The sequence below is a fragment of the Somniosus microcephalus genome, unplaced genomic scaffold (assembly GCF_052327205.1).
Source record: "Somniosus microcephalus isolate GS21.2 unplaced genomic scaffold, FLI_Smic_1.0 unresolved_chr5, whole genome shotgun sequence".
NCBI classification, from domain to species: Eukaryota; Metazoa; Chordata; class Chondrichthyes; order Squaliformes; family Somniosidae; genus Somniosus; species Somniosus microcephalus.
The window spans coordinates 38,200,375-38,344,553 of NW_028225183.1; positions in this window are offsets into that span (position 1 = coordinate 38,200,375).

Sequence of the window (144,179 nt, forward strand, 5' to 3'; positions counted from 1 at the left end):
ACCCCAAAACCATCTTCCTGCACTAAACCCAAATCCACCTTCCAGCATTAACACCAAATCCACCTTAACGCAATAACCCCAAATCCACCTTCCAGCGCGAACCCCAAATCCACCTTCCCGCATTAACCCAAATCCACCTTCCCGCACTAAACCTGAATCCATCTTCTGGCACTAACTCCAAATCCACCTTCCTGCCCTAACCACAAATCCACCTTCACGCACTAAATCCAATTCCACCTTCACGCACTAACCCCAAATCCACCTTCCTGCACTAACCCCAAATCCACCTTCACGCACTAAATCCAATTCCACCTACCCGCACTAACCCCAAATCCACCTTCACGCACTAACCATAAATCCACCTTCCCGCACTAACCATAAATCCACCTTCACGCACTAAATCCAATTCCACCTTCACGCACTAACCCCAAATCCACCTTCCTGCACTAACCACAAATCCATCTTCATGCACTAACGCCAATCCACCATCTGCACTATCTCCAGCTCCATCTTCCCGCATTCTCCCCAAATCCACCTGCCTGCACTATCCCCAAATCCACTATCACACACTAACCCCAAATCCACCATCATGCCATAACCCAAATCCATCTACCCGCACTAAACCCAAATCAACTTTCCCGCACTAAAACCAAATCCACATTCCCGCACTAACCCCAAATCCACCTTTCTGCACTAACCCCAAATCCACCTTCCTGCACTAACCCCAAATCCACCTTCATGCACTAACCCCAAATCCATCTTCCTGCACGAAACCCAAATCCACTTTCCCGTACTAAACACAAATCCACCTTCTCCCACTATCCCAAAATCAACCATACCACACTATCCCCAAATCTACCTCCTGGCACTAATACCAAATCCACCTTCCTGCACTAACCGCAAATCTGCCTTCCCGCACTAACCCCAAATCAATCTTCCTGCCCCAACCCAAAATCCACTTTCCTGCAATAACCCCAAATCCACATTCCCACACTGACCCCAAACCCCCCTTCCAGCACTAACACCAAATCCACCTTCCAGCACTAACCCCAAATCCACCTCCAGGCAGTAAACCCAAATCCACCTTCCTGCACTAACCCCAAATCCACCTTCCAGCAATAACCCAAAATCCACATTCTCGCACTAACTCCAAATCCACATTCCTGCATTATCGCCAAATACACCTTCCCGCAGTAACCCCAAATCCACCTTCCCACACTAACACCAGATCAACCTTGCTGCTTTAACCCCAAATGCAACTTCCCGCACTATCCCCAAATCCACCTTCCCCCATTAACCACAAATCCACCATGCTGCTCTAACCCCAGATCCTCCTTCCCGCATTAACCCCAAGTCCACCTTACCGCACCAACCACATATCCAACTTCCTGCTCTAAGCACAAATCCACCTTCCCACATTAACACCAAATCCACCTTCCTGCAGTAACCCCAAATCAACCTTCCCGCACTATCCACCAATCCACCTTCCCGCACTAACCCCAGGTCCACCTTCCCGCATTAACCACAAATCCACCTTCACACAATAACCCCAAATCCACTTTCCCGCACTAACTCCAAGTCCACCATCCCGCACTAAACCCAAATCCACCATCACGCATTAACCCCAAATCCACCTTCCCACACAAACTCCAAATCCACCTTCCCGCACCAACCCCAAATCCACCTTCCTGCACTAACCCCAAATCCACCTTCATGCACTAACGCCAATCCAGCATCTGCACTATCCCCAAATCCATCATCCCGCATTCTCCCCAAATCCACCATCCCGCCCTATCCCCAAATCCACTTTCACACTCTAACCGCAAATCCACCATCCTGCCATAACCACAAATCCGTCTTCCCGCACTAGATCCAAATGCACTTTCCCGCACTAAACCCAAATCCACATTCCCGCACTAACCCCAAATCCATCTTTGCGCACTAACCCTAAATCCATCTTCCCGCACTAACCCCAAATCCACCTTTCCGCATTAACCGCAAATCCACCTTCCCGCACTGTTCCCAAATCCACATTCCCGCATTAAACCCAAATCCAACTTCCTGCATTGAAACCAAATCCACTTTCCAGCACTAAATCCAAATCCACATTACAGCAATAACCCCAAATCCACCTTCCAGCACGAACCGCAAATCAATCTTCCCGCACTTACCCCAAATCCACCTTCCAGCACTAACCTCAAATCAAACTTCCCGCACTAAACCCAAATCAAACTTCTCGCACTAACCCCACATCCACATTCCCGCAATAACCCCAAATCCACCTTCCCGCACTAACCCAAAATGCATCTTCCCGCAGTGTCCCCAAATGCACCTTCCCGCAGTAACCCCAAAACCACCTTCCCAAACAAACCCCAAATCCACATTCCTGCACTATCCCCAAATCCACCTTCCCGCACTAAACCCCAAATCCACCTTCCCGCACTTACTCCGAATCCACCTTCCTGCATTAACCCCAAATCCACCTTCCCGCACTATTCACAAATCCACATTCCCGCATTAACACCAAATCCATCTTCCCGCACTAACCGCAAATCCACCTTCCCGCACACATCCCAAATCCACCTTCCCGCATTAACCCCAAATCCAACTTCCCGCAATAACCCCAAATCCACGTTCCTGCCCTAACCCCGAATCCACTTTCCCGTGCTAACCTCAAATTCAGCTTAATGCACTAACCCCAAATCCACCTTAATGGACTAACCCCAATCGAACTTCCCGCACAATCTTCATGTCCAACTTTTGGCACTAACCCCAAATTCACCTTCCCGCACGAACCAAAAATCCATTTTCCCGCACTAACTCCAAATCAACCTTCCCGCCCTAACTAAATATCCACTTTCCTGCTATAACCCCATATCCATCTTCCAGCAGTAACCACGAATCCACCTTCCAGCACTAAGCCCAAATCCACCATCCAGCATTAAACCCAAATCCACATCCCAGCACTAAACACAAATTCACCTTCCTGCGCTAACCCCAAATCCACCTTACAGCAATAACTCCAAATCCACCTTCCTGCTCTAACCCCAAATCCACCTTCCCGCAATAACACCAAATCCACATTCCTGCAGTAACACCAAATCAACCTTCCCGCACTATCCACCAATCCACCTTCCCACACTAACCACAAATCCACCTTCCCGCATTAACCACAAATCCACCTTACCACAGTATCCCCAAATCAACTTTCCCGCACAAACTCCAAATCCACCTTCCCGCAGCAAATCCAATTCCACCTTCCTGCACTAACCCCAAATCCACCTTGATGCACTAACCCCAAATCCATCTTCATGCACTAACCCCAAATCCACCTTCATGCACTAACGCCAATCCACCATCTGCACTATCCCCAAATCCATCTTCCCGCATTCTCCCCAAATCCACCTTCCTGCCCTATCCCGAAATCAACTATCACACACTAAGCCCAAATCCACCATCCTGCCATAACCCCAAATCCACCTTCCCGCACTAAATCCAAATCTACTTTCCCGCACTAAACCCAAATCCACATTCCTGCAGTAACCCCAAATCAACATTCCCGCACTATCCACAAATCCACTTTCCCGCACTAACACCAAATCCACCTTCCTGCACTAACCCCAAATCCACCTTCCTGCTCTAACACCAAATCCACCTTCCGCACAATCCACAAATCCACCTTCCCGCACTAACCCCAAATCCACCTTCCTGCTCTGAACACAAATCCACCTTCCCGCACTAATACCAAATCCACATTCCTGCAGTAACCCCAAATCAACCTTCCCGCACTATCCACAAATCCACTTTCCCGCACTAACACCAAATCCACCTTCCTGCACTAACCCCAAATCCACCTTCCTGCTCTAACACCAAATCCACCTTCCGCACAATCCACAAATCCACCTTCCCGCACTAACCCCAAATCCACCTTCCTGCTCTGAACACAAATCCACCTTCCCGCACTAATACCAAATCCACATTCCTGCAGTAACCCCAAATCAACCTTCCCGCACTATCCACAAATCCACATTCCTGCACTAACCACAAGTCCACCTTCCCACGTTAACCACAAATTCTCCTTCCCACAGTAACACCAAATCCACTTTCCCGCACTAACTCCAAGTCCACCATCCCGCACTAACCCCAAATCCACCTTCCTGCTCTAACCCCAAATCCACCTTCCCGCACAATCCACAAATCCACCTTCCCGCACTAACCCCAAATCCACCATCCCACACGAACCCCAAATCCACCATCCCACATGAACCCCAAATCCACCTTCCTGCTCTAACCCCAAATCTACCTTCCCGCACTAACCCAAAATCCGCCTTCACGCACTAAATCCAATTCCACCTTCCCGCACTAACCCCAAATCCACCTTCCTGCAATAACCACAAATCCATCTTCATGCACTAACGCCAATCCACCATCTGCACTATCTCCAGGTCCATCTTCCCGCATTCTCCCCAAATCCACCTTCCTGCTCTAAACCCAAATACACCTTCCTGCACTAACCACAAATCCATCTTCATGCACTAACCCCAAATCCACCTTCCTGCAATAACCACAAATCCACCTTCATGCACTAACGCCAATCCACCATCTGCACTATCTCCAGGTCCATCTTCCCGCATTCTCCCCAAATCCACCTGCCTGCACTATCCCCAAATCCACTATCACACACTAACCCAAAATCCACCATCATGCCATAACCCCAAATCCATCGACCCGCACAAAACCCAAATCAACTTTCCCGCACTAAACCTAAATCCACATTCCCGCACTAATCCCAAATCCACCTTCTCGCACTTTCCCAAAATGCACCATACCTCACTATCCACAAATCCACCTTCCCGCACTAACCCCAAATCCATGTTCCCACACTAACCCTAAATCCATCTTCCCGCACTAACTCCAAATCCACCTTCCCGCATGAACCCCAAATCCAACTTTCCACACTATTCCCAATTCCACCTTCCAGCACTTACACCAAATCCACCTTCCTGCAATAACCCCAAATCCACCTTCCAGCACGAACCCCAAATCAATCTTCCCGCATGTGGTGTATGTACCTTTAAGAGCCCCTGTTTACTGTAATGCCGGTAGTGGCCACTCGGGCTATATAAGCCTGTATAGTGTCTTGTATCTTTTACTTCACCTCCAGACTTTGTTCAATAAACACCTGTAAACCAACTCCTGCATTCCGTGTCACCATTAACACATGGATACAACAGTGTTGACGAATTGGAAACGGAGTTTCCTGCAATTCGGCAGCACCTCAAGAAGATCGCCTCCTCAGACGAAGGTCGAAGAAAAAAAACAAAAAAACTTGGTTTCACCAGCTGGCCGGGATGGTGGCAGGTACTGCAATAATCCTTCCTGGGCGGCATGCTGGGGCTCGATCGGATGGCTCTGCAGCGGGGCCCAGCATTAAGTTGGAAGGCGGAGGCAGACAGAGATGGATGGTGGAGCACTCGGGAGACGGCCGGCGCTGCAAAGCAGATGGGCTTTTGGACCAAGCAGAGGGAGGGAAAAGTCCCAGAGAGTCCGGCGGGAACGAGTCTCCAACTATTAAAAATATCTGTGTAAATAAACACCGCGGAGAACAGCGTTGTCAACAGCGGCAGCGGCGGCAAAGCGCGGCAGGCGCCATTTTTTCTTGGCAGAGAAGAAAGGAAAGCGCGGGAGGTGCCATTTTTGATTTTCAGGATGCCTAAGACAGGCAATATTACTGCTTTCGATAGTGATATATAGGATTGGACCACATATGTGGAAAGAGTGGAGGTATATTGCACAGCGAATGAAGTAGAGGATGATAAAAAGGCATCGGTTCTTCTAAATCTGATGGGTGCAAGGACATACGGGCTGTTACGAAACTTAATCACTTCAGCCAAACCGATGGACAAGAATTTTAAGGAGATTGTTGATACCCTACAGGAGCACTTAAACCCAACACCGCTGCTGATAGCGGAATGATTAAAATTCTTCAGGGGGAATCAGCACAAGGATGAAAGTAACACTGATTACCTCACCGAATTAAGGAAGCTGTCAAAGCACTGCCAATTCGGGGCAGGACTGGCAGATTCTCTGCGAGACAGATTCGTCTTCTGTCTCCTAAGTGAAGGAACACAAAAAGGATACTTTCTCAGAAAGGTTTAACTCTGGACAAGGCTTTCAGTGTGGCTGTATCATACGAAGCAGCAGCGAGAGGAGCTGCAGAGATACAGCAAAAGCCACAAGACTTTGGCACCCATGAAATGGCACGGTGCTTCGAGAGATGTTATCACTGCGGCAGATCCACCCATGACCAGAGGGACTGCTGCTTCAAGGACAAAGAATGCAGGCAATGCGTAAAGATGGGACACATTGAACGTGGATGCCGATGTGGAAACAAAAAATCCACTGACAGAAAAAAAAATCAATAGGGAAAAGTACAGAAAGGTACAAATGATGATGGACAGTAGCTCCGAAGACCAGAAGAGCGATAGCGACTCTGGAAACAAGAGACTAAGCTGTCTCAAATTACATAATGTACCTGCCAATGAAGATTACCAGACCATTTGAGTTACCCTCACGATAGCGGGGTCCCCAGTTAAAATGGAGCAAGATACAGGATCAGCTCTGACCGTCATACGTCGATGGGATTACGAGCGGCTTTTTCCACATATACATTTGCAAGACACATCCATTACCTTGAAGAAATATATGTGGTAGAAAGTATACCCCAGAGGGAAAATAAGGGTGCCTGTTGTATACAGTGGCAAGGAAATACAGAAGTTTTATTTATACGTTCTGCAAGATGGTTGTCCAACGCTGTTGGGACGTGAATGGATCAGGAAGATACGTTTAGACTGGCACTCCGTTCAGGCACTGACGGTGACCAGTAAGAAAAAAAATGATGATGACGTCAAACCTAAACGATTGAAAGACATCTTGGCCAACGCCAAAGAAGTGTTTCAACAGGAACTAGGAACCTTAAAAGGCGTCACCGCCTCAATAAAAGTGGAAGATGCGGCAATTTCCAAGTTTTCTAAGGCAAGGCCGGTGCCATACGCAATTCGTCCAGCAGTCGAAGCAGAGCTGGAGAATTTGGAAAAAGCAGGCATGTTATCCAAGATAGATTGGAGCGAGTGGGCAACACCCATCATCCCGGTCATGAAGAAAACGTTGAATAATGATAAATCTGAAGAACAGAGAAAAATTCGCATCTGTGGGGACTTCAAGGTGGCTGTAAACCCGGTCCTCCACACGGTACTATATCCTCTTCCAAGGATAGAAGATATTTTCGTCTCACTATCCGGAGGGAAACGTTTCACCAAAATTGACTTGGCACAGGCATATCTACAGATGGAGGTGGAGGAGGCCTCTAAAAAGTATCTCACGATAAACTCACACAAAGGCCTGTACCAGTACAATCGACTGGTTTTCGGAGTAGCATCAGCTCCAGCTATCTGGCAAAGAGCTATGGAGCAAGTCCTGCAGGGGATTCCGGGGACGCAATGCTACCTAGACGACATCCTTGTAACAGGAGAAAACGACAACGAGCACCTTGCCAATTTGGAGCAGGTGCTCACTAGGCTGAGAGAACGGGGCCGACGAGCAAATCGCCCCAAGTGCGAATTTTTCCAAAAACAAATATCATATTGTGGCCATATAATTAACGAAGAAGGGTTGCATAAGTCACCTGTAAAAATTGAAATTGTCATAAAAGCCCCAGCACCTGAAAAAATCTCACAATTAAGGTCGTTCCTGGGATTGTTAAATTACTATCATAAATTTTTACCGAACTTGTCAACTGTTCTGCACCCTCTTAATGCACTGCTACAAATGGGAGTAATTTGGAAATGGAGCGAAGACTGTAAACGTGCCTTCCAAAAATGCAAAGGCTTGATCACGTCCAAGGAAGTGTTGGCTCAATACAACCCATTACTGCCAATCAGACTGGCATGCGATGCATCCCCTTATGCCGTAGGAGTGGTATTATCGCATAGATTCCCTGATGGCTCGGAGTGGCCGACAGCTTTTGCGTCACGCTCATTAAACTCAGCTGAGCGTAACTATGCCCAGATCGACAGGGAAGCACTCAGCCTGGTATGGGGAGTGAAGAAATTCAACCATTACCTACACGGACAAAAATTTACCTTGTTGACTGACCATCAACCCCTCGTCTCCATATTCAACCCTAAAAAGGGCGTTCGCATTATGACAGCGCAAAGGCTACAGAGGTGCTCCCTTTTCCTAGTGGCACACCAATATGATATAGAATACAAAAGATCAAAACAGCTTGAGAATGCTGAAGGTTTATCGCGCCTACCGTTGCCAACGGTAGAAGAGGCACCGACAGTGGACCAAGTGGAGATGTTCCACTCAACCATAGTGGAATTTCTACCAGTAACAAATTCTACCATTGAAAAGGAAACGAGAAATGACCCGACTCTCTCACGAGTCTACGATATAACGGTGAAGGGATGGTCAGCACATGGTGAACCACTGTTGCCAGCATTCTCGCAAAGAAGAGAACAGCTCTCAGTGTGCCGAGGAACCTTGATGTGTGGATCCAGAGTGGTGATTCCACCCAAACTCCAGCATAAAGTGCTAAAGGAGCTTCACGAGGGGCATCTGGGTGGAGTGAAAATGAAGAACCTAGCTAAAGCGTTTGTGTGTGGCCAGGTATCAATGGAGACATCAAAGAAATGAACAAGAGCTGTCTAGGATGCCAGAAGGTAAAAACGCCCCATCACAAGCCCCTCAACATCCATGGGGGCGGCCCTCATCTCCATGGCAAAGGGTACACATCGACTTTGCTGGTCCATTTATGGACTCAATGTTCTTAATCGCGGTTGATGCACACTCCAAGTGGCCGGAGGTAATAAAGATGTCCTCCACCACCACGGAAAAAACCATCACAGTATTAAGGACCATATTTGCCAGGAATGGGCTGCCTGAACAGATCTGTTCTGATAATGGACCGAATTTGTGTCCGAAGAATTCAGGAAGTTCTTAAGAAACAACGGGGTTAAGCACTACACGTCCGCCCCATACCATCCTGCCACCAATGGATTAGCTGAAAGGTTTGTCCAGACCTTCAAGAAGGCCATAAAGGCCATGGGTAATGAAGACATAAATCGACAACATAAGGTACATAACTTCTTGTTTGTATACAGGAATGCAACACATGTGGCTACAAACCAAACTTCTGCCATAATGTTTTTCAATAGAAGACTAAGATGCCGGCTGGATTTAATTAAGCCAAACATCAGAAGGGACATAGAGAACTGGCAATTTCAAGGCATGAACGAAAGGCCAACTAGAACCTTCCAGATAGGTCAACAAGTTCTGGCCCGGGACTACCGTACCGAGAAATGTCAGCCTGGAACTATTTGCACATGACTAGGACCGCTGATGTATACAGTGGACATTGGAGAAAGCATAATAAGGCGCCATGCTGACCAGATCATAGTCATCCGAAAAGGGACAACCTACAGCACAACTCTATATGCCTAATGATGAAGCAGAGATACCCATAGTATCTACATCCGATCCGGTGATACTGGAACCAGAAGAACCCGACACTGGCATTCAAGACGAATCGACCTTGCCAAAAGAACCTACTACACCACCGAAAACTACTATACCACCGAGGCGTTATCCAGACCGAGTTAGGAAGCCTTCAGAGAGACTTAATTAAAATTGATTAACTGCAGCAAAGGTGTAGATTATTGTTCTTGTAAACATGTTAATTAATGATTACTTAAAATGCTATGTACTGGTTGTCTAAAAGGGGAGGATTTGTGGTGTATGTAACTTTAAGAGCCCCTGTGTACTGTAATGCCGGTAGTGGCCACTCGGGTTATATAAGCCTGTATAGTGTCTTGTATCTTTTAGCTCACCTCCAGACTTTGTTCAATAAACACCTGTAAACCAACTCCTGCATTCCGTGTCTCCATTAACACACGGATACAACACCGCACTAACCCCAAATCCACCTTCCAGCACTAACCCCAAATCAACCTTCCCGCACTAACCCCAAATCCACCTTCCCGCAATAACCCCAAATCCACCTTCATGCACTAACGCCAATCCAACATCTGCACTCTCCCCAAATCCATCTTCCTGCAGTCTCCCCAAATCCACCTTCCTGCACTATCCCCAAATCCACTATCACAAACTAACCCCAAATCTACCTTCCAGCACTAACCCCAAATCAACCTTCCCGCACTAAACCCAAATCAAACTTCTCGCACTAACCCCAAATCCACCTTCCCACAATGACCCCAAATCCACCTTCGTGCACTAACCCCAAATGCACCTTTCCGCATTATCCCCAAATCCCCCTTCCCGCAGCAACCCCAAATCCATCTTCCCACACTAACTCCAAATCAACCTTCCAGCTCTAACCCTTAATCCACATTCCCACACTATCCACAAATCCATCTTCCCGCACTAACGCCAAATCCACCTTCCAGCACTAACCACAAATCAACCTTCCCGCACTAAACCCAAATCAAACTTCTTGCAATAACCCCAAACCACCTTCCCGAACTAACACCAAATCCAGCTTCCTGCACTAACACCAAATATACCTTCCCGCACTAAACCCAAATCCAACTTCCTGCACTATCCCCAAATCCACCTTCCACACTATCCACAAATCCACCTTCCCGCACTAACTCCAAATCCACCTTCCTGCAGTAACACCAAATCCACCTTCATGCACAAACGCCAATCCAACATCTGCACTATCCCCAAATCCATCTTCCTGCATTCTACCCAAATCCACCTTCCTGCACTATCCCCAAATCCACTATCACAAACTAACCCCAAATCCACCATCCTGCCATAACACCAAATCCATCTTCCCCAACTAAATCAAATCCACTTTCCCACACTAAACAATAATCCACATTCCTGCACTAACCCTCAAATCCATCTTCTCGCACTATCCCATAATCCACCATACCGCACTATCCACAAATCAACATTCCAGCACGAACCCCAAATCCACCTTCCCGCTCTAACCCCAAATTTACCTACCCCCACAATCCCCAAATTTACCTTCCTGCACTATCCCCAAATCAACCTTCACGCACTATCCCCAAATCCACCTTCCAGCACTAACGCCAAATCCACCTTCTCGCACTAACTCCAAATTTACCTTCCCGTGCTAACCCTAAATCCATCTTCCCGCACTAAACCCAAATCCACCTTCCCGCATTAACCCAAAATCTACCTTCCCGCACTATTCCCAAATCCACATTCCCGCACTAAACCCAAATCCAACTTCATGCACTAAAACCAAATCCACCTTCCAGCACGAACTCCAAATCCACCTTCCCGCAATAACCACAAATCCACCTTCCAGCACGAACCCCAAATCCATCTTCCCGCACTAACCACAAATCCACCTTCCAGCACGAACCCCAAATCCAACTTCCCACACTAACCCCAAATCAACGTTCCAGCACTAACTCCAAATCAACCTTCCCGCACTAAAACCAAATCAAACTTCTCTCACTAACCCCAAATCCAACTTCCCGCAATAACCCCGAATCCAACTTCCCGCACTAACCCAAAATCCACATTCCAGCACTAACCCACAATCCAACTTCCCACACTAACCCCAAATCAACCTTCCAGCACTAACTCCAAATCAACCTTCCCGCACTAAAACCAAATCAAACTTCTCTCACTAACCCCAAATCCAACTTCCTGCAATAACCCCAAATCCAACTTCCCGCACTAACCCAAAATTCACCTTCCCGCACTATCCCCAAATCCACCTTCCTGCAGCAACCACAAAGCAACCTTCCCACACTAACCCCAAATCCAACTTCCCGCACTAACCCAAAATTCACCTTCCCGCACTATCCCCAAATCCACCTTCCTGCAGTAACCACAAATCAACCTTCCCACACTAACCCCAAATCCAACTTCCCTAACTATCACCAAATCCACCTTCCCGCACTAACCTCAAATCCAACTTCCTGCTCTGAGCCCAGATCCTCCTTCCCGCACTAACCCCAAGTCCACTTTCCCGCACTAACACCAAATCCACCTTCCTGCTCTAACTACAAATCCACATTCCCACACTAACCCCAAATCCACCTTCCTGCACTATCCCCAAATCCTCCTTCCCGCAATAAACCACAAATCCACCTTTCCGCAGTAACTCCTAATCCACCTTCCTGCATTAACCCCAAATCCACCTTCCCGCACTATTCACAAATACACATTCCCACACTAATCCCAATCCACCTTCTCACACTAACCGCAAATCCACTTTCCCGCATTAACCACAAATCCACATTTCCACAGTAACACCAAATCCACCCTCCCACAGTAACTCCAAATCCACCTTCCCGCACTAACCCCAAATCCACCTTCCCGCATTTACCCCAAATCGAACTTCCCGCACTATCTCCAAATCCACCTTCACTCACTAAACCCAAATCCACCTTCCCGCACTATCCCCAAATCCCCTTCCTGCACTAACCCAAAATCCACCTTCCTGCACTAAACCCAAATCCACATTCATGCACTTACACCAATCCACCATCTGCACTATCCCCAAATCCAAGTCCCGCACTCTCCCCAAATCAAACTTCATGCAATATCCCCAAATCCACTATCACACACTAACCCCAAATCCACCTTCCTGCCATAACCCAAATCCATCTTCCCGCACTAAACCCAAATCCACATTCCTGCCCTAAACCCCAATCCACATTCCTGCACCAATACCAAATCCACCTTCTCGCACCATCCCAAAATCCACCATACTGCACTATCCACAAATTCACCTTCCCGCGCTAACCACAAATTCATCTTCCTGCACTAAACCTAAATCTATCTTCCCGCACTATCCCCAAATCCAACTTCCCGCACTAACCCCAGAACCATCTTCCCGCACTAACCCCGAATCCACCTTCCCGCATTAACCCCAAATCCACCTTCCCATACTATTCCCAAATCAACAATCCTGCAGTAGCCCCAAATACACCTTCTCGCACGATCCCAAAATCCACCATACCGCACTATCCACAAATCCACCTTCCCGCACTAACCCCAAATCCATCTTCCCGCACTAACCTTAAATCCATCTTCCCACACTAACCCCGAATCAACCTTCCCGCATTAACCCCAAATCTACCTTCCCGCACTGTTCCCAAATCCACAATCCCGCACTAACCCCAAATCCATCTTCTCGCACTATCCTAAAATCCACCATACCGCACTATCCACAAATCAACATTCCCACACTCACCTCAAATCCACCTTCCCGCACTAACCCCAAATTTACTTTCCCGCACTCTCCCCAAGTCAACCTTCCCGCACGATCTGCAAATCAACCTTCCCGCACTATCCCCAAATCCACCTGCTCACACTAACGCCAATTCCACCTTTCCGCACTAACCCCAAATCCACCTTCCAGCACAAACCCCAAATCCACCTTCCCGCACTAACCCCAAATCTACCTTCCCGTGCTAACCCTAAATCCATCTTCCTGCACTAACCCCGAATCCACCTTCCCGCATTTACCCCAAATCTACCTAACCGCACAATTCCCAAATCCACATTCCCGCACTAAACCCAAATCCAACTTCCTGCACTAAAACCTAATCCACCTTCCAGTACTAACTCCAAATCCACCTTCCTGCAATAACCCCAAATCCATTTTCCAGCATGAACCCCAAATCCATCTTCCCACACTAACTCCAAATTCACCTTCCAGAACTAAGCCACAATCCACCTTCCCACACTAACCCCAAATCCACCTTCCAGCACTAACCCCAAATCAACCTTCCCGCACTAAAACCAAATCAAACTTCTCGCACTAGCCCCAAAACCACCTTCCGGCAATAACCGCAAATCCACCTTCCCGCACTAAACCAAAATGCACCTTCCCGCACTATACCCAAATCCACCTTCCTGCAGTAACCCCAAATCCACCTTCCCACACTAAACCCAAATCCAACTTCCCGAACTATCTCCAAATCGATCATCCCGCACTAACCCCAAATTCAACTTCCTGCTCTAACACCAGATCCTCCTTCCCACACTAACCCCAAGGCAACTTTCCCGCACTAACACCAAATCAACCTTCCTGCTCTTATCCCAAATCTACCTTCCCGCACTAACCCCAAATCCACCTTACTGCACTAACTCCAAATCCACCTTCCGCATTAACCCCAAATCCACCTTCCCGCATAAACCCCAAATCCACCTTCCCGCACTAACTCCAAATCCACCTTCCCGCATTAACCCCAAAACCACCTTCCCGCAGTAACCCAAATCCACCTTCCCGCACTATCCCCAAATCCACCTTCCCGCACTAACCCCAAATCCACCTTCCTGCACTAACCCCAAACCCACCTTCATGCACTTACGCCAATCCACTTTCTGCACTATCCCCAAATCCACCTTCGCGCACTCTCCCCAAATCAACCTTGCCGCACTATCCCCAAATCTACTATCCCACACTAACAACAAATCCACCTTACTGCCATAACCCAAATCCATCTTCCCGCACTAAACTCAAATCCACATTCCTGCCCTAAACCCCAATCCACATTCCCGCACTACACCCAAATCCACCTTCTCGCACTTTCCCAAAATCCACCATACCGCACTATCCACAAATCCACCTTCCCACACGAGCCCCAAATCCATCTTCCTGCACTTACCCTAAATCCATATTACAGCACTAATCCCAAATCAACCTTCCGGCATTAACCCCAAATCCACCTTCCCGCACTGTTCCCAAATCCACATGCCCGCACTAATCCCAAATCCAACTTCCTGCACTAAAATCAAATCCACATTCCAGCACTAACACCAAATCCACTTTCCCGCAATAACCCCAAATCCACCTTCCAGCACGAACCACAAATCCATCTTCCCACACTTACCCCAATCCACGTTCCAGCACTAATCCCAAATCCACTTTCCCGCATTAACCCCAAATCCACCTTCGCGCAGTATCCACATATCAACCTTCCCGCAGTAACCCCAAATCCACCTTTCCAAACTAAACCCAAATCAACCTTCCTGCTTTAACCCCAAATCCAACTTCCCACACTATCCCCAAATCCAACTTCCGGCACTAACCCCAAATCCACCTTCCTGCACTAACCCCAAATCCACCTTCCCGCACTAACACCAAATCCACCTTCCCGCACTTACCCCAAATCCACCTTCCCGCACTAATCCCACATCTACCTTCCTGCACTAACCCCAAATCCACCTTTATGCTCTTATCTCATTCCACTATCTGCACTATCCCCAAATCAACCTTCCTGCACTATCCCCAAATCCACTATCCCACACTAACACCAAATCCACTTTCCTGCCATAACCCAAATCCATCTTCCCACACTAAAACCAAATCCACTTTCCCGCAGTAAACCCAAATCCACATACCCGCACTAACCCCAAATCCAACTTCCTGCACTAAACCCAAATCCACCTTCCAGCACTAACTCCAAATCCACCTTCCAGCACGAACCCCAAACCCATCTTCCCGCGCTAACCACAAATCCATCTACCCGCACTAAACCTGAATCCATCTTCTGGCAATAAACCCAAATCCACCGTCCTGCATTAACCCCATATCCAACTTACCGCACTATCCCCGAATCCACATACCCGCACTAACCCCAAATCGAACTTCCTGCAGTAATCGCAAATCCCCCTTCCAGCACTAACTCCAAATCCACCTTCCAGCGCGAACCCCAAATCCACCTTCCCGCGATAACCCCAAATCCATCTACCCGCACTAAAGCTGAATCCATATTCTGGCACTAAGTCCAAATCCACCTTCCTGCATTAACCCCATATCTACCTTACCGCACTATCCCCGAATCCACATACACGCACTAACCCCAAATCAAACTTCCTGCACTAAACACAAATCCACCTTCAAGCACTAACACCAAATCCACCTTCCTGCAATAACCACAAATCTACCTTCCAGCACGAACCCCGAATCCACCTTCCCGCACTAACCCCAAATTTACCTTCCCGCACTAAACACAAATTCACCTTCCAGCACTAACCCCAAATCCACCATCCCGCACTAACCCCAAATCAACCTTCCCGCGCTAACCCCAAATCAAACTTCCTGCACGAACCACAAATCCACCTTGCCGCAATAATCCCAAATCCACCTTCCCACACTAACCCCAAATCCACCTTCCAGCACTAACCCCAAATCAACTTTCCCGCACTAAAACCAAATCAAACTTCTCTCACTAACCCCAAATCCACCTTCCCGCAATATCCCCAAATCCAACTTCCAGCACTAACCCAAAATGCACCTTCCTGCATTATCCCCAAATCCACCTTCCCGCAGTAACCCCAAATCCACCTTCCCACTCAAAACCCAAATCCAACTTCCCTAACTATCCCCAAATCCAACTTCCCGCACTAGCCTCAAATCCAACTTCCTCCTTTAACCCCAGATCCTCATTCCAGCATTACCCCAAGTCCACTTTCCCGCACTATCAACAAATCCACATTCCTGCTCTATCCCCAAATCCACTTTCCCGCACTAACCACAAATCCACCTTCCCACACTATCCCGAAATCCTCCTTCCCGCACTAAACCCCAAATCCACCTTTCCGCACTAACTCCTAATCCACCTTCCTGCATTAACCCCAAATCCACCTTCCTGCACGATTCACAAATCCACATTCCCGCACTAACCCCAAATCCACCTTCCCGCACTAACTGCAAATCCACCTTCCCGCATTAACCACAAACCCACATTCCCACAGTAATCCCAAATCCACCTTCCCGCAGTAACTCCAAATCCACCTTCCCGCACTAACCCCAAATCCACCTTCCCGCATTAACCCCAAATCCACCTTCCCGCACTAAATCCAAATCCACCTTCACTCACTAAACCCAAATCCACCTTCCTGCATTATCCCCAAATCCACCCTCTCGCACTAACCCCAAATCCACCTTCCTGCACTAACCCCAAATCCACCTTCATGCACTTACGCCAATCCACCATCTGCACTATCCCCAAATCCACTATCCCACACTAACCTCAAATCCACCTTCCTGCCATAACCCTAATCCATCTTCCGCACTAAACCCAAATCCACATTCCTGCCCCAAACCCCAATCCACATTCCCGCACTAACCCAAAATCCACCTTCTCGCACTATCCCAAAATCCACCATACTGCACTATCCACAAATCCACCTTCCCGCACTAACCCCAAATCTACCTTCCCGTGCTAACCCTAAATGCATCTTCCCGCACTAAGCCCAAATCCACCTTTGCGCATTAACACCAAATCCACCTTCCCGCACTATTCCCAAATCCACATTCCCGCACAAAACCCAAATCCAACTTCCTGCACTAAAACCAGATCCACCTTCCAGCTCTAACCCCAAATTCACCTTCCAGCACTAACCCGCAATCCACCTTCCCACACTAACCCCAAATCCACCTTCCAGCACTAACCCCCAATCACCCTTCCCGCTCTAAAACCAAATCAAACTTCTCGCGCTAACCCCAAATCCACCTTCCCGCAATAAGCCCAAATCCACCTTCCCGCACTAACCAAAAATGCACCTTCCCGCAGTATACCCAAATCAACCTTCCCGCAGTAACACCAAATCCACCTTCCCACACTAACCCCAAATCCAACATCCCGAAATATCCCCAAATCGACCATCCCGCACTAACCCCAATTCCAACTTCCTGCTCTAACCCCAGATCCTCCTTCACGCACTAAACCCAAGTCCACGTTCCCGCACTAACCCCAAATCCAACTTCCAGATCTAACCCCAAATCCACCTTCCCGCACTAACTCCAAATCCACATTCCCGCAGTAACCCCAAAACCACCTTCCCTCATAAACCCCAAATCCACCATCCTGCACTAACTCCAAATCCACATTCCCGCATGAACCCCAAATCCACCTTCCCGCATTAACCCCAAATCGACCTTCCTGCACTGTCCCCAAATCCACCTTCCCGCACTAACCCCAAATTCACCTTCCTGAACTAACCACAAATCCACCTTCATGCACTTACGCCAATCCACTATCTGCACTATCCCCAAATCCACCTTCCCGCACTCTCCCCAAATCAACCTTTCCGCACTATCCCCAAATCCACTATCACACACTAACACCAAACCCAACTTCCTGCCATAACCCAAATCCAGCTTCCCACACTAAACTCAAATCCACATTCCTGCCCTAAACCCCAATCCACATTCCCGCACTAACCCCAAATCCACCTTCTCGCACTATACCAAAATCCACCATACCGCACTATCCACAAATCCACATTCCCACACTAACCCCAAATGCACCTTCCCGCACTACCCTAAATCCATCTTACCGCACTAACCACAAATCAACCTTCCCGCATTAACCTCAATTCCACCTTCCCACACTGTTCCCAAATCCACATGCCCGCACTAACCCCAAAACCAACTTCCTGCACCAAAACCAAATCCAACTTCCAGCACTAACACCAAATCCACCTTCCCGCAAAACCCCAAATCCACCTTCCCGCATGAACCCCAAATGCACCTTCCCGCACTATCCCCAAATCCACCTTCCCGCAGTAACCCCAAATCCACCTTCCCAAACTAACCCCAAATCAACCTTCCTGCTCAAACCCCAAATCCACCTTCCCGCACTATCCCAATTCCAACTTCCGGCACTAACCCCAAATCCACCTTCCCGCACTAACCCCAAATTCACCTTACGCACTAACTCCAAATCCACCTTCCCGCACTAACCCCAAATCCAGCTTCCAACACTATCCCCAAATCCACCTTCCCGCAATAACCCCACATCTATCTTTCTGCACTAACACCAAATCCACCTTCATGCTCTTATACCAATCCACCATCCGCACTATCCTCAAATCAACCTTCCTGCACTATGCCCAAATCCACTATCCCAAACTAACCCCAAATCCACATTTCTGCCATAACCCAAATCCATCTTCCAGCACTAGCACTTTGGTGATAGTGACCATAATATGGTAAGATTTAAGGTGGTCATGGAAAAGGACAGGGATGGGCCGGAAATAAAGGTTCTAAATTGGGGGAAGGCCGATTTTAATAGGATAAGGCAGGATCTGGCCAAAATGGACTGGGATCAGCTACTTGTAGGAAAATCCGCATCGGAGCAATGGGAGGCTTTCAGAAGGGAGATTGAGATCATACAAGGGCAACATGTTCCCATAAAGGTCAAGAGTGGTTCCAAAAACCACAGGGAACCGTGGATGTCAGGGGATATACGGGAATGGATTAGGAAAAAAAGGAGGGCTTTTGGTAGATACAAAAGGCTAAAGACGGAGGAAGCCCTAGAGGAGTACAAAAAGTGCAGGGGGATACTTAAAAAAGAAATTAGGAGATCAAGGAGGGGCCATGAAATAACACTGGTGAGCAAAATAAAGGAAAATCCGAAGATGTTTTATAAGTATATTAAGGGTAATAGGATAACTAGGGAAAAAATAGGGCCCATTAGGGACAAAAGTGGCAATCTGTGTGTGGAGCCGGAAGATGCAGGAGGGGTTCTAAATGAATTTTTTGCATCTGTTTTCACTATGGAGAAGGACGATGTAGACATAGAAATAGGGCGGGGGGACTGTGATATGCTCGAACATATTAACATCGAGAGGGAGGAGGTATTGGCGGTTTTAGCAGGCCTAAAAATGGATAAATCCCCAGGCCCGGATGAAATGTACCCCAGGCTGCTGTGTGAGGCAAAGGAGGAGATTGCGGGGGCTCTAACACATATATTCAGGACCTCTCTGGCCACAGGGGATGTGCCAGAGGACTGGAGAACCGCTAATGTAGTACCATTATTCAAGAAGGGTAGTAGGGAAAAACCGGGGAACTACAGGCCAGTGAGCCTAACATCAGTGGTAGGAAAATTACTGGAAAAAATCCTGAGGAACAAAATTTGTCTCCACTTGGAGAGGCAAGGATTAATCAGGGATAGTCAACATGGCTTTGTCAAGGGAAGATCATGTCTGACTAATTTGATTGAATTTTTTGAGGGGGTGACTAGGTGTGTGGATGAGGGTAACGCAGTGGATGTGGTATACATGGATTTCAGTAAGGCCTTCGATAAAGTCCCGCACAGGAGACTGGTCAAGAAGGTAAGAGCCCATGGAATCCAGGGTGCCTTGGCACATTGGATACAAAACTGGCTTAGTGGCAGAAGGCAGAGGGTGATGGTCGAAGGTTGTTTTTGTGACTGGAAACCTGTGGCCAGTGGGGTACCACAGGGATCGGTGCTGGGTCCCTTGCTGTTTGTGGTCTACATTAATGACTTGGATATGAATGTAAAGGGTATGATCAGTAAATTCGCGGATGATACTAAAATTGGTAGGGTGGTAAATAGCGAGGAGGGTAGCCTCAGTCTGCAGAACGATATAGATGGGTTGGTCAGATGGGCGGAACAGTGGCAAATGGAATTTAACCCGGAAAAGTGCGAGGTGATGCACTTTGGGGGGTCTAACAAGGCAAGGGAATACACAATGAAGGGAAAAACCCTAGGCAAGACGGAGGGTCAGAGGGATCTGGGTGTGCAGGTACACAGATCCCTGAAGGCGGCGGAACAGGTGGATAAGGTGGTAAAAAAGGCATATGGGATACTTGCCTTCATTAGCCGAGGCATAGAATATAAGAGCAAGGAGGTTATGATGGAGCTGTATAAAACACTGGTTAGGCCACAGCTGGAATACTGTGTGCAGTTCTGGTCGCCACACTACAGGAAAGATGTGATCGCGTTAGAGAGGGTGCAGAGGAGGTTCACCAGGATGTTACCAGGGCTGGAGCGCTTCAGCTATGAAGAGAGACTGGGCAGATTGGGTTTGTTTTCCTTGGAGCAGAGGAGGCTGAGGGGGGACATGATTGAGGTGTACAAAATTGTGAGGGGCATAGATAGGATGGATGCTGAGGAGCTTTTCCCCTTAGTAGAGGGGTCAATAACTAGGGGGCATAGATTCAAGGTAAAGGGCGGGAGGTTTAGAGGGGATTTGAGAAAGAACTTTTTCACCCAGAGGGTGGTTGGAGTCTGGAACTCACTGCCTGAAAGGGTTGTGGAGGCTGAAACCCTCACAACATTTAAGAAGCATTTGGATGAGCATTTGAAATGCCATAGCATACAAGGCTACGGGCCAAATGCTGGAATATGGGATTAGATTAGACAGGGCTTGATGGCCGGCATGGACACGATGGGCCGAAGGGCCTCTATCCGTGCTGTATTACTCTATGACTCTATGACACTAAAACCAAATCCACTTTCCCGCAGTAAACCCAAATCCACATTCCCACACGAACCCCAAATCCACCTTCCCAAAATAACCCCAAATCCACTTTCCAGCGTGAACCCCAAATCCACCTTCCCGCGCTAACCCCAAATCCATCTACCCGGACTAAACCTGAATCCAACTTCTGTCACTCAACCCAAATCCACCTTCCTGCATTAACCCCATATCCACCTTCCCGCACTATCCCCGAATCCACATACACGCTCTAAACCCAAATCCAACTTCCTGCACTAAACCCAAATCCACCTTCCAGCACTGACACCAAATCCACCTTACCGCAATAACCCCAAATCTACCTTCCAGCACGAACCCCAAATACACCTTCCCACATTAACCACAAATCCAACTTCCCACACTAAACACAAATCCACCTTCCAGCACTAACCCCAAATCCACCTTCCCGCACTAACCCCAAATCAACTTTCCCGCATTAACCCCAAATCAAACTTCCCGCACTAACCACAAATCCACCTTTCCGCAATAATCCCAATTCCACCTTCCCTCAGTAACCCCAAATCCAGCTTAACGCCATAAACCCAAATCCACCTTCCTGCACTAACCCCAAATCCATCTTCCCACACTAACCCTAAATCCATCTTCCCGCACTAACCCCAAAACAACCTTACCGCATTAACCCCAAATCCATCTTCCTGCACTTTTCCCAAATCCACATTCCTGCACTAACCCCAAATCCACCTTCCTGCACTGTTCCCAAATCCACATTCCTGCACTAACCCCAAATCCAACTTCCTGCACTAAAACCAAATCCACCTTCCAGCTCGAACCCCAAATCCATCTTCTCGCACTAAGCCCCAATCCACATTCCAGCTCGAACCCCAAATCCAACTTCCCGCACTAAGCCCCAATCCACCTTCCAGCACTAACCCCAAATCCAGCTTCCCGCACTAACCCCAATTCCAGCTTCCAGCACTAACCCCAAATCAACATTCCCGCACTAAACCCAAATCAAACTTCTCGCACAAACAACAATTCCACGTTCCCGCAATAACACCAAATCCACCTTCCCGCACTAACCCCAAATGCACTTTCCCGCACTGTCCCCAAATCCACCTTCCCGCAGTAACCTCAAATCCACCTTCCCAAACTAACCCCAAATCAACCATCCTGCTCTAACCCCAAATCCCCCTTCCCGCACTATACCCAAATCCAACTTATGGCACTAACCCCAAAACCACCTTCCCGCACTAACCCCAATCCACCTTCTCACATTAACTCCAAATCCACCTTCCCACACTAACCCGAAATCCACCTTCCCGCACTATCCCCAATCCACCTTCCCGCACTAACCCCACATCAAGGTAAGAAGGTAAGAGCCCATGGAATCCAGGGTGCCTTAGCACATTGGATACAAAACTGGCTTAGCGGCAGAAGGCAGAAGGTGATGGTCGAAGGTTGTTTTTGTGACTGGAAGCCTGTGGCCAGTGGGGTACCACAGGGATCGGTGCTGGGACACTTGCTGTTTGTGGTCTACATTAATGACTTGGATATGAATGCAAAGGATATGATCAGTAAGTTCGCGGATGATACAAAAATTGGTAGGGTGGTAAATAGCGAGCAGGGTAGCCTCAGTCTGCAGGACGATATAGATGGGTTGGTCAGATGGGCGGAACAGTGGCAAATGGAATGCAACCCGGAAAAGTGCGAGGTGATGCACTTTGAGGGGACTTAACAAGGCAAGGGAATACACAATGAATGGAAAGACCCTAGGCAAGACGGAGGGTCAGAGGGATCTGGGTGTGCAAGTACACAGATCCCTGAAGGCGGCGGAACAGGTGGATAAGGTGGTAAAAAAGGCATATGGGATACTTGCCTTCATTAGCCGAGGCATTGAATATAAGAGCAAGGAGGTTATGATGGAGCTGTATAAAACACTGGTTAGGCCACAGCTGGAATACTGTGTGCAGTTCTGGTCGCCACACTACAGGAAGGATGTGATCGCGTTAGAGAGGGTGCAGAGGAGGTTCACCAGGATGTTACCAGGGCTGGAGCGCTTCAGCTATGAAGAGAGACTGGGCAGATTGGGTTTGTTTTCCTTGGAGCAGAGGAGGCTGAGGGGGGACATGATTGAGGTGTACAAAATTATGAGGGTCATAGATAGGATGGATGCTGAGGAGCTTTCTCCCTTAGTAGAGGGGTCAATAACTAGGGGGCATAGATTCAAGGTAAAGGGCGGGAGGTTTAGAGGGGATTTGAGAAAGAACTTTATCACCCAGAGGGTGGTTGGAGTCGGGAACTCACTGCCTGAAAGGGTTGTGGAGGCAGAAACCCTCACAACATTTAAGAAGCATTTGGATGAGCCCTTGAAATGCCATAGCATACAAGGCTACGGGCCAAATGCTGGAATATGGGATTAGATTAGACAGGGCTTGATGGCCGGCGTGGACACGATGGGCCGAAGGGCCTCTATCAGTGCTGTATTACTCGATGACTCTATGACTCTATCCGCCTTGCTGCAATAACCCCAAATTCACCTTCATGCTCTTACGCTAATCCACATTCCGCACTATTCCCAAATCCACCTTCCCACACTAACCCCAAATCCAACTTCCCGAAATATCCCCAAATCGACCATCCCGCACTAACCCCAATTCCAACTTCCTGCTCTAACCCCAGATCCTCCTTCCCGCACTAAACCCAAGTCCACGTTCCCGCACTAACCCCAAATCCAACTTCCAGATCTAACCCCAAATCCACCTTCCTGCACTAACTCCAAATCCACATTCCCGCAGTAACCCCAAAACCACCTTCCCTCATAAACCCCAAATCCACCATCCTGCACTTACTCCAAATCCACATTCCCGCATGAACCCCAAATCCACCTTCCCACATTAACCCCAAATCGACCTTCCTGCACTATCCCCAAATCCACCTTCCCGCACTAACCCCAAATTCACCTTCCTGAACTAACCACAAATCCACCTTCATGCACTTACGCCAATCCACTATCTGCACTATCCCCAAATCCACCTTCCTGCACTCTCCCCAAATCAACCTTTCCGCACTATCCCCAAATCCACTATCACACACTAACACCAAACCCAACTTCCTGCCATAACCCAAATCCATCTTCCCGCACTAAACTCAAATCCACATTCCTGCCCTAAACCCCAATCCACATTCCCACACTAACCCCAAATCCACCTTCTCGCACTATCCCAAAATCCACCATACCGCACTATCCACAAATCCACATTCCCACACTAACCCCAAATCCACCTTCCCGCACTAACCCTAAATCCATCTTACTGCACTAACCACAAATCAACCTTCCCGCATTAACCTCAATTCCACCTGCCCACACTGTTCCCAAATCCACATGCCCGCACTAACCCCAAAACCAACTTCCTGCACCAAAACCAAATCCAACTTCCAGCACTAACACCAAATCCACCTTCCCGCACAACCCCAAATCCACCTTCCCGCAGTAACCTCAAATCCACCTTCCCAAACTAACCCCAAATCAACCTTCCTGCTCAAACCCCAAATACACCTTCCCGCACTATCCCAATTCCAACTTCCGGCACTAACCCCAAATCCACCTTCCCGCACTAACCCCAAATTCACCTTATGCACTAACTCCAAATCCACCTTCCCGCACTAACCCCAAATCCAGCTTCCAACACTATCCCCAAATCCACCTTCCCGCAATAACCCCACATCTATCTTTCTGCACTAACACCAAATCCACCTTCATGCTCTTATACCAATCCACCATCCGCACTATCCTCAAATCAACCTTCCTACACTATGCCCAAATCCACTATCCCAAACTAACCCCAAATCCACATTTCTGCCATAACCCAAATCCATCTTCCAGCACTAAAATCAAATCCACTTTCCCGCAGTAAACCCAAATCCACATTCCCACACTAACCCCAAATCCACCTTCCCAAAATAACCCCAAATCCACCTTCCAGCGTGAACCCCAAATCCACCTTCCCGCGCTAACCTCAAATCCATCTACCCGCACTAAACCTGAATCCAACTTCTGTCACTCACCCCAAATCCACCTTCCTGCATTAACCCCATATCCACCTTCCCGCACTATCCCCGAATCCACATACATGCTCTAACCCCAAATCCAACTTCCTGCAGTAAACCCAAATCCACCTTCCAGCACTGACACCAAATCCACCTTACCGCAATAACCCCAAATCTACCTTCCAGCACGAACCCCAAATACACCTTCCCGCATTAACCACAAATCCAACTTCCCACACTAAACACAAATCCACCTTCCAGCACTAACCCCAAATCCACCTTCCCGCACTATCCCCAAATCAACTTTCCCGCATTAACCCCAAATCAAACTTCCCGCACTAACAACAAATCCACCTTTCCGCAATAATCCCAATTCCACCTTCCCTCAGTAACCCCAAATCCAGCTTCACGCCATAAACCCAAATCCACCTTCCAGCACGAACCCCAAATCAACCTTCCTGCACTAACCCCAAATCCATCTTCCCACACTAACCCTAAATCCATCTTCCCGCACCTACCCCAAAACAACCTTACCGCATTAACCCCAAATCCATCTTCCTGCACTGTTCCCAAATCCACATTCCTGCACTAACCCCAAATCCAACTTCCTGCACTAAAACCAAATCCACCTTCCAGCTCGAACCCCAAATCCATCTTCTCGCACTAAGCCCCAATCCACATTCCAGCTCGAACCCCAAATCCAACTTCCCGCACTAAGCCCCAATCCACCTTCCAGCACTAACCCCCAATCCAGCTTCCCGCACTAACCCAAATTCCAGCTTCCAGCACTAACCCCAAATCAACCTTCCCGCACTAAACCCAAATCAATCTTCTCGCACAAACAACAAATCCACGTTCCCGCAATAACACCAAATCCACCTTCCCGCACTAACCCCAAATGCACCTTCCCGCACTATCCCCAAATCCACCTTCCCGCAGTAACCTCAAATCCACCTTCCCAAACTAACCCCAAATCAACCATCCTGCTCTAACCCCAAATCCCCCTTCCCGCACTATACCCAAATCCAACTTATGGCACTAACCCCAAAACCACCTTCCTGCACTAACCCCAATCCACCTTCTCACATTAACTCCAAATCCACCTTCGCACACTAACCCGAAATCCACCTTCCTGCACTGTCCCCAATCCACCTTCCCGCACTAACCCCACATCAAGGTAAGAAGGTAAGAGCCCATGGAATCCAGGGTGCCTTGGCACATTGGATACAAAACTGGCTTAGCGGCAGAAGGCAGAGGGTGATTTTCGAAGGTTGTTTTTGTGACTGGAAGCCTGTGGCCAGTGGGGTACCACAGGGATCGGTGCTGGGACCCTTGCTGTTTGTGGTCTACATTAATGACTTGGATATGAATGCAAAGGATATGATCAGTAAGTTCACGGATGATACAAAAATTGGTAGGGTGGTAAATAGCGAGCAGGGTAGCCTCAGTCTGCAGGACGATATAGATGGGTTGGTCAGATGGGCGGAACAGTGGCAAATGGAATGCAACCCGGAAAAGTGCGAGGTGATGCACTTTGAGGGGACTTAACAAGGCAAGGGAATACACAATGAATGGAAAGACCCTAGGCAAGACGGAGGGTCAGAGGGATCTGGGTGTGCAAGTACACAGATCCCTGAAGGTGGCGGAACAGGTGGATAAGGTGGTAAAAAAGGCATATGGGATACTTGCCTTCATTAGCCGAGGCATTGAATATAAGAGCAAGGAGGTTATGATGGAGGTGTATAAAACACTCGTTAGGCCACAGCTGGAATACTGTGTGCAGTTCTGGTCGCCACACTACAGGAAGGATGTGATCGCGTTAGAGAGGGTGCAGAGGAGGTTCACCAGGATGTTACCAGGGCTGGAGCGCTTCAGCTATGAAGAGAGACTGGGCAGATTGGGTTTGTTTTCCTTGGAGCAGAGGAGGCTGAGGGGGGACATGATTGAGGTGTACAAAATTATGAGGGTCATAGATAGGATGGATGCTGAGGAGCTTTCTCCCTTAGTAGAGGGGTCAATAACTAGGGGGCATAGATTCAAGGTAAAGGGCGGGAGGTTTAGAGGGGATTTGAGAAAGAACTTTATCACCCAGAGGGTGGTTGGAGTCGGGAACTCACTGCCTGAAAGGGTTGTGGAGGCAGAAACACTCACAACATTTAAGAAGCATTTGGATGAGCCCTTGAAATGCCATAGCATACAAGGCTACGGGCCAAATGCTGGAATATGGGATTAGATTAGACAGGGCTTGATGGCCGGCGTGGACACGATGGACCGAAGGGCCTCTATCAGTGCTGTATTACTCGATGACTCTATGACTCTATCCACCTTGCTGCAATAACCCCAAATTCACCTTCATGCTCTTACGCTAATCCACCTTCCGCACTATTCCCAAATCCATCTTCCTGCACTAAACCCAAATCCACCTTCCAGCATTAACACCAATACCCACCTTCCCGCAATAACCCCAAATCCACCTTCCAGCGTGAACCCCAAATCAACCTTCCCGCACTAACCACAAATCCATCTTCCCACACTAAACCTGAATCCATCCTCTGGCACTATCCCCGAATCCACCTTCCCACAGTAACCCCAAATCCACTTTAACGCCATAACCCCAAATCCACATTCTCGCACTAATCCCAAATCCACCTTCCAGCACTAAACACAAATCCACCTTCCTGCGCTAACCCCAAATCCAAATTCCAGCAATAACTCCAAATAGACCTTCTCGCACTAACCCCAAATCCAGCTTCCAGCACTATCCCCAAATCCACAATCCCGCACTAACCCCAAATCCACCTTCCCGCACTCACCCCAAATCCACTTTCCCGCACTAACCTCATTCCCAACTTCCCGCACGAACCTCAAATCCACCTTACCGCACTATCCACAAATCAACCTTCCCACACTATCCCCAAATGCACATTCCCGTACTATCCCCAAATCCGCCTTCCCGCAATAACCCCAAATCCACCTTCCCGCACTATCCCAAAATCCACCTTCCCACACTATCCCCAAATCCACTATCCCACACTAACCCCAAATCCACCTACCTGCCATAACCCAAATCCACCTTCCCGCACTATCCCAAAATCGACCTTCCCGCACTATCCCCAAACCCACTATCCCACACTAACCCCAAATCCAACTGCCTGCCATAACCCAAATCCATCTTCCCGCACACACCCAAATCCACTTTCCCGCACAAAACCCAAATCCACATTCCCGCACTAACCTCAAATCCACCGTCTCGCACTATCCCAAAATCCACCATACAGCACTCACCCCAAATCCATCTTCCCACACTAACCCTGAATCCATCTTCTGGCACTAACCCCAAATCCATCTTCCCGCATTAACCCCAAATCCACCTTCCCGCACAATCCGCGAATCCACATACCTGCACTAACCCCAAATCCAACGTCCTGCACTAAACCCAAATCCACCTTCCAGCACCAGCACCAAATCCACCTTCCAGCACGAAACCCAAATCCACCTTCCTGCACTAACCCCAAATCAACATTCCCGCACTAACCCCGAATCAAACTTCCCGCACTAACCACAAATCCACTTTCCAGCACTAAACCCAAATCCACATCCCAGCAGTAAACAGAAATCCACTTTCCTGCACGAACACCAAATCCAACTTCCAGCAATAACTCCAAATCCACCTTCTCGCACTAACCCCAAATCCACCTTCCAGCACTATCCACAAATCCAACTTCCCGCACTAACCCCAAATCCACCTTCCCGCACTAACCCCAAATCCAACATCCCGCACTAACCCCAAGTCCACTTTCCCGCACTAACCCCAAATCCACATTCCCGCACTAACCCCAATTCCACTTCCCGCACTAACCCCAAATCCACCTTACCGCACCATCCACAAATCAACATTCCTGCAGTAACCCAAATTCAACTTCCTGCACTAACCCCGAATCCACATTCCCGCACTATCCCCATATCCACATACCCGCAGAAACCCCAAATCCATCTTCCCGCACTAACTCCAAACGCACATTACCGCACTAACACCAAATTCACCTTCCCACACTATCTCCAAATCCACCTTCCCGCACTATTCCCAGAATAACCTTCCCGCGCTAACCCCAAATCCCCCTTCCCGCAATAATGCCAAATCCACCTTCCCGCACTATCCCCAATTCCACCTGCCTGCCATAACCCAAATCCATCTTCCCGCACACACACAAATCCACCTTCCTGCACTAACCCCAAATCAACCTTCCCGCATTAACCCCGAATCAAACTTCCCACAGTAACCACAAATCCACCTTCCCGCACTATCCCCAAATCCAACTTCCGGCACTAACTCCAAATCCACCTTCCCACACTTTCCCCAAATCCACCTTCCCGCACTAACCCGACATCTACATTTCTGCACTAACACCAAATCCACCTTCATGCTCTTACGCCAATCAACCTCCGCACTATCCCCAAATGAACCTTCCCGCACTATCCCCAAATCCACTATCCCAAACTAACCCCAAATCCGCATTTCTGCCATCACCCAAATCCATCTTCCCGCACTAAAACCAAATCCACTTTCCCCCAGTAAACCCAAATCCACATTCCCACACTAACCCCAAATCCACCTTCCCGAAATAACACCAAATCCACCTTCCAGCGCGAACCCCAAATCCACCTTCCCGCGCTACCCCCAAATCCATCTACCCGCACTAAACCTGAATCCATCTTCTGGCACTAACCCCAAATCCACCTTCCTGCATTCACCCCATATCCACCTTCCCGCATTAACCCCAAATCAAACTTCCCGCACTAACCACAAATCCACCTTGCCGCAATAATCCCACATCCACCTTCCCACAGTAACCACAAATCCACCTTCACGCCATAACCTCAAATCCACCTTCCCGCACTAAACCCAAATCAACCTTCCTGCACTAACCCCAAATCCATCTTCCCGCACTAACCCTAAATCCATCTTCCTGCACTAACCCCAAAACAACATTACCGCATTAACTCCAAATCCACCTTCCCGCACTGTTCCCAAATCCTCATTCCCGCACTAACCCCAAATCCAACTTCCTGCACTAAAACCAAATCCACCTTCCATCACTAACATCAAATCCACCTTCCAGCAATAACCCCAAATCCACCTTCCAGCTCGAACCCCAAATCCATTATCCCGCACTAAGCCCCAATCCACCTTCCAGCACTAACCCCCAATCCAGCTTCCCACACTAACCCAATTCCAGCCTCCAGCACTAACCCCAAATCAACCTTCCCGCACTAAACCCAATTCAACCTTCTCGCACTCACATCAAATCCACGTTCCCACAATAACCCCAAATCCACCTTCCCGCAGTAACCCCAAATCCACCTTCCCAAACTTACCCCAAATCAACCATCCTATTATAACCCCAAATCCCCCTTCCCGCACTATACCCAAATCCAACTTATGGCACTAACCCCAAAACCACCTTCCTGCACTAACCCCAATCCACCTTCTCACATTAACTCCAAATCCACCTTCGCACACTAACCCGAAATCCACCTTCCTGCACTGTCCCCAATCCACCTTCCCGCACTAACCCCACATCAAGGTAAGAAGGTAAGAGCCCATGGAATCCAGGGTGCCTTGGCACATTGGATACAAAACTGGCTTAGCGGCAGAAGGCAGAGGGTGATTTTCGAAGGTTGTTTTTGTGACTGGAAGCCTGTGGCCAGTGGGGTACCACAGGGATCGGTGCTGGGACCCTTGCTGTTTGTGGTCTACATTAATGACTTGGATATGAATGCAAAGGATATGATCAGTAAGTTCGCGGATGATACAAAAATTGGTAGGGTGGTAAATAGCGAGCAGGGTAGCCTCAGTCTGCAGGACGATATAGATGGGTTGGTCAGATGGGCGGAACAGTGGCAAATGGAATGCAACCCGGAAAAGTGCGAGGTGATGCACTTTGAGGGGACTTAACAAGGCAAGGGAATACACAATGAATGGAAAGACCCTAGGCAAGACGGAGGGTCAGAGGGATCTGGGTGTGCAAGTACACAGATCCCTGAAGGTGGCGGAACAGGTGGATAAGGTGGTAAAAAAGGCATATGGGATACTTGCCTTCATTAGCCGAGGCATTGAATATAAGAGCAAGGAGGTTATGATGGAGGTGTATAAAACACTGGTTAGGCCACAGCTGGAATACTGTGTGCAGTTCTGGTCGCCACACTACAGGAAGGATGTGATCGCGTTAGAGAGGGTGCAGAGGAGGTTCACCAGGATGTTACCAGGGCTGGAGCGCTTCAGCTATGAAGAGAGACTGGGCAGATTGGGTTTGTTTTCCTTGGAGCAGAGGAGGCTGAGGGGGGACATGATTGAGGTGTACAAAATTATGAGGGTCATAGATAGGATGGATGCTGAGGAGCTTTCTCCCTTAGTAGAGGGGTCAATAACTAGGGGGCATAGATTCAAGGTAAAGGGCGGGAGGTTTAGAGGGGATTTGAGAAAGAACTTTATCACCCAGAGGGTGGTTGGAGTCGGGAACTCACTGCCTGAAAGGGTTGTGGAGGCAGAAACACTCACAACATTTAAGAAGCATTTGGATGAGCCCTTGAAATGCCATAGCATACAAGGCTACGGGCCAAATGCTGGAATATGGGATTAGATTAGACAGGGCTTGATGGCCGGCGTGGACACGATGGACCGAAGGGCCTCTATCAGTGCTGTATTACTCGATGACTCTATGACTCTATCCACCTTGCTGCAATAACCCCAAATTCACCTTCATGCTCTTACGCTAATCCACCTTCCGCACTATTCCCAAATCCATCTTCCTGCACTAAACCCAAATCCACCTTCCAGCATTAACACCAATACCCACCTTCCCGCAATAACCCCAAATCCACCTTCCAGCGTGAACCCCAAATCAACCTTCCCGCACTAACCACAAATCCATCTTCCCACACTAAACCTGAATCCATCCTCTGGCACTATCCCCGAATCCACCTTCCCACAGTAACCCCAAATCCACTTTAACGCCATAACCCCAAATCCACATTCTCGCACTAATCCCAAATCCACCTTCCAGCACTAAACACAAATCCACCTTCCTGCGCTAACCCCAAATCCAAATTCCAGCAATAACTCCAAATAGACCTTCTCGCACTAACCCCAAATCCAGCTTCCAGCACTATCCCCAAATCCACAATCCCGCACTAACCCCAAATCCACCTTCCCGCACTCACCCCAAATCCACTTTCCCGCACTAACCTCATTCCCAACTTCCCGCACGAACCTCAAATCCACCTTACCGCACTATCCACAAATCAACCTTCCCACACTATCCCCAAATGCACATTCCCGTACTATCCCCAAATCCGCCTTCCCGCAATAACCCCAAATCCACCTTCCCGCACTATCCCAAAATCCACCTTCCCACACTATCCCCAAATCCACTATCCCACACTAACCCCAAATCCACCTACCTGCCATAACCCAAATCCACCTTCCCGCACTATCCCAAAATCGACCTTCCCGCACTATCCCCAAACCCACTATCCCACACTAACCCCAAATCCAACTGCCTGCCATAACCCAAATCCATCTTCCCGCACACACCCAAATCCACTTTCCCGCACAAAACCCAAATCCACATTCCCGCACTAACCTCAAATCCACCGTCTCGCACTATCCCAAAATCCACCATACAGCACTCACCCCAAATCCATCTTCCCACACTAACCCTGAATCCATCTTCTGGCACTAACCCCAAATCCATCTTCCCGCATTAACCCCAAATCCACCTTCCCGCACAATCCGCGAATCCACATACCTGCACTAACCCCAAATCCAACGTCCTGCACTAAACCCAAATCCACCTTCCAGCACCAGCACCAAATCCACCTTCCAGCACGAAACCCAAATCCACCTTCCTGCACTAACCCCAAATCAACATTCCCGCACTAACCCCGAATCAAACTTCCCGCACTAACCACAAATCCACTTTCCAGCACTAAACCCAAATCCACATCCCAGCAGTAAACAGAAATCCACTTTCCTGCACGAACACCAAATCCAACTTCCAGCAATAACTCCAAATCCACCTTCTCGCACTAACCCCAAATCCACCTTCCAGCACTATCCACAAATCCAACTTCCCGCACTAACCCCAAATCCACCTTCCCGCACTAACCCCAAATCCAACATCCCGCACTAACCCCAAGTCCACTTTCCCGCACTAACCCCAAATCCACATTCCCGCACTAACCCCAATTCCACTTCCCGCACTAACCCCAAATCCACCTTACCGCACCATCCACAAATCAACATTCCTGCAGTAACCCAAATTCAACTTCCTGCACTAACCCCGAATCCACATTCCCGCACTATCCCCATATCCACATACCCGCAGAAACCCCAAATCCATCTTCCCGCACTAACTCCAAACGCACATTACCGCACTAACACCAAATTCACCTTCCCACACTATCTCCAAATCCACCTTCCCGCACTATTCCCAGAATAACCTTCCCGCGCTAACCCCAAATCCCCCTTCCCGCAATAATGCCAAATCCACCTTCCCGCACTATCCCCAATTCCACCTGCCTGCCATAACCCAAATCCATCTTCCCGCACACACACAAATCCACCTTCCTGCACTAACCCCAAATCAACCTTCCCGCACTAACCCCGAATCAAACTTCCCACAGTAACCACAAATCCACCTTCCCGCACTATCCCCAAATCCAACTTCCGGCACTAACTCCAAATCCACCTTCCCACACTTTCCCCAAATCCACCTTCCCGCACTAACCCGACATCTACATTTCTGCACTAACACCAAATCCACCTTCATGCTCTTACGCCAATCAACCTCCGCACTATCCCCAAATGAACCTTCCCGCACTATCCCCAAATCCACTATCCCAAACTAACCCCAAATCCGCATTTCTGCCATCACCCAAATCCATCTTCCCGCACTAAAACCAAATCCACTTTCCCCCAGTAAACCCAAATCCACATTCCCACACTAACCCCAAATCCACCTTCCCGAAATAACACCAAATCCACCTTCCAGCGCGAACCCCAAATCCACCTTCCCGCGCTACCCCCAAATCCATCTACCCGCACTAAACCTGAATCCATCTTCTGGCACTAACCCCAAATCCACCTTCCTGCATTCACCCCATATCCACCTTCCCGCATTAACCCCAAATCAAACTTCCCGCACTAACCACAAATCCACCTTGCCGCAATAATCCCACATCCACCTTCCCACAGTAACCACAAATCCACCTTCACGCCATAACCCCAAATCCACCTTCCCGCACTAAACCCAAATCAACCTTCCTGCACTAACCCCAAATCCATCTTCCCGCACTAACCCTAAATCCATCTTCCTGCACTAACCCCAAAACAACATTACCGCATTAACTCCAAATCCACCTTCCCGCACTGTTCCCAAATCCTCATTCCCGCACTAACCCCAAATCCAACTTCCTGCACTAAAACCAAATCCACCTTCCATCACTAACATCAAATCCACCTTCCAGCAATAACCCCAAATCCACCTTCCAGCTCGAACCCCAAATCCATTATCCCGCACTAAGCCCCAATCCACCTTCCAGCACTAACCCCCAATCCAGCTTCCCACACTAACCCAATTCCAGCCTCCAGCACTAACCCCAAATCAACCTTCCCGCACTAAACCCAATTCAACCTTCTCGCACTCACATCAAATCCACGTTCCCACAATAACTCCAAATCCACCTTCCCGCAGTAACCCCAAATCCACCTTCCCAAACTTACCCCAAATCAACCATCCTATTATAACCCCAAATCCACCTTCCCGCAGTAACCCCAAATCCACCTTCCCAAACTTACCCCAAATCAACCATCCTGCTGTAACCCCAAATCCACCTTCCCGCACTATACCCAAATCCAACTTATGGCACTAACCCCAAAAACACCTTCCCGCACTAACCCCAATCCAACTTCCCACATTAACTCCAAATCCACCATCCCACACTAACCCCAAATCCACCTTCCCACACTATCCGCAAATCCACCTTCCCGCACTAACCCCACAACAACCTTGCTGCAATAACCCCAAATGCACCTTCATGCTCTTATGCCAATCCACCTTCCGCACGAACCCCAAATCAACCTTCCCGCACTATCCCTAAATCCACTATCCCACACTAACCACAAATCCACCTTCCTGCCATAACCCAAATCCATCTTCCCGCACTAAACCCAAATCCACTTTCCCGCAGCAAACACAAATCCACATTCCCACACTAACCCCAAATCCACCTTCCCGCATTAACCCTGAATACACACACCTGCACTAACCCCAAATCCATCTTCCTGCACTAAACCCAAATCCACCTTCCAGCATTAACACCAAATCAACCTTCCCGCAATAACCCCAAATCCACCTTCCCGCACTATCCCAAAATCCACCTTCCCGCACTCTCCCCAAATCAACCTTCCCGCACTATCCCCAAATCCACCATCCCACACTAACCCCAAATCCACCTACCTGCCATAACCCAAATCCACCTTCCCGCATTATCCCAAAATCGACCTTCCCGCACTCTCCCCAATTCAACCTTCCCGCACTATCCCCAAATCCACTATCCCACACTAACCCCAAATCCAACTGCCTGCCATAACCCAAATCCATCTTCCCGCACACACACAAATCCACTTTCCCGCACAAAACCCAAATCCACATTCCCGCACTAACCTCAAATCCACCGTCTCGCACGATCCCAAAATCCACCATACAGCACTCAACCCAAATCCATCTTCCCACACTAACCCTGAATCCATCTTCTGGCACTAACCCCAAATCCATCTTCCCGCATTAACCCCAAATCCACCTTCCCGCACAATCCCCGAATCCACATACCTGCACTAACCCCAAATCCAACGTCCTGCACTAAACCCAAATCCACGTTCCAGCACTAACACCAAATCCAATTTTCAGCGCGAACCCCAAATCCACCTTCCCGCACTAACCAGAAATCCACGTTCCCACACTTGTTTCAAATCCAACTTCCAGCACTAAACCCTAATCCACCTTCCTGCACTAACCCCAAATCAACATTCCCGCACTAACCCCGAATCAAACTTCCCGCAATAACCACAAATCCACCTTGCCGCAATAAAACCAAACCCACCTTGCCACAGTAACCCCAAAACCCCTTCACGCCGTAACCCCAAATCCAACTTCCCGCACTAACCACAAATCCACCTTCCAGCACTAAACCCAAATCCACATCCCAGCAGTAAACACAAATCCACTTTCCTGCACGAACACCAAATCCAACTTCCAGCAATAACTCCAAATCCACCTTCTCGCACTAGCCCCAAATCCGCCTTCCAGCACTATCCCCAAATAAAACTTCCCGCACTAACCCCAAATCAACCTTCCCGCACTAACCCCAAATCCAACTTCCCGCACGAACCCCAAATTCAACATCCCGCACTAACCCCAAATCCACTTTCCCTCACTAACCCCAAATCCACATTACCGCACTAACCCCAATTCCACCTTCCCGCACTAACCCCAAATCCACCTTACTGCACCATCCACAAATCAACATTCCTGCACTAACCAATTTCAACTTCCCGCATGAACCCCGAATCCACATTCCCGCACTATCCCCATATCCACATACCCGCAGAAACCCCAAATCCATCTTCCCGCAGTAACTCCAAACCCACATTCCCACACTAACTCCAAATCCACCTTCCCACAATTTCCCCAAATCCACATTCACGCACTATCCCCAAATTGACTTTCCCACACTATCTCCAAATCCACCTTCCCGCACTATCCCCAAAGCCACCTTCCTGCCATTACCACAAATCAACCTTCCAGTGCTAAATCCAAATCCACCTTCCCGCAGTCTCCCCAAATCAACTTTCCCGCACTATCCCCAAATCCACTATCCCACACGAACCCCAAATCCACCTTCCTGCCATAACCCAAATCCATCTTCCCGCACTAAACTCAAATCCACATTCCTGCCCTAAACCCAAATCCACATTCCCGCACTTAACCCAAATCCACCTTCTCGCATTATCCCAAAATCCACTATACCGCACGATCCACAAATCCACCTTCCCACACGAACCCCAAATCCATCTTCCCGCACTAACCCTAAATCCATCTTACCGCACTAACCACAAATCAACCTTCCCGCATTAACCTCAACTCCACCTTCACACACTGTTCCCAATTCCACATGCCCGCAATAACCTCAAAACCAACTTCCTGCACCAAAACCAAATCCAACTTCCAGCACTAACACCAAATCCACCTTCCCGCAATAACACCAAATCCACCTTCCAGCACGAACACCAAATCCACCTTGCCTAACTAACCTCAAATCAACCTTCCTGTTCTAACCCCAAATCCACCTTCCTGCACTATCCCCAAATCCAACTTCCGGTACTAACCACAAATCCACCTTCCCTCACTAACCCCAAAATCACCTTCCCGCACTGACTCCAAATCCACCTTCCCATACTTTCCCCAAATTCACCTTCCCGCACTAAACCCACATCTATATTTCTGCACGAACACCAAATCCACCTTCATGCTCTTACTCCAATCCACCATCCGCACTATCCCCAAATCAACCTTCCCGCACTATCCCCAAATCCACTATCCCAAACTAACCCCAAATCCACATTTCTGCCATCACACAAATCCATCTTCCTGCACGGAAACCAAATCCAGATTCCCGCAGTAAACCCAAATCCACATTCCCACACTGACCCCAAATCCACCTTCCAGAAATAACCCCAAATCCACCTTCCAGCGTGAACCCTAAATCCACCTTCCCGCGCTAACCCCAAATCCATCTACCCGCACTAAACCTGAATCCATCTCCTGGCACTAACCCCAAATCCACCTTCCTGCATTAACCCCATATCCACCTTCCCGCATTAACCCCAAATCAAAATTCCCGCACTAACCACCAATCCACCTTGCCGCAATAATCCCAAATCCACCTTCCCACAGTAACCCCAAATCAACCTTCCTGCACTAACCTCAAATCCATCTTCCCGCACTAACCCTAAATCAATCTTCCTGCACTAACCCCAAAACAACCTTACCGCATTAACTCCAAATCCACCTTCCCGCACTGTTCCCAAATCCACATTCCCGCACTAACCCCAAATCCAACTTCCTGCACTAAAACCAAATCCACCTTCCAGCACGAACACCAAATCCACCTTCCAGCAATAACCCCAAATCCACCTTCCAGCTCGAACCCCAAATCCATCTTCCCGCACTAAGCCCCAATCCACCTTCCCGCACTAAGCCCCAATCCACCTTCCAGCACTAACCCCCAATCCAGCTTCCCACACTTACCCCAATTCCAGCTTCCAGCACTAACCCCAAATCAACCTTCCCGCACTAAACACAAATCAATCTTCTCGCACTAACAACAAATCCATGTTCCTGCAATAACCCCAAATCCACCTTCCCGCAGTAACCCCAAATCCACCTTCCCAAACTAACCCCAAATCAACCATCCTGCTCTAACCCCAAATCCACCTTCCCGCACTATACCCAAATCCAACTTATGGCACTAACGCCAAAACCACCTTCCCGCACTAACCCCAATCCACCTTCCCAAATTAACTCCAAATCCACCTTCCCACACTAACCCCAAATACACCTTCCCACACTATCCCCAAATCCACCTTCACGCACTAACCCCACATCAACCTTGCTGCAATAACCCCAAATGCACCTTCATGCTCTTACGCCAATCCACCTTCCGCACGATCCCCAAATCAACCTTCCCGCACTATCCCTAAATCCACTATCCCACACTAACCGCAAATCCACCTTCCTGCCATAACCCAAATCCATCTTCCTGCACTAAACCCAAATCCACTATACCGCAGTAAACCCAAATTCACATTCCCACACTAACCCCAAATCCACCTTCCCGCATTAACCCCGAATCCACATACCTGCACTAACCGCAAATCCATCTTCCTGCACTAAACCCAAATCCACCTTCCAGCGCGAAACCCAAATTCACCTTCACGCACTCACCACAAATCCTTCTTCCCGCACTAAACCTGAATCCATCTTCTGGCACTAACACCAAATCCACCTTCCCGCATTAACCCCAAATCCACCATCCCGCACTATCACGAATCCACCTTCACACAGTAACCCCAAATCCACCTTCACGCCATAACCTCAAACCCACATTCTCGCACTAACCCCAAACCCACCTTCCAGCACTAAACCCAAATCCACATCCCAGCAATAAACAAAAATCCACCTTCCTGCGCTAACCCCAAATCCAATTTCCAGCAATAACTCCAAATCCACCTTCTCGCAGTAACCCCAAATCCAGCTTCCAGCACTATCCCCAAATCCACCTTCCCGCACGAACCCCAAATCCACATTCCCGCACTAATCCCAAATCCACCTTACTGCACTAACCACAAATGCACCTTCCCGCACAATCCCCTCATCCACTTTCCCGCACTAACCCCAAATCCACCTTCCCGCACTAACCCCAATTCCACTTTCCCGCACTAACCTCAAATCCACCTTACCGCACTATCCACAAATCAACCTTCCCGCACTATCCCCAAATCCACCTTCCCAAACTAACCCCAAATCCACATTCCCGCACTAATCCCAAATCCACCTTACTGCACTATCCACAAATGCACCTTCCCGCACTATCCCCTCATCCACTTTCCCGCACTAACCCCAAATCCACCTTCCCGCACTAACCCCAATTCCACTTTCCCGCACTAACCTCAAATCCACCTTCCCGAACTATCCACAAATCAACCTTCCCGCACTATCCCCAAATCCACCTTCCCACACTAACCCCAAATCCACCTTCCCGTACTATCCCCAAATTCGCCTTCCCGCACTAACCCCAAATCCACCTTCCCGCAGTATCCCAAAATCCACCTTCCCGCACTATCCCCAAATCAACCTTCCCGCACTATCCCCAAATCCACTATCCCACACTAACCCCAAATCCACCTGCCTGCCACAACCCAAATCCATCACCCCGCACACACACAAATCCAATTTCCCGCACAAAACCCAAATCCACATTCCCGCACTAACCTCAAATCCACCGTCTCACACTATCCCAAAATCCACCATACCGCACTCACCCCAAATCCATCTTCCCACACTAACCCTGAATCCATTTTCTGGCACTAACCCCAAATCCATTTTCCCGCACTAACCCCAAATCCACCTTCCGGCACTATCCCTGAATCCACATACCTGCACTAACCCCAAATCCACCTTCCCACAAAAACACCAAACCCACCTTCCAGCACGAACCCCAAATCCACCTTCCCGCACTAACCAGAAATCCAGCTTCGCACACTAAATCCAAATCCAACTTCCAGCACTAAACCCAAATCCACCTTCCTGCACTAACCCCAAATCAACCTTCCCGCACTAACCACAAATCAACCTTCCCGCACTAACCCCGAATCAAACTTCCCACAGTAACCACAAATCCACCTTGCCGCAATAATTCAAACCCACCTTCCCACAGTAACCCCAAATCAACCTTCACGCCGTAACCCCAAATCGAACTTCCCGCACTAACCACAAATCCACATTCCAGCACCAAACCCAAATCCACATCCCAGCAGAAAACACAAATCCACTTTCCTGCACTAACCCCAAATCCACCTTCCCGCACTAACCCCAATTCCACCTTCCAGCACTAACCCCAAATCCACCTTCCAGCACTATCCCCAAATCCAACTTCCCGCAATAACCCCAAATCCACTTTCCCGCACTAACCCCAAATCCACCTTCCCACACTAACCCCAAATCCAAAATCCCGCACTAACCCCAAATACACTTTCCCGCACTAACCCCAAATCCACCTTCCCACACTAACCCCAATTCCACCTTCCCGCACTAACCCCAAATCCACCTTACTGCACTATCCACAAATCAACCTTCCTGCACTAACCCAAATTCAACTTCCCGCACTAACCCCGAATCCACCTTCCCGCACTAACCCCATATCCATATACCTGCACAACCCCCAAATCCATCTTCCCGCATTAACTCCAAACCCACATTCCCGCACTAACTCCAAATCCACCTTCCCGCACTTTCACCAAATCCACATTCCCGCACTATCCCCAAATTCACCTTCCCACACTATCTCCAAATCCACCTTCCCGCACTAACCCCAAATCCACCTTCCCGCAATAACGCCAAATCCACCTTCCCGCACTATCCCCAAATCCACCTTCCTGCATGATATACCTATCAATTCGTCCAATGAAAAGCGACGAGTTAAGATAGTAACTATAGGTTTTTATTGGCTAAATAACAGAGCCCACCCTCCTGGGTGATCGGGTCCAACAAGGAGGAATACCAGCCAGTCGACCACCTTTATACCTGGGCAAGCAGGCGGAGTCATGGGCGGAGTCAGCTGTGATCAGCCCAGGTATAACAGCGTGACAAGAGGTGACTTTGTGTAGTGATACATCAGTGTAAACAATGATAACCATAGTGTAACGGTAGTGAACGATAAAAGTGGTTTAACACATTCACCCCTTGTTTAGATTTGTGTCCGGCGGGGTGAAGTGTACTACCAGTTTGGGTATGTCAGTCTGTCCGGAGGCCTCGTAAGTCTCTCTGATCGGCTCAGCAGCGGCGGCGGTGATGCCATATCCGATGTTAATGCTGGTGTCTGCGTGGTCGGCGAAGGCTCGTGGGGTTCCGGCATGCCGTCTACCTGGGGTGGATTTCGGGGGGAGTTGGGGGGGAGTAACGGTGGTGTCTCAGGGGTGCCCGAGGGTGCAAGGTCTCGTAAGGAGACTGTGTCCTCCCGCCCGTCTGGGTATGCCACATAGGCCAACTGGGAGTTGGCGTGCAGGAGGTCCACCCTCTTGACCAGGGGGTCTGTTTTATGGGCCCTCACGTGCTTTTGCAGCAAGACGGGCCCCGCAGAAGTCAGCCATGTTGGTAGCGAGGTTCCCGTAGTCGACTTCCTGCGGAAAACAAACATTCGTTCATGGGGGGTGGCGTTAATGGCCGTGCAAAGCAGTGACCGGATGGAATGCAGCGCTGCCGGGAGGACGTCCTGCCAGCGAGAGGTTGGCAGGCCCTTAGACTTTAATGCTAAGAGAACGGCCTTCCAGACAGTCGCGTTCTCTCTTTCCACCTGGCCGTTCCCTCGGGGGTTGTAGCTGGTGGTCCTGCTTGCAGCAGTGCCTCTCGCTAGTAGGAACTGGTGAAGTTCCTCGCTCATGAAGGATGAGCCCCGGTCGCTATGTATATAGTTCGGGAACCCGAACAAGGCGAAGAGGTCGTTCAGGTATTTGATGACCGTGGTACTGGTCATGTCTGGGCAGGGGAAGGCAAAGGGGAAACGGGAGTACTCAGCAATGATGTTGAGGAAGTACACATTACGGTCAGAGGACCGGAGGGGCCCCTTAAAATCGATGCTCAAGCGCTCGAAGGGGCGGGTGTCCTTGATCAGGCTTGCTCTGCCCGGCCTAAAGAAATGCGGTTTGCATTCGGCGCAGGTTTGGCAGTTCCTGGTTATGGTCCTGACCTCCTCGATGGAGTAGGGCAGGTTGCGGGCCTTAATGAAGTCGTAAAGTCTGGTGAACCCGCGGTGGCAGAGGTCGTTGTGGAGGGTCTGCAGTCTATCAATTTGCACGTTGGTGCATGTACTTCGTGATAGAGCATCTGGGGGTTCATTCAGTTTACCAGGCCGGTACAAGATATCATAATCATAGGTGGAGAGCTCGATTCTCCACCTCAAGATCTTGTCGTTCTTGATTTTGCCCTTCAGCTTGTTATTAAACATAAAAGCGACCGAACGCTGGTCGGTGAGGAGGGTAAATCGTTTGCCTGCCAGGTAATGCCTCCAGCGTCGTACTGCCTCCACGATCGCCTGGGCCTCCTTCTCGACCAAAGAGTGTCGGATCTCAGGGCCCTGGAGGGTCCTTGAGAATAAGGCCACAGGTCTCCCCGCCTGGTTAAGGGTTGCTGCTAGGGCGAAGTCGGATGCATCGCTCTCCACTTGGAAAGGGATAGACTCATCCACCGCGTGCATCGTGGCCTTACCAATGGCTCACTTTATGAGGGAGAAGGCTGCGCACGCTTCTGCCGTCAGGGGGAAGGAGGTGGACTTCATGAGGGGTCTGGCTTTGTCTGCATAATTCGGCACCCATTGGGAATAGTAGGCGAAGAGCCCCAGGGTTCTCTTCAGCGCCTTTGGACAGTGGGGGAGGGGTAGCTCCATGAGGGGGCGCATTCTTTCGGGGTCGGGGCTGATGACCCCGTTCTCTACTACGCAGCCGAGGATGGCGAGACGCGAGGTGTTAAACACACATTTCTCCTTATTGTAAGTGAGGTTCAGTCGTTCGGCCGTACGGAGGAATTTCTCCAGATTAACATCGTGGTCCTGCCAGTTGCGGCCGCAGATGGTGACGTTATCTAGATAAGGGAACGTGGCCTGAAGCCCGTTCTGGTCAACCATCCGGTCCATCTCCCTTTGGAAGACCGAAACCCCGTTGGTGACGCCGAAGGGAACCCTAAGGAAGTGGTAAAGGCCGCCATTCGCCTCGAAGGCGGTATACTGGTCGTCCTCAGGGCGGATAGGGAGTTGGTGATAGGCCGACTTAAGGTCGATGGTGGAGAATACCCGGTACTGTGCAATCTGATTGACCATATCAGATATGCAGGGAAGTGGGTATGCGTCCAGCTGGGTGTACCGGTTTATGGTTCGGCTGTAGTCGATGACCAGGCGGTTTTTATTGCCGGTCTTAACGACTACGACCTGGGCACGCCCGGGGCTGTTGCTCCTCTCGATGATGCCCTCCTTCAGGAGATGCTGCACCTCAGAGCTAAAAAAAGCTCTGTCCCCGGCGTTGTACCACCTGCTCTTGGTGGCGATGGGTTTACAGTCGCGGGTGAGGTTAGCGAACAGGAAGGGGGCGGGACCTTGCGGGTGGATAGGCCGCAGGTGGTATGCGGTGGGTGGTTTAAAGGCTGCTGGTTGTCGACTGTGAGTGGGGGGAGCGGTCCACCGTATGCCAAAGTGAAACTTTGAAGGTGGGATTGGAAGTCCAGCCCGAGTAGGATGGCAGCGCAGAGCTGGGGCAGGACGAGGAGTTTAAAATTTTTATACTCCGTGCCCCTAACCGACAGGGTCACAACACAGTATCCGCTGATGTCTGTAGAATGGGACCTCGATGCCATCGAGATCCGGTTGCGCGTTGGCCGGACAGTGAGGGAGTAGTGGCTCACCGTGTCTGGATGGATGAAACTCTCCGTGCTTCCGCTGTCGAACAGGCAGGTCGTGGCGTGGCCGTTTACTTTGATGTCCATCAGGACTTGGACAGGTGATGCGGGCGAGCTTGTTCCAGTGTGACGGAGGCTAGTGTATGGCTGAGCGAGCTGCTGTAGTGTGTGCGTGAGGCGGTGGTCGGGTCTGGAGACAAGGTGGCGGTCGAGTGTGGTGGACAAAATGGCGGCGCCCACGAGGTTGAATAAAATGGCGGAGGAGATGGCCGCCCCCACAACTCACATGAGGCACTGCTGGCGTCGGTGGCCTTGTTCAAAGATGGCCGCCCCCACGACTCACACGAGGGGATACTGGCATCTGTGGCCTTGATGAAAGAGGGTCGCCCCCACAACTCGCATGAGGCACTGCTGGCGTCTGTGGCTCTCACCCTGCAGGCCTTAGCGAAGTGGCCTTTCTTGTGGCAATCAGAGCAAGTCGCGTTTCTTGCAGGGCAGCGCGTCCTCGGGTGTTTCGCCTGGCCACAGAAGAAGCAGCCGGCGGCCCGATCGTGGGGCTCCGATGTTGCAGCCGGTACCGGGGGTGGCTGTCCCGATCGGTTCTGAGACGCCGACACTGAGGTAGGTCCCAGAGGCCGCGGTGCGAGGGGTATTGCGGCCGGGGTCGGGCCGGAGTCCCAGGGTCGCGCAGCACAGTACCTGGAATACGCCTCGAAGTCCCGATGGGCCACTTCCAGAGAGTGAGCGAGGGCTGCAGTTGTATTCAGGTCGAGGTCCTTTGATTAGAGCATTCTTTGCCGTGAGTAGTCGGACCGAAGGCCTTTCACGAAGGCATCGCGGATATTCCCTTCAGTATTTTATGTAGCCGTTACAGCTTTAAAGTCACAGTCCCTGCCGAGTGTTTGTAGCACCCGTAAAAATTCATCTGCAGACTCTCCTGGCTGTTGCGAGCGGGATCTTAGGAGATGCCTGGCATACATAGAGTTTACCGGGCTCCGGTACTGCTTTTCCAGCAGGTTGAGGGCGTCCTCGTATGTAGTAAGGTCCTGGATGAGTGCAAATACTTTAGGGCTCACTTGGGCAGTCAGAACTCTTAGTTTGGATCCCGGAGGCACGCCGGATTCTCCCAGGTAGGATTCGAAACAGCTCAGCCAGAGTTTGAAGTCGAGGGCTGAGTTCGCTGCCTGTGGGTTTAGATCCAGGTACGGCGGTCGGAGGGCTCGCAGCCAGGCCGGCTGCTGTGGCTGTTGTAGCTGGCCGTTTGGCTGGTCGTTTGGCTGCTCTGATCCACTCATTTCAAAATTTAGCCAATAAAATTGATATACCTATCAATTCATCCAATGAAAAGCGACGAGTTAAGATAGTAACTATAGGTTTTTATTGGCTAAATAACAGCGCCCACCCTCGTGGGAGATCGGGTCCAACAAGGAGGCATTCCAGCCAGTCGACCACCTTTATACCTGGGCAAGCAGGTGGATTCATTGGCGGAGTCAGCTGTGGTCAGCCCAGGTATAACAGCGCGACAAGAGGTGAACTTGTGTAGTGATACAACAGTGTAAACAGTGACAACCATAGTGTAACGATAGTGAACGATAAAAGTGGTTTACCACACTGCCATTACCACAAATCAACCTTCCAGTGCTAAACCCAAATCCACCTTCCCGCACTCTCCCCAAATCAACCTTCCCGCACTATCCCCAAGTCCACTATCCCACACTAACCCCAAATCCACCTTCCTGCCATAACCCAAATCCATCTTCCCACACGAAACTCAAATCCACATTCCTGCCCTAAACCCCAATCCACATTCCTGAACTAACCACAAATCCACCTTCTCGCACTATCCACAAATCCACCTTCCCACACTAACCCCAAATCCATCTTCCCGCACTAACCCTAAATCCATCTTACCGCACTAACCACAAATCAACCTTCCCGCATTAACCTCAATTCCACCTTCCCACACTGTTCCCAAATCCACATGCCCGCACTAACCCCAAAACCAACTTCCTGCACCAAAACCAAATCCAACTTCCAGCACTAACACCATATCCACCTTCCCGCAGTAACCCCAAATCCATCTTCCCAAACTAACCCCAAATGAACCTTCCTGCTCTAACCCCAAATCCACCTTCCCGCACTATCCCCAAATCCAACTTCCAGCACTAACCCCAAATCCACCTTCCCGCACTATCCCAAAACCCACCTTCCCGCACTCTCCCCAAATCAACCTTCCCGCACTATCCCCAAATCCACTATCCCACACTAACCCCAAATTCACCTACCTGCCATAACCCAAATCCACCTTCCCGCACTATCCCAAAATCCACCTTCCCACACTCTCCCCAAATCAACCTTCCTGCACTATCCCCAAATCCACTATCCCACACTAACCCCAAATCCAACTGCCTGGCATAACCCAAATCCATCTTCCCGCACACACCCAAATCCACATTCCCGCACTAACCCCAAATCCACCTTACCGCACCATCCACAAATCAACCTTCCTGCACTAACACAATTCAACTTCCCGCACTAACCCCGAATCCACATTCCCGCACTATCCTCATATCCACATACCCGCACAAACCCCAAATCCATCTTTCCGCACTAACTCCAAACCCACATTCCCGCACTAACTCCAAATCCTCCTTCCCGCATTTTCCCCAAATCCACTTTCCCGCACTATCCCCAAATTCACCTTCCCACACTATCTCCAAATCCACCTTCCCGCACTATTCCCAGATCAACCTTCCCGCACTAACCCAAATCCACCTTCCCGTAATAACGCCAAATCCACCTTCCCGCACTATCCCCAAATCCACCTTCCCGCACTAACCCCAAATCCAACTTCCCGCACTAACCCCAAATCCACCTTCCCGCAATAACGTCAAATCCACCTTCCCGCACTATCCCAAATCCACCTTCCTGCCATTACCACAAATCAACCTTCCAGTGCTAAACCCAAATCCACCCTCCCGCACTCTCCCCAAATCAACTTTCCCGCACTAACCCCAAATCCACTGTCCCACACTAACCCCAAATCCACCTTACTGCCATAACCCAAATCCATCCTCCAGCACTAAACTCAAATCCACATTCCTGCCCTAAACCCCAATCCACATTCCCGCACTAACCCCAAATCCACCTTCTCGCACTATCCCAAAATCCACCAGACCGCAATATCCACAAATCCACCTTCCCACACTATCCCCAAATCCATCTACCCGCACTACTCTAAATCCATCTTACCGCACTAACCCCAAATCAATCTTCCCGCATTAACCTCAACTCCACCTTCCCAAACTGTTCCCAAATCCAGATTGCCCGCGCTAACCTCAAAACCAACTTCCTGCACCAAAACAAATCCAACTTCCAGCACTAACACCAAATCCACCTTCCCGCAATAACCCCAAATTCATCTTCCAGCATGAACCCCAAATCCACCTTCCCAAACTAACCCCAAATCAACCTTCCTGCTCTAACTCCAGATCCACCTTCCCGCACTATCCCCAAATCCAACTTCTGGCACTAACCCCAAATCCAAGTTCCCGCAGTAACCCCAAATTCACCTTCCGCACTAACTCCAAATCCACTTTCCCTCACTAACCCCAAATCCATCTTCCCACACTTTCCCCAAATTCACCTTCCCGCACAACCCCACATCTACCTTTCTGCACTAACACCAAATCCAACTTCATGCTCTTACGCCAATCCACCATCAGCACTATCCCCCAATCAACCTTCCCGCACTATCCCCAAATCCACTAACCCAAACTAACCACAAATCCACATTTCTGCCATCACCCAAATCTATCTTCCCGCACTAAAACCAAAACCACATTCCCGCAGTAAACCCAAATCCAACTTCCCACACTAACCCCAAATCCACCTTCCCGCATTAACCCCAAATCCACCTTCCAGCGCGAACCCCAAATCTACCTTCCCGCATTAACGCCAAATCCATCTACCCGCACTGAACCTGAATCCATCTTCTGGCACTAACCCCAAATCCACCTTCCTGCATTAACCCCATATCCACCTTCCCGCACTACCCCGAATCCACATACACGCTCTAACCCCAAATCCAACTTCCTGCACTAAACCCAAATCCACATTCCAGCACTGACACCAAATCCACCTTCCCGCAATAACCCCAAATCTACCTTCCAGCACGAACCCCAAATCCACCTTCCCGCAATAACCCCAAATCTACATTCCAGCACTAACACCAAATCCACCTTCCAGCACTGACACCAAATCCAACTTCCCGCAATAACCCCAAATCTACCTTCCAGCACTAACAGCAAATCCACCTTCCCGCAATAACCCCAAATCTACCTTCCAGCACGAACCCCAAATCCACCTTCCCGCACTAACCACAAATCCACCTTCCAGCACTAACCCCAAATCAACTTCCCGCACTAACTACAAATCCACCTTGCCGCAATAATCCCAAATCCACCTTCCCACAGTAACCCCAAATCCACCTTCACGCCATAACCCCAAATCTACCTTCCCGCAATAACCCCAAATCAACTTCCCGCACTAACCACAAATCCACCTTGCCGCAATAATCCCAAATCCACCTTCCCGCACTGTTCCCAAATCCACCTTCCAGAACTAAACCCAAATCCACATCCCAGCAGCAAACACAAATCCACTTTCCTGCACTAACCCCAAATCCATCTTCCTGCACTAAAACCAAATCCACCTTCCAGCACTAACACCAAATCCACCTTCCCGCAATAACCGCAATACCACCTTCCAGCTCGAACCCCAAATCCATCTTCCCGCACTAACCCCAATCCACCTTCCAGCACTAACCCCCAATCCAGCTTCCCCCACTAACCCCAATTCCCGCTTCCAGCACTAACCCCAAATCAACCTTCCCGCACTAAACCCAAATCAATCTTCTCGCACTAGCAACAAATCCAAGTTCCCGCAATAACCCCAAATCCACCTTCCCGCAGTAACCCCAAATCCACCTTCCCAAACTAACCCCAAATCAACCATCCTGTTCGAACCCAATATCCACCTTCCCGCACTATACCCAAATCCAACTTATGGCACTAACCCCAAAACCAACTTCCCGCACAAACCCGAATCCACCTTCCTACATTAACTCCAAATCCACCTTCCCACGTTAACTCCAAATCCAAGTTCCCACACTAACCCCAATCCACCTTCCCACACTAACCCCAAATCCACCTTCCCGCATTATCCCCAAATCCACATTCCCGCACTAACCCCACATCAACCTTGCTGCAATAACCCCAAATGCATCTTCATGCTCTTATGCCAATCCACCTTCCGCACCATCCCTAAATCCACTATCCCACACTAAACCCAAATCCACCTTCCTGCCATAACCCAAATCCATCTTCCTGCACTAAACCCAAATCCACCTTCCAGCATTAACACCAATACCATCTTCCCGCACTAAACCTGAAACCATCTTCTGGCACTAACCCCAAATCCACCTTCCTGCATTAACCCCAAATCCACCTTCACGCCATAACCTCAAATCCACCTTCCCGCACTAACCCCAAATCAACCTTCCTGCACTAACCCCAAATCCATCTTCCCGCACTAACCCTAAATCCATCTTCCTGCACTAACCCCAAAACAGCCTTACCGCATTAACCCCAAATCCACATTCCCGCACTGATCCCAAATCCACATTCCCGCACTAACCCCAAATCCAACTTCCTGCACTAAAACCAAATCCACCTTCCAGCACTAACACCAAATCCATCTTCCCGCATTAAGCCCCAATCCACATTCCAGCACTAACCCCCAATCCAGCTTCCCCCAATAACCCCAATTCCAGCTTCCAGCACTAACCCCAAATCAACCTTTCCGCACTAAACCCAAATCAATCTTCTCGCACTATCCGCAAATCCACCTTCCTGCAGTAACCCCAAATCCACCTTCCCGCACTAATACCAAATGCACCTTCCTGCACTATCCCCAAATCCACCTTCCCGCAGTAACCCCAAATCCACCTTCCCAAACTAACCCCAAATCAACCATCCTGCTCTAACCCCAAATCCATCTTCCCGCACTATACCCAAATCCAACTTATGGCACTAACCCCAAAACCACCTTCCCGCACTAACCCCAATCCACCTTCCCACATTAACTCCAAATCCACCTTCCCACACTAACCCCAAATCCACCTTCCCGCACTATCCCCAAATCCACCTTCCCGCACTATCCCCAAAACCACCTTCCCGCACTAAACCCAATCCACCTTCCCACATTAACTCCAAATCCACCTTCCCACACTAACCCCAAATTCACCTTCCCGCATGAACACCAAATCCACCTTCCCGCACTATCCCCGAATCCACCTACCCACAGTAACTCCAAATCCACCTTCACGCCATAACCTCAAATCCACATTCTTGCACTAACCCCAAATCCACCTACCAGCACTAAACCCAAATCCACATCCCAGCACTAAACAAAAATCCACCTTCATGCGCTAACCCCAAATCCAACTTCCAGCAATAACTCAAAATCCACCTTCTCGCACTAACCCCAAATCCAGCATCCAGCACTATCCCCAAATCCACCTTCCCACACTAACCCCAAATCCACCTTCCCGCACTAACCCCAAATCCATCTTCCCACACACACACAAATCCAAATTCCCACACTAACCTCAAATCCACCATCCGCACTATCCCAAAATCCACCATACTGCACTCACCTCAAATCCATCTTCCCACACTAACCCTGAATCCATCTTCTGGCACTAACCCCAAATCCATCTTCCTGCATTAACCCCAAATCCACATTCCAGCGCTTACACCAAATCCACCTTCCTGCAATAACACCAAATCCACCTTCCAGCACGAACCCCAAATCCACCTTCCCGCACTAACCAGAAATCCACCTACCCGCACTAAATCCAAATCCAACCTCCAGCACTAAACCCAAATGCATCTTTCTGCACTAACCCCAAATCAACCGTCCCGCACTAACCCCGAATAAAATTTCCTGCACTAACCACAAATCAACCTTGCAGCAATAATTCAAACCCACCTTCCCACAGTAACCCCAAATCCACCTTCACGCCGTAAACCCAAATCCAACTTCCCGCACTAACCACAAATCCAACTTCGAGCACTAAACCCAAATCCACATCCCAGCAGTAAACACAAATCCACTTTCCTGCACTTACCCCAAATCCAACTTCCAGCAATAATTCCAAATCCACCTTCTCGCACTAAACCCAAATCCACCTTCCCGCACTAACCCCAATTCCACCTTCCCGCACTAACCCCAAATCCACCTTACCGCACTATCCACAAATCAACCTTCCTGCATTAACCCAAATTCAACTTCCCGCATTAAACCCGAATCCACATTCCTGCACTATCCCCATATCCACATAACCGCACAAACCCCAAATCCATCTTCCCACACTAACTCCAAACCCACATTCCCGCACTATTCCCAGATCCACCTTCCCGCACTAACCCCAAATCCACCTTCCTGCACTAACGCCAAATCCACCTTCCCACAAGATCCCCAAATCCACCTTCCTGCCATTACCATAAATAAACCTTCCAGTGCTAAACCCAAATCCACCTTCCCGCACTAACCAAAAATCCACCTTCCCGCACTAACCCCGAATCAATCTTCCTGCACTAACCACAAATCCAACTTGCAAGCAATAATTCAAACTCACCTTCCCACAGTAACCACAAATCCACCTTCACGCCGTAACCCCAAATCCAACTTCGCGCACTAACCATAAATCCACCTTCCAGCACTAAACCCAAATCCACATCCCATCAGTAAACACAAATCCACTTTCCTGCACTAACCCCAAATCCAACATCTAGCAATAACTCCAAATCCACCTTCTCGCACTAACCCCAAATCCACCTTCCAGCACTATCCCCAAATCCAACTTCCCGCACTAACCCCAAATCCACCTTCCCGCACTATCCCAAAATCCTCCTTCCCGCACTAACCCCAAATCCAACATCCCGCACTAACCCCAAATCGACTTTCCCACACTAACACCGAATCCACCCTCCCGCACTAACCCCAATTCCACCTTCCCGCACTAACCCCAAATCCACCTTACCGCACTATCCACAAATCAACCGTCCTGCACTAACCCAAATTCAACTTCCCGCACTAACCCCGAATCCACATTCCCGCACTATCCCCATATCCACATTCCCACACAAACCCCAAATCCATCTTCCCGCACTAACTCCAAACCCACATTCCCGCACTAACTCCAAATCCACCTTCCCGCACTTTCCCCAAATCCACATTCCCGCACTATCCCCAAATTCACCTTCCCACACTATCTCCAAATCCACCATCCCGCAATAACGCCAAATCCACCTTCCCACACTCTCCCAAATACACCTTACTGCCATTACCACAAATCAACCTTCCAGTGCTAAACCCAAATCCAACTTCCCGCACTCTCCCCAAATCATGCTTCCCGCACTATCCCCAAATCCACTATCCCACACTAACCCCAAATCCACCTTCCTGCCATAACCCAAATCCATCTTCCCGCACTAAACTCAAATCCACATTCCTGCCCTAAACCCCAATCCACATTCCCAAACTAACCCTAAATCCACCTTCTCACACTATCCCAAAATCCACCATACCGCACTATCCACAAATCCACCTTGCAACACTAACCCCATATCCATCTTCCAGCGCTAATACTAAATCCATCTTACCGCACTAACCACAAATCAACCTTACTGCACTAACCCCAAATCCATCTTCCCGCACTAACCCTAAATCCATCTTCCCGCACTAACCCCAAAACAGCCTTACCGCATTAACCCCAAATCGACATTCCCGCACTGATCCCAAATCCACATTCCCGCACTAACCCCAAATCCAACTTCCTGCACTAAAACCAAATCCACCTTCCAGCACTAACCCCAAATCGATCTTCCAGCACTAAGCCCCAATCCACCTTCCAGCACTAACCCCCAATCCAGCTTCCCCCAATATCCCCAATTCCAGCTTCCAGCACTAACCCCAAATCAACCTTCCTGCACTAAACCCAAATCAATCTTCTCACACTATCCCCAAATCCACCTTCCCGCAGTAACCCCAAATCCAACTTCCCGCACTAACCCCAAACGCACCTTCGTGCACTATCCCCAAATCCACCTTCCCGCAGTAACCCCAAATCCACCTTCCCAAACTAACCCCAAATCAACCATCCTGCTCTAACCCCAAATCCATCTTCCCGCACTATAACCAAATCCAACTTATGGCACTAATCCCAAAACCACCTTCCCGCACTAACCCCAATCCACCTTCCCACATTAACTCCAAATCCACCTTCCCACACTAACCCCAAATCCACCTTCCCGCACTATCCCCAAAACCACCTTCCCGCACTAACACCAATCCACCTTCCCACATTAACTCGAAATCCACCTTCCCACACTAACCCCAAATCCACCTTCCCGCATTAACCCCAAATCCACCTTCCCGCACTATCCCCGAATCCACCTACCCACAGTAACTCCAAATCCACCTTCACGCCATAACCTCAAATCCACATTCTTGCACTAACCCCAAATCCACCTTCCAGCACTAAACCCAAATCCACATCCCAGCATTAAACAAAAATCCACCTTCATGCGCCAACCCCAAATCCAACTTCCAGCAATAACTCCAAATCCACCTTCTCGCACTAACCCCAAATCCAGCTTCCAGCACTATCCCCAAATCCACCTTCCCACACTAACGCCAAATCCACCTTCCCGCACTAACCCCAAATCCATCTTCCCACACACACACAAATCCAAATTCCCACACAAACCTCAAATCCACCGTCCCCACTATCCCAAAATTCACCATACCGCACTCACCTCAAATCCATCTTCCCACACTAACCCTGAATCCATTTTCTGGCACTAACCCCAAATCCATCTTCCCGCATTAACCCCAAATCCACTTTCCCGCATTATCCCCGAATCCACGTACCTGCACTAAACCCAAATCCAACGTCCTGCACTAAACACAAATCCACATTCCAGCGCTTACACCAAATCCACCTTCCTGCAATAACACCAAATCCACCTTTCAGCACGAACCCCAAATCCACCTTCCCGCACTAACCAGAAATCCACCTTCCCACACTAAATCCAAATCCAACTTCCAGCACTAAACCCAAATGCATCTTTCTGCACTAACCCCAAATCAACCGTCCCGCACTAACCCCGAATAAAACTTCCTGCACTAACCACAAATCCACCTTTGGCAATAATTCAAACCCACCTTCCCACAGGAACCCCAAATCCACCTTCACGCTGTAAACCCAAATCCAACTTCCCGCACTAACCACAAATCCAACTTCGAGCACTGAACCCAAATCCACATCCCAGCAGTAAACACAAATCCACTTTCCTGCACTAACCCCAAATCCAACTTCCAGCAATAATTCCAAATCCACCTTCTCGCACTAAACCCAAATCCACCTTCCCGCACTAACCCCAATTCCACCTTCCCGCACTAACCCCAAATCCACCTTACAGCACTATCCACAAATCAACCTTCCTGCACTAACCCAAATTCAACTTCCCGCATTAAACCCGAATCCACATTCCCGCACTATCCCCATATCCACATAACCGCACAAACCCCAAATCCATCTTCCCGCACTAACTCCAAACCCACATTCCCGCACTATTCCCAGATCCACCTTCCCGCACTAACCGCAAATCCACCTTCCTGCACTAACGCCAAATCCACCTTCCCACAAGATCCCCAAATCCACCTTCCTGCCATTACCACAAATCAACCTTCCAGTGCTAAACCCAAATCCACCTTCCCGCACTAACCAAAAATCCACCTTCCCGCACTAACCCCAAATCAATCTTCCTGCACTAACCACAAATCCACCTTGCAGCAATAATTCAAACCCACCTTCCCACAGTAACCACAAATCCACCTTCACGCCGTAACCCCAAATCCAACTTCGCGCACTAACCATTAATCCACCTTCCAGCACTAAACCCAAATCCACATCCCATCAGTAAACACAAATCCACTTTCCTGCACTAACCCCAAATCCAACATCTAGCAATAACTCCAAATCCACCTTCTCGCACTAACCCCAAATCCACCTTCCAGCACTATCCCCAAATCCAACTTCCCGCACTAACCCCAAATCCACCTTCCCGCACTAACCCAAAATCCTCCTTCCCGCACTAACCCCAAATCCAACATCCCGCACTAACTCCAAATCGACTTTCCCGCACTAACACCAAATCCACCTTCCCGCACTAACCCCAATTCCACCTTCCCGCACTAACCCCAAATCGACCTTACCGCACTATCCACAAATCAACCGTCCTGCACTAGCCCAAATTCAACTTCCCGCACTAACCCCGAATCCTCATTCCCGCACTATCCCCATATCCACATTCCCACACAAACCCCAAATCCATCTTCCCGCACTAACTCCAAACCCACATTCCCGCACTAACTCCAAATCCACCTTCCCGCACTTTCCCCAGATCCACATTCCCGCACTATCCCCAAATTCACCTTCCCACACTATCTCCAAATCCACCTTCCCGCACTATTCCCAGATCCACCTTCCCGCACTAACCCCAAATCCACCATCCCGCAATAATGCCAAATCCACCTTCCCACACTCTCCCAAATACACCTTACTGCCATTACCACAAATCAACCTTCCAGTGCTAAACCCAAAACCACCTTCCCGCACTCTCCCCAAGTCATGCTTCCCGCACTATCCCCAAATCCACTATCCCACACTAACCCCAAATCCACCTTCCTGCCATAACCCAAATCCATCTTCCCGCACTAAACTCAAATCCACATTCCTGCCCTAAACCCCAATCCACATTCCCAAACTAACCCTAAATCCACCTTCTCGCACTATCCCAAAATCCACCATATCGCACTATCCACAAATCCACCTTCCAACACTAACCCCATATCCATCTTCCCGCGCTAATACTAAATCCATCTTACCACACTAACCACAAATCAACCTTACTGCACTAACCCCAAATCCATCTTCCCGCACTAACCCTAAATCCATCTTCCCGCACTAACCCCAAAACAGCCTTACCGCATTAACCCCAAATCCACATTCCCGCACTGATCCCAAATCCACATTCCCGCACTAACCCCAAATCCAACTTCCTGCACTAAAACCAAATCCACCTTCCAGCACTAACCCCAAATCCATCTTCCCGCACTAAGCCCCAATCCACCTTCCAGCACTAACCCCCAATCCAGCTTCCCCCAGTATCCCCAATTCCAGCTTCCAGCACTAACCCCAAATCAACCTTCCTGCACTAAACCCAAATCAATCTTCTCGCACTATCCCCAAATCCACCTTCCCGCAGTAACCCCAAATCCAACTTCCCGCACTAACCCCAAACGCACCTTCCTGCACTATCCCCAAATCCACCTTCCCGCAGTAACCCCAAATCCACCTTCCCAAACTAACCCCAAATCAACCATCCTGCTCTAACCCCAAATCCATCTTCCTGCACTATAACCAAATGCAACTTATGGCAATAACCCCAAAACCACCTTCCCGCACTAACCCCAATCCACCTTCCCACAATAACTCCAAATCCACCTTCCCACACTAACCCCAAATCCACCTTCCCGCACTATCCCCAAAACCACCTTCCCGCACTACCCCCAATCCACCTTCCCACATTAACTCGAAATCCACCTTCCCACACTAACCCCAAATCCACCTTCCCGCATTAACCCCAAATCCACCTTCCCGCACTATCCCCGAATCCACCTACCCACAGTAACTCCAAATCCACCTTCCCGCACTAACCCCAATCCACCTTCCCACATTAACTCCAAATCCACCTTCCCACCCTAACCCCAAATCCACCTTCCCGCATTAACCCCAAATCCACCTTCCCGCACTATCCCCGAATCCACCTACCCACAGTAACTCCAAATCCACCTTCACGCCATAACCTCAAATCCACATTCTTGCACTAACCCCAAATCCACCTTTCAGCACTAAACCCAAATCCACATCCCAGCATTAAACAAAAATCCACCTTCATGCGCTAACCCCAAATCCAACTTCCAGCAATAACTCCAAATCCACCTTCTCGCACTAACCCCAAATCCAGCTTCCAGCACTATCCCCAAATCCACCTTCCCACACTAACGCCAAATCCACCTTCCCGCACTAACCCCAAATCCATCTTCCCACACACACACAAATCCAAATTCCCACACTAACCTCAAATCCACCATCCGCACTATCCCAAAATCCACCATACCGCACTCACCTCAAATCCATCTTCCCACACTAACCCTGAATCCATCTTCTGGCACTAACCCCAAATCCATCTTCCCGCATTAACCCCAAATCCACCTTCCCGCATTATCCCCGAATCCACATAACTGCACTAAACCCAAATCCAACGTCCTGCACTAAACCCAAATCCACATTCCAGCGCTAACACCAAATCCACCTTCCTGCAATAACACCAAATCCACCTTCCAGCACGAACCCCAAATCCACCTTCCCGCACTAACCAGAAATCCACCTTCCCACACTAAATCCAAATCCAACTTCCAGCACTAAACCCAAATCCAGCTTCCTGCACTAACCCCAAATCAACCGTCCCACACTAACCACGAATAAAACTTCCTGCACTAACCACAAATCCACCTTGCAACAATAATTCAAACCCACCTTCCCACAGTAACCCTAAATCCACCTTCACGCCGTAAACCCAAATCCAACTTCCCGCACTAACCACAAATCCAACTTCCAGCACTAAACCCAAATCCACATCCCAGCAGTAAATACAAATCCACTTTCCTGCACTAACCCCAAATCCAACTTCCAGCACTAACCCAAAATCCACCTTCCCGCACTAACCCCAAATCCAACATCCCGCACTAATCCCAAATCGACTTTCCCGCACTAACACCAAATCCACCTTCCCGCACTAACCCCAATTCCACCTTCCCGCACTAACCCCAAATCCACCTTACCGCACTATCCACAAATCAACCTTCCTGCACTAACCCAAATTCAACTTCCTGCACTAACCACGAATCCACATTCCCGCACTATCCCCATATCCACATTCCCCCACAAACCCCAAATCCATCTTCCCACACTAACTCCAAACCCACATTTCCGCACTAACTCCAAATCCACATTCCCGCACTTTCCCCAAATCCACATTCCCGCACCATCCCCAAATTCACCCTCCCACACTATCTCCAAATCCAGCTTCCCGCACTATTCCCAGATCCACCTTCCCGCACTAACCCCAAATCCACTATCCCGCAATAACGCCAAATCCACCTTCCCACACTCTCCCCAAATACACCTTCCTGCCATTACCACAAATCAACCTTCCAGTGCTAAACCCAAATCCACCTTCCCGCACTCTCCCCAAATCATGCTTCCCGCACTATCCCCAAATCACTATCCCACACTAACCCCAAATCCACCTTCCTGCCATAACCCAAATCCATCTTCCCGCACTAAACTCAAATCCACATTCCTGCCCTAAACCCCAATCGACTTTCCCAAACTAACCCTAAATCCAACTTATCGCACTATCCCAAAATCCACCATACCGCACTATCCACAAATCCACCTTCCCACACTAACCCCATATCCATCTTCCCGCGCTAACCCTTAATCCATCTTACCGCACTAACCACAAATCAACCTTACTGCACTAACCCCAAATCCATCTTCCCGCACTAACCCTAAATCCATCTTCCCGCACTAACCCCAAAACAGCCTTACCGCATGAACCCCAAATCCACATTCCGGCACTGATCCCAAATCCACATTCCCGCACTACCCCCAAATCCAACTTCCTGCACTAAAACCAAATCCACCTTCCAGCACTAACATCAAATCCATCTTCCCGCACTAAGCCCCAATCCACCTTCCAGCACTAACCCCCAATCCAGCTTCCCCCAATAACCCCAATTCCAGCTTCCAGCACTAACCCCAAATCAACCTTCCTGCACTAAACCCAAATCAATCTTCTCGCACTATCCCCAAATCCACCTTCCCGCAGTAACCCCAAATGCACCTTCCCGCACTAACCCCAAATACACCTTCCTGCACTATCCCCAAATCCACCTTCCCGCAGTAACCCCAAATCCACCTTCCCAAACTAACCCCAAATCAACCATCCTGCTCTAACCCCAAATCCATCTTCCCGCACTATACCCAAATCCACTTTCCCGCAGTAAAACCAAATCCACATTCCCACACTAACCCCAAATCCACCTTCCCGCATTAACCCCGAATCCACATGCCCACACTAACCCCAAATCCATCTTCCTGCACTAAACCCAAATCAACCTTCCAGCATTAACACCAAATCCACCTTCCCACAATAACCCCAAATCCACCTTCCAGCGCGAACCCCAAATGCACCTTCCCGCATTGACCACAAATCCATCTTCCTGCACTAAACCTGAATCCATCTTCTGGCACTAACCCCAAATCCATCTTCCCGCATTAACCCAAATCCACCTTCCCGCACTATCCCCGAATCCACCTTCCCACAGTAACCCCAAATCCACCTTCACGCCATGAAACCAAATCCACATTCCCGCACTAACACCAAATCCACCTTCCAGCACTAACCCCAAATCAAACTTCCAGCAATAACTCCAAATCCACCTTCTCACACTAACCCCAAATCCAGCTTCCAGCACTATCCCCAAATCAACCATCCCGCACTAACCCCAAATCCACCTTCCCGCACGAACCCCAAATCCACCTTACTGCACTATCCACAAATGCACCTTCCCGCACAATCCCCTCATCCACTTTCCCACATTAACCCCAAATCCACCTTCCCACACTAACCGCAAATCCACTTTCCTGCAACAACCTCAAATCCACCTTACCGCACTATCCCCAAATCAACCTTACCACAATAACCCCAAATCCACCTTCCCGTACTATCCCCAAATCCGACTTCCCGCACTAACCCCAAATCCACCTTCCCGCACTATCCCAAAATCCCCCTTCCCGCACTCTCCCCAAATCAACCTTCCCGCACTATCCCCAAATCCACTATCCCACACTAAACCCAAATCCACCTGCCTGCCATAACCCAAATCCATCTTCCCGCACACACCCAAATCCACTTTCCCGCACAAAACCCAAATCCACATTCTCGCACTAACCTCAAATCCACCGTCTCGCACTATCCCAAAATCCACCAAAGCACACTCACCCCAAATCCAATTTCCCACACTAACCCTGAATCCATCTTCTGGCACTAACCCCAAATCCATCTTCCCGCATTAACCCCAAATCCATCTTCCCGCACAATCCCCGAATCCACATAACTGCACTAACACCAAATCCAACGTCCTGCACTAAACACAAATCCACCTTCCAGCACTAACACCAAATCCACCTTCCCGCAATAACACAAAATACACCTTCCAGCACGAACCCCAAATCCACCTTCCCGCACTAACCAGAAATCCACCTTCCCACAATAAATCGATATCCAACTTCCAGCACTAAACCCAAATCCACCTTCCTGCACTAACCCCAAATCAACCTTCCCGCACTAACCCCGAATCAAACTTCCCGCACGAACCACAGATCCACCTTGCCGCAATAATCCCCAACCCACCTTCCCACAGTAATCCCAAAACAAGCTTCACGCCGTAACCCCAAATCCAACTTCCCGCACGAACCACAAATCCACCTTGCCGCAATAATCCCTAACCCACCTTCCAACAGTAACCCCAAATCCAGCTTCACGCCATAACCCCAAATCCAACTTCCCGCACTAACCACAAATCCACCTTCCATCACTAAACCCAAATCCACATCCCAGCAGTAAACACATATCAACTTTCCTGCACTAACCCCAAATCCAAATTCCAGCAATAACTCCAAATCCACCTTCTCGAACTAAACCCAAATCCACCTTCCAGCACTATCCCCAAATCCAACTTCCCGCACGAACCTCAAATCCACCATCCCGCACTCTCCCCAAATCCACCTTCCTGCCATTACCACAAATCAACCTTCCAGTGTTAAACCCAAATCCACCTTCCTGCACTCTCCCCAAATCAAATTTACCACACTATCCCCAAATCCACTACCCCACACTAACCCCAAATCCACCTTCCTGCCATAACCCAAACCCATCTTCCCGCACTAAACTCAAATCCACATTCCTGCCCTAAACCCCAATCCACATTCCCGCACTAACCCCAAATCCACCTTCTCGCACTATCCCAAAATCCACCATACCGCACTATCCACAAATCCACCTTCCCACACTAACCCCAAATCCATCTTCCCGCACTAACCGAAATCCATCTTACCGCACTAACCACAAATCAATCTTCCCGCATTAACCTCAAATCCACCTTCCCACACGGTTCCCAAATCCACATGCCCGCACTAACCCCAAAACCAACTTCCTGCACCAAAACCAAATCCAACTTCCAGCACTATCACCAAATCCACCTTCCCGCACTAACCCCAAATCTACCTTCCCTCACGAACCCCAAATCCACCTTCTCACACTAACCCCAAATCCAACTTCCAGCACTATCCCCAAATCAACCATCCCGCACTAACCCCAAATCCACCTTCCCGCACGAACCCCAAATCCACCTTACTGCACTATCCACAAATATACCTTCCCGCACAATCCCCTCATCCACTTTCCCACATTAACCCCAAATCCACCTACCCACAGTAACTCCAAATCCACCTTCACGCCATAACCTCAAATCCACATTCTTGCACTTACCCCAAATCCACCTTCCAGCACTAAACCCAAATCCACATCCCAGCACTAAACAAAAATCCACCTTCAGGCGCTAACCCCAAATCCAACTTCCAGCAATAACTCCAAATCCACCTTCTTGCACTAACCCCAAATCCAGCTTCCAGCACTATCCCCAAATCCACCTTCCCACACTAACCCCAAATCCACCTTCCCGCACTAACCCCAAATCCATCTTCCCACACACACACAAATCCAAATTCCCACACTAACCTCAAATCCACCGTCCGGACTATCCCAAAATCCACCATACCGCACTCACCTCAAATCCATCTTCCCACACTAACCCTGAATCCATCTTCTGGCACTAACCCCAAATCCATCTTCCCGCATTAACCCCAAATCCACCTTCCCGCATTATCCCCGAATCCACATACCTGCACTAAACCCAAATCCAACGTCCTGCACTAAACCCAAATCCACATTCCAGCGCTTACACCAAATCCACCTTCCTGCAATAACACCAAATCCACCTTTCAGCACGAACCCCAAATCCACCTTCCCGCACTAACCAGAAATCCACCTTCCCACACTAAATCCAAATCCAACTTCCAGCACTAAACCCAAATGCATCTTTCTGCACTAACCCCAAATCAACCGTCCCGCACTAACCCCGAATAAAACTTCCTGCACTAACCACAAATCCACCTTGCAGCAATAATTCAAACCCACCTTCCCACAGGAACCCCAAATCCACCTTCACGCCGTAAACCCAAATCCAACTTCCCGCACTAACCACAAATCCAACTTCGAGCACTGAACCCAAATCCACATCCCAGCAGTAAACACAAATCCACTTTCCTGCACTAACCCCAAATCCAACTTCCAGCAATAATTCCAAATCCACCTTCTCGCACTAAACCCAAATCCACCTTCCCGCACTAACCCCAATTCCACCTTCCCGCACTAACCCCAAATCCACCTTACAGCACTATCCACAAATCAACCTTCCTGCACTAACCCAAATTCAACTTCCCGCATTAAACCCGAATCCACATTCCCGCACTATCCCCATATCCACATAACCGCACAAACCCCAAATCCATCTTCCCGCACTAACTCCAAACCCACATTCCCGCACTATTCCCAGATCCACCTTCCCGCACTAACCGCAAATCCACCTTCCTGCACTAACGCCAAATCCACCTTCCCACAAGATCCCCAAATCCACCTTCCTGCCATTACCACAAATCAACCTTCCAGTGCTAAACCCAAATCCACCTTCCCGCACTAACCAAAAATCCACCTTCCCGCACTAACCCCAAATCAATCTTCCTGCACTAACCACAAATCCACCTTGCAGCAATAATTCAAACCCACCTTCCCACAGTAACCACAAATCCACCTTCACGCCGTAACCCCAAATCCAACTTTGCGCACTAACCATTAATCCACCTTCCAGCACTAAACCCAAATCCACATCCCATCAGTAAACACAAATCCACTTTCCTGCACTAACCCCAAATCCAACATCTAGCAATAACTCCAAATCCACCTTCTCGCACTAACCCCAAATCCACCTTCCAGCACTATCCCCAAATCCAACTTCCCGCACTAACCCCAAATCCACCTTCCCGCACTAACCCAAAATCCTCCTTCCCGCACTAACCCCAAATCCAACATCCCGCACTAACTCCAAATCGACTTTCCCGCACTAACACCAAATCCACCTTCCCGCACTAACCCCAATTCCACCTTCCCGCACTAACCCCAAATCGACCTTACCGCACTATCCACAAATCAACCGTCCTGCACTAGCCCAAATTCAACTTCCCGCACTAACCCCGAATCCACATTCCCGCACTATCCCCATATCCACATTCCCACACAAACCCCAAATCCATCTTCCCGCACTAACTCCAAACCCACATTCCCGCACTAACTCCAAATCCACCTTCCCGCACTTTCCCCAGATCCACATTCCCGCACTATCCCCAAATTCACCTTCCCACACTATCTCCAAATCCACCTTCCCGCACTATTCCCAGATCCACCTTCCCGCACTAACCCCAAATCCACCATCCCGCAATAATGCCAAATCCACCTTCCCACACTCTCCCAAATACACCTTACTGCCATTACCACAAATCAACCTTCCAGTGCTAAACCCAAAACCACCTTCCCGCACTCTCCCCAAGTCATGCTTCCCGCACTATCCCCAAATCCACTATCCCACACTAACCCCAAATCCACCTTCCTGCCATAACCCAAATCCATCTTCCCGCACTAAACTCAAATCCACATTCCTGCCCTAAACCCCAATCCACATTCCCAAGCTAACCCTAAATCCACCTTCTCGCACTATCCCAAAATCCACCATATCGCACTATCCACAAATCCACCTTCCAACACTAACCCCATATCCATCTTCCCGCGCTAATACTAAATCCATCTTACCACACTAACCACAAATCAACCTTACTGCACTAACCCCAAATCCATCTTCCCGCACTAACCCTAAATCCATCTTCCCGCACTAACCCCAAAACAGCCTTACCGCATTAACCCCAAATCCACATTCCCGCACTGATCCCAAATCCACATTCCCGCACTAACCCCAAATCCAACTTCCTGCACTAAAACCAAATCCACCTTCCAGCACTAACCCCAAATCCATCTTCCCGCACTAAGCCCCAATCCACCTTCCAGCACTAACCCCCAATCCAGCTTCCCCCAGTATCCCCAATTCCAGCTTCCAGCACTAACCCCAAATCAACCTTCCTGCACTAAACCCAAATCAATCTTCTCGCACTATCCCCAAATCCACCTTCCCGCAGTAACCCCAAATCCAACTTCCCGCACTAACCCCAAACGCACCTTCCTGCACTATCCCCAAATCCACCTTCCCGCAGTAACCCCAAATCCACCTTCCCAAACTAACCCCAAATCAACCATCCTGCTCTAACCCCAAATCCATCTTCCTGCACTATAACCAAATGCAACTTATGGCAATAACCCCAAAACCACCTTCCCGCACTAACCCCAATCCACCTTCCCACAATAACTCCAAATCCACCTTCCCACACTAACCCCAAATCCACCTTCCCGCACTATCCCCAAAACCACCTTCCCGCACTACCCCCAATCCACCTTCCCACATTAACTCGAAATCCACCTTCCCACACTAACCCCAAATCCACCTTCCCGCATTAACCCCAAATCCACCTTCCCGCACTATCCCCGAATCCACCTACCCACAGTAACTCCAAATCCACCTTCCCGCACTAACCCCAATCCACCTTCCCACATTAACTCCAAATCCACCTTCCCACCCTAACCCCAAATCCACCTTCCCGCATTAACCCCAAATCCACCTTCCCGCACTATCCCCGAATCCACCTACCCACAGTAACTCCAAATCCACCTTCACGCCATAACCTCAAATCCACATTCTTGCACTAACCCCAAATCCACCTTTCAGCACTAAACCCAAATCCACATCCCAGCATTAAACAAAAATCCACCTTCATGCGCTAACCCCAAATCCAACTTCCAGCAATAACTCCAAATCCACCTTCTCGCACTAACCCCAAATCCAGCTTCCAGCACTATCCCCAAATCCACCTTCCCACACTAACGCCAAATCCACCTTCCCGCACTAACCCCAAATCCATCTTCCCACACACACACAAATCCAAATTCCCACACTAACCTCAAATCCACCATCCGCACTATCCCAAAATCCACCATACCGCACTCACCTCAAATCCATCTTCCCACACTAACCCTGAATCCATCTTCTGGCACTAACCCCAAATCCATCTTCCCGCATTAACCCCAAATCCACCTTCCCGCATTATCCCCGAATCCACATAACTGCACTAAACCCAAATCCAACGTCCTGCACTAAACCCAAATCCACATTCCAGCGCTAACACCAAATCCACCTTCCTGCAATAACACCAAATCCACCTTCCAGCACGAACCCCAAATCCACCTTCCCGCACTAACCAGAAATCCACCTTCCCACACTAAATCCAAATCCAACTTCCAGCACTAAACCCAAATCCAGCTTCCTGCACTAACCCCAAATCAACCGTCCCACACTAACCACGAATAAAACTTCCTGCACTAACCACAAATCCACCTTGCAACAATAATTCAAACCCACCTTCCCACAGTAACCCTAAATCCACCTTCACGCCGTAAACCCAAATCCAACTTCCCGCACTAACCACAAATCCAACTTCCAGCACTAAACCCAAATCCACATTCCAGCAGTAAATACAAATCCACTTTCCTGCACTAACCCCAAATCCAACTTCCAGCACTAACCCAAAATCCACCTTCCCGCACTAACCCCAAATCCAACATCCCGCACTAATCCCAAATCGACTTTCCCGCACTAACACCAAATCCACCTTCCCGCACTAACCCCAATTCCACCTTCCCGCACTAACCCCAAATCCACCTTACCGCACTATCCACAAATCAACCTTCCTGCACTAACCCAAATTCAACTTCCTGCACTAACCACGAATCCACATTCCCGCACTATCCCCATATCCACATTCCCCCACAAACCCCAAATCCATCTTCCCACACTAACTCCAAACCCACATTTCCGCACTAACTCCAAATCCACATTCCCGCACTTTCCCCAAATTCACATTCCCGCACCATCCCCAAATTCACCCTCCCACACTATCTCCAAATCCAGCTTCCCGCACTATTCCCAGATCCACCTTCCCGCACTAACCCCAAATCCACTATCCCGCAATAACGCCAAATCCACCTTCCCACACTCTCCCCAAATACACCTTCCTGCCATTACCACAAATCAACCTTCCAGTGCTAAACCCAAATCCACCTTCCCGCACTCTCCCCAAATCATGCTTCCCGCACTATCCCCAAATCACTATCCCACACTAACCCCAAATCCACCTTCCTGCCATAACCCAAATCCATCTTCCCGCACTAAACTCAAATCCACATTCCTGCCCTAAACCCCAATCGACTTTCCCAAACTAACCCTAAATCCAACTTATCGCACTATCCCAAAATCCACCATACCGCACTATCCACAAATCCACCTTCCCACACTAACCCCATATCCATCTTCCCGCGCTAACCCTTAATCCATCTTACCGCACTAACCACAAATCAACCTTACTGCACTAACCCCAAATCCATCTTCCCGCACTAACCCTAAATCCATCTTCCCGCACTAACCCCAAAACAGCCTTACCGCATGAACCCCAAATCCACATTCCGGCACTGATCCCAAATCCACATTCCCGCACTACCCCCAAATCCAACTTCCTGCACTAAAACCAAATCCACCTTCCAGCACTAACATCAAATCCATCTTCCCGCACTAAGCCCCAATCCACCTTCCAGCACTAACCCCCAATCCAGCTTCCCCCAATAACCCCAATTCCAGCTTCCAGCACTAACCCCAAATCAACCTTCCTGCACTAAACCCAAATCAATCTTCTCGCACTATCCCCAAATCCACCTTCCCGCAGTAACCCCAAATGCACCTTCCCGCACTAACCCCAAATACACCTTCCTGCACTATCCCCAAATCCACCTTCCCGCAGTAACCCCAAATCCACCTTCCCAAACTAACCCCAAATCAACCATCCTGCTCTAACCCCAAATCCATCTTCCCGCACTATACCCAAATCCACTTTCCCGCAGTAAAACCAAATCCACATTCCCACACTAACCCCAAATCCACCTTCCCGCATTAACCCCGAATCCACATGCCCACACTAACCCCAAATCCATCTTCCTGCACTAAACCCAAATCAACCTTCCAGCATTAACACCAAATCCACCTTCCCACAATAACCCCAAATCCACCTTCCAGCGCGAACCCCAAATGCACCTTCCCGCATTGACCACAAATCCATCTTCCTGCACTAAACCTGAATCCATCTTCTGGCACTAACCCCAAATCCATCTTCCCGCATTAACCCAAATCCACCTTCCCGCACTATCCCCGAATCCACCTTCCCACAGTAACCCCAAATCCACCTTCACGCCATGAAACCAAATCCACATTCCCGCACTAACACCAAATCCACCTTCCAGCACTAACCCCAAATCAAACTTCCAGCAATAACTCCAAATCCACCTTCTCACACTAACCCCAAATCCAGCTTCCAGCACTATCCCCAAATCAACCATCCCGCACTAACCCCAAATCCACCTTCCCGCACGAACCCCAAATCCACCTTACTGCACTATCCACAAATGCACCTTCCCGCACAATCCCCTCATCCACTTTCCCACATTAACCCCAAATCCACCTTCCCACACTAACCGCAAATCCACTTTCCTGCAACAACCTCAAATCCACCTTACCGCACTATCCCCAAATCAACCTTACCACAATAACCCCAAATCCACCTTCCCGTACTATCCCCAAATCCGACTTCCCGCACTAACCCCAAATCCACCTTCCCGCACTATCCCAAAATCCCCCTTCCCGCACTCTCCCCAAATCAACCTTCCCGCACTATCCCCAAATCCACTATCCCACACTAAACCCAAATCCACCTGCCTGCCATAACCCAAATCCATCTTCCCGCACACACCCAAATCCACTTTCCCGCACAAAACCCAAATCCACATTCTCGCACTAACCTCAAATCCACCGTCTCGCACTATCCCAAAATCCACCATACCGCACTCACCCCAAATCCAATTTCCCACACTAACCCTGAATCCATCTTCTGGCACTAACCCCAAATCCATCTTCCCGCATTAACCCCAAATCCATCTTCCCGCACAATCCCCGAATCCACATAACTGCACTAACACCAAATCCAACGTCCTGCACTAAACACAAATCCACCTTCCAGCACTAACACCAAATCCACCTTCCCGCAATAACACAAAATACACCTTCCAGCACGAACCCCAAATCCACCTTCCCGCACTAACCAGAAATCCACCTTCCCACAATAAATCCATATCCAACTTCCAGCACTAAACCCAAATCCACCTTCCTGCACTAACCCCAAATCAACCTTCCCGCACTAACCCCGAATCAAACTTCCCGCACGAACCACAGATCCACCTTGCCGCAATAATCCCCAACCCACCTTCCCACAGTAATCCCAAAACAAGCTTCACGCCGTAACCCCAAATCCAACTTCCCGCACGAACCACAAATCCACCTTGCCGCAATAATCCCTAACCCACCTTCCAACAGTAACCCCAAATCCAGCTTCACGCCATAACCCCAAATCCAACTTCCCGCACTAACCACAAATCCACCTTCCATCACTAAACCCAAATCCACATCCCAGCAGTAAACACATATCAACTTTCCTGCACTAACCCCAAATCCAAATTCCAGCAATAACTCCAAATCCACCTTCTCGAACTAAACCCAAATCCACCTTCCAGCACTATCCCCAAATCCAACTTCCCGCACGAACCTCAAATCCACCATCCCGCACTCTCCCCAAATCCACCTTCCTGCCATTACCACAAATCAACCTTCCAGTGTTAAACCCAAATCCACCTTCCTGCACTCTCCCCAAATCAAATTTACCGCACTATCCCCAAATCCACTACCCCACACTAACCCCAAATCCACCTTCCTGCCATAACCCAAACCCATCTTCCCGCACTAAACTCAAATCCACATTCCTGCCCTAAACCCCAATCCACATTCCCGCACTAACCCCAAATCCACCTTCTCGCACTATCCCAAAATCCACCATACCGCACTATCCACAAATCCACCTTCCCACACTAACCCCAAATCCATCTTCCCGCACTAACCGAAATCCATCTTACCGCACTAACCACAAATCAATCTTCCCGCATTAACCTCAAATCCACCTTCCCACACGGTTCCCAAATCCACATGCCCGCACTAACCCCAAAACCAACTTCCTGCACCAAAACCAAATCCAACTTCCAGCACTATCACCAAATCCACCTTCCCGCACTAACCCCAAATCTACCTTCCCTCACGAACCCCAAATCCACCTTCTCACACTAACCCCAAATCCAGCTTCCAGCACTATCCCCAAATCAACCATCCCGCACTAACCCCAAATCCACCTTCCCGCACGAACCCCAAATCCACCTTACTGCACTATCCACAAATATACCTTCCCGCACAATCCCCTCATCCACTTTCCCACATTAACCCCAAATCCACCTACCCACAGTAACTCCAAATCCACCTTCACGCCATAACCTCAAATCCACATTCTTGCACTTACCCCAAATCCACCTTCCAGCACTAAACCCAAATCCACATCCCAGCACTAAACAAAAATCCACCTTCAGGCGCTAACCCCAAATCCAACTTCCAGCAATAACTCCAAATCCACCTTCTTGCACTAACCCCAAATCCAGCTTCCAGCACTATCCCCAAATCCACCTTCCCACACTAACCCCAAATCCACCTTCCCGCACTAACCCCAAATCCATCTTCCCACACACACACAAATCCAAATTCCCACACTAACCTCAAATCCACCGTCCGGACTATCCCAAAATCCACCATACCGCACTCACCTCAAATCCATCTTCCCACACTAACCCTGAATCCATCTTCTGGCACTAACCCCAAATCCATCTTCCCGCATTAACCCCAAATCCACCTTCCCGCATTATCCCCGAATCCACATACCTGCACTAAACCCAAATCCAACGTCCTGCACTAAACCCAAATCCACATTCCAGCGCTAACACCAAATCCACCTTCCTGTAATAACACCAAATCCACCTTCCAGCACGAACCCCAAATCCACCTTCCCGCACAAACCAGAAATCCACCTTCCCACACTAAATCCAAATCCAACTTCCAGCACTAAACCCAAATCCACCTTCCTGCACTAATCCCAAATCAACCGTCCCGCACTAACCACGAATAAAAATTCCTGCACTAACCACAAATCCACCTTGCAGCAATAATTCAAACCCACCTTCCCACATTAACCCCAAATCCACCTTCACGCCGTAAACCCAAATCCAACTTCCCGCACTAACCACAAATCCAACTTCCAGCACTGAACCCAAATCCACATCCCAGCAGTAAACACAAATCCACTTTCCTGCACTAACCCCAAATCCAACTTCCAGCAATAATTCCAAATCCACCTTCTCGCACTAACCCCAAATCCACCTTGCAGCACTCTCCCCAAATCCAACTTCCTGCACTAACCGCAAATCCACCTTCCCGCACTAACCCAAACTCCACCTTCCCACACTAACCCCAAATCCAACATCCCGCACTAACCCCAAATCCACTTTCCCGCACTAAACCCAAATCCACCTTCCCGCACTAACCCCAATTCCACCTTCCCGCACTAACCCCAAATCCACCTTACCGCACTATCCACAAATCAACCTTCCTGCACTAACCCAAATTCAGCTTCCCGCATTAACCCCGAATCCACATTCCCGCACTATCCCCATATCCACATAACCGCACAAACGCCAAATCCATCTTCCCGCACTAACTCCAAACCCACATTCCCGCATTATTCCCAGACCCACCTTCCCGCACTAACCCCAAATCCACCTTCCTGCACTAATGCCAAATCCACCTTGCCGCAAGATCCCCAAATCCAAATTCCTGCCATTACCACAAATCAACCTTCCAGTGCTAAACCCAAATCCACCTTCCCGCACGAACCAAAAATCCACCTTCCCGCACTAACCCCGAATCAATCTTCCTGCACTAACCACAAATCCACCTTGCAGCAATAATTCAAACCCACCTTCCCACAGTAACCACAAATCCACCTTCACGCCGTAACCCCAAATCCAACTTCCCGCACTAACCACAAATCCACCTTCCAGCAATAAACCCAAATCCACATCCCATCAGTAAACACAAATCCACTTTCCTGCACTAACCCCAAATCCAACATCTAGCAATAACTCCAAATCCACCTTCTCGCACTAACCCCAAATCCACCTTCCAGCACTATCCCCAAATCCAACTTCCCGCACTAACCCCAAATCCACCTTCCCGCACTAACCCAAAATCCACCTTCCCGCACTAACCCCAAATCCAACATCCCGCACTAACCCCAAATCGACTTTCCCGCACTAACCCCAATTCCACCTTCCCGCACTAACCCCAAATCCACCTTACCGCACGATCCACAAATCAACCTTCCTGCACTAACCCAAATTCAACTTCCCGCACTAACCCCGAATCCACATTCCCGCACTATCCCCATATCCACATTCCCCCACAAACCCCAAATCCATCTTCCCGCACTAACTCCAAACCCACATTCCCGCACTAACTCCAAATCCACCTTCCCGCACTTTCCCCAAATCCACATTCCCGCACTATCCCCAAATTCACCTTCCCACACTATCTCCAAATCCACCTTCCCGCACTATTCCCAGATCCACCTTCCCGCACTAACCCCAAATCCACCATCCCGCAATAACGCCAAATCCACCTTCCCACACTCTGCCCAAATACACCTTCCTGCCATTACCACAAATCAACCTTCCAGTGCTAAACCCAAATCTACCTTCCCGCACTCTCCCCAAATCATGCTTCCCGCACTATCCCCAAATCCACTATCCCACACTAACCCCAAATCCACCTTCCTGCCATAACCCAAATCCATCTTCCCGCACTAAACTCAAATCCACATTCCTGCCCTAAACCCCAATCCACATTCCCAAACTTACCCTAAATCCACCTTCTCGCACTATTCCAAAATCCACCATACCGCACTATCCACAAATCCACCTTCCCACACTTACCCCATATCCATCTTCCCGCGCTAACCCTAAATCCATCTTACCGCACTAACCACAAATCAACCTTACTGCACTAACCCGAAATCCATCTTCCCGCACTAACCCTAAATCCATCATCCCACACTAACCCCAAAACAGCCTTACCGCATTAACCCCAAATCCACATTCCCACACTGATCCCAAATCCACATTCCCGCACTAACCCCAAATCCAACTTCCTGCACTAAAACCAAATCCACTTTCCAGCACTAACACCAAATCCATCTTCCCGCACTAAGCCCCAATCCACCTTCCAGCACTAACCCCCAATCCAGCTTCCCCCAATAACCCCAATTCCAGCTTCCAGCACTAACCCCAAATCAACCTTCCTGCACTAAACCCAAATCAATCTTCTCGCACTATCCCCAAATCCACCTTCATGCAGTAACACCAAATCCACCTTCCCGCACTAACCCCAAACGCATCTTCCTGCCCTATCCCCAAATCCACCTTCCCGCAGTAACCCCAAATCCACCTTCCCAAACTAACCCCAAATCAACCATTCTGCTCTAACCCCAAATCCATCTTCCCGCACTATACCCAAATCCAACTTATGGCACTAACCCCAAAACCACCTTCCCGCACTAACCCCAATCCACCTTCCCACATTACCTCCAAATCCACCTTCCCACACTAACCCCAAATCCACCTTCCCGCACTATCCCCAAAACCACCTTCCCGCACTAACCCCAATCCACCTTCCCACATTAACTCCAAATCCACCTTCCCACACTAACCCCAAATCCACCTTCCCGCATTAACCCCAAATCCACCTTCCCGCATTATCCCCGAATCCACCTACCCACAGTAACTCCAAATCCAACTTCACGCCATAACCTCAAATGCACATTCTTGCACTAACCCCAAATCCACCATCCAGCACTAAACCCAAATCCACATCCCAGCACTAAACAAAAATCCACCTTCATGCGCTAACCACAAATCCAACTTCCAGCAATAACTCCAAATCCACCTTCTCGCACTAACCCCAAATCCAGCTTCCAGCACTATCCCCAAATCCACCTTCCCACACTAACCCCAAATCCACCTTCCCGCACTAACCCCAAATCCATCTTCCCACACACACACAAATCCAAATTCCCACACTAACCTCAAATCCACCGTCCGGACTATCCCAAAATCCACCATACCGCACTCACCTCAAATCCATCTTCCCACACTAACCCTGAATCCATCTTCTGGCACTAACCCCAAATCCATCTTCCCGCATTAACCCCAAATCCACCTTCCCGCATTATCCCCGAATCCACATAACTGCATTAAACCCAAATCCAACGTCCTGCACTAAACCCAAATCCACATTCCAGCGCTAACACCAAATCCACCTTCCTGCAATAACACCAAATCCACCTTCCCGCACGAACCCCAAATCCACCTTCCCCCACTAACCAGAAATCCACCTTCCCACACTAAATCCAAATCCAACTTCCAGCACTAAACGCAAATCCACCTTCCTGCACTAACCCCAAATCAACTGTCCCGCACTAACCACGAATAAAACTTCCTGCACTAACAACAAATCCACCTTGCAGCAATAATTTAAACCCACCTTCCCACAGTAACCCCAAATTCACCTTCACGCCGTAAACGCAAATCCAACTTCCCGCACTAACCACAAATCCAACTTCCAGCACTAAACCCAAATCCACATCCCAGCAGTAAACACAAATCCACTTTCCTGCACTAAACCCAAATCCAACTTCCAGCAATAATTCCAAATCCACCTTCTCGCATGAACCCCAAATCCACCTTCCCGCACAAACCCAAAATCCACCTTCCCGCACTAACCCCAAATCCAACATCCCGCACTAACTCCAAATCAACTTTCCCGCACTAATCCCAAATCCACCTTCCAGCACTAACCCCAATTCCACCTTCCCGCACTAACCCCAAATCCACCTTACCGCACTATCCACAAATCAACCTTCCTGCACTAACCCAAATTCAACTTCCCGCATTAACCCCGAATCCACATTCCCGCACTATCCCCATATCAACATAACCGCACAAACCCCAAATCCATCTTCTCGCACTAACTCCAAACCCACATTCCCGCACTATTCCCAGATCCACCTTCCCGCACTAACCCCAAATCAACCTTCCTGCACTAACGCCAAATCCACCTTCCCGCAAGATCCCCAAATCCACCTTCCTGCCATTACCACAAATCAACCTTCCAGTGCTATACCCAAATCCACCTTCCGCACTAACCAAAAACCCACCTTCCCGCACTAACCCCGAATCAATCTTCCTGCAATAACCACAAATCCAACTTGCAGCAATAATTCAAACCCACCTTCCCACAGTAACCACAAATCCACCTTCACGCCATAACCCCAAATCCAACTTCGCGAACTAACCACAAATCCACCTTCCAGCACTAAACCCAAATCCACATCCCATCAGTAAACACAAATCCACTTTCCTGCACTAACCCCAAATCCAACATCTAGCAATAACTCCAAATCCACCTTCTCGCACAAACCCCAAATCCACATTCCAGCACTATCCCCAAATCCAACTTCCCGCACTAACCCCAAATCCACCTTCCCGCACTAACCCAAAATCCACCTTCCCGCACTAACCCCAAATCCAACATCCCGCACTAACCACAAATCGACTTTCCCGCACTAACACCAAATCCACCTTCCCGCACTAACACCAAATCCACCTTCCCGCACTAACCCCAATTCCACCTTCCCGCACTAACCCCAATTCCACCTTCCCGCACTAACCCCAAATCCACCTTACCGCACTATCCACAAATCAACCTTCCTGCACTAACCCAAATTCAACTTCCCGCACTAACTCCGAATCCACATTCCCGCACTATCCCCATATCCACATTCCCCCACAAACCCCAAATCCATCTTCCCGCACTAACTCCAAACCCACATTCCCGCACTAACTCCAATATCCACATTCCCGCACTTTCCCCAAATCCACATTCCCGCACTATCCCCAATTTCACCTTCCCACACTATCTCCAAATCCACCTTCCCGCAATATTCCCAGATCCAACTTCCCGCACTAACCCCAAATCCACCATCCCGCAATAACGCCAAATCCACCTTCCCACACTCTCCCCAAATACACCTTCCTGCCATTACCACAAATCAACCTTCCAGTGCTAAACCCAAATCATGCTTCCCGCATTATCCCCAAATCCACTATCCCACACTAACCCCAAATCCACCTTCCTGCCATAACCCAAATCCATCTTCCCGCACTGAACTCAAATCCACATTGCTGCCCTAAACCCCAATCCACATTCCCAAACTAACCCTAAATCCACCTTCTCGCACTATCCCAAAATCCACCATACTGCTCTATCCACAAATCCACCTTCCCACACTAACCCCATATCCATCTTCCCGCGCTAACCCTAAATCCATCTTACCGCACGAACCACAAATCAACCTTACTGCACTAACCCCAAATCCACCTTCCAGCACTCTCCCCAAATCCAACTTCCTGCAGTAACCGCAAATCCACCTTCCCGCACTAACCAAAAATCCACCTTCCCGCATTAACCCTAAATCCAACATCCCGCACTAACCCCAAATCCACTTTCCCGCACTAAACCCAAATCCACCTGCCCGCACTAACCCCAATTCCACCTTCCCGCACTAACCCCAAATCCACCTTCCCGCACTATCCACAAATCAACCTTCCTGCACTATCCCAAATTCAACTTCCCGCATTAAACCCGAATCCACATTCCCGCACGATCCCCATATCCACATAACCGCACAAACCCCAAATCCATCTTCCCGCACTAACTCCAAACCCACATTCCCGCACTATTCCCAGATCCACCTTCCCGCACTAACCCCAAATCAACCTTCCTGCACTAACGCCAAATCCACCTTCCCGCAAGATCCCCAAATCCACCTTCCTGCCATTACCACAAATCAACCTTCCAGTGCTAAACCCAAATCCACCTTCCCGCACTAACCAAAAATCCACCTTCCCGCACTAACCCCGAATCAATCTTCCTGCACTAACCACAAATCCACCTTGCAGCAATAATTCAAACCCACCTTCCCACAGTAACCACAAATCCATCTTCACGCCGTAACCCCAAATCCAACTTCGCGCACCAATCACAAATCCACCATCCAGCACTAAACCCCAATCCACATCCCATCAGTAAACACAAATCCACTTTCCTGCACTAACCCCAAATCCAACATCTAGCAATATCTCCAAATCCACCTTCTTGCACTAACCCCAAATCCACCTTCCAGCACTATCCCCAAATCCAACTTCCCGCACTAACCCCAAATCCACCTTCCCGCACTAACCCAAAATCCACCTTCCCGCACTAACCCAAATCCAACATCCCGCACTAACCCCAAATCGACTTTCCCGCACTAACACCAAATCCACCTTCCCGCACTAACCCCAATTCCACCTTCCCGCACTAACCCCAAATCCACCTTACCGCACTATCCACAAATCAACCTTCCTGCACTAACCCAAATTCAACTTCCCGCACTAACCCCGAATCCACATTCCCGCACTATCCCCATATCCACATTCCCCCACAAACCCCAAATCCATCTTCCCGCAGTAACTCCAAACCCACATTCCCGCACTAACTCCAAATCCACCTTCCCGCACTTTTCCCAAATCCACATTCCCGCACTATCCCCAAATCCACCATCCCGCAATAACGCCAAATCCACTATCCCACACTAACCCCAAATCCACCTTCCTGCCATAATCCAAATCCATCTTCCCGCACTAACCCCAATCCACCTTCCCACATTAACTCCAAATCCACCTTCCCGCACTAACCCCAAATCCATCTTCCCGCACTAACCCCAAAACAGCCTTACCTCATTAACCACAAATCCACATTCCCGCACTGATCCCAAATCCACATTCCTGCACTAACCCCAAATCCAACTTCCTGCACTAAAACCAAATCCATCTTCCAGCACTAACCCCAAATCCATCTTCCCGCACTAAGCCCCAATCCACCTTCCAGCACTAACCCCCAATCCAGCTTCCCCCAATAACCCCAATTCCAGCTTCCAGCACGAACCTCAAATCAACCTTCCTGCACTAAACCCAAATAAATCTTCTCACACTATCCCCAAATCCACCTTCCCGCAGTAACCCCAAATCCACCTTCCCGCACTAACCCCAAATCCACCTTCCCAAACTAACCCCAAATCAACCATCCTGCTCTAACCCCAAATCCATCTTCCCGCACTATACCCAAATCCAACTTATGGCACTAACCCCAAAACCACCTTCCCACACTAACCCCAAATCCACCTTCCCACATTAACTCCAAATCCACCTTCCCACACTAACCCCAAATCCACCTTCCCGCACTATCCCCAAAACCACCTTCCCGCACTAACCCCAATCCACCTTCCCACATTTACTCCAAATCCACCTTCCCACACTAACCCCAAATCCACCTTCCCGCATTAACCCCAAATCCACCTTCCCGCACTATCCCCGAATCCACCTACCCACAGTAACTCCAAATCCACCTTCACGCCATAACCTCAAATCCACATTCTTGCACTAACCCCAAATCCAGCTTCCAGCACTAAACCCAAATCCACATCCCAGCACTAAACAAAAATCCACCTTCATGCGCTAACCCCAAATCCAACTTCCAGCAATAACTCCAAATCCACGTTCTCGCTCTAACCCCAAATCCAGCTTCCAGCACAATCCCCAAATCCACCTTCCCACACTAACCCCAAATCCACCTTCCCGCACTAACCCCAAATCCATCTTCCCACACACACACAAATCCAAATTCCCACACTAACCTCAAATCCACCGTCCACACTATCCCAAAATCCACCATACCGCACTCACCACAAATCCATCTTCCCACACTAACCCTGAATCCATCTTCCCGCATTATCCCCGAATCCACATATCAGCACTAAACCCAAATCCAACGTCCTGCACTAAACCCAAATACACATTCCAGCGCTAACACCAAATCCACCTTCCTGCAATACCACCAAATCCACCTTCCAGCACGAACCCCAAATCCACCTTCCCGCACTAACCAGAAATCCACCTTCCCACACTAAATCCAAATCAAACTTCCAGCACTAAACCAAGATCCACCTTCCTGCACTAACCCCAAATCAACCGTCCTGCACTAACCCCGAATAAAACTTCCTGCACTAACCACAAATCCACCTTGCATCAATAATTCAAACCCACATTCCCACAGCAACCCCAAATCCACCTTCACGCCGTAAACCCAAATCCAACTTCCCGCACTAACCACAAATCCAACTTCCAGCACTAAACCCAAATCCACATCCCAGCAGTAAACACAAATCCACTTTCCTGCACTAACCCCAAATCCACCTTCCAGCGCTCTCCCCAAGTCCAACTTCCTGCACTAACCCCAAATCCACTTTCGTGCACTAATCCCAAATCCACCTTCCCGCACTAACCCCAATTCCACCTTCCCGCACTAACCCCAAATCCACCTTACCGCACTATCCACAAATCAAACTACCTGCACTAACCCAAATCCAATTTCCCGCATTAACCCCGAATCCACATTCCCGCACTATCCCCAAATCCACATAACCGCACAAACCCCAAATCCATCTTCCCGCAAGATCCCCAAATCCACCTTCCTGCCATTACCACAAATCAATCTTCCAGTGCTAAACCCAAATCCACCTTCCCGCACTAACCAAAAATCCACCTTCCCGCACTAACCCCGAATCAATCTTCCTGCACTAACCACAAATCCACCTTGCAGCAATAATTCAAACCCACCTTCCCACAGTAACCACAAATCCACCTTCACGCCATAACACCAAATCCAACTTCGCGCACGAACCACAAATCCACCTTCCAGCACTAAACCCAAATCCACATCCCATCAGTACACACAAATCCACTTTCCTGCACTAACCCCAAATCCAACATCTAGCAATAACTCCAAATCCACCTTCTCGCACTAACCCCAAATCCACCTTCCAGCACTGTGGCCAAATCCAACTTCCCGCACTAACACCAAATCCACCTTCCCGCACTAACCCAAAATCCACCTTCCCGCACTAACCCCAAATCCAACATCCCGCACCAACCCCAAATCGACTTTCCCGCACTAACACCAAATCCACCTTCCCGCACTAACCCCAATTCCACCTTCCCGCACTAACCCCAAATCCACCTTACCGCACTATCCACAAATCAACCTTCCTGCACTAACCCAAATTCAACTTCCCGCACTAACCCCGAATCCACATTCCCGCACTATCCCCATATCCACATTCCCCCACAAACCCCAAATCCATCTTCCCGCACTAACTCCAAACCCACATTCCCGCAGTAACTCCAAATCCACCTTCCCGCACTTTCCCCAAATCCACATTCCCGCATTATCCCCAACTTCACCTTCCCACACTATCTCCAAATCCACCTTCCCGCACTATTCCCAGATCTACCTTCCCGCACTAACCCCAATTCCACCATCCCGCAATAACGCCAAATCCACCTTCCCACACTCTCCCCAAATACACCTTCCTGCCATTACCACAAATCAACCTTCCAGTGCTAAACCCAAATCCACCTTCCCACACTCTCCCCAAATCATGCTTCCCGCACTATCCCCAAATCCACTATCCCACACTAACCCCAAATCCACCTTACTGCCATAACACAAATCCATCTTCCCGCACTAAACTCAAATCCACATTCCTGCCCTAAACCCCAATCCACATTCCCAAACTAACCCTAAATCCACCTTCTCGCTCTATCCCAAAATCCACCATACCGCACTATCCACAAATCCACCTTCCCACACTAACCCCATATCCATCTTCCCGCGCTAACCCTAAATCCATCTTACCGCACTAACCACAAATCAACCTTCCCGCATTAACCTCAAATCCACCTTCCCACACTGTTCCCAAATCCACATGCCCGCACTAACCCCAAAACCAACTTCCTGCACCAAAACCAAATCCAACTTCCAGCACTAACACCAAATCCACATTCCCGGAATAACCCCAAATCCACATTCCCGCACTTATCCCAAATTCACCTTCCCACACTAACTCCAAATCCACCTTCCCGCACTAACCCCAAATCCACCTTCCCACACTATCCCCACATCAACCTTCCCGCACTGTCCCCAAATCCACTATCCCAAACTAACCCCAAATCCACATTTCTGCCATCACCCAAATCCACCTTCCCGCGCTAACCCCAAATCCATCTACCCGCACTAAACCTGAATCCATTTTCTGGCACTAACCCCAATTCCACGTTCCTGCATTAACCCCATATCCAACTTCCCGCACTATCCCCGAATCCACATACACGCTCTAACCCCAAATCCAACTTCCTGCACTAAACCCAAATGCACCTTCCAGCACTGACACCAAATCCAGCTTCCCGCAATAACCCCAAATCTAACTTCCAGCACTAACCCCAAATCAACTTTCCCGCATTAACCCCAAATCAAACTTCCCGCACGAAACCACAAATCCACCTTGCTGCAATAATCCCAAATCCACCTTCCCACAGTCACTCCAAATCCACCTTCACGCGATAACCTCAAATCCACCATCCCGCACTAACCCCAAATCAACCTTCCTGCACTAACCCCAAATCCATCATCCCGCACTAACCCTAAATCTTTCTTCCCGCACTAACCCCAAAACAACCTTACCGCATTAACCCCAAATCCACCTTCCCGCATTGTTCCCTAATCCACATTCCCGCACTAACCCCAAATCCAACTTCCTGCACTTAAACCAAATCCACCTTCCAGCACTAATACAAAATCCACCTTCCCGCAATAACCCCAAATCCACCTTCCAGCTCGAACCGCAAACCCATCTTCCCGCACTAACCCCCAATCCACCTTCCAGCACTAACCCCCAATCCAGCTTCCCCCACTAACCCCAATTCCAGCTTCCAGCACTAACTCCAAATCAACCTTCCCGCACTAAACCCAAATCAATCTTCTCGCAATAACCACAAATCCACGTTCCCGCAATAACCCCAAATCCACCTTCCTGTACTAACCACAAATGCACCTTCCCGCACTATCCCCAAATCCACCTTCCCGCAGTAACCCCAAATCCACCTTCCCAAACTAACCCCAAATCAACCATCCTGCTCTAACACCAAATCCACCTTCCCGCACTATACCCAAATCCAACTTATGGCACTAACCCCAAAACCACCTTCCCGCACTAAACCCAAATCCACCTTCCCACATTAACCCCAAATCCACCTTCCCGCACTATCCCCAAATCCACCTTCCCACACTATCCCCAAATCCACCTTCCCACACTATCCCCAAATCCACCTTCCCACACTAACCCCACATTAACCTTGCTGCAATAACCCCAAATGCACCTTCATGCTCTTACGCCAATCCACCTTCCGCACTATCCACAAATCAACCTTCCCGCACTATCCCTAAGTCCACTATCGCACACTAACCCCAAATCCATCTTCCTGCCGTAACCCAAATCCATCTTCCCGCACTATACCCAAATCCACTTTCCCGCAGTAAAACCAAATCCACATTCCCACACTAACCCCAAATCCACCTTCCCGCATTAACCCCGAATCCACATACCCACACTAACCCCAAATCCATCTTCCTGCACTAAACCCAAATCCACCTTCCAGCATTAACACCAATTCCACCTTCCCGCAATAACCCCAAATCCACCTTCCAGCGCGAACCCCAAATGCACCTTACCGCACTAACCACAAATCCATCTTCCCTCACTAAACCTGAATCCATCTTCTGTCACTAACCCCAAATCCACCTTCCCACATTAACCCAAATCCACCTTCCCGCACTACCCCCGAATCCACCTCCCCACAGTAACCCCAAATCCACCTTCACGCCATGAAACCAAATCCACATTCTCGCACTAACTCCAAATCCACCTTCCAGCACTAACCCCAAATCAAACTTTCAGCAATAACTCCAAATCCACCTTCTCACACTAACCCCAAATCCAGCATCCAGCACTATCCCCAAATCAACCATCCCGCACTAACCCCAAATCCACCTTCCCGCACGAACCCCAAATCCACCTTACTGCACTATCCACAAATGCACCTTCCCGCACAATCCCCTCATCCACTTTCCCACACTAACCCCAAATCCACCTTCCCGCACTAACCACAAATCCACTTTCCTGCAATAACCTCAAATCCACCTTACCGCAATAACCCCAAATCCACCTTCCCGTACTATCCCCAAATCCGACTTCCTGCATTAACCCCAAATCCACCTTCCCGCACTATCCCAAAATCCACCTTCCCGCACTCTCCCCAAATCAACCTTCCCGCACTATCCCCAAATCCACTATCCCACACTAACCCCAAATCCACCTGCCTGCCATAACCCAAATCCATCTTCCCGCACACACCCAAATCCACTTTCCCGCACAAAACCCAAATCCACATTCTCGCACTAACCTCAAATCCACCGTCTCGCACTATCCCAAAATCCACCATACCGCACTCACCCCAAATCCAATATCCCACACTAACCCTGAATCCATCTTCTGGCACTAACCCCAAATCCATCTTCCCGCATTAACCCCAATCCACCTTCCCGCACAATCCCCGAATCCACATAACTGCACTAACACCAAATCCAACGTCCTGCACTAAACACAAATCCACCTTCCAGCACTAACACCAAATCCACCTTCCCGCAATAACACAAAATACACCTTCCAGCACGAACCCCAAATCCACCTTCCCGCACTAACCAGAAATCCACCTTCCCACAATAAATCCATATCCAACTTCCAGCACTAAACCCAAATCCACCTTCCTGCACTAACCCCAAATAAACCTTCCCGCACTAACCCCGAATCAAATTTCCCGCACTAACCACAAATCCACCTTGCCGCAATAATTCCCAACCCACCTTCCCACAGTAATCCCAAATCCAGCTTCACGCCGTAACCCCAAATCCAACTTCCCGCACTAACCACAAATCCACCTTCCAGCACTAAACTCAAATCCACATCCCAGCAGTAAACACAAATCCACTTTCCTGCACTAACCCCAAATCCAAATTCCAGCAATAACTCCAAATCCACCTTCTCGCAATAACCCCAAATCCACCTTCCAGCACTATCCCCAAATCAACTTCCCGCACTAACCTCAAATCCAACTTCCCGCACACTCCCCAAATCCACTTTCCTGCCATTACCACAAATCAACCTTCCAGTGCTAAACCCAAATCCACCTTCCTGCACTCTCCCCAAATCAACTTTACCGCACTATCCCCAAATCCACTATCACACACTAACCCCAAATCCACCTTCCTGCCATAACCCAAACCCATCTTCCCGCACTAAACTCAAATCCACATTCCTGCACTAAACCCCAATCCACATTCCCGCACTAACCCCAAATCCACCTTCTCGCACTATCCCAAAATCCACCATAACGCTCTATCCACAAATCCACCTTCCCACACGAACCCCAAATCCATCTTCCCACACTAACCGAAATCCATCTTACCGCACTAACTACAAATCAATCTTCCCGCATTAACCTCAAATCCACCTTCCCACACTGTTCCCAAATACACATGCTCGCACTAACCCCAAAACCAACTTCCTGCACCAAAATCAAATCCAACTTCCAGCACTATCACCAAATCCACCTTCCCGCAATAACCCCAAATCCAACTTCCAGCACGATCCCCAAATGCACCTTCCCGCACTATCCCCATATCCACCTTCCCGCAGTAACCCCAAATCCACCTTCCCAAACTAATCCCAAATCATCCTTCCGGCTCTTACCCCAAATCCACCTTCCCGCACTATCCCCAAATCCAACTTCCGGCACTAACCCAAATCCACCTTCCCGCACTAACCCCAAATTCACCTTCCCGCACTAACTCCAAATCCACCTTCCCGCACTAACCCCAAATTCACCTTCCCGCACTAACTCCAAATCCACATTCCCGCACTAACCCCAAATCCACCTTCCCACACTAACTCCAAATCCAACTTCCCGCACTAACCCCAAATCCAACTTCCCACACTACCCCCAAATCCACCTACCCGCACTAACCCCACATCCAGCTTTCTGCACTAACACCAAATCCACCTTCATGCTCTTATGCCAATCCACCATCCGCACTATCCCCAAATCAACCTTCCCGCACTATCCCCAAATCCACTATCCCAAACTAACCCCTAATCCACATTTCTGCCATCACCCAAATCCATCTTCCCACACTAAAACCAAATTCACTTTCCCGCAGTAAACCCTAATCCACATTCCCACACTAACCCCAAATCCACCTTCCCGAAATAACCCCAAATCCACCTTCCAGCGCGAACCCCAAATCCACCTTCCCACTTATCCCAAATCCATCTACCCGCACTAAACCTGAATCCATTTTCTGGCACTAACCACAAATCCACATTCCTGCATTAACCCCATATCCACCTTCCCGCACTATCCCCGAATCCACATACACGCTCTAACCCCAAATCCAACTTCCTGCACTAAACCCAAATCCACCTTCCGCACTAACCACAAATCCAACTTCCCACACTAAACACAAATCCACCTTCCAGCACTATCCCCAAATCCACCTTCCTGCACTAACCCCAAATCAACTTTCCCGCATTAATCCCAAATCAATATTCCCGCACTAACCACAAATCCACCTTACCGCAATAATCCCAAATCCACCTTCCCACAGTAACCCCAATCCACCTTCACACCATAACCCCAAATCCACCTTCCCGCACTTACCCCAAATTAACCTTCCTGCATTAACTCCAAATCCACCTTCTCGCACAATCCCTCACCCACTTTCCCACACTAACCCCAAATCAACTTTCCCGCACTAACCCCAATTCCACCTTCCCGCACTAACCTCAAATCCATCTTACTGCACGATCCACAAATCAACCTTCCCGCACTATCCCCAAATCCACCTTCCCACACTAACCCCAAATCCATCTTCCCGTACTATCCCCAAATCCGCCTTCCCGCACTAACCCCAAATCCACCTTCCCGCACCATTCCAAAATCCACCTTCTCCCACTCTCCCAAAACCAACCTTCCCGCACTATCCCCAAATCCACTATACCACAGTAAACCCAAATCCACCTAACTGCCATAACGCAAATCCACCTTCCCGCACTATCCCAGAATCCACCTTCCCGCACTCTCCCCAATTCAACCTTCCCGCACTATCCCCAAATCCACTATCCCACACTAACCCCAATCCAACTGCCTGCCGTAACCCAAATCCATCTTCCCGCACACACAAATCCACATTCCCGCACTAACCTCAAATCCACCATCTCACACTATCCCAAAATCCAACATACCGCACTCACCCCAAATCCATCTTCCCACACTAACCCTGAATCCATCTTCTGGCACTAACCCCAAATCCAACGTCCTGCACTAAACCCAAATCCACCTTCCAGCACTAACACCAAATCCACCTTCCCGCAATAACACCAAATCCAGCTTCCAGCACGAACCCCAAATCCACCTTCCCGCACTAACCAGAAATCAACCATCCCACACTAATCCAAATCCAACTTCCAGCACTAAACCCAAATCCACCTTCCTGCACTAACCCCAAATCAAACTTCCCGCACTAACCCCGAATCAAACTTCCCGCACTAACCACAAATCCACCTTGCCGCAATAATTCAAACCCACCTTCCCACAGTAACCCCAAATCCACCTTCACGCCGTAACCCCAAATCTAACTTCCCGCACTAACCACAAATCCACCTTCCAGCACTAAACCCAAATCCCCATCCCAGCAGTACACACAAATCCACTTTCCTGCACTAACCCCAAATCAAACTTCCAGCAATGACTCCAAATCAACCTTCTCGCACTAACCCCAAATCCACCTGCCAGCACTATCCCCAAATCCAACTTCCCGCACTATCCCCATATCCACCCTCCCGCACTAACCCCAAATCCACCTTCCCGCACTAACCCCAAATCCAACATCCCGCACTAACACCAAATCCACTTTCTCGCACTAACCCCAAATCCACCTTCCCGCACTAACACCAAATCCACCTTACCGCACTATCCACAAATCAACCTTCCTGCACTAACCCAAATTCAACTTCCCGCTCTATCCCCTAATCCACATTCCTGCACTATCCCCAAATTCACCTTCCCACACTATCTCCAAATCTACCTTCCCGCACTATTCCCAGATCCACCTTCCCGCACTAACCCCAAATCCACCTTCCTGCCATTACCACAAATCAACCTTCCAGTGCTAAACCCAAATCCACCTTCCCGCACTATTCCCAGATCAACCTTCCCGCACTAACCCCAAATCCACCTTCCCGCAATAACGCCAAATCCACCTTCCCGCACTATCCCCAAATCCACCTTCCTGCCATTACCACAAATCAACCTTCCAGTGCTAAACCCAAATCCACCTTCCCACACTCTCCCCAAATCAACTTTCCCACACTAACCCCAAATCCACTGTCCCACACTAACCCCAAATCCACCTTCCTGCCATAACCCAAATCCATCTTCCCGCACTGAACTCAAATCCATATTCCTGCCCTAAACCCCAATCCACATTCCCGCAATAACCCCAAATCCACCTTCTCGCACTATCCCAAAATCCACCATACCGCACTATCCACAAATCCACCTTCCCACACTAACCACAAATCCATCATCCCACACTAAACCTGAATCCATCCTCTGGCACTAACCCCAAATCCACCTTCCCGCATTAACCCCAAATCCAGCTTCCCGCACTATCCCCGAATCCACCTTCCCACAGTAACCCCAAATCCACCTTCCCGCATTAACCCCAAATCCACCTTCCCGCACTAACCCCAAATCCACCTTACTGCACGATCCCCAAATGCACCTTCCCGCACAATCCCCTCATCCACTTTCCTGCACGAACCCCAAATCCACATTCCCGCACTAACCCCAAATCCACTATCCCACACTAACCCCAAATCCACCTACCTGCCATAACCCAAATCCACCTTCCCGCACTATCCCAAAATCCACCTTCCCGCACTATCCCCAAATCAACCTTCCCGCACTATCCCAAAATCAACCATCCCGCACTATCCCCAAATCCACTATCCCACACTAACCCCAAATCCACCTACCTGCCATAACCCAAATCCCTCTTCCCGCACACACACAAATCCACTTTCCCGCACAAAACCCAAATCCACATTCCCGCACTAACCTCGAATCCACCGTCTTGCACTGTCCCAAAATCCACCATACCGCACTCACCCCAAATCCATCTTCCCACACTAACCCTGAATCCATCTTCTGGCACTAACCCTGAATCCATCTTCTGGCACTAACCCCAAATCCACCTTCCCGCACTATCCCCGAATCCACATACCTGCACTAACCCCAAATCCAACGTCCTGCACTAAACCCAAATCCACCATCCAGCACTAACACCAAATCCAACTTCCCGCAATAACATCAAATCCACCTTCAACATGAACCCCAAATCCACCTTCCCGCACTAACCATAAATCCACCTTCCCACACTAAATCGAAATCCAACTTCCAGCACGAAACCCAAATCCACCTTCCTGCACTAACCCCAAATCAACCTTCCCGCAATAACCCCGAATCAAACTTCCCACACTAACCACAAATACACCTTGCCGCAATAATCCCAAACCCACCTTCCCACAGTAACCCCAAATCGACCTTCAACCCGTAACCCCAAATCCAACTTCCCGCACTAACCACAAATCCACCTTCCAGCACTAAACCCAAATCCACATCCCAGCAGTAAACACAAATCCACTTTCCTGCACTAACCCCAAATCAACCTTCCCACAATAACCCCGAATCAAACTTCCCACACTAACCACAAATACACCTTGCCGCAATAATCCCAAACCCACCTTCCCACAGTAACCCCAAATCCACCTTCAAGCCGTAACCCCAAATCCAACTTCCAGCAATAACTCCAAATCCACCTTCTCGCACTAACCCCAAATCCACCTTCCAGCACTATCCCCAAATCCAACTTCCCGCACTAACCCCAAATCCACCTTCCCGCACTAACCCCAAATCCACCTTCCCGCACTAACCCCAAATCCAACATCCCGCACTAACCCCAAATCCACTTTCCCGCACTAACCCCAAATCCACCTTCCCGCACTAACCCCAATTCCACCTTCCCGCAATAACGCCAAATCCACCTTCCCGCACTATCCCCAAATCCACCTTCCTGCCATTACCACAAATCAACCTTCCAGTGCTAAACCCAAATCCACCTTCCTGCATTAACTCCAAATCCACCTTCCCGCCATAAACCCAAATCCACCTACCTGCACTAACTTCGAATCCATCTTCCCACACCAAGCACAAATCCACCTTCCCGCACTAACCCCAAATCAACATTTCCGCAATATCCACAAATCAGCCTTCCCGAAATATGCCCAAATCCACCTTCCCGCACTAACGCCAATACCACCTTCCAGCCCTAATCCCAATTCCACCTTCCCGCACTAACCCCAAATCGACATTCCCGCACAAACACGAAACCCACATTCCCGCACTGAGCCCAAATCCTCAATCCCACACTAACCCCAAATCCACCTACCCACACTACCCCCAAATTAACAATCCTGCCATTACCACAAATCAACCTTCCAGTGCAAACCCCAAATCCTCAATCCCACACAAACCCCAAATCCACCTACCCACACTATCCCCAAATTAACAATCCTGCCATTACCACAAATCAACCTTCCAGTTCTAACCCCAAATCCACCTTCCCGCACAAACCCCAAATCCACCTTCCCGCACTGTCCCCAAATCCACCTTCCTGCATTAACTCCAAATCCACTTTCCCACCATAAACCCAAATCAACCTCCCTGCACTAACCACAAATCCACCTTCCCGCACAAACCACATATCCACCTTCCCGCAGTTTCCCCAAATCAACCTTTCCGCACTATCCCCAAATCCACCTGCCCGCACTAACGCCAAATCCACCTTCACGCACTAACCCCAAATCCACCTTCCAGCTCAAACCACAAATCCACCTTCCCGCACTAACCCCATTTCTACCGTCCCGCGCTAACCCCAAATCCACATTCCCGCAGTAACATCAAATCCACCATACCGCACTGTCCCTAAATCCACCTTCCTGCATTAACCACAAATCCACTTTCCCGCACTAACCCCAAATCCAACTTCCCGCACTAACCCCAAATCCACCTTCCCGCACTAAACCCAAATAAACCTTCCCACACTATCCAGAAATCCACCTTCCCGCATTAACTCCCAATCCACCTTCCTGCCATAACCACAAATCCACTTTCCCGCACTAACCCCAAATCCACCTTCCCACACTCTCCCCAAATCCACCTTCCCGCACTATCCCCAAATCCACCTTCCCGCACTAACATCAAATCTACCATCCAGCACTAACCTCAAATCCACCTTTACGCAGTCACCCCAAATCCATCTTCCCGCACTAACCCAAAATCCAACTTCATGCACTAAAACCAAATCCACCTCCCTTCAATAACCCCAAATGCACGTTCCCGCACTAACTCCAAATCCACCTTCCTGCAATATCCCCAAATCCACCTTCCCACATTATCCCCAAATCCACCTTCCCGCACTAACCCCAAATCAACCTTCACGCAGTAACCACATATCCAGCTTCCCGCACTAACCCCAAATCCACCTTCCCGCACTAACCCCAAATCCACCTTCCCGCACTAACCCCAAATCCATCTTCCCGCAATAACTCCAAACCTACATTCCCGCACTAAATCCAAATCCACCTTCCCGACTTTCCCCAAATCCACATTCCCGCACTATCCCCAAATTCACCTTCCCACACTTTCTCCAAATCCACCTTCCCGCACTATTCCCAGATCCACCTTCCCGCACTAACCCCAAATCCACCTTCCCGCAATAAGGCCAAATCCACCTTCCCGCACTATCCCCAAATCCACCTTCCTGCCATTACCACAAATCAACATTCCAGTGATAAACCAAAATCCACCTTCCCGCATTATCCCCAAATCCACCTTCCTGCCATTACCACAAATCAACATTCCAGTGCTAAACCCAAATCCCCCTTCCCGCACTATCCCCAAATCCACCTTCCTGCCATTACCACAAATCAACATTCCAGTGCTAAACCCAAATCCACCTTCCCGCACTATCCCCAAATCCACCTTCCTGCCATTACCACAAATCAACATTCCAGTGCTAAACACAAATCCACCTTCCCGCACTATCCCCAAATCCACCTTCCTGCCATTACCACAAATCAACATTCCAGTGCTAAACCCAAATCCACCTTCCCGCACTATCCCCAAATCCACCTTCCTGCCATTACCACAAATCAACATTCCAGTGCTAAACCCAAATCCACCTTCCCGCACTATCCCCAAATCCACCTTCCTGCACTAACTCCAAATCCACCTTCCCGCCATAAACCCAAATCCACCCCGAATCCATCTTCCCACACCAACCACAAATCCACCTTCCCGCACTAACCCCAAATCAACCTTCCCGCACTATCCACAAATCAACCTTCCCGAAATATGCCCAAATCCACCTTCCCGCACTAACCCCAAATCAACCTTCCTGCACTATCCACAAATCAACCTTCCCGAAATATGCCCAAATCCACCTTCCCGCACTAACGCCAATAAAACCTTCCAGCCCTATTCCCAATTCCACCTTCCTGCACTAACCCCAAATCGACATTCCCGCACAAACACCAAACCCACATTCCCGCACTGAGCCCAAATCCTCAATCCCACACTAAACCCAAATCCAGCTACCCACACTATCCCCAAATTAACCTTCCTGCCATTACCACAAATCAACCTTCCAGTGCTAACCCCAAATCCACCATACCACACAAACCCCAAATCCACCTTCCCGCACTGTCCCAAAATGCACCTTCCTGCACTAACTCCAAATCCACTTTCCCGCCATAAACCCAAATTAAGCTCCCTGCACTAACCACAAATCCACCTTCCCGCACAAACCCCATATCCACCTTCCCGCACTATCCCCAAATCAACCTTTCCGCACTATCCCCAATTCCACCTGCCCGTAGTAACGCCAAATCCACCTTCCCGCACTAACCCCAAATCCACCTTCCAGCACAAACCACAAATCCACCTGCCCGCACTAACCCCATTTCTACCGTCCCGTGCTAACCCCAAATCCACATTCCCGCAGTAACATCTAATCCACCATACCGCACTGTCCCAAAATCCACCTTCCTGCATTAACCACAAATCCCCTTTCCCGCACTAACCCCAAATCCAACTTCCCGCACTAAACCCAAATAAACCTTCCCACACTATCCAGAAATCCACCTACCCGCATTAACTCCCAATCCACCTTCCTGCCATAACCACAAATCCACTTTCCCGCACTAACCCCAAATCCACCTTCCCACACTATCCCCAAACCCACCTTCCCGCACTAACATCAAATCCACCATCCAGCACGAACCTCAAATCCACCTTTACGCAGTAACCCCAAATCCATCTTCCCGCACTAACCCAAAATCCAACTTCATGCACTAACACCAAATCCAACTCCCTTCACTAAACCCAAATGCACCTTCCCGCACTAACCTCAAATACACCTTCCTGCAATATCCCCAAATCCACCTTCCCACATTATCCACAAATCCACCTTCCCGCACTAACCCCAAATCAACCTTCGCGCAGTAACCACAAATCCAGCTTCCCGCACTAACCCCGAATCCACCTTCATGCACTAACTCCAAATCCACCTCCCTGCACTAACCCCAAATCCACCTTCCCGCACTAAACCCAAATCCACCTTCCCGCACTATCCACAAATCCACATTCCCGCACTAACCCCAAATCCACCTTCCTGCTCTGACCCCAAATCCAACTTGCCGCACTATCCTCAAATCCACTATCACACACTAACCAAATCCATCTTCCTGCACTAAACCCAAATCAACTTTCCCGCACTAAACCCAAATACACATTCCCGCTCTAATCCCAAATCCACCTTCTCGCACTATCCCAAAATCCATCATAACGCACTAACCCTAAATCCATCTTCCCGCACTAACCCCAAATCCACCTTCCTGCATGAAACCCAAATCCAACATTCCGCACTATTCCCAAATCCACATTACCACACTAACCCCAAATGCAACTTCCAGCACTGAAACCAAATCCACCTTCCAGCACTTACACCAAATCCACCTTCCCGCAATAACCCCAAATCCACCTTCCAGCACGAACCCCAAATCCATCTTCCCGCATGTGGTGTATGTACCTTTAAGAGCCCCTGTGTACTGTAATGCCGGTAGTGGCCACTCGGGCTATATAAGCCTGTATAGTGTCTTGTATCATTTAGTTCACCTCCAGACTTTGTTCAATAAACACCTGTAAACCAACTCCTGCATTCCGTATCTCCATTAACACATGGATACAACAGAGGTGACGAATTGGAAACGGAGTTTCCTGCAATTCGGCAGCACCTCAAGAAGATCGCCTCCTCAGACGAAGGTCGATGAAAAAAAACAAACAAACTGTGGTTTCACCAGCTAGCCGGGCTGGTGGCAGGTACTGCACTAATCCTTCCTGGGTGGTGGGCTGGGGCTCGATCGGGTGGCTCTGCAGCAGGGCCCAGCAATAAGTCGGAAGGCAGAGGCAAACAGAGATGGAGGGTGGAGCACTCGGGTGACGGCCGACGCTGCAAAGCAGATCCGCGTTGGGACCAAGCAGAGGGAGGGAAACGTCCCAGACAGTGCGGCGGGAACGAGTCTCCAACTATTAAAAATATATGTGTAAATAAAAACCGCGGAGAACAGCGTTGTCAACAGCGGCAGCGGCGGGAAAGTGCGGGAGGCGCCATTTTTTCTTGGCAGGGAAGAAATGAAAGCACGGGAGGTGCCATTTTTGATTTTCAGGATGCCTAAGACTGGCAATATTACTGCTTTCGATAGTGATATATAGGATTGGACCACATATGTGGAAAGAGTGGAGGTATATTGCACAACGAATGAAGTAAAGGATGATAAAAAGGCATCGGTACTTCTAAATCTGATGGGCGCAAGGACATACGGGCTGTTACAAAACTTAATCACTCCAGCCAAACTGATGGACAAGAATTTAAAGGAGATTGTTGATACCCTACAGGAGCACTTATACACAATACCGCTGCTGATAGCGGAACGATTCAAAGTCTTCAGGAGGAATCAGCACAAGGATGAAAGTAACGCTGATTGCCTCACCGAATTAAGGAAGCTGTCAAAGCACTGCCAATTCGGGGCAGGACTGGAAGATTCGCTACGAGACAAATTCGTCTGCTGTCTCCTAAGTGAAGGAACACAAAAAAGGCTACTTTCTCACAAAGGTTTGACACTGGACAAGGCTTTCAGTGTGGCTGTATCATACAAAGCAGCAGCGAGAGGAGCTGCAGAGATACAGCAAAAGCCACAAGACTTCGGCACCCATGAAATTACACGGTGTTTCGAGAGATGTTATGAATGTGGCAGCTCCACCCATGACCAGAGGTACTGCTGGTTCCAGGACAAAGAATGCAGGCAATGCAGAAAGATGGGACACATTGCACGTGTATGCCGATGTGGAAACAAAAAATTCACTGACAGAAAAAAAATCAATAAGGGACTGTACAGAAAGGTACAAATGATGACTGACAGTAGCTCCGAAGACCAGAAGAGTAATAGCAACTCAGGAAACAAGAGACTAAGCTGTCTCAAATTACATAATGTACTTGCCAAAGAAGATTACCAGACCATTTGGGTTACCCTCACGATAGCGGGGTCCCAGTTAAAATGGAGCAAGATACAGGATCAGCTCTGACCGTCATACGTCGACGGGATTATGAGCGGCTATTTCCGCATATACATTTGAAAGACACATCCATTATCTTGAAGACATATACGGGGCAGAAAGTATACCCCAGAGAGAAAATAAGGGTGCCTGTTGTATACAGCGGCAAGGAAATACAGAAGTTTTATTTATACGTTCTGCAAGATGGTGGTCCACCGCTGTTGGGACGTGAATGGATCAGGAAGATACGTTTAGACTGGCACTCCATTCAGGCACTGACGGTGACCAGTAAGTAAGAAAATGATGATGACGTCAAACCTAAACGATTAAAAGACATCTTGGCCAACGCCAAAGAAGTGTTTAACAGGATCTAGGAACCTTGAAAGGCGTCACCGCCTCAATAAAAGTGGAAGATGCGGCAAGTTCCAAGTTTTTTAAGGCAAGGCCGGTGCCATACACAATTCGTCCAGCAGTCGAAGCAGTGCTGGAGAATTTGGAAAAGGCAGGCGTGTTATCCAAGATAGAATGGAGCGAGTGGGCAACACCCATCGTCTGGGTCATGAAGAATACGTTGAATAATGATAAATCTGAAGAACAGAGAAAAATTCGCATCTGTGGGGACTTCAAGGTGACTGTAAACCCGGTCCTCCACACGGTACAATATCCTCTTCCGAGGATAGAAGATATTTTCGCCTCAATATCCGGAGGGAAACGTTTCACCAAAACTGACTTGTCACAGGCATATCTACAGATGGAGGTTGAGGAGGCCTCTAAAAAGTATCTCACGATAAACACACACAAAGGCCTGTACCAGTACAATCGACTGGTTTTCGGAGTAGTATCAGCTCAAGTTATCTGGCAAAGAGCTATGGAGCAAGTCCTGCAAGGGATTCCGAGGACTCAATGCAACCTAGACGACATCCTTGTAACAGGAGAAATCGACAACGAGCACCTTGCCAATTTGGAGCAGGTGCTCACTAGGCTGAGAGAACGGGGCCGACGAGCAAATCGCCCCAAGTGCGAATTTTTCCAGAAACAAATATCAAATTGTGGCCATATAATTAACGAAGAAGGGTTGCATAAGTCACCTGAAAAAATTGAAGCGGTCATAAAAGCCCCAGCACCTGAAAATGTGTCACAATTAAGTTCGTTCCTGGGATTGATAAATTACAATCATAAATTTTTACCGAACTTGTCAACTGTTCTGCACCCTCTTAACGCACTGCTACAAACGGGAGTAATTTGGAAATGGAGCGACGACTGTAAACGTGCCTTCCATAAATGCAAAGGCTTGATCACGTCCAAGGAAGTGTTGGCTCATTACAACCCATCACTGCCAATCAGACTGGCATGCGATGCATCCCCTTATGGCGTGGGAGCGGTATTATCACATAGATTCACAGATGGCTCGGAGCGGCCGATAGCTTTTGCTTCACGCTCATTAAACTCAGCTGAGCGTAACTATGCCCAGATCGACAGGGAAGCACTCAGCCTGGTATGGGGAGTGAAGAAATTCAACCATTACCTACACGGACAAAAATTTACCTTGTTGACTGATCATCAACCCCTCGTCTCCATATTCAACCCTAAAAAGGGCGTTCCCATTATGACAGTGCAAAGGCTACGGAGGTATTCCCTTTTCCTAGGGGCACACCAATATGACATAGAATACAAAAGATCAAAACAGCCTAGGAATGCTGACGGTTTATCTCGCCTACCGTTGCCAATGGTAGAAGAGGCACCTAAAGTGGACCCAGTGGAGATGTTCCACTCAACCATAGTGGAATGTTTACCAGTAACAAATTCTACCTTTGAAAAGGAAAAGAGAAATGACCCGACTCCCTCACGAGGCTACGATTTAACGGTGAAGGGATGGCCAGCACATGGCGAACCACTGTTGCCAGCATTCTCGCAAAGAAGAGAGCAGCTGTCAGTGTGCCGAGGAATCTTGATGTGTGGATCCAGAGTGGTGATTCCACCCAATCTCCAGGATAAAGTGCTAAAGGAGCTTCACGAGGGGCATCTGGACGGAGTGAAAATGAAGAACCTAGCTAGAGCATTTGTGTGGTGGCCAGGTATCGATGGAGACATCGAAGAAATGACCAAGAGCTGTCTAGGATGCCAGAAGGGCCAAAACGCCCCACCACAAGCCCCTCTACATCCATGGGCGTGGCCCTCATCTCCATGAAAAAGGGTACACATCGACTTTGCTGGTTCATTTATGGACTCAATGTTCTTAATCGTGGTTGATGCACACTCCAAGTGGCCGGAGGTAATAAAGATGTCCTCCACCACCACGGAAAAAACCATCACAGTATTAAGGACCATATTTACCAAGAATGGGCTGCCTGAACAGATCTGTTCTGATAATGGACTGCAATATGTGCCCGAAGAATTCAGGAAGTTCTTAAAAAACAATGGGGTTAAGCACTACACGTCCACCCCATACCATCCTGCCACCAATGGATTAGCTGAAAGGTTTGTCCGGACCTTCAAGAAGGCCATAAATGACATAGGTAATGAAGACATAAACCTACAACATAAGTTACATAACTTCTTGTTTGTATGCAGGAATGCAACACATGTGGTTACAAACCAAACTCCCACCATGATGTTTTTCAATAGAAGCCTAAGATGCCGGCTGGATTTGATCAAGCCAAACATCAGAAGGGACGTAGAGAACCGGCAATTTCAAGGCATGAATGAAAGGCCAACTAGAACCTTCCAGATAGGTCAACAAGTTTTGGCCCGGGACTACCGCACCGAGAAATGGCAGCCTGGAACTATTTGCACACGACTAGGACCGCTGATGTATACAGTGGACATTGGAGAAAGCATAATAAGGTGCCATGCTGACCAGATCATCGAGTCATCCGAAAAGGGACAACCTACACCAGAACTCTATACACCTAATGATGAAGCAGAGATATCCATAGTATCTACATCCGATCCGGTGATACTGGAACCAGATGAACCCGACACTGGCATTCAAGCCGAATCGACCTTGTCAAAAGAACCTACTACACCACCGAAAACTACAACACCACCGAGGCGTTATCCAGGCCGAGTCAGGAAGCCTCCAGAGAGACTGACTTATAATTGATTAACTCCAGAAAATGTGTAGATTATTGTTCTTGTAAGCATGTTAATTAATGATTACCTAAAATGTTATGTACTGGTTGTCTAAAAGGGGAGCAATTGTGGTGTATGTACCTTTAATAGCACCTGTGTACTGTAATGCCGGTAGTGGCCACTCGGGCTATATAAGCCTGTATGGTGCCTTGTACCTTTAAGATCACCTCCAGACTTTGTTCAATAAACACCTGTAAACCAACTCCTGCATTCGGTGTCTCCATTAACACACGGATACAACACCGCACTAACCCCAAAACCACCTTCCAGCACTAACCCCAAATCAACCATCCGCACTAAATCCAAATCAAACTTCTCGCACTAACCCCAAATCCACCTTCCCGCAATAACCACAAATTCACCTTCGTGCATTAACCCCAAATGCACCTCCCGCACTATCCCCAAATCCACCTTCCCGCAGAAACACCAAATCCACCTTCCCACACTAACCCCAAATCCACCTTCATGCACTTACACCAATCCACCATCTGCACTATCCCCAAATCCAATTCCCACACTCTCCCCAAATCAACCTTCCTGCACTATCCCCAAATCCACTATCCCACACTAACCCCAAATCCACCTTCCTGCCATAACCCAAATCCATCTTCCCGCACTAAAACAAAATCCACATTCCTGCCCTAAACCCCAATCCACATTCCCGCACTAACCCCAAATCCACCTTCTCGCACTATCCCAAAATCCACCATACTGCACTATCCACAAATCCACCTTCCCGCACTAACCACAAATCCATCTTCCTTCACTAACCTTAAATCCACCTTCCCGCACTATTCCCAAATCAACATTCCTGCACTAACCCCAAATCCACCTTCTCGCACTATCCCAAAATCCACCATACCACACTATCCACAAATCCAACTTCCCGCACTAACCCCAAATCCATCTTCCCACACTAACCCTAAATCCATCTTCCCGCTCTAAACCAAAATCAACCTTCCCACACTAACCCCAAATCCACCTTCCCGCACTACCCACAAATCAACATTCCTGCACTATTCTCAAATCCTCCTGCCCGCACTAACGCCAATTCCACCTTCCCGCACTAACCCCAAATCCACATTCCCACACTAACCCCAAATCTACCTTCCCGTGCTAACCATAAATCCATCTTCCCGCACTTACCCCGAATCCACCTTCCCGCATTAACCCCAAATCCACCTTCCGGCACTAAACCCAAATCCAACTTCCTGCACTAAAACCAAATCCACCTTCCAGCACTAACTCCAAATCCACCTTTCCGCAATAACGCCAAATCCACCTTCCAGCAGGAAACCCAAATCCATCTTCCCGCACTAACCCCAAATTCACCTTCCAGCACTAACCCACAATCCACCTTCCCACAGTAACCCCAAATCCACCTTCCAGCACTAACCACAAATCAATTTTCCCGCATTAAAACCAAATCAAACTTCTCGAACTAACCCCAAATCCACCTTCCCCCAATAACCCCAAATCCACCTTCCCGCACTAACCCAAAATGCTCATTCCCGCACGATACCCAAAACCACCTTCCCGCAGTAACCCCAAACCCACCTTCCCACACTAACACCAAATCCAACTTTCCGAACTATGCCCAAATCGATCTTCCCACACTTACCCCAAATCCAACTTCCTGCTCTAACCCTAAATCCATCTTCCTGCACGAACTCCAAATCCACCTTCCCGCACTAACCCCAAATCCATGTTCCCGCACTAACCCCACATCTACCTTCATGCTCTTATGCCAATCCACCATCCGCACTATCCCCAAATCAACCTTCCCACACTATCCCCAAATCACTATCCCACACTAACCCCAAATCCATCTTCCCGCATTAAAACCAAATCCAATTTCCCGCACGATCCCCGAATCCACATACCCGCACTAACCCCAAATCCAACTTCCTGCACTAAACCCAAATCCACCTTCCAGCACTAACACCAAATCCACCTTTCCGCAATAAACCCAAATCCACCTTCCAGTGCGAACCCCAAATCCACCTTCCCGCGCTAACCCCAAATCCATCTACCCGCACTAAACCTGAATCCACCTTCTGGCACTAACCCCAAATCCACCTTCCTGCATTAACCCCATATCCAACTTCCCGCACTATCCCCGAATCCACAAACACGCACTAACGCCAAATCCAACTTCACGCACTAACCACAAATCCACCTTGCTGCAATAATCCCAAATCCACCTTCCCACAGTAACCCCAAATCCACCTTCATGCCACAACCCCAAATGCACCTTCCCGCACAAACCCCAACTCAACCTTCCCGCAATAACCACAAATCCATCTTCCCGTGCTAATCCTAAATCCATCTTCCCACACTAACCCCAAAGCAACCTTCCCGCATTAACCCCAAATCCACATTCCTGCCCTAACACCAAATCCACCTTCCCACAATTACCCCAAATCCATTTTCCCGCACTAATCCCCAATCCAGCTTCAAGCACTAACCACCAATCCAGCTTCCCCCACTAAACCCAAATCAAACTTCCCGCACTAAACCCAAATCAAACTTCTCGCACTAACCACAAATCCACCTTCCCGCAATAACCCCAAATCCAGCTTACAGCAGTAACACGAAATGCACCTTCCCGCACTATCCCCAAATCCACCTTCCCGCAGTAACCCCAAATCCACCTTCCCAAACTAAACCCAAATCAAACTTTCTGCTCTAACGCCAAAACCACCTTCCCGCACTATCCCCAAATCCAACTTCCGGCACTAACCACAAATCCACCTTCCAGCACTAACCCCAAATTCACCTTCCCGCAATAACTCCAAATCCTCCTTCCCGAACGAAACCCAAATCCACCTTCCCGCACTGTCCCCAAATCCACCTTCCCGCTCTAACCCCACACCAACCTTGCTGCACTAACCCCAAAGCACCTTCATGCTCTTACGCCAATCCACCTTCTGCATTATCCCCAAATCATCATTCCCGCACGATCCCCAAATCCACTATCGCAAACTAACCTCAAATCCACCTTCCTGCCATAACCCAAATCCATCTTTCCACACAAATCACAAATCAATTTTCCTGCAGTAAACCCAAATCCACATTCTTACACTAACCCCAAATCCACCTTCCCGCACTATCCCCGAATCCACATACCCGCACTAACCCCAAATCCATCTTCCTGCACTAAATCCAAATCCACATTCCAGCACTAACACCAAATCCACCTTCCCGCAATAACCCCAATTCCACCTTCCAGCGCGATCCCCAAATCTACATTCCTGCACTAAACCTGAATCCATCTTCTGGCACTAACCCCAAATCCATCATCCCGCATTAAGCCCATATCCACCTTCCAGCACTAACACCAAATCCACCTTCCCACAATAACCCCAAATCCACCTTCCAGCACGAACCCCAAATCCACCTTCCTGCACTAACCACAAATCCACCTTCCCACACGAAACCCAAATCCACCTTCCAGCACTAACCACAAGTCCACCTTCCCGCACAAACCCAAAACAACCTTCCCGCATTAACCCCAAATCAAACTTCCCGCTCTAACAACAAATCCACCTTGCCACAAAAATCCCGAATCCACCTTCCCACAGTAACCCCAAATCCACTTTAACGCCATAACCCCAAATCCACCTTCTCGCACTAACCCCAAATCCACCTTCCAGCACTAAACACAAATCTATATCCCAGCACTAAACACAAATCCACCTTCCTGCGCTCACCCCAAATCCACCTTCCAGCACTAACACCAAATCCACCTTCCGGCACTAACCCCAAATCCAACTTCGCGCACTAACCCCAAATCCACCTCCCACACTAAGCCCAAATCCACCTTCCAGCATGAACCACAAATCCATCTTCCCGCACTAACCCCCAATCCACGTTCCAGCACTAAACCCCAATCCAGCTTCCCCCACTAACCCCAAATCCACCTTCCAGCGCTAATCGCAAATCAACCTTCCCGCACGAAACCCAAATCCACCTTCCAGCACTAACCCCAAATGCACTTTCCCGCACTAACCCCAAACGCACCTTCCTGCACTATCCCCAAAGCCAGGTTCCCGCACTAACCCCACATCTACCTTCATGCTCTTATGCCAATCCACCATCCGCACTATCCCCAAATCAACCTTCCCTCACTTTCTCCAAATCACTATACCACACTAACCCCAAATCCACCTTCCTGCCATAACCCAAATCCATCTTCCCGCACTAAAACCAAATCCAATCTCCCGCACTATCACCGAATCCACATACCTGCACTAACCACAAATCCAACTTCCTGCACTAAACCAAATCCACATTTCAGCACTAACACCAAATCCACCTTTCCGCAATAAACCCAAATCCACCTGCCAGCGCGAACCCCAAATCCACCTTCCCACGCTAACCGCAAATCCATCTACCCGCACTTAACCTGAATCCATTTTCTGGCACTAACCCCAAATCCACCTTCCTGCATTAACCCCATATCCACCTTCCCGCACTATCCCCAAATCCACAAACACGTACTAACACCAAATCCAACTTCCCGTACTAAACACAAATCCACCTTCCAGCACTAACCCCAAATCCACCTTCCTGCACTAACCCCAAATCAAACATCCCGCACTAACTCCAAATCAAACTTCCCGCACTAACCACAAATCCACCTTGCCGCAATAATCCCAAATCCACCTTCCCACAGTAACCCCAAATCCACCTTCACGACATAACCCCAAATGCACCTTCCCGCACAAACCACAACTCAACCTTCCCGCACTAACCACAAATCCATCTTCCCGCGCTAACCCTAATTCCATCTTCCCGCACTAACCCCAAAGCAACCTTCCTGCATTAACCCCAAATCCAACTTCCTGCACTCTTACCAAATCCACATTCCCGCAGTAACCCCAAATCCAACTTCCTGCACTAAAACCAAATCCTCATTCCAGCACAAACACCAAATCCACCTTCCCGCAATAACCCCAAATCCACCTTCCCGCACTAACCCCAAATCCATCTTCCTGCACGAATTCCCAATCCACCGTCAAGCACAAACCCCCAATCCAGCTTCCCCCACTAACCCCAAATCAAACTTCCCGCACTAAACCAAAATCAAACATCTCGCACTAACCACAAATCCACCTTCCCACAATAACCCCAAATCCAGCTTACCGCACTAACCCCAAATGCACCTTCCCGCACTATCCCCAAATCCACCTTCCCGCAGTAACCCCAAATCCACCTTCCCAAACTAAACCCAAATCAACCTGCCTCCTCGAACGCCAAATCCACCTTCCCCCTCTATACCCAAATCCAACTTCTGGCACTAACCCCAAATTCACCTTCAGGCACTAACCCCAAATCCACCTTCCCGCAATAACTCCAAATACTCCTTCCCGAACGAACCCCAAATCCACCTTCCCGCACTATCCCCAAATCCACCTTCCCGCACTAACCCCACATCCACCTTGCTGCACTAACCCCAAATGCACCTTCATGCTCTTACGCCAATCCACCTTCTGCATTATCCCCAAATCAACCTTCCTGCACTATCCCCAATTCCACTATCCCACACTAACCCCAAATCCACCTTCCTGGCATAACCCAAATCCATCTTCCCACACGAATCCCAAATCCACTTTCCCGCATTAAACCCAAATCGACATTCATACACTAACCCCAAATCTACCTTCCCGCACTATCCCCGAATCCACATACCCGCACAAACCCCAAATCCAACTTCCTGCACTAAATTCAAATCCACCTTCCCGCAATAACCCCAAATCCACCTTCCGGCGCGAACCCCAAATCTACCTACCTGCAATAAACCTGAATCCATCTTCTGGCACTAAACCCAAATCCATCTTCCCGCATTAACCCCATAGCCACCTTCCAGCACTAACACCAAATCCACCTTCCAGCAATAACCCCAAATCCACCTTCCAGCAGGAACCCCAAATCCATCTTCCTGCACTAACCACAAATCCACCTTCCCGCACTTAACCCAAATCCACCTTCCAGCACTAACCCCAAGTACACCTTCCTGCACTAACCCCAAATCAACTTTCCGCACTAACCTCAAATCAAACTTCCCGCACGAACCTCAAATCCACCTTGCCGCAATAATCACGAATCCACCTTCCCACAGTAACCCCAAATCAACTTTAACGCCATAGCCCCAAATCCACATTCTCGCACTAACCCCAAATCCACCTTCCAGCACTAAACACAAATCCACATCCCAGCACTATACACAAATCCACCTTCCTGCGCTCACCCCAAATCCACCTTCCAGCAATAACTCCAAATCCACATTCTCGCACTAACCCCAAATCGAGCTTCCAGCACGATCCCCAAATCCACCTTCCCACACTAACCCCAAATCCACCTTACCGCACTAACCCCAAATCCACCTTCCAGCACTAATCACAAATGCACTTTCCCGCACAACCCCAAACGCACCTTCCTGCACTATCCCCAAAGCCAGGTTCCCGCACTAACCCCACATCTACCTTCATGCTCTTATGCCAATCCACCATCCGCACTATCCCCAAATCAACCTTCCCTCACTTTCTCCAAATCACTATACCACACTAACCCCAAATCCACCTTCCTGCCATAACACAAATCCATCTTCCCGCACTAAAACCAAATCCAATTTCCCGCATTATCACCGAATCCACATACCTGCACTAACCCCAAATCCAACTTCCTGCACTAAACCCAATCCACATTTCAGCACTAACACCAAATCCACCTTTGCGCAATAAACCCAAATCCACCTGCCAGCGCGAACCCCAAATCCACCTTCCCACGCTAACCACAAATCCATCTATCCGCACTTAACCTGAATCCATTTTATGGCACTAACCTCAAATCCACCTTCCTGCATTAACCCCATATCCACCTTCCCGCACTATCCCCAAATCCACAAACACGTACTAACCCCAAATCCAACTTCCCGTACTAAACACAAATCCACCTTCCAGCACTAACCCCAAATCCACCTTCTCGCACTAACCCCAAATCAAACATCCCGCACTAACTCCAAATCAAACTTCCCGCACTAACCACAAATCCACCTTTCCGCAATAATCCCAAATCCACCTTCCCATATTAACCCCAAATCCACCTTCACGCCATAACCCCAAATGCACCTTCCCGCACAAACCACAACTCAACCTTCCCGCACTAACCCCAAATCCATCTTCCCGCGCTAACCCTAATTCCATCTTCCCAAACTAACCCCAAAGCAACCTTCCTGCATTAACCCCAAATCCACCTTACTGCACTCTTACCAAATCCACATGCCCGCACTAACCCCAAATCCAACTTCCTGCACTAAAACCAAATCCACATTCCAGCACTAACACCAAATCCTCCTTCCCGCAATAACCCCAAATCCATCTTCCCACATTAATTCCCAATCCACCGTCAAGCACTAACCCCCAATCCAGCTTCCCCCACTAACCCCAAATCAAACTTCCCGCACTAAACCAAAATCAAACATCTCGCACTAACCACAAATCCACCTTCCCACAATAACCCCAAATCCAGCTTACCGCACTAACCCCAAATGCACCTTCCTGCACTATCTCCAAATCCACCTTCCCGCAGTAACCCCAAATCCACCTTCCCAAACTAAACCCAAATCAACCTACCTCCTCGAACGCCAAATCCACCTTCCCCCTCTATACCCAAATCCAACTTCTGGCACTAACCCCAAATTCACCTTCAGGCACTAACCCCAAATCCACCTTCCCGCAATAACTCCAAATATCCTTCCCGAACTAACCCCAAATCCACCTTCCCGCACTAACCCCAAATCCACCTTCCCGCACTAACCCCACATCCACCTTCCTGCACTAACCCCAAATGCACCTTCATGCTCTTACGCCAATCCACCTTCTGCATTATCCCCAAATCAACCTTCCTGCAAGATCCCCAATTCCACTATCCCACACTAACTCCAAATCCACCTTCCTGCCATAACCCAAATCCATCTTCCCACAAGAATCCCAAATCCACTTTCCCGCATTAAACCCAAATCGACATTCATACACTAACCCCAAATCCAGCTTCCCGCAGTATCCCCGAATCCACATACCCGCACTAACCCCAAATCCATCTTCCTGCACTAAATTCAAATCCACCTTCCCGCAATAACCCCAAATCCACCTTCCGGCGCGAACCCCAAATCTACCTACCTGCAATAAACCTGAATCCATCTTCTGGCACGAAACCCAAATCCATCTTCCCGCATTAACCCCATAGCCACCTTCTAGCACTAACACCAAATCCACCTTCCCGCAATAACCCCAAATCCACCTTACAGCGCGAACCCCAAATCCGCCTTCCTGCACTAACCACAAATCCACCTTCCCGCACTTAACCCAAATCCACCTTCCAGCACTAACCCCAAGTCCACCTTCCTGCAAGAACCCCAAATCAACTTTCCGCACTTACCCCAAATCAAACTTCCCGCACTAACCTCAAATCCACCTTGCCACAATAATCCCGAATCCACCTTCCCACAGTAACCCCAAATCAACTTTAACGCCATAGCCCCAAATCCACATTCTCGCACTAACCCCAAATCCACCTTCCAGCACTAAACACAAATCCACATCCCAGCACTAAACACAAATCCACCTTCCTGCGCTCACCCCAAATCCACCTTCCAGCAATAACTCCAAATCCACATTCTCGCACTTACCCCAAATCGAGCTTCCAGCACTATCCCCAAATCCACCTTCCCACACTAACCCCAAATCCACCTTACCGCACTAACCCCAATTCCACCATCCCGCACTAACGCCAAATCCACCTTACCGCACTATCCACAAACCAGCCTTCCCGCACTAAACCCAAATCAACTTTCCCACACTAACCAGAAATCCACCTTCCCACACTTACTCCCAATCCACCTTCCCGCACAAACCAGAAATCCACCTTCCCACACTAACCAGAAATCCACCTTCCCACAATAACTCCCAATCCACCTTCCCGCACTATCCCCAAATCTACCTTCCCGCTCTAACACCAAATTCACCATCCAGCACTAATACCAAATCCAACTTGCCGCACTAGCCCCAAACCACCTTCCTGCACTAACCCCAAATCCATCTTCCTGCACAAACCCCAAATCCACCTTCCCGCATTAACCCCAAATCCACATTCCCGCACTATTCCCAAATCAACATTCCTGCACTAACACCAAATCCACCTTCTCGCACTATCCCTAAATCAACCATACCGCACTTTCCACAAATCTACCTTCCCACACTAACCCCAAATCCATCTTCCCGCACTTTTCCCAAATCCACATGCCCGCACTAACCCCCAAACCAACTTCCTGCACTAAAACCAAATCCACTTCCAGCATTAACACCAAATCCACCTTCCCGCAATAACCTCAAATCCACCTTCCAGCACGAACCATAAATCCATCTTCCCGCACTAACCCCCAATCCACGTTCCAGCACTAACCCCCAATCCAGCTTCCCCCACTAACCCCAAATCAACCTTCCAGCACTAACCCGAAATCAACCTTCAAGCACTAAACCCAAATCCACCTTCCCGCAGTAACCCCAAATCCACCTTCCCAAACTAACCCCAAATCAACCTTCCTGCTCTAACCCCAAATCCACCTTCCCACATTATCCCCAAATCCAACTTCCGGCACTAACCCCAAATCCACCTTCGCACACAACCCCAAATCCACCTTCCAGCACTAACTCCAAATCCACCATCCCGCACTAACCCCAAATCCAACTTCCCGCGCTATCCCCAAATCCACATTCCCGCACCAACCCCACATCTATCTTCATGCTCTTATGCCAATCCACCATCTGCACTGTCACCAAATCAAACTTCCCACACTATCCCCAAATCACTATCCCACACTAGCCCCAAATCCACCTTCCTGCCATAACCCAAATCCATCTTCCCGCACTAAAACCAAATCCAATTTCCCGCACTATCCCCCAATCCACATACCCGCACGAACACCAAATCCAACTTCCTGCACTAAACCCAAATCCACATTCCAAAACTAACACCAAATCCACCTTTCCGCAATAAACCCAAATCCACCTGCCAGCGTTAACCCCAAATCCACCTTCCCACGCTAACCCCAAATACATCTACCCGCACTAAACCTGAATCCATCTTCTGGCACTAACCCCAAATCCACATTCCTGCATTAACCCCATATCAACCTTCCCGCACTATCCCCGAATCCACAAACACGCACTAACCCCAAATCCAAATTCCCGCACTAAACACAAATCCACCTTCCCGCACTAACCCCAAATCAAACTTCCCGCACTAACCACAAATCCACCTTGCCGCAATAATCCCAAATCCACCTTCCCACAGTAACCCCAAATCGACCTTTACGCCATAACCCCAAATGCACCTTCCCACTCAAACCCCAACTCAACCTTCCTGCATTAACCCCAAAACCATCTTCCCGTGCTAACCCTAAATCCATCTTCCCGCACTAACCACAAAGCAACCTTCCCGCATTTACCCCAAATCCACCTTCCTGCACTGTTCCCAAATCCACATTCCCGCACGAACGCCAAATCCAACTTCCTGCACGAAAACCAAATCCACATTCCAGCACTAACACCAAATCCACCTTCCCGCAATAACCCCAAATCCATCTTCCCGCACTAATCCCCAATCCACCTTCAAGCTCTAACCTCCAATCCAGCTTCCCCCACAAACCCCAAATCAAACTTCCCGCACTAAACCCAAATCAAACTCCTCGCACTAACCACAAATCCACCTTCCCGCAATAACCCCAAATCCAGCTTACCGCACTAACCCCAAATGCACCTTCCCGCACTATCCCCAAATCCAACTTCCCGCAGTAACCCCAAATCCACCTTCCCAAATTAAACCCAAATCAATCTTCCTGCTCTGACGCTAAATCCACCTTCCCCCACTATAACCAAATCCAACTTCTGGCATGAATCCCAAATCCACCTTCCCGCACTAGCCCCAAATCCACCTTCCCGCAATAACTCCAAATCCTCCTTCCCAAACTAACCCCAAATCCACCTTCCCGCACTATCCCCAAATCCACCTTCCCACACAAACACCAAATCCACCTTCCCGCACTGAGCCCAAATCCAGCTTCCCATGCTATCCCTAAATCCACCTTCCCGCTCTGACCCCAAATCCTCAATCCCGCACTAACCCCAAATCCACCTACCCAAACTATCCCCAAATTAACATTCATGCCATTACCACAAATCAACTTTCCAGTGCTAACCCCAAATACACCTTCCTGCACAAAACCCAAATCCACCTTCCCGCACTGTCCCCAAATCCACCTTCCTCAACTAACTCCAAATCTACTTTCCCTCCATAAACCCGAATCAACCTCCCTGCACTAACCACAAATCCACCTTCCCGCACTAACCCCAATTCGACCTTCCCGCACTAACCCCAAATTTACCTTCCCGCACTATCCCCAAATCCACCGTCCTTCACTATCCACAAATCCACCTTCCCGCACTATCCCCAAATCCACCTGCCCGCACTAACACCAAATCCACCTTCCCGCAATAACCCCAAATCCACCTTACAGCGCGAACCCCAAATCCGCCTTCCTGCACTAACCACAAATCCACCTTCCCGCACTTAACCCAAATCCACCTTCCAGCACTAACCCCAAGTCCACCTTCCTGCACGAACCCCAAATCAACTTTCCGCACTTACCCCAAATCAAACTTCCCGCACTAACCTCAAATCCACCTTGCCACAATAATCCCGAATCCACCTTCCCACAGTAACCCCAAATCAACTTTAACGCCATAGCCCCAAATCCACATTCTCGCACTAACCCCAAATCCACCTTCCAGCACTAAACACAAATCCACATCCCAGCACTAAACACAAATCCACCTTCCTGCGCTCACCCCAAATCCACCTTCCAGCAATAACTCCAAATCCACATTCTCGCACTTACCCCAAATCGAGCTTCCAGCACTATCCCCAAATCCACCTTCCCACACTAACCCCAAATCCACCTTACCGCACTAACCCCAATTCCACCATCCCGCACTAACGTCAAATCCACCTTACCGCACTATCCACAAACCAGCCTTCCCGCACTAAACCCAAATCAACTTTCCCACACTAACCAGAAATCCACCTTCCCACACTTACTCCCAATCCACCTTCCCGCACAAACCAGAAATCCACCTTCCCACACTAACCAGAAATCCACCTTCCCACAATAACTCCCAATCCACCTTCCCGCACTATCCCCAAATCTACCTTCCCGCTCTAACACCAAATTCACCATCCAGCACTAATACCAAATCCAACTTGCCGCACTAGCCCCAAACCACCTTCCTGCACTAACCCCAAATCCATCTTCCCGCACAAACCCCAAATCCACCTTCCCGCATTAACCCCAAATCCACATTCCCGCACTATTCCCAAATCAACATTCCTGCACTAACACCAAATCCACCTTCTCGCACTATCCCTAAATCAACCATACCGCACTTTCCACAAATCTACCTTCCCACACTAACCCCAAATCCATCTTCCCGCACTTTTCCCAAATCCACATGCCCGCACTAACCCCCAAACCAACTTCCTGCACTAAAACCAAATCCACTTCCAGCATTAACACCAAATCCACCTTCCCGCAATAACCTCAAATCCACCTTCCAGCACGAACCATAAATCCATCTTCCCGCACTAACCCCCAATCCACGTTCCAGCACTAACCCCCAATCCAGCTTCCCCCACTAACCCCAAATCAACCTTCCAGCACTAACCCGAAATCAACCTTCAAGCACTAAACCCAAATCCACCTTCCCGCAGTAACCCCAAATCCACCTTCCCAAACTAACCCCAAATCAACCTTCCTGCTCTAACCCCAAATCCACCTTCCCACATTATCCCCAAATCCAACTTCCGGCACTAACCCCAAATCCACCTTCGCACACAACCCCAAATCCACCTTCCAGCACTAACTCCAAATCCACCATCCCGCACTAACCCCAAATCCAACTTCCCGCGCTATCCCCAAATCCACATTCCCGCACCAACCCCACATCTATCTTCATGCTCTTATGCCAATCCACCATCTGCACTGTCACCAAATCAAACTTCCCACACTATCCCCAAATCACTATCCCACACTAGCCCCAAATCCACCTTCCTGCCATAACCCAAATCCATCTTCCCGCACTAAAACCAAATCCAATTTCCCGCACTATCCCCCAATCCACATACCCGCACGAACACCAAATCCAACTTCCTGCACTAAACCCAAATCCACATTCCAAAACTAACACCAAATCCACCTTTCCGCAATAAACCCAAATCCACCTGCCAGCGTTAACCCCAAATCCACCTTCCCACGCTAACCCCAAATACATCTACCCGCACTAAACCTGAATCCATCTTCTGGCACTAACCCCAAATCCACATTCCTGCATTAACCCCATATCAACCTTCCCGCACTATCCCCGAATCCACAAACACGCACTAACCCCAAATCCAAATTCCCGCACTAAACACAAATCCACCTTCCCGCACTAACCCCAAATCAAACTTCCCGCACTAACCACAAATCCACCTTGCCGCAATAATCCCAAATCCACCTTCCCACAGTAACCCCAAATCGACCTTTACGCCATAACCCCAAATGCACCTTCCCACTCAAACCCCAACTCAACCTTCCTGCACTAACCCCAAAACCATCTTCCCGTGCTAACCCTAAATCCATCTTCCCGCACTAACCACAAAGCAACCTTCCCGCATTTACCCCAAATCCACCTTCCTGCACTGTTCCCAAATCCACATTCCCGCACGAACGCCAAATCCAACTTCCTGCACGAAAACCAAATCCACATTCCAGCACTAACACCAAATCCACCTTCCCGCAATAACCCCAAATCCATCTTCCCGCACTAATCCCCAATCCACCTTCAAGCTCTAACCTCCAATCCAGCTTCCCCCACAAACCCCAAATCAAACTTCCCGCACTAAACCCAAATCAAACTCCTCGCACTAACCACAAATCCACCTTCCCGCAATAACCCCAAATCCAGCTTACCGCACTAACCCCAAATGCACCTTCCCGCACTATCCCCAAATCCAACTTCCCGCAGTAACCCCAAATCCACCTTCCCAAATTAAACCCAAATCAATCTTCCTGCTCTGACGCTAAATCCACCTTCCCCCACTATAACCAAATCCAACTTCTGGCATGAATCCCAAATCCACCTTCCCGCACTAGCCCCAAATCCACCTTCCCGCAATAACTCCAAATCCTCCTTCCCAAACTAACCCCAAATCCACCTTCCCGCACTATCCCCAAATCCACCTTCCCGCACAAACACCAAATCCACCTTCCCGCACTGAGCCCAAATCCAGCTTCCCATGCTATCCCTAAATCCACCTTCCCGCTCTGACCCCAAATCCTCAATCCCGCACTAACCCCAAATCCACCTACCCAAACTATCCCCAAATTAACATTCATGCCATTACCACAAATCAACTTTCCAGTGCTAACCCCAAATCCACCTTCCTGCACAAAACCCAAATCCACCTTCCCGCACTGTCCCCAAATCCACCTTCCTCAACTAACTCCAAATCTACTTTCCCTCCATAAACCCGAATCAACCTCCCTGCACTAACCACAAATCCACCTTCCCGCACTAACCCCAATTCGACCTTCCCGCACTAACCCCAAATTTACCTTCCCGCACTATCCCCAAATCCACCGTCCTTCACTATCCACAAATCCACCTTCCCGCACTATCCCCAAATCCACCTGCCCGCACTAACACCAAATCCACCTTCCCGCACTAACCCCAAATCTACCATCCCGTGCTAACCCCAAATCCACATTCCCGCAGTAACACCAAATCCACCATTCCACACTGTCCCTAAATCCACTTTCCTGCATTAACCACAAATCCACTTTCCCGCACTTACCCAAAATCCAACTTCCCGCACTAACCCCAAATTCATCTTCCCGCACTAAAACCAAATACACCTTCCCACACGAACCAGAAATCAACCTTCCCGCACTAACTCCCAATCCACCTATCTGCCATAACCCCAAATCCACTTTCCCGCACTAACCCCAAATCCACCTTCCCACACTCTCCCCAATTCCACCTTCCCACACTATCCCCAAATCTACCTTCCCACACTAACACCAAATACACCATCCAGCACTAATACCAAATCCAACTTGCCGCACTAACCCCAAATCCACCTTCCCACATTATCCCCAAATCCACCTTCCCGCACTAACGACAAATCCACATTCCGGCACTTAACCCACATCCAACTTCCCACACTATCCCAATGCCCAGCTTCCCGCACTAACCCCAAACCACCTTCCTGCACTAACCCCAAATCCATCTTCCCGCACTAACTCCAAATCAACCTTCCCGCATTAACCCCAAATCCACATTCCCGCACTATTCCCAAATCAACATTCCTGCACTAACCTCAAATCCACCTTCTCGCACTTTCCCAAAATCCACCATACCGGACTTTCCACAAATCCCCCTTCCCACACTAACCCCAAATCCATCTTCCCGCACTGTTCCCAAATCCACATGCCCGCACTAACCCCCAAACCAACTTCCTGCACTAAAACCAAATCCACTTCCAGCACTAACATCAAATCCACCTTCCCGCAATAACCTCAAATCCACCTTCCAGCATGAACCACAAATCCATCTTCCCGCACTAACCCCCAATCCACGTTCCAGCACTAACCCCCAATCCAGCTTCCCCCACTAACCCCAATTCCACCTTCCAGCACTAATCCCAAATCAACCTTCCCGCACTAAACCCAAATGCACCTTCCAGCACTAACCCCAAATGCACTTTCCCGCACTAACACCAAATGCACCTTCCTGCACTATCCCCAAAGCCAGGTTCCCGCACTAACCCCACATCTACTTTCATGCTCTTATGCCAATCCACCATCCGCACTATCCCCAAATCAAACTTCCCACACTTTCTCCAAATCACTATCCCACACTAACCCCAAATCCATCTTCCCGCACTATCCCCGAATCCACATACCCGCACTAACCCCAAATCCAACTTCCTGCACTAAACCCAAATCCAATTTCCCGCACTATCACTGAATCCACATACCCGCACTAACCCCAAATCCAACTTCCTGCACTAAACCCAATCCACATTTCAGCACTAACACCAAATCCACCTTTCCGCAATAAACACAAATCCGCCTGCCAGCGCGAACCCCAAATCCACCTTCCCGCGCTAACCCCAAATCCATCTACCTGCACTTAAGCTGAATCCATTTTCTGGCACTAACCCCAAATCCACCTTCCTGCATTAACCCCATATCCACCTTCCCGCACTATACCCAAAACCACAAACACGCACTAACCCCAAATCCAACTTCCCGTACTAAACACAAATCCACCTTCCAGCACTAACTCCAAATCCACCTTCCCGCTCTAACCCCAAATCAAACATCCCGCAATAACTCCAAATCAATCTTCCCGCACTAACCACAAATCCACCTTGCCGCAATACTCCCAAATCCACCTTCCCACAGTAACCCCAAATCCACCTTCACGCCATAACCCCAAATGCACCTTCCCGCACAAACCCCAACTCAACCTTCCCGCACTAACCCCAAATTCATCTTCCCGTGCTAACCCTAAATCCATCTTCCCGCACTAACCCCAAAGCAACCTTCCCGCATTAACCCCAAATCCACCTTACTGCACTCTTACCAAATCCACATTCCCGCACAAACCCCAAATCCAAATTCCTGCACTAAAACCAAATCCACCTTCCAGCACTAACACCAAATCCATCTTCCCGTGATAACCCCAAATCCATCTTCCCGCACTTATCCCCAATCCTCCGTCAGGCACTAACCTCCAATCCATCTTCCCCCACTAACCACAAATCAAACTTCCCGCACTAAACCCAAATCAAACGTCTCGCACTAACCACAAATCCACCTTCCCGCACTATCCCCAAATCCACCTTCCCGCAGTAACCCCAAATCCACCTTCCCAAACTAAACCCAAATCAACCTTCCTCCTCTAACGCCAAATCCACCTGCCCCCTCTATACCCACATCCAACTTCCGGCACTAACCCCAAATCCACCTTCCCGCACTAACCCCAAATCCACCTTCCCGCAATAACTCAAAATACTCCTTCCCGAATTACCCCCAAATCCACCTTCCCGCAATGTCCCCAAATCCACCTTCCCGCACTAACCCCACATCCACCTTGCTGCACTAACCCCAAATGCACCTTCATGCTCTTACGCCAATCCACCTTCTGCATTATCCCCAAATCAACCTTCCTGCACTATCCCCCATTCCACTATCACACACTAACCCCAAATCCACCTTCCTGCCATAACCCAAATCCATCTTCCCAAACGAATCCCAAATCCACTTTCCCGCAGTAAACCCAAATCGACATTCATACACTAACCCCAAATCCACCTTCCCGCACTATCCCCGAATCCACATACCCGCACTAACCCCAAATCCAACTTCCTGCAGTAAATTCAAATCCACCTTCCCGCAATAACCCCAAATCCACCTTCCGGCGCGAACCCCAAATCTACCTACCTGCAATAAACCTGAATCCATCTTCTGGCACTAAACCCAAATCCATCTTCCCGCATTAACCCCATAGCCACCTTCCTGCACTAACACCTAATCCACCTTCCAGCACGAACCCCGAATCCACCTTCCTGCATTAACCACAACTCCACCTTCCTGCACTAACATCAAATCAACTTTCTGCACTAACCCCAAATCAAACTTCCTGCACTCACCTCAAATCCACCTTGCCGCAATAATCCCAAATCCACCTTCCCACAGTAACCCCAAATCCACTTTAACGCCATAACCCCAAATCCACATTCTCGCACTAACCCCAAATCCACCTTCCAGCACTAAACACAAATCCACATCCCAGCACTAAACACAAATCCACCTTCCTGCGCTCACCCCAAATCCACATTCCAGCAATAACTCCAAATCCACATTCTCGCACTAACCCCAAATCGAGCTTCCAGCACTATCCCCAAATCCACCTTCCCACACTAACCCCAAATCCACCTTACCGCACTAACCCCAATTCCACCATCCCGCACTAACCCCAAATCCACCTTACCGCACTATCCACAAACCAACCTTCCCGCATTAAACCCAAATCAACTTTCCCGCACTAACCCCAATTCCAACTTCCCGGACTAACTCCAAATCCACCTTCCCACACTAACCCCAAATCCACCTTACCACACTAACCCTAATTCCACCTTCCCGCACTAACCCCAAATCCACCTTCCCACACTATCCCCAAATCCACCTTCCTGTACTAACTTCAAATCCACCTTCCCGCAATAACCCCAAATCCACCATCCCGCACTATCCCGAAATCCAACTTCCCGCACTCTCCCCAAATCAACCTTCCCACACTCTCCCCAAATCCACTATCGCACACTACCCCAATAATCTACCTACCTGCCATAACCAAAATCCATCTTCCCGTACACACCCAAATCCACTTTCCCGCACAAACCCAAATCCACATTCCCGCACTAACCTCAAATCCACCGTCTCGCACTATCCCAAAATCCACATTACCGCACTATCACATATCCACCTTCCCGCACTAACGCCAAATCCATCTTCCCACAATAAACCTGAATCCATCTTCTGGCACTAACCCCAAATCCACCTTCCCGCATTAATCCCAAATCCACCTTCCCGCACTATCCCCGAATCCACATACCCGCATAACACCAAAACCAAATTCCTGCACTAAGAACAAATCCACCTTCCAGCACTAACACCAAATCCACCTTTCTGCAATAACACCAAATCCACCTTCCAGCAAAAACCCCAAATCCACTTTCCCGCACTAACCAGAAATCCACCTACCTGCACTGAATACAAATCCATCTTCCAGCACTAAACCCAAATCCACCTTCCTGCACTAACCCCAAATCAACCTTCCCGCACTAACTCCTAATCAAAATTCCCGCCCTAACCACAAATCCACCTTGCCGCAATAATCCCAAATCCACCTTCCCACAGTAATCCCAAATCCACCTTCACGCCGTAACCCCAAATCCAACTTCCCGCACTAAGCACAAATCCACCTTCCAGCACTAAACCCAAATCCCTATCCCAGCACTAAACACAAATCCACTTTCCTGCGCTAAATCCTAATCAAATTCCAGCAATAACTCCAAATCCACCTTCTCGCACTAACCCCAAATCCAGCTTCCAGGACTCTCCCCAAATCCACCTTCCCACATTAACCGCAAATCCACCTTCCCGCACCAACCCCAAATCCAACATTCCGCAATAACCCCAAATCCACCTTCCCACACTAACCCCAAATCCACTTTGCCGCACTAACCGCAAATCAACATTTCCGAAATATCCCCAAATCCACGTTCCCACACTAACGCCAATGTCACCTACGTGCCCTAATCTCAATTCCACCTTCCCCCACTAACCACAAATCCACATTCCCGCACAAACACCAAATCCACCTACCCACACTATCCCCAAATTAACCTTCCTGCCATTACCACAAATCAACCTTCCAGTGCTAACCCCAAATCCACCTTCCTGCACTAACTCCAAATCCACTTTCCCGCCATAAACCCAAATCAACCTCCCTGCACTAACCACAAATCCACCTTCCCGCACTAACCCCAATTCGACCTTCCCGCACTAACCCCAAATCCATATTCCCGCAGTAACACCAAATCCACCATTCCACACTGTCCCTAAATCCACTTTCCTGCATTAACCACAAATCCACTTTCCCGCACTTACCCCAAATCCAACTTCCCGCACGAACCCCAAATCCACCTTCCCGCACTAAAACCAAATACACCTTCCCACACTAACCAGAAATCCACCTTCCCGCACTAACTCCCAATCCACCTATCTGCCATAACACCAAATCCACTTTCCCACACTAACCCCAAATCCACCTTCCCAAACTAACCCCAAATCAACCTTCCTGCTCTGACCCCAAATCCACCTTCCCACACTATCCCCAAATCCACCATCCTGCACTAACCCCAAATCCAACTTCCCGCACTATCCCCAAATCCACATTCCCGCCCCAACCCCACATCTATCATCATGCTCTTATGTCAATCCACCATCCGCACTATCCCCAAATCAACCTTCCCACACTATCCCCAAATCACTATCCCACACTAACCCCAAATCCCCCTTCCTGCCATAACCCAAATCCATCTTCCCGCACTAAAACCAAATCCAATTTCCCGCACTATCCCCGAATCCACATAACCGCACTAACCCCAAATCCAACTTCCTGCACTAAACCCAAATCCACATTCCAAAACTAACACCAAATCCACCTTTCCGCAATAAACCCAAATCCACCTGCCAGCGCGAACCCCAAATCCACCTTCCCGCGCTAACCCCAAATACATCTACCCGCACTAAACCTGAATCCATCTTCTGGCACTAACCCCAAATCCACATTCCTGCATTAACCACATATCAACCTTCCCGCACTATCCCCGAATCCACAAACACGCACTAACCCCAAATCCAAATTCCCGCACTAAACACAAATCCACCTTCCAGCACTAACCCCAAATCCACCTTCCCGCACTAACCCCAAATCAAACTTCCCGCACTAACCCCAAATCAAACTTCCCGCACTAACCACAAACCACCTTGCTGCAATAATCCCAAATCCACCTTCCCACAGTAACCCCAAATCCACCTTCACGCCATAACCCCAAATGCACCTTCCCACACAAACCCCGACTCAACCTTCCCGCACTAACCCCAAAACCATCTTCCCGCGCTAACCCTAAATCCATCTTCCCGCACTAACCCCAAAGCAACCTTCCCCCATTAACCCCAAAACGAACTTCCTGCACTGTTCCCAAATCCACATTCCGGCACTAACCCCAAATCCAACTTCCTGCACTAAAACCAAATCCACATTCCAGCACTAACACCAAATCCACCTTCCCGCAATAACCCCAAATCCATCTTCCCGCACTAATCCCTAATCCACCTTCAAGCTCTAACCTCCAATCCAGCTTCCCCCACTAACCCCAAATCAAACTTCCCGCACTAAACCCAAATCAAACTTCTCGCACTAACCACAAATCCACCTTCCCGCAATAACCCCAAATCCAGCTTACCGCAATAACCCCAAATCCAGCTTACCGCACTAACCCCAAATCCACCGTCCCGCAGTAACCCCAAATCCACCTTCCCAAACTATACCCAAATCAATCTTCCAGCTCTAACGCCAAATCCACCTTCCCCCACTCTACCCAAATCCAACTTCCAGCACGAACCCCAAATCCACCTTCCCGCACTAACCCCAAATCCACCTTCCCGCAATAACTCCAAATCCTCCTTCCCAAACTAACCCCAAATCCACCTTCCCGCACTATCCCCAAATCCACCTTCCCGCATTAACCCCACATCTACCTTGCTGGACTAACCCCAAATGCACCTTCATGCTCTTACGCCAATCCACCTTCTGCATTATCCCCAAATCAACATTCCCGCATTATCCCCAAATCCACTATCCCACACTAAACACAAATCCACCATCCTGCCATAACCCAAATCCACATTCATACACTAACCCCAAATCCGCCTTCCCGCACTATCCCCGAATCAACATACCCGCACTAACCCCAAATCCAACTTCCTGCACTAAAACCAAATCCACCTTCCAGCACTAACACCAAATCCACCTTCCCGCAATAACCAAAAATCCACCTTCCAGCGCGAACCCCAAATCTACATTCCTGCATTAAACCTGAATCCATCTTCTGGCACTAACCCCAAATCCATCTTCCCGCATTAACCCCATATCGAACTTCCAGCACTAACACCAAACCAACCTTCCCGCAATAACCCCAAATTCACCTTCCAGCACGATCCCCAAATCCACCTTCCAGCACTAATCCCCAGTCCACCTTCCCGCACTAACCCCAAATCAACCTTCCCGCACTAACCCCAAATCAAACTTCCCGCAATAACCTCAAATCCACCTTGCCACAATAATCCCGAAACCACCTTCCCACAGTAAACCCAAATCCACTTTAATGCCATAACCCCAAATCTACCTTCTCGCACTAACCCCAAATCCACCTTCCAGCACTAAACACAAATCCACATCCCAGCACTAAACACAAATCCACCTTCCTGCGCTCACCCCAAATCCACCTTCCAGCAATAACTCCAAATCCACCTTCTCGCACTAACCCCAAATCGAGCTTCCAGCACTATCCCCAAATCCACCTTCCCACACTAACCACAAATCCACCTTACCGCACTAACCCCAAATCCACCTTACCGCACTATCCACAAATCAACGCTCCCGCACTAAAGCCAAATGCCTTTCCCGCACTAAACACAAATCCCACTTCCCGCACTAACCCCAAATCAAACATCCCGCACTAACCCCAAATCAAACTTCCCGCACTAACCACAAATCCACCTTGCCACAATAATCCCAAATCCACCTTCGCACAGTAACCCCAAATCCAGCTTCATGCCATAACCCCAATTGCACCTTCCCGCACAAACCCCAACTCAACCTTCCCGCACTAACCCCAAATCCATCTTCCCGCGCTAACCCTAAATCCATCTTCCCACACTAACACCAAATCCACATTCCCGCACTAACCCCAAATCCAACTTCCTGCACTAAAACCAAATCCACATTCCAGCACTAACACCAAATCCACCTTCCCGCAATAACCCCAAATCCATCTTCCCACACTAATCCCCAATCCACCTTCAAGCACTAACCTCCAATCCAGCTTCCCCCACTAACCGCAAATCAAACTTCCCGCACTAAACCAAATCAAACTTCTCGCACTAACCACAAATCCACCTTCCCGCAATAACCCCAGATCCAGCTTACCGCAGTAACCCCAAATGCACCTTCCCGCACTATCCCCAAATCCAACTTCCCGCAGTAACCCCAAATCCACCTTCCCAAACTAAACCCAAATCAATCTTCCTGCTCTAACGCCAAATCCACGTTACCCCACTATACCCAAATCCAACTTCCGGCACTAACCCCAAATCCACCTTCCTGCACTAAAACCAAATCCACCTTCCCGCAATAACTCCAAATCCTCCTTCCGGAACTAACCCCAAATCCACCTTCCCGCACTATCCCCAAATCCACCTTCCCGCACTAACCCCACATCCACCTTGCTGCACTAACCCCAAGTGCACCTTCATGCTCTTCCGCCAATCCACATTCTGCATTATCCCCAAATCAACTTTCCCGCACTATCCCCAAATCCACACTCCCACACTAACCACAAATCCACCTTCCTGCCGTAAACCAAATCCATCTTCCCGCACGATTCCCAAATCCACTTTCCGCAGTAAACCCAAATCCACATTCATAGACTAACCCCAAATCCACCTTCCCGCAGTATCCCCGAATCCACATCCCCGCACTAACCCCAAATCCAACTTCCTGCACTAAATCCAAATCCACCTTCCAGCACTAACACCAACTCCACCTTCCCGCTATAACACCAAATCCACCTTCCAGCGCGAACCCCCAATCTACCTTCCTGCACTAAACCTGAATCCATCTTCTGGCACTAACCCCAAATCCATCTTCCCGCATTAACCCCATATCCACCTTCCCGCACTAACACCAATTCCACCTTCCCGCAATAACCCCAAATCCACCTTCCTGCACTAACCACAAATCCACCTTCCCGCACTAAACCCAAATCCACCTTCCAGCACGAACGCCAAGTCCACCTTCCCGCACTAACCCCAAATCAACCTGCCCGCACTAACCCCAAATCAAACTTCCCGCACTAACCTCAAATCCACCTTGCCGCAATAATCCCGAATCCACCTTCCCACAGTAACCCCAAATCCACTTTAACGCCATAACCCCAAATCCGCCTTCTCGCACTAACCCCAAATCCACGTTCCAGCACTAAACACAAATCCACATCACAGCACTAAACACAAATCCACCTTCCTGCGCTCACCGCAAATCCACCTTCCAGCAATAAATCCAAATCCACCTTCTCGCACTAACCACAAATCGAGCTTCCAGCACTATCCCCAAATCCACCTTCCCGCACTAACACCAAATCCAACTTCCTGCACTAACCCCAAATCCTACTTCCCGCACTAACCCCAAATTCACCTTCCCACACTAACCCCAAATCCACCTTACTGCACTAATCCCAATTCAACGTTCCCGCACTAACCCCAAATCCACCTTACCGCACTAGCCACAAATCAACCTTCCCGCATTAAACCCAAATCCACTTTCCCGCACTAAACCGAAATCCAACTTCCCGCACTAACCCCAAATCCACCTTCCCACACTAACCCCAAATCCACCTTCCCACACTAACCCCAATTCCACCTTCCTGCACGAACCCCAAATCCACCTTCCCACACTATCCCCAAATCCACCTTCCCGCACTAACCTCAAATCCACCTTCCCACAATAACCCCAAATCCACCTTCCCGCTATATTCCGAAATCCAACTTCCCGCACTCTCCCCAAATCAACCTTCCCACACTCTCCCCAAATCCACTAGCGCACACTAACCCCAAACACACCTACCTGCCATAACCCAAATCCTTCTTCCCGCACACACCCAAATTCACTTTCCCGCACAAAACCCAAATACACATTCCCGCACTAACCTCAAATCCACCGTCTCGCACTATCCCAAAATCCACAATACCGCACTATCCACATATCCACCTTCCCGCACTAACGCCAAATCCATCATCCCACAATAAACCTGAATCCATCTTCTGGCACTAACCCCAAATCTACCTTCCAGCATTAACCCCAAACCCACCTTCCCGCACTATCCTTGAATCCACATACCGCCATAACCCCAAATCCAAATTCCTGCACTGAACACAAATCAACCTTCCAGCACTAACACCAATTCCACCTTCCCGCAATAACACCAAATCCACCTTCAATCACGAAACCCAATACCACCTTCCCGCACTAACCAGAAATCCACCTACCCGCACTAAATCCAAATCCATCTTCCAGCACTAAACCCAAATCCAACTTCCTGCACTAACCTCAAGTCAACCTTCCCGCACTAACCTCAAATCAAACTTCCCACACTAGCCACAAATCCACCTTGCCACAATAATCCCAAATCTACCTTTCCACAGTAACGCCAAAACCACCTTCATGCCGTAACCCCAAATCCAACTTCCCGCACGAACCACAAATCCACCTTCCAACACTAAACCCAACTCCATATCACAGCACTAAACAAAAATCCACCTTCCTGCGCTAAATCCTAATCCAACTTCCAGCAATACCTCCAAATCCACCTTCTCGCACGAACCCCAAACCCACCTTCCAGCACTATCCCCAAATCAACTTTCCCGCACTAACCCAAATCAACATTTCCGCACTAACCCAAATCAACATTTCCGAAATATCCCCAAATCCACGTTCCCGCACTAATGGCAATGCCACCTTCCTGCCCTAATCCCAATTCCACCTTCCCGCACTAACCCCAAATCCACATTCACGCACAAACACCAAATCCACCTTCCCGCACTGAGCCCAAATCCAGCTTCCCGTGCTATCCCTAAATCCACCTTCCCACACAGACACCAAATTCTCAATCCCGCACTAACCCCAAATCCACCTACACACACTATCCCCAAAATTAACCTTCCTGCCATTACCACAAATCAACCTTCCAGTGCTAACCCCAAATCCACCTTCCCGCACAAACCCCAATCCACCTTCCCGCACTGTCCCCAAATCCACCTTCCTGCACTAACTCCAAATCCACTTTCCCGCCATAAACCCAAATCAACCTCCCTGCACTAACCCCAAATCCACCTGCCTGCACTAATACCAAATCCACCTTCCCGTACTAACCCCAAATACACCTTCCAGCACAAACCGCAAATCCATCTTCCCGCACTAATCCCAAATCTACCATCCCATGCTAACCCCAAATCCACATTCCCGCAGTAACAGCAAATCCACCATTACACACTGTCCCTAAATCCACATTCCCGCATTAACCAAATACCCACTTTCCCCAAATCCACCTTCCTACACTCTCCCCAAATCCACCATCCAGCACTATTATCAAATCCAGCTTCCCGCACTAACCCCAAATCCACCTTCCCGCATTATCCCAATATCTAGCTTCCCACACTAACCCCAAATCCACCTTCACGCACTAACCCCAAATCCACCTTCACGCACTAACACCAAATCCACCCACCCGCACTAACCCCAAATCCACCTTCCCGCACTAACCCCAAATCCACCTTCCCGCACTATCCCCAAATCTACCTTCCCGCACTAACACCAAATCCACCCACCCGCACTAACCCCAAATCCACCTTCCCGCACTAACCCCAAATCCACCTTCCCGCACTATCCCCAAATCCACCTTCCCGCACTAACCCCAAATCCACCTTCCCGCACTAACCCCAAATCCACCTTCCCGCACTATCCCCAAATCCACCTTCCCGCACTAACCCCAAATCCACCTTCCCGCACTATCCCCAAATCCACCTTCCCGCACTAACCCCAAATCCACCTTCCCGCACTAACCCCAAATCCACCTTCCCGCACAAACCCCAAATCCACCTTCCCGCACTAACCCCAAATCCACCTTCCCGCACTATCCCCAAATCCACCTTCCCGCACTAACCCCAAATCCACCTTCCCGCACTAACCCCAAATCCACCTTCCCGCACTGTCCCCAAATCCACCTTCCCGCACTGACCCCAAATCCACCTTCCCGCACTAACCCCAAATCCACCTTCCCGCACTATCCCCAAATCCACCTTCCCGCACTAACCCCAAATCCACCTTCACGCACTAACCCCAAATCCACCTTCCCGCACTATCCCCAAATCAATATTCCTGCAAATTCCCCAAATCCACCTTCCTGCACTAATCCCAAGTCCACCTTCCCGCAATAACCCCAAAACCACCTTCCAGCACAAACCCCAAATCCGCCTTGCCGCAGTAACCCCAAATCCATCTTGCTGTGCTAACCCCAAATCCACATTGCCGCAGTAAAACCAAATCCACCATCCTGCACTGTCGCTAAATCCAACTAACCGCATTAACCACAAATCCACCTTCCTGCACTAACCCCAAATCCACATTCTCGCACTAACCCCAAATCCACCTTCCCACACTAACCCCAAATAAACCTTCCCGCATTAAGCCCAAATCCACCTTCCCGCACTAACACCAAATCCACCATGCTGCACTAAAGCCAAATCCAACTTGCCGCACTAACCCCAAATCCACCTTCCCACAATATCCCCAAATCCACCTTCCTGCACTAACCCAAAATTCACCTTCCCGTACTAACCCCAAATCTCCCTTCCTGCACTAATCCCAAATCCAACTTCCCACACTAACCCCAATTCACCATGATGCCATAACCCCAAATCCAATTTCCCACACTAAACACAAATCCACATTCCTGCACTAACCACACATCCACCTTCCTGCACTGTCCCAAAATCCAGCTTCTCGCTCTAACCGCAAATCCACCTTCACACACTAAACCCAAATCCACCTTCACGCACTTATACCAAATCAACCTTCCTGCACTAACCCCAAATCCACCTTCACGCACTAACCCCAAATCCACCTTCCCGCACTGTCCCCAAATCCACCTTCCCGCACTAACTCCGAATCCACTTTCCCGCACTAATCCCAAATCCACCTTCTCGTGCTATCCCCAAATCCACCTTCCTGCACTAACCCCAAATCCACCTTCCCGCAATATCCCCAAATCCACCTTCCTGCACTACCCCCAAATCCACCTTCCCGTACTAACCCCAAATCTACATTCCTGCACTAATCCCAAATCCACCTTCCCACACTAACCCCAATTCACCATGCTGCCATAACCCCAAATCCAATTTCCCACACTAAACACAAACCACATTCCTGCATTAACCCCACATCCACCTTCCCGCACTATCTCAAAATCCAGCTACCCGCACCAACCGCAAATCCACCTTCACACACTAAATCCAAATCCACCTTCACGCACTTATACCAAATCCACCTTCCTGCACTCACCCTAAATCCACCTTCCCATGCTAACCCCAAATCGACCTTCCTGCACTAACCCCAAATCCACCTTCACGCACTAACTCCAAATCCACCTTCCTGCACTGACCCTAAATCCATCTTCTCGTGCTATCCACAAATCCACCTTCCTGCACTGACCCAAAATCCATCTTCCCGTGCTTTCCCCAAATCCACAATCCTGCACTAATGCCAAATCCACATTCCCGCACTATCCCAAAATCCATCTTCCCACAATAACCCCAGATCAACCTTCCCGCAATTTCACAAAATTCACCTTCCCGCGCACAATCCAGATCCAGCTTCCCGCACTATCCCCAAATCTACCTTACCACACTAACCCCAAGTCCACCTTCCCGCACTAACCCACAATCCACCCTCCCGCACTAACCCAAATTCAACCTTCCCACAATAACCCCACATCAACCTTCCCCCAATTTCCCAAAATCCACATTCCCGCACTAAACCCACATCCAGCTTCCCGCACTATCCCAAAATCCAGCTTCTCGCACTAAACCCAAATCCACCTTCACGCATTAACCCCAAATCCACCTTCCCGCACTAACCCCAAATCCACCTTCCTGCACCAACCCCAAATCCAGCTTCCCGTGCTAATGCCAGATCCCCATTCCCACAGTAACACCAAATCCACCATCCCGCACTGTCCCTAAATCCACCTTCCCGCATTAACCACAAATCCACCTTCCCGCACTAACCCCAAATCCACTTCCCGCACTAACCCCAAATCCACCTTCCTGAAATAACCCCAAATCCACCTTCCCGCACTAACCCCAAATCAACCTTCCCGCACTAACCCCAAATCCACCTTCCTGAAATAACCCCAAATCAACCTTCCCGCACTAACCCCAAATCCACCTTCCTGAAATAACCCCAAATCAACCTTCCCGCACTAACCCCAAATCCACCTTTCCACACTAACCACAAATACACCTTCCCGCAATAATCCGAAATCCACCTTCCCGCACTAACCACAAATCCATCTTCCCGCAAAAACCCCAAATCCAACTTCCCGCACTGAGCCCAAATCCACCTTCCCGCACTATCCCCAAATCGACCTTCCCGCACTAACCCCAAATCCACATTACCGCAGTAAAACCAAATCCACCTTCCCGCAATAACCACAAATCCTCGTTCCTGCACTAACCCCAAATTCACATTCCAACACTATCGGCAAATCCAAATTCCAACACTAACCCCAAATCCACCTTCCCACACTAACCCCTAATCAACCTTCCGCACTAAACCCAATTCCACCTTCCCGCACTAACCCCAAATCCACCTTACCACACTATCAACAAATGCACCTTCCCGCAGTATCCCCTTAACCACCTTCCCGCATGAACCCCAAATCCACCTTCCGGCATTAACCCCCAATCCACCTTCCCGCACTAACTCCAATTCCACCTTCCCGCGCGAACCCCAAATCCACATTCACACACTAACACAAAATCCACATTCCCACATTAACCCCAAACCCACCTTCACGCACTAACTCCAAACCCACCTTCACGCACTAACTCCAAATCCACCTTCCCGCACTATCCCCAAATCCAACTTCCCACACTATCTCCAAATCCACCTTAGCGCAATAATGCCAAATCCACCTTCCCGCGGTATCCCCAAATCCACCTTCCCGCACTATCCCCAAATCCACATTCCAGCAATAACGTCAAAACCACCTTCCCTCACTAAACACAAATCGACCTTACCGCACTAACCCCAAATCATACATCCCGCAATAGAACCAAATCCAACTTCCCGCACTAACCCCAAATCATCCTTCCCGCAATATTCCCAAATCAATCTTCCTACAATAACCCCAAATCCACCTTCCTGCAATAACCCCAAATCCACCTTCCCGCAATATCCCCAAATCAAACTTCCCACACTAATACCAAATACAACTATCCGCACTAACTCGAAATCCACCTTCCCGCAGAAACTCCAAATCCATCTTCCTGCAATAACCCCAAATCCACCTTCCTGCACTTAGCCCAAATCCAGCTTCCCGTGCTATCCCCCATCCATCTTCCAGCATTAACCCTATATCCACATTCCCGCACTAACCACAAATCCATCTTCCAGCACTTTCCCCAAATCAACCTTCCCGCACAAACGCAAACCTACCTTACCGCACTGTCCCCAAATCCATCTTCCCGCACCGTCCCCAAATCAATCTTCCAGCACTAACCCCAAATCCAACATCCCGTGGTATCCCCAAATCCACCTTCCCGCATTACCCCCAAATCCACATTCCAGCAATAACGTCAAATCCACCTTCCCTCACTAAACCCAAATCGACCTTACCGCACTAACCCCAAATCATACATTCCGCAATAGAACCAAATCCAACTTCCCGCACTAACCCCAAATCATCCTTCCCGCCATATTCCCAAATCAATCTTCCTACAATAACCCCAAATCCACCTTCCCGCACTAACCCCAAATCCACCTTCCCGCAATATCCCCAAATCAAACTTCCCACACTAATACCAAATACATCTACCCGCACTAACCCGAAATCCACCTTCCCGCAGAAACTCCAAATCCATCTTCCTGCAATAATCCCAAATCCACCTTCCTGCACTTAGCCCAAATCCAACTTCCCATGCTATCCCCCATCCATCTTCCAGCATTAACCCTATATCCACATTCCCGCACTAACCACAAATCCATCTTCCCGCACTAGCCCCAAATCAACCTTCCCGCACAACCGCAAATCCACCTTACCGCACTGTCCCCAAATCCATCTTCCTGCACTGTCCCCAAATCAACCTTCCAGCACTAACACCAAATCCACCAGCCCGTGCTATCCCCAAATCCACCTTCCCGCACTATCCCAAATCCACCTTCCCGCACTAACCTCAAATCCACATTCCCGCAGTAACACCAAATCCACCTTCCCACTCTAACCACAAATCCAACTTCCTGCACTAAACCCAAATCCACCTTCCAGCACTATCCCGAAATCCACCTTTCCGCACTAATCCCAAATCCACCTTCCCGCACTAACCCCAAATCCAACTTCCTGCACTAACCCCAAATCCACCTTCAAACATTAACCCCAAATCCACCTTCCTGCACCAACCCCAATTCCACCTTCCCACAAAAAGCCCCAATCCACCTTACCGCAATATCCACAAATGCACCTTCCCGCATGAACCCCAAATCCACCTTCCAGAAATATCACCAAATCCACCTTCCCGTACTAACCCCAAATCCAACTTCCCGCACAAACCACAAATCCACCTTCCAGCACTAACCCCAAATCCACCTTCCCGCACTAACCCCAAATCCACCTTCCCGCACTGTCTGTGTGGAGTTTGCACATTCTCCCCGTGTTTGCGAGTGTTTCCTCCGGGTGCTCCGGTTTCCTCCCACAGTCCAAAGATGTGCGGGTTAGGTTGATTGGCTATGATAAATTGACCCTTAGTGTTAGGAGGATTAAATACGTGGGGTTACGGGGATAGTGTGGGATATGTGTTGGTGTAAGGGTTACAGGGATCGGGTGGGATATGTGTCGGTGCAGGCTCGATGGGCCGAAGTGGCCTCTATCTGCACTGTGGGGTTTCTGTGATTCTGTGACTAACCCCAATTCCACCTTCCCGAACTATCCCAAAATCCAGCTTCCCGCAGTAACGCCAAATCCACCTTCCCTCACTAAACCCAAATCGACCTTCCTGCACTAACCCCAAATCATACATCCCACAATAGCCCCAAATCCACCTCCCTGCACTAACCCCAAATCCACCTTCCCGCACTAACCCCAAATACATCTTCCCACACTAACCAGAAATCCACCTTCCCGCACTAAACCCCAATCCACCTTCCTGCCATAACCCCAAATCCACTTTCCCACACGAACCCCAAATCCACCTTCCCACACTCTCCCCAAATCCACCTTCCCGCACTAACACCAAATCCACCTACCTGCACTAACCGCTAATCAACCGTCCCGCACTATCCCCAAATCCAACTTCCATCACTAACCACAAATCAACATTCCCGCACTAACCCCACATCCACCTTCCCGCATTATCCCAAAATCCAGCTTCCCGCACTAACCCCAAATCCACCTTCACGCACTAACCCCAAATATACATTCATCCACCTTCCCGGATTAACCCCAAATCCACCTTCCCGCACTATCACAAAATCCACCTTCCCGCATTATCCACAAATCAATCTTCCTGCACTATTCCCAAATCCACCTTCCCGCACTAACGCCAATTCCACCTTCCTGCCCTATTCCCAATTCCACCTTCCCGCACTAACCCCAAATCAATATTCCTGCAGTATCACCAAATCCACATTCCTGCACTTATCCCAAGTCCACCTTCCAACACTATCCCCAAATCCACCTTCCCGCACTAACCCAAACTCCACCTTCCCGCAGTAACCACAAATCCACCTTGCCGTGCTAACCCCAACTCCACATTCCCATAGTAACACCAAATCCACCATCCCGCACTGTCCCTAAATCCACCTAACCGCATTAACCACAAATCCACCTTCCTGCACTAACCCCAAATCCACCTTCCCGCACTAACCCCAGATGCACTTTCCCGCACTAACCACAAATCCACCTTCCCAAACTAACCCCAAATAAACCCTCCCGCATTAACCCCAAATCCACCTTCCCGCACTAACACCAAATCCACCATCCAGCACTAAACCCAAATCCAACTTCCCGCACTAACTTCAAATCCTCCTTCCCGCAATATTCCCAGATCAATCTTCCCACAATAACCCCAAATCCATCTTCCTGCAATAACCCCAAACCCAACTTCCCGTACAAACCCCAAATCTACCTTCCTGCACTAACCCCAAATCCACCTTCCCACACTAACCCCAATTCACCTTCCTGCCATAACCCCAAATCCAATTTCCCACACTAAACACAAATCCACATTCCCACACTAACCCCAAATCCACTTTCCCGCACTAATCCGAAATCCACCTTCCCGCATTAACCACAAATCTATCTTCCCGCAATAACCCCAAATCCAACTTCCCGCACTGAGCCCAAATCCAACTTCCCGCAATAACCCCAAATCCACTTTCCCACACTAACCAAAAATCCACCTTCATGCACTGTCCCTAAATCCACCTTCCCGCATTAACCCCAAATCCACCTTTCCCTACTATCCACAAATCCACCTTCCCGCAGTCGCCCCAAATCCACCTTCCCACTCTATCCCCAAATCGACCTTCCTGCACTAACCCAAAACCCACATTCCCGCAGTGGCACCAAATCCACCATCCCACAATAAATACAAATCCAAATTCCTGCACTAACCCCAAATCCACCTTCCAGCACTATCGCCAAATCCAAATTCCCACATTAACCCCAAATCCACCTTCCCACACTAACCCCTAATCCACCTTCCCGCATTAACCCCAAATCCGCCTTCCCGCACTAACACCAGTTCCACCTTCCCGCACTATCCCCAAATCCACATTCCCGTACAAACACCAAATCCACATTCCCGCACTAACCTCAAACCCACCTTCATGCACTAACTCCAAATCCACCTTCCCGCACTATCCCCAAATCCACCTTCCCGCACTTTCCCCAAATCCAACTTCCCACACTATCTCCGAATCCACCTTAGCGCAATAACTCCAAATCCACCTTCCCGCACTATCCCCAAATCCACCTTCTTGCACTCTCCCCAAATCCACCTTCAAGCAATAACGTCAAATCCACCTTCCCTCACTAACTCCAAATCGACCTTACCGCACTAAGCCCAAATCATACATCCCGCAATAGCACCAAATCCAACTTCCTGCACTAACCCCAAATCCTCCTTCCCGCATTATTCCCAAATCAATCTTCCCACAATAACGCTAAATCCACCTTCCTGCACTAACCCCAAATCCACCTTCCCGCAATAACCCCAAATCAAACTTCCCACACTAACCCCAAATACAACTTCCTGCACTAACCCGAAATCCACCTTTCTGCAGAAACTCCAAATCCATCTTCCTGCATTAACCCCAATTCCACCTTCCCACACTGAGCCCAAATCCAGCTTCCAGTGCTATCCCCCAATCCATCTTCCAGTACCAATCCCATATCCACATTCCCTCACTAACCCCAAATCCACCTTCCCGCACTAACCCCAAATCTACCTTCCCGTGTTATCCCCAAATCCTTGTTCCCACACTCTCCCCAAATCCACCTTCCCACAATTTCCTCAAATCCAACTTCCTGCACTAAACCCAAATCAACCTTCGAGCACTATACCGAAATCCACCTTCCCGCACTAATCCCAAATCCACCTTCCCGGACTAACCCCAAATCCAACTTCCCGCACTAACCCCAAATCCACCTTCCCACACTAACCCCAAATCCACGTTCCCGCACTAACCCCAATTCCACCTTCCCGCACAAAGCCCCAATCCACCTTACCGCAACATCCACAAATGAACCTTCCCGCACTAACCCCAAATCCATCTTCCAGCACTAACTTCAAATCCACCTTCCCGCACTAACGCCAAATTCACCTTCCCGCAAAAACGCCAAACCCACCTTCCCTCACTAACCCCAAATCATCCTTCCAGCACTAACCCCAAATCTACCTTCCCGCATTAATCCCAAATCCATCATCCCGCAGTAACCCCAAATCCACCTTCCCGCAATAACGTCAAATCCACCTTCCCTCAGTAACACCAAATCGACCTTCCCGCACTAACCCCAAATCATACATTCCACAATAGCCCCAAATCCACCTTCACGCACTAACCCCAAATCCACCTTCCCGCAATATTGCAAAATCAAACTTACCAGAATAAACACAAATCCACCTCAATGCAATATCCACAAATCCACCTTCCCGCAATATCCCCAAATCCACCTTCCCGCACTAACCCCAAATCCAACTTCCTGCACTAAGCCCAAATCTGCCTTCCCGCACTAAGCTCAAATCCACATTCTGGCATTATCCCCAAATCCACCTTCCTGCACTAACCCCAAGTCCACTTTCCCACACGAACCACAAGTCCACTTTCCCGCAATATCCCCAAATCAAACTTCCCGCAATAACCCCAAGTCCACCTTTCCGCAATATCCCCAAATTAATCTACCCGCAATAACACCAAATCCACATTCCCGCACTAATCACAAATCCACAATCCCGCCCTCACCCCGAATCCACCTTCCCACACTATCCACAAATCCGCCTTCCTGCACTAACCCCAAATCCACCTTCCTGAACTAACCCCAAATCCACCTTCCTACAATAACCCCAAATCCACATTCCCGCACTTTCCCCAAATCCACCATCCCGCACTAAGCCCAAATCAACCATCCCACACTATCACCAAATCCACCATCCCGCACTAACCCCAAATCCATCTTCCCGCAATATTCCCAAATCTACCTTCCCGCACTAACCCCAAATCCACTTTCCCGCACTAATCCCAAATCCACCTTCCCGCACTAACCCCAAATCCACCTTCCCGCACTATCCCCAAATGCACCTTCAAACACTATCGCCAAATCCACCTTCCCGCACTAACCCCAAATCCACCTTCCCGCTCTATCCCCAAATCCACATTCCCGCACTAAAATAAAATCCACCTTTCCACACTATCCCCAAATTCACCTTCCCACACTAACCACAAATCCAGCTTCCAGCACTAACCCCAAATCCATCTTCTCGCACTAACCCCAAATCCACCATCCCGCACTAATGCCAAATCCACTTCCTACACTAATCCCAAATCCACATTCCCACACTAACACAAAATCCAACTTCCCACATTATCCCCAAATCCAGCTATCTGCACTAACACCAAATCCACATTACCGCACTAATCCAAATCCACCTTCCTGCACTAACCCCAAATCTACCATCCCGCCCTAACCACAAATCCACATTCCCGCAATAACCCCTCAACCACCTTCTCACCTTAACCCCAAATCCACCTTCCCGCACTAACCCCAAATCCACCTTCCCGCACTAACACCAAATCCAAATTCCCACACTAACCCCAAATCCACCGTCCCGCACTAACCCTAAATCAACATTCCCGCACTAACACAAATCCACCTTCCCGCACTAACCCCAAATCCACCTTCCAGCACTAACCACAATTCACCTTCCCGCACTAACCCCCAAATCCACCATTCCGCACTAACCCCTAAAACACCTTCCCGCACTAACCCCAAATCCAACTTCCAGCACTTACCACAAATCTACCTTCCAACACGATCCCCAAATCCACATTCCCGCAATAACCACAAATCCACCTACCCGCATTAACCCCAAATCGACCTTCCCGCTCTAAACCCAAATCCACCTTCTCGCACTATCCCAAAATCCGCCATACCGCAATTTCCGCAAATCCACCTTCTAGCACTAACCCCAAATCGAACTTCCCTCACTAACCACAAATCCACCTTCCAACACTATCCCCAAATCCACATTCCGCAATAAAATCAAATCCATCTTCCCGGACTAACCCCAAATCCAGCTCCCTGCACTGAAACCAAATCAACCTTCCCGCACTGACCCCAAATCCACCTTCCAACAATAACCACAAATCCACCTTCTCGCACTAACCCCAAATCGATCTTCCTGCACTAAACCCAAATAAACTTTCCCGCACTAAACCCAAATCCACATTCCCTGCAAATAATAGGGTAATAATAATGGGGGATTTCAACTTCCCCAATATTAACTGGGATAGTCAGAGTGTGAAAGGCTCAGAGGGTGTAGAATTTTTAAAGTGCATCCAGGAGAGCTTTTTGAGCCAGCATGTAGAAAGTCCTACAAGAGAGGCGGCGGTACTGGACCTAATTCTAGGGAATGTGGCCGGCCAGGTAGAAAAAGTGCTAGTAGGTTAGCACTTTGGTGATAGTGACCATAATATGGTAAGATTTAAGGTGGCCATGGAAAAGGACAGGGATGGGCCGGAAATAAAGGTTCTAAATTGGGGGAAGGCCGATTTTAATAGGATAAGGCAGGATCTGGCCAAAATGGACTGGGATCAGCTACTTGTAGGAAAATCCGCATCGGAGCAATGGGAGGCTTTCAGAAGGGAGATTGAGATCATACAATGGCAACATGTTCCCGTAAAGGTCAAGGGTGGTTCCAAAAACCACAGGGAACCTTGGATGTCAGGGGATATACGAGAATGGATTAGGAAAAAAAGGAGGGCTTTTGGTAGATACAAAAGGCTAAAGACGGAGGAAGCCCTAGAGGAGTACAAAAAGTGCAGGGGGATACTTAAAAAAGAAATTAGGAGATCAAGGAGGGGCCATGAAATAACACTGGCGAGCAAAATAAAGGAAAATCCGAAGATGTTTTATAAGTATATTAAGGGTAAGAGGATAACTAGGGAAAAAATAGGGCCCATTAGGGACAAAAGTGGCAATCTGTGTGTGGAGCCGGAAGATGTAGGAGGGGTTCTAAATGAATTTTTTGCATCTGTTTTCACGATGGAGAAGGACGATGTAGACATAGAAATAGGGCGGGGGGACTGTGATATGCTCGAACATATTAACATCGAGAGGGAGGAGGTATTGGCGGTTTTAGCTGGCCTAAAAATGGATAATTCCCCAGGCCCGGATGAAATGTATCCCAGGCTGCTGTGTGAGGCAAAGGAGGAGATTGCGGGGGCTCTAACACATATATTCAGGACCTCTCTGGCCACAGGGGATGTGCCAGAGTACTGGAGAACCGCTAATGTAGTACCATTATTCAAGAAGGGTAGTAGGGAAAAACCGGGGAACTACAGGCCAGTGAGCCTAACGTCAGTGGTAGGAAAATTATTGGAAAAAATCCTGAGGGACAAAATTTGTCTCCACTTGGAGAGGCAAGGATTAATCAGGGATAGTCAACATGGCTTTGTCAAGGGAAGATCATGTCTGACTAATTTGATTGAATTTTTTGAGGGGGTGACTAGGTGTGTGGATGAGGGTAACGCAGTGGATGTGGTATACATGGATTTCAGTAAGGCCTTCGATAAAGTCCCGCACAGGAGACTGGTCAAGAAGGTAAGAGCCCATGGAATCCAGGGTGCCTTGGCACATTGGATACAAAACTGGCTTAGTGGCAGAAGGCAGAGGGTGATGGTCGAAGGTTGTTTTTGTGACTGGAAGCCTGTGGCCAGTGGGGTACCACAGGGATCGGTGCTGGGTCCCTTGCTGTTTGTGGTCTACATTAATGACTTGGATATGAATGTAAAGGGCATGAGCAGTAAGTTCGCGGATGATACAAAAATTGGTAGGGTGGTAAATAGCGAGGAGGGTAGCCTCAGTCTGCAGGACGATATAGATGGGTTGGTCAGATGGGCGGAACAGTGGCAAATGGAATTTAACCCGGAAAAGTGCGAGGTGATGCACTTTGGGGAGGCTAACAAGGCAAAGGAATACACAATGAATGGAAAGACCCTAGGCAAGACGGAGGGTCAGAGGGAACTAGGTGTGCAAGTACACAGATCCCTGAAGGCGGCGGAACAGGTGGATAAGGTGGTAAAAAAGGCATATGGGATACTTGCCTTCATTAGCCGAGGCATTGAATATAAGAGCAAGGAGGTTATGATGGAGCTGTATAAAACACTGGTTAGTCCACAGCTGGAATACTGTGTGCAGTTCTGGTCGCCACACTACAGGAAGGATGTGATCGCGTTAGAGAGGGTGCAGAGGAGGTTCACCAGGATGTTACCAGGGCTGGAGCGCTTCAGCTATGAAGAGAGACTGGGCAGATTGGGTTTGTTTTCCTTGGAGCTGAGGAGGCTGAGGGGGGACATGATTGAGGTGTACAAAATTATGAGGGGCATAGATAGGATGGATGCTGAGGAGCTTTTTCCCTTAGTAGAGGGGTCAATAACTAGGGGGCATAGATTCAAGGTAAAGGGCGGGAGGTTTAGAGGGGATTTGAGAAAGAACTTTTTCACCCAGAGGGTGGTTGGAGTCTGGAACTCACTGCCTGAAAGGGTTGTGGAGGCAGAAACCCTCACAACATTTAAGAAGCATTTGGATGTGCACTTGAAATACCATAGCATACAAGGCTACGGGCCAAATGCTGGAATATGGGATTAGATTAGACAGGGCTTGATGGCCGGCGCGGACACGATGGGCCGAAGGGCCTCTATCCGTGCTGTATTACTCTATGACTCTATGACTCTAACCCCAAATCCACATTCTCACACTATCCCAAAATTCAACATACCGCATTATCCACAAATCCACCTGCCCGCACTAACCCTAAATCCATCTTCCTGCACTAACCCCGAATCAACCTTCCTGCATTAACCCCAAATCCACCTTCCCGGGCTATCCCCAAATCCACATTCCCTCATTAACCCCAAATCCAACTTCCTGCACTAAACCCAATTCCACATTCCAGAACTAACACCAAATCCACGTTCCTGCAATAACTCCAAATCCACCTTCCAGCACGAACCCCAAATCCACCTTCCCACACCAACCACAAATCCGCCTTCCTGCCCTATCCGCAAATCCCCCTTCCCGCATTAACCCCAAATCGACCATGCCGCAATAACCCCGAATCCACCTTCCCGTACTGACCCCAAATCAACCTTCCCATGCAATCCCCAAATCCACCTACCCTCACTAACCACAAATCCACCTTCCCGCACTAAGCCCAAATCCACTTTCCCCCACTTATCCCAAGTCCACCTTCCCGCACTTACCCCAAATCCACCTTCCCACACTAACCCCAAGTCCACCTTCCCGCACTGTCCCCAAATCCAACTTCCCGCACTAACCCCAAATCCACCTTCCCTCAATAACCCCAAATCAAACTGCCCGCAATAACCCCAAATCCAACTTCCCGCTATAGCCCCAAATCCACCTTCCGGCACTTGCCCCAAATCAACTTTCCTGCATTAACCCCAAATCAAACTTCCCGCATTATCCCCAAATCCACCTTCCCGCAATAACCCCAAATCCACCTTCCCGCACTAACTCCAAATCCACCTTCCCGCACTAACCTGAAATCCAACTTCCCGCACTAATCCCAAATCCACCTTCCCGCACTAACCCCAAATCCATTTTCACGCACTATCCCCAAATCCACCTTCCCGCACTAGCCCCAAAACCACCTTCCTGCACAAACCCCAAATACACATTCCTGCACTATCCCCAAATCCGCATTCCTGCACTAACCCCAAATCCACCTTCCCGCACTATCCCCAAATCCACATTCCCAAAACCACCTTCCCGCAATATCCCCAAATCCCCCTTCCCACACTAACCCCAAATCCACCATGCCACAATAATCCCAAATCCACCTTCCCGTACTGATCCCAAATCAAACTTCCCGCGCAATCCCCAAATCCACGTACCCGCACTAACCACCAATCCACCATCCCGCAGTAACCCCAAATCCACCTTCCTGCACTAACCCCAAATCCACCTTCCTGCACTAACCCCAAATCCACCTTCCTGCACTAACTCCTTATCCACCTTCCAACACTATCCCCAAATCCAACTTCCCACAATTAAGCCAAATCCAGCTTCCCGCACTAAACCAAAATCCACCTTCATGCACTAACCCCAAATGCAGCTTCCTGCACGAACCCTGAACCCACATTCCCGCACTAAACCCAAATCCACATTCCCGCACTAAACCCAAATCCACCTTGCCGCACTATCCCAAAATCTACCATACCGCACTTTCCCCAAATCCACCTTTTGGCACTAACCCCAAATCCACCTTCCCACACTAACCACAATCCACCTTCCCGCACTAACTTGAAATCCACCTTCCCGCACTAACCACAAATCTACCTTCCAAAGCTATCCCCAAATCCAACTTCCTGCACTAAACCTAAATCCACATTCTCGCTTTAACCCCAAATACACCTACCCGCACTATCCCCAAATCCACCTTCCCGCATTAACCCCAAACCACCTTCGCTCACGAATCCCAAATCCACAATCCCGCATTTTCCCCAAATGCAGCTTCCTGCACTAACCCCAAATCCACCTTGCCACAATAACTCCAAATCCACCTTCCCGCACTATGCCCAAATCCAACTTCCCACACTAACCCCAAATCCACATTCTCGCACTATTCCAAAATTCACCCTGCCGCACTATCCACAAATCCACCTTCCTGCACTAACCTAAATCCATCTTCCCGCACTAACCCCGAATCCACCTTCCCGCATTAACCCCAAATGCACCTCCTGGCATAAACCCCAAATCCACATTACCGCACTAACCCCAAATCCAACTTCCTGCACTAAACCCAATTCCACCTTCCAGCACTAACACCAAATCCACGTCCCTGCAATAACCCCAAATCCACCAACCAGCATGAACCACAAATCCACCATCCCGCACCAACCACAAATCCCCCTTCCAGCACTGACCCCAAATCCTCCTTCCCACACTAACACCAAATCCAACTTCCCTACTGAACCCAAATCAACTTCCCTTGCAATCCACAAATCCCCCTTCCAGCGCTAACCCCAAATCCCCCTTCCCACACTAACCACAAATCCACCATGCCACAATAACCCCAAATCCACCTTCCCGCACTGACCCCAAATCAAACTTCCTGCGCAATCCCCAAATCCACCTACCCGCACTAACCACCAATCCACCATCCCGCAGTAACCCCAAATCCACCTTCCTGCACTAACCCCAAATCCCCCTTCATGCTCTAACCCCAAATCCACCTTCCAACACTATCCCCAAATCCACCTTCCCACAATTAACCCAAAGCCAGCTTCCTGCACTAAACCAAAATCCACCTTAATGCACTAACCCCAAATGCAGCTTCTCGCACTAACCCCGAACCCACATTCCCGCACTAAACCCAAATCCACATTCCTGCACTAAACCCAAATCCACCTTCCCGCACTATCCCAAAATCTACCATACCGCACTTTCCCAAATCCACCTTTTGGCACTAACCCCAAATCCACCTTCCCACACTAACCACCATCCACCTTCCCGCACTAACATGAAATCCACGTTCCCGCACTAACCCCAAATCCACCTTCCCGCACTAAACCCAAATCCACCTTCCTGCAATAACCCCAAATCCAACTTCCCGCACTAAACCTAAATCCACCTTCCCGCACTAACCCTCAATGCACATTCCCATGCGAACCCCAAAACCACCTGCCCGCAATATCCCCAAATCCCCCTTCCCACACTAACCCCGAATCCACCATGCCACAATAATCCCAAATCCACCTTCCCGTACTGACCCCAAATCAAACTTCCCGCGCAATCCCCAAATCAACGTACCCACACTAACCACCAATCCACCATCCCGCAGTAACCCCAAATCCACCTTCCTGCACTAACCCCCAATCCACCTTCCTGCACTAACCCGCAATCCACCTTCATGCAGTAACCCCGTATGCACCTTCCAACACTATCCCCAAATCCACCTTCCCACAATTAACACAAATCCAGCTTCCCGCACTAAACCAAAATCCACCTTCATGCAGTAACCCCGTATGCACCTTCCAACACTATCCCCAAATCCACCTTCCCACAATTAACACAAATCCAGCTTCCCGCACAAAACCAAAATCCACCTTCATGCACTAACCCCAAATGCAGCTTCCCGCACTAACCCCAAACCCAAATTCCCGCACTAAACCCAAATACACATTCCCGCACTAAACCCAAATCCACCTTCCCGCACTATCCCAAAATCTACCATACCGCACTTTCTCCAAATCTACCTTTTGGCACTAACCCCAAATCCACCTTCCCACACTAACCACAATCCACCTTCCCGCACTAACTTGAAATCCGACTTACCGCACTAACCCATAATCCAACTTCCCGCACTAACCACAAATCCACCTTCCGAAACTATCCCCAAATCCAACTTCCTGCACTAACCCTAAATCCACATTCCCACTTTAACCCCAAATACACCTACCCGCACTATCCACAAATACACCTTCCCGCACTAACCCCAAATCCACCTTCCCGCACGAATCCCAAAACCAACTTCCCGCACTAACCCCAAATCCACAATCCCGCACTTTCCCCAAATCCAGCTTCCCGCACTAACCCCAAACCGACCTTCCTGCACTAACCCCAAATCCACCTTGCCACAATAACCCCAAATCCAACTTCCTGCACTCTCCCCAAATTCACCTTCCAGCCTAGCCCCAAATCCACCTTCCCGCACTAACCCCAAATCCACCTTCCTGCACTAACCCCAAATCCACCTTCCCGCACTAACCCAAAATCCACATTCCCATGCTAACCCCAAAACCACCTTCCCGCAACATCCCCAAATCCACCTTCCCGCATTAACACCAAATCCAACTTACCACACTAACACCAAATCCACCTTTCCATCCTAACTCCAAATCGACATTCCGGCACTATCCCCAAATCAACCTTCCCGCCCTAACCCCAAATCCAACTTCCTGCACTAACCCCAAATCCATCTTCCCGCAAGATCTCCAAATCCACATTCCCGCACTAGCACCAAATCCAACTTCCCGAACTAACCCCAAATCTACCTTCCTGCACTAACCCCAAGTCAACCTTCCCACACAAGCCCCAAATCCACCTTCCCGCACTAACCCCAAATCCACCTTCTGGCACTAAACCCAAATCCACCTTCCCGCACTAACCCCAAGTCCACCTTCCCGCACTAAACCCAAGTCCAACTTCCCGCAATATCCCCAAATCAAACTTCCCGCAATAACCCCCAATCCACCTTCCCGCAATATCCCCAAATCAATCTTCCCGCAATAACCCCAAATCCACCTTCCCGCACTGAACACAAGTCCACATTCCCGCCCTAACTCCGAATCCACCTTCCCGCAATATCCCCAAATCCGCCTTCCTGCACTAACCCCAAATCCACCTTCCCGAACTATCCCCAAATCCACCTTCCTGCATTAACACCAAATCCACCTTCCCGCTTTAAGCCCAAAGCAACTTTCCCACCCTAACCCCAAATCCACTTTCCCACACGAACACCAAATCAACCATCCCGCACTATCCCCAAATCTACACTCCTGCAGTAACCCCTATCCACATTCCCGCAATATCCCCAAATCTACCTTCCCGCACTAACCCCAAATCCACCTTCCCGCACTCACCCCAAATCCAACTTCCCGCACTATCCCCAAATCCACTTTCCCGCAATAACACCAAATCCACCTTCCCGCACTGACCCCAAATCCAACTTCCTGCACTATCCACAAAAGCACCTTCCCACACTAACCACAAATCCAGCTTCCCGCTCTATCCCCAAATCCACCATCCCGCGCAATCCCCAAATCCACCTTCCCACACTAACCCCAAATCCACCTTACCGCACTAACACCAAATCCAGCTTCCCGCACTAAACCCAAATCCACCTTCCTGCACTAACCCCAATACCACCTTCCCGCACTAACCCAATTCCACCTTCCTGCACTAACCCCAAATCTACCTTCCCGCCCTAACCACTAATCCACCTTCCTGCAATAACCCCTAAACCACCTTCTCACCCTAACCCCAATTCCACCTTCCCGCCCTAAGCCCAAATCCACCTTACCGCACGAACCGCAAATCAAACTTCCCGCACTAACCCCAAATCCACCTTCCCGCACAAACCCCAAATCAACTTTCCCGCACAAACCAAAAATCCACCTTCCCGCACTAGCTCCAAATCCACATTCCTGCACTAACACCGAATCGAGCATCCCGCACTAACCCCAAATCCAACTTCTCGCACTCCCCACAAATCCACCTTCCAACACTATCCCCAAATCCACATTCCCGCAACAACCACAAATCCACCTTCCCGCAGGAACCCCAAATCCAACTTCCTGCACTAACCCTAAATCCACATTCCCACTTTAACCCCAAATACACCTACCTGCACTATCCCCAAATACACCTTCCCGCACTAACCCCAAATCCACCTTCCCGCACGAATCCCAAAACCAACTTCCCGCACTAACCCCAAATCCACAATCCCGCACTTTCCCCAAATCCAGCTTCCCGCACTAACCCCAAACCGACCTTCCTGCACTAACCCCAAATCCACTTTGCCACAATAACCCCAAATCCAACTTCCTGCACTCTCCCCAAATTCACCTTCCAGCCTAGCCCCAAATCCACCTTCCCGCACTAACCCCAAATCCACCTTCCTGCACTAACCCCAAATCCACCTTCCCGCACTAACCCAAAATCTACATTCCCATGCTAACCCCAAAACCACCTTCCCGCAACATCCCCAAATCCACCTTCCCGCATTAACACCAAATCCAACTTACCACACTAACACCAAATCCACCTTTCCATCCGAACTCCAAATCGACATTCCGGCACTATCCCCAAATCAACCTTCCCGCCCTAACCCCAAATCCAACTTCCTGCACTAACCCCAAATCCATCTTCCCGCACGATCCCCAAATCCACCTTCCCGCACTGAACACAAGTCCACATTCCCGCCCTAACCCCAAATCCACCTTCCCGCACTAAACCCAAGTCCAACTTCCCGCAATATCCCCAAATCAAACTTCCCGCAATAACCCCCAATCCACCTTCCCGCAATATCCCCAAATCAATCTTCCCGCAATAACCCCAAATCCACCTTCCCGCACTGAACACAAGTCCACATTCCCGCCCTAACCCCGAATCCACCTTCCCGCAATATCCCCAAATCCGCCTTCCTGCACTAACCCCAAATCCACCTTCCCGAACTATCCCCAAATCCACCTTCCTGCATTAACACCAAATCCAGCTTCCCGCTTTAAGCCCAAAGCAACTTTCCCACTCTAACCCCAAATCCACTTTCCCACACTAACACCAAATCAACCATCCCGCACTATCCCCAAATCCACACTCCTGCAGT